General features: G+C 33.0%; 2 protein-coding genes across 4 annotated transcripts; both read right to left on the reverse strand.

Annotated features, from left to right (window-relative positions):
- Positions 1 to 30770: 30770 nt before the first annotated feature.
- On the reverse strand, positions 30771 to 97242 carry LOC118205229 (heat shock 70 kDa protein 14-like). Of its 3 annotated transcripts, none has more exons than XM_085822454.1 (14): positions 97017 to 97240; positions 96355 to 96438; positions 94919 to 95047; positions 77940 to 78039; positions 74772 to 74862; positions 63484 to 63588; positions 58683 to 58844; positions 58381 to 58536; positions 52551 to 52653; positions 44587 to 44715; positions 39368 to 39442; positions 36946 to 37122; positions 31291 to 31346; positions 30771 to 30917 (listed from the first exon to the last, which is right to left on the reverse strand). In XM_085822454.1, exons 1-14 carry the CDS (start codon positions 97074 to 97076, stop codon positions 30824 to 30826), a joined length of 1521 nt encoding a protein of 506 aa, XP_085678580.1. In that variant the 5' UTR covers positions 97077 to 97240; the 3' UTR covers positions 30771 to 30823. The 3 variants fall into 3 exon arrangements, with proteins under 3 accessions (XP_085678580.1, XP_085678581.1, XP_085678582.1); XM_085822455.1 differs by lacking the exon at positions 97017 to 97240 and adding an exon at positions 96633 to 96986; XM_085822456.1 differs by lacking the exons at positions 30771 to 30917; positions 31291 to 31346 and adding an exon at positions 38948 to 39053 and having other exon boundaries at positions 36966 to 37122; positions 97017 to 97242.
- A 33745-nt stretch (positions 97243 to 130987) lies between these two features.
- LOC118197008 (uncharacterized protein F54H12.2-like) lies at positions 130988 to 132235 on the reverse strand. The gene has a single exon (XM_035368476.2). It carries the CDS (start codon positions 132233 to 132235, stop codon positions 130988 to 130990), a length of 1248 nt encoding a protein of 415 aa, XP_035224367.2.
- Positions 132236 to 144179: the final 11944 nt, after the last annotated feature.

A 144179-nucleotide genomic window follows, 5' to 3' on the forward strand; every position in this document is an offset into this window, starting at 1 on the left:
TTAAGTATTTCTATTGCGAAATTTAAAAACAATCATTGTAAAATGTAGTGGTGGTATTTAAGTTTATCATTTTTTGTTTATGTGGTACGCGTTAGTCAAAAGGTTGAGAACCGCTAGCTAGCCTAGATGAATTAAATGAAGATAAGATGCCTCATATCAAATTTCAGATTTAAGGTATGGAAATTCAACGTATGCTACAAGAAACTCAAAAAAAAAAAAAAAAAAAAAAAAAAGCTTTGAAAAAAGAAAAATATTTCTTGTTTACTCGAAGAAATAAAATAGTCCGAATTAACAGTTTATGAAGTATAGTTACAAATTAGATTATTTGCACTACTCAGAGCCTAAATGTTTTACAGTATACTTTCTCATAAAATCATGAAACTAGGTGAAATTTGTTTAAAATTTTTATTTTTTCTATTATCTTCGAAATTTTTAGCAATATATATATTAACTTCCAGCTGATACTTATAAAAGTTTGAATATAAGAATTCACCATCAAAATTAAAATATTCAAATTTCGCTAAAAGCAGCAAAAAATGTATGTTCGATCCATGGACATAAAAAACTAAATCGAAAAAAAAAGTACTTTTTTAATGGTAACACATTTATGCTCGGTTTATCTCCTGTTTTACGCTTGCTTTATACACAGTGATCGATTTAAATTTAAGAGAAATTCGGGTTAAAAAAAACTTGAGTGCATGCAAATTCATTCATCTAATATTTCAAAAGTAAATAGATACTTTGGTTCTTGACACAAACCGGGGAAAAAAGCGTAACTGGACAAATTATTCATAAATGTATAATAATTCGGCATTATAATATAATATTTTATTTCAAATTTTCTAATTTTTATGAACTATGCAATCAGCTTCTTAAAGCAGTTTGAAACAAAAAGCAAATAACCTAAAACCGGTATTACAACACTGAAAAATGTTTTCTGTATCTAATTAAACGCAGAGCAATAAAACATTTCTGAGATTATTCTTGATGCTTCATAACATTTTAATTTTGTAAAACCTTTTAGCAACATTTGTTAATGTGACAGTTAATTAGTTCATTGTTTTAGACATCATAGATTCTGTAATCCATAAGTACTAGAAAGCAAGATGGTAAATGGTTTAAGTTCAAAAGTCAGGCATTTTCAAATAAATAAATAAATAACGTATTATGACTGGCTCACTTCCTGTAGGAATTTGTCCGTACTTGAGTCACTTAACGTGATTTTCCCGAACGTTGACGTGATTTCTTTTCAGAGTACACATCATTTATATTCAATCCGAGTATCGAGATTTTTATTCGACTAATACGACGACGCAAAGGTATTATTCTTTCCTTTTTAAATTATTCTTTATCGGTACTTAAATTTTAAAAAACAATTAACATTAAATTAATTAATTAATTAAACGTGAATAATAAACATTTTATTTAATTTTTCAAAAGGCGAATTCCGATTTCAAATCAAATTACTGCAACTGATATTCAAGACAATTCATTTTCAGTAAATGCAACATACAAAAGATAAGGTTTAAAAATAAAATAAATAACATATAAATACCTATTTTCCTGACAAAGTTAAGGTACTGAATTATTATCGTTATTATTATTAAATATGACTAAGTATTTTGGATGAACACATATTTCATACTAAAATGAAACAATGAAGTTCAATTTTATTGATGTAGACCCTGAGAAATTAAGCAAACAACATTTTTTCTAACTATAATAAAACTAAGCAAAGACTTTACTTGCACAAAATATAAAGCAAAACGTATTCCCGTTCAACAACGTATATCATATATTATATCAAACTAACGTATATCATATATTACAGTAGGCCTATATACAGTATATAATTGCTTTCCCTTTAGTTTTTATAGACTCTTTAGCATTTGGGTTTTACAAACAAATCTATGTGTTGGTTGTATTCAACTAAATGAATTTAATAACATTTTATAAAATATGCACCATACTGAATCACGCGTAACACTAATACACTGGGACACGTCAGAAATAACCTGCACAACAAAGATATATTCTGAAGATTGCATGAGCAAAAACTTCGTGCAACCAAAAGAGTAAGATCTGATAAGTTCTCACTCTGCTCCAGAATTAGATACGTCAGCATTCTTAAATCACCTGATGCCAACAACGGATAAACAAAACAAAATGCTCGCAATGCTTATGTACTTTCAATTCGAATGATAAATTTGATAACAAACTCTCTTGCAAGAGACAAACAATTATACATTTTCTGTTGCCTCAGTGTCAATTATTTACATAAAATGTGCGTTTTATTAAAATCAGTAACAGCAATGTCTTTCCTAAGTCCCATTTCCAACATTGTTAATTCGTTACTTAGAGAGAGATAAAATTATTGTCAACTATTTTATTTTTTTCTTCTACTTTGATTTTCTTATCCGAGTGTATAAGGAAATTAAATTTTTACTTTCATTTTTTGAATGCCTAATTTCAAAATACAAGTTTATAGTAATACCTTAATTAGTAGCTTTACCAGTTCATTCATTTGACCTTCAGATATTTCTCTTAGTTCTACTTATCTAACAATAAAAAACAGAATAATATACTACTTATGCTAAAACCAACAGTTCACAAACAACCCACCAACAATATCGAAGCTATTGACATTTCCAGAATTTTGCCAAGTAACTTAGCTGTACTTCTATCCGGACATGTATTTTACATCTGTTAAAAAAAAATCTGAGAGGTTTCAGATTTAAAATCACGCCCTAAAAGACCTTTTTTTTTTTTAGCGTTTTGCGTGTTACCTTTATTTATTAAATATCATGTTCTTTGCATTTAAACCATAAAATTCAGTTCAATAGCAATGTCGCAAAATTATTTTAAAATGAGTATATCTTTAGAATTTCCGATACACAATTTCCCGCGCTGGAGATAAAAAGGTCCCCCCGCCCCGTAGAGTGTTGCCATTGCTCGCTTTGAAATCGTTGAGTTTGTTAATCGAAAATTCGTTAAAGTTTTACAAAATATCAACTCGATCATAAAACAAATTCCAAATTTCAAATTTGGTCTACCACATGCCCATATCCGCAGTAGGATTATGTCATTCAAAATTGGATGGCTCTATGTTTTATCACAATGCGAGAAATATGCATACATTTAAGCAGATTTTTCATTATTTAATTTCTTCAAATATAATGCATGACTCTAAAATTTGGTGTCAACAGTTTGAAAAGTGAAGCGGGCATTTATAGTGATTCAACGGGAAATCGCAAAACGAAAACTATGGTCTTTCAGGGACAAAGCCCTTCTGGACTAAAAAATGCGATTCAAACCTGACCTCGATTTACATAAATGCATTAATTAACCAATTACCCGTTAAAATTCTAAAATGAATTTTCAATTAAGGTATTTTACTCCTAGAGTATTTAAATATAAAGCAAACAAAAATCAACAAAATTTGGCAATTATTTCCAGTCGCTACAGAAAAAGGAAGCTAATCATCCAAATAAAAAGGGTAGTAGAATTAATTGGCCATGCCATTTGTAAATTTTGTTACTTTAGGATTTGAGTCGTTTATTTCTCTGTAACATATTGTAAAACTAAATGCCCCAGAAATCATTCCACACATAGTAAAATTCCTAAATGTTGAAAGAAATCATGAATATAAATAAAAAGGCTTTATAACACAAAACCACTTCTTTATTATTTACCATAATTACTTCAGATATTAAGCAGATGCGTGTAATAAATTAATATTTAATGAAAGGGAAATATTTCGCTGCATGGGAGGCACCCACTTTAATAATTTAAGAGCAACAAGAGTCATGTACTTAACCGGGAAGTCAAAAGGAAAAAAAAAAATACTTTACGTTTTATTTTTATTTTATTTTATTTTATTTAAAGGAGCATTTTTGTCATTTTCTTTTAAAAGGACCTTCATAATTTTAACACTATTTTTTATTGAGAGGTTTTGATGTTAATGTTATTGAATAGAGTATTAATTATTTCTTGTTATGTTTGTGTAATTATAAATGCAACTAAGCGCGATATAATTAAATTCTTGAAAGGAATTTCTTGAAAATAATTAATAAAAGAACGTTGAAGAGCTGAAATCTAAATTAATACTTCACGAAGACTGAGTTTTAGATCAACAGTGGATTATGAGACAATTGTATGAACAAACTTCTTAAAATCTATAGTTTTATGTAATAATATATATATATAAAATTATTAATTAATTTACTGTCGATATACATATATATTTATTATAATTGAGGCCCGGTGGCGCAGTGGCTAGCGCGTCGCGCAGCAGTACAACAGGTTCGGGGTTCGATCTCCGGGATCGGCAAGTTTCAGTCCAGTCCGAAGTGGGCTTTCTTCCCTTGAGTGGGTCGACAAAATAAGTATGTTCGACCGTCTCCAAACGCAGCCCTGGTTGGCATTTTGCCAAAACACATAGACTCGTCCAAAAGGGGCATTACTTGCTGCGTGAAAGGTCACGTGACATGAAAAGTCACGTGAAAATCTTCTCTTCTCCGGAAAGAGATATGCTGGGGGAAAAGAAATTCCCTATCCTTCCACCCTATTTTGAGAATAATTCGGTCCGAATGGCGCATGCTTGTTTGCGGTTGAACTGTACCATCTTCTTTTGGGAACTAAACATCGGAAGTCCTGCGACAAGATGACCATTTGTTCAGGGGATATGCACATAGTCAGGAATGCAGGTTTCGGAGCACTGAAGGCTGTGGCCCACTATGGCTGTTGCGCCATTGAATTTAGTTTAGTATTTATTTATGCTTATCATTACATCTTTTCTTTCTTGTCATACAATTTGCGACAGATGAAGATTCCTTTAAAAGATTTGACTGACTTCCAAATTTCCTTGCACAGCAGAATCAGTACCAAATACAGTTTCGGTATCTGGCTAATGACTGAAAATTAAATCAGATTCTTCTGCTGCTGATTTCTTAGTCTCTGTTCTAGAAACATCTTTCAAATTTGATCAGATTAACTGCTTGATTAATCTATTACCGCAAATGGACGCCTTTCTTCAAACAGGACTTTCTACTGGAAAGTCAAACACGTCAAACAAAAAAACACGTCACATGTGGAAAAGTAAGAAAATCCCATACAGCCAGACGTTCGGAAGTAAGAGACCCCAGCTTGAACTACAAGAAAATCAAAAACGTTTCTGTCGTTTTGGACGTTCAGAAAGAAAAAGTCATAAAACAAATAATAATCACCGCTAATCCTCAAAGTAAACACCATCGGTATCCAGTGCCTCTTGCCAATGAATGACTAGCTGTGCGATGACATCGCGGTAAAACTCAGGAGTCTTGGACTCAAAGACGTTCGTGAGGGCCTTTTCGAGGTATGGTCGGTTGTTGAAGGATTTCCCACGAAGATGGTTGTCCAGGGAATAGAAAAGGTAGTAGTCAGTTGGCGCGAGGTCTGAAATGTATAACGGATGGGGTAGTGTCTCCCAGCCCAGTTGCTGTATGGTGTCTCTGGCTTCGCATTGTCATGGAGGAGGAGTACACACTTACGATTCAATAATGCTGGCTCTTTATGCATCCATACCTGATGCCCACGTTCCAACAGCAGCGAGTACAGGTCTGCCGTGATGGTTTGGCCCACTGGCAGGAGCTCTTTTTGCAACAATTGGCTACTAGTCCACCATACACACACACAGCACAATCTTGCGTGGGTGAAGAGAAGGTCTCACAGTGTGAGGCACAGGATCCCGTGGTGACAACCAATGTCTGGAACGCCTGGGTGTGGCATACCGGACCCACTTTTCATTGCTCGTGAGTACTCGATCAAATATGAATGAATGCATTGCGATGCCGAGTAAGCAATGACAAACAGGCAGCGGCACGATTGTTTGAATTTTTGTAAATCATCAGAATATCCACATATGAGGCCAGGAAAATTGTTATGTTGTAGCAGAACAATAACAGGTTTCACCTATGGAAGTAAGAATAAAAGGAGGCGTCCACACCGCACTACGACTGAAGCAGTGCTCCCAGGCTTTGATCTCGAGAGGGGATGTGTTTTGTTTACATCCAGAGCATACTTGACAGCACTCTAATAGTATTTTACAACACACGGCAGTTCCACACAAATCGAAAAGCGGGAACCCTCTCGCATAAAAGAAACATTCATTGAGGAATGAATAATAGCAATTTGTATAGTTTAGTGGCATTTACGGAAAAATCACATCTTGATTATTTTTCGATAACTTGCAACAGCGATTTTGATTATGAATTTGTTTTATAAAATTCTAAGCTACTGGACTAGAAAAATATTGATTTTAACAAGCATGTTATCCGTAAAGAATGAAAAATACCTTATGGAAGTGTTTCTCAACCTTTCAGTATTCGCGGCCCAATTTTCAGTCATAATTTGCATTCGCCCCCCCCCACATATAACAAAGTGTACACAATTATAAAGTATTTTGAGTATTTTTGGACCTACACTACGACCTTAATTTTAAACCTTTAAAATTACCAAGAATACGGAAATTTATTCACATTTGGCAACACCGATCCTCAGCATTGACAAAACAAGAATCTGTTGCACTTTTATTGCTGTTCTGTCCACCATGTCAGATATACTCGAGGTTTCGCGATAAGTTCTTTTTTGTCTCGGACATTCTGGAGTGTCTGCGTGAATGTCTGAATGTCTACATATCGCTGCGTGGCTAGATGGCGCTGCATGTCGCAAGGATTACCATTTTCGGAGCCAAAATGCCGTCTCGAGCATGCGCAGATGTCAGAAAATGTTTCTCTATAGGGAGAAGGGAAATGTTTCTCTATAGGGAGATTCGATAGCGCCAATTTTAATTCCAGCTATTCGAATCTATCCTTCTATCGCTATCTATTCTACCGTGAATGTTTATGTTATATGTTTTCGTGTTAATTGTAAGTCACCGTATTAAATATTCACGGCGGCAGATTTATGCAGAACCATGGATAAATTTTTAAGCCGGCGTAAGCGAGCATTAGACGAGAGTCAAGCATCAATAAGTACACGGATGGAACGTGGTTCCGAAAATAAAATAAAATCAAGAAAATATTCTCAAGAATACTTATATTTTGGATTTACCAGTACTAAAATAAATGAAGAAAGGCCATTATGTATCATTTGCTCAAAAATATTGGCAGACAGCATGAAACCTAATAAACTTCAACGACATTTGGAAACGCTTCATTGTGAGTATGTCAACAAGCCCAGAGAATTTTTCGAATTAAAATCATTTGAAAAGCAAAAATTAATTTTTAAAAAAACTTTGTTTGTGAATGGAAAAAGCATTAATTGCTTCTTACAAAGTTTCATATAAAATAGCCAGATGTAAAAAGCCCCACACCATTGGTGAAGAGCTTATTTTGCCAGCAGCAATTGAGATTGTAGAAACTATGTTTGGAGATAATTTTTTAAACCAACTGCAGTTTAAATCTGGCAAGATGGCATGCAGAAATTATAAAATTAAAAATATGAAACCGTAATTTATGAAATAAAGAACAATTATGATCTAAAGGGTATCAAAATTTACAAAAAAAAAAGCTTAATATTTATTTCTTTACTTTATTAAACACTTCTTTCAATATAAGTTGTTCAAGTTGCTTCGTTTTATGTGCTAAAACTTTCTCTTTAATTCTATAAACAGACATAATTTTCTTGTTCAGTTACAAAGTTCCGTTGTTCAAGTCTTGTAATTGCTGTGCCGAGAATACCGACTAACTTGTCAATCGAATTTTTTTCGTTTTCACTAACTCTCTGTCACTTTCTTTATGCCTTTATCTATTTTTTGCAGCAATTCCACTTTTTGTTTGATGGACATCGAAACATGCTTTCGCTTTGTAGATCCTTTGGTAGCTCCAGAATCGGAAATTCTTTTTGACATAATCGAAAGTCCAAGCTTACTTTTTATAAAATTGCTGTAAAAGTCTACAAAAATAATAAGCCGAATCCAATTAGAAGATTAAGGAACAACGCAATCTGCAACTTTAACTGAAATAGATAATTAGGTAATTTTAGCCTAGCTTATACCGTCCGTTATACAAAAAACGCGCATGCGTAAACGTATTATGCGCAGAAAATTTGTAGCTTTGAGGTCCGGATTATAGATCATTCCGGATTATGGACGTCCGGATTAAAGACTTTGGACTGTATAACCTTTTTTTATTTCCTTTCAGAAATATTCCTAGAGAGTTAAGTACATGGAAATTAGCAGCAATATTTAACGTATTTCATTATTAACATGAAAGGTGCTCTAATTTGAAATGAACCGTGCAGACCATTAATTATAAAGTGACTCTAATTTTAATATTAAGAATACAATAAACTTTGGTCTTAATTTTTGTAATCGTTAACCGAATAAAATCGAATTACTTTAAAATCCTAATGTAATTAACGAAAACTTGTGAAAATATTTCATTCAAATTAAAAACTGTTCTGAGCAAACTGCTCTGGAAAAAGTTTAGCATTTAATTCCGTTAAGAATAAAATCTTGTTTAAAAACGTATTCGTCCCACGTACTTAGAACTCTGCAATATTGTAGAAAAAGAAAATATATAAATTTATACATATATTTACGACATAATTACAAAATGTCTAACTCGAATGTGATGTCAAGACCCACTGATCCTCAACGGCAAGTCACTGAATGTTTTGGTCTCCACGAGAGGTACACCACTGCTTAAAAGTAGCGCATGGGAAAAACCAAAGTTAGGACATCTTCCCTTACTTCCTACATCTATGGTTTCACTCATGAAGGTAGGAAAGGGAGGAGGGGCCAACCATGGAGGAAGGAAGTAAGATGGAGTCGCCCTAAACAAGTTTCTCCGTACCCTGCTCTGAAGCACCGGCGATCCCTACGTGGTGACCAAAACATTGGGTCATTTACCATTGAGTTCTATGGGATTTGATGCGTTCGGATGTAAATATTTTGTAATTACGTCGCAAATATACATATAAATGTATATATTTTATTTTTCTACAACACTTCAGAGTCCTAAGTATGTGAAAAAAACATATTTTTAAGCAACATTTCATTCTGAACGGAATTAAATGCTATACTTTTCACAGGACAGTTTTCTCAGAATGGTTTAATTTGAATGAAATATTTTCACAAGTTTTCGTTAATTACATTAAAAAAATTAAGGTAATTCGATTTTATTCGGTTAAGGTACAAAAATTAATATCAAAGTTTATTGTATTATTAATATTAAAATTATGCATTATTTCTTTTCTATTTATAGAGCTTCTTTCTAAAATACTTTCTTAAATATGACATGATTTTTTGGCTTCTTTTAAATCAAAAAATGTAAGTCAATTTATAATTAATGCTCTATTCGGTTCAGTTTAAATTAGAGAATTATTAGGAATTAGCGAAATACTTTAAATAAGTATTTCGCTAATTCCTAATAATTAAATAGGTATTAAATAGTACTTGACTTTCTCTGAACATTTCTGAAAGGGAATAAAATAAGTTTATTTTTAAGTATTATTTAAAACATGTAACTGAGTTATAAAATGTAAGGAAAATAATTCTTTTAATTATACTTATCAGATTTTTTTTTTTACTCTTCATTTCAACAATATATATTCCAAAACTCTTTATTACGTTCTTAAGTGCGCATCTCATAGCATTTGCTTTATAATACCTTTTAACAGATTGCTTTCCAATACGAACAATTCTTGCTTAAATAGTTTTATAACGTATTTGTCAACAGGATTTCAATTTATGTTTACAATTCAATATTAAGGTTATTGTATATTTAGATAACATTTATAATCATTATAAATTAGATACATTTAATAATTAGATTTCTTCACAGCACTTTCACAGTTGTTTATAAGTGAATAAATTCTTCATTTCAAATACATTTATAAATAATTTAATGAATATTTAAGTATTTTGTCAAAGGAAGATACATGCTTTTTGCAAGCACATGCATAAATACCCATACATATTTCCTATTTTTCATTTCCGGCATGTGCAAATCTTTAATTTCTGTGCATTCACTATATTTTTCATGTAAAGTAATTTACACTAATTTAGCATACACCCGAAAGTTTTACATAAAAAATATATATGAATATAATTTGAATGAAAATTATAAGTATTATTTTTAATACCTACTCAAAGGTAAGTTTTTCTTCAAAATTCCTCCACGATGCCATCTGTCTCTTTAGACAGATAGCCCTTGCATGTGTTACTCTATTTAATAAAAACTTAATCTGACCTATGTGCCTAATTACAAATATTTTAACATACATAATTTTATATTTACATTTAGCCATCAAGTTTCAAACTTTTCAAATCTTCTAGAAAATAAATTTTGGCAGATCTCTTTTAGCAATTTTCTTAAAATCTATATTTTTGTAGTGCAACAGCTTAGTATTTTATAAAACAAATTCATAATCAAAATCGCTTTTGTTAGTTATCGAAAAATAACCAAGATGTGATTTTTGCGTAAATGTCAGTAAACTATACAAATTGCTATTATCCATCACATAATGTATGTCATCACATCACTATGAATGTTTCTTTCATGCGAGAGTGTCCCTTTTTTTATTTCTATGGAACTGTCGTGTGTCGAAATACTATCAGAATCTTGTCAAGCGAGCTTCTGAATGTAAACAAAGAACACCCCGTCTGGTGACCCAAGCTTCAAAGCAGTGCTTCACTTCTAGCGCGGAATGGCCCCTCCTCCCTTTCCTACCTCCATGGGGCCAACCCGCGCTAAAAGTGAAGCACTGCTTTAAAGCTTGGGTCACCAGATGGGGTGTTCTTTGTTTACATCCAGAAGCTCGCTTGACAAGATTCTGATAGTATTTCGACACACGACAGTTCCATAGAAATCGAAAAAGGGACACTTTCGCATGAAAGAAACATTCATAGTGTGATGGATAATAGCAATTTGTATAGTTTAGTGACATTTACGCAAAAATCACATCTTGGTTATTTTTTGATAACTAACAACAGCGATTTTGATTATGAATTTGTTTTAAAAAATTCTAAGCTGTTGAACTACAAAAATATAGATTTTAAGAAAAATGTTATGCTTAAAGAATGAAAAATACCTTAAGGTACATTTAAAATTGTATACGTCTTTCGATACCCTTGATAGAGTATTCGCTACTTTTATTTTAAACGTCAAAATGTTTTAAACAAAACAAATTTTTTTCACGACCACATATTATTGTAACATGTACCTTTTAAAATTTTTTAGAGGAGAGGCTTTACTGCTGCTCATTTTAAACTCATCGTTTTAATTTTATATATCTGAAAAATAATTACTTTGGGCTTACACGTTTTATAAATATAAAATTATGTATGTTAAAATATTTGTAATTAGGCACATAGGTCAGATTAAGTTTTTATTAAATAGAGTAACGCATGCAAGGGCTATCTGCCTAAAGAGACAGATGCCATCGTGGAGGAATTTTGAAGAAAAACTGACCTTTGAGTGGGTATTAAAAATAATACTTATAATTTTCATTCAAATTATATTCATATATATTTTTTATGTAAAACTTTCGGGTGTATGCTAAATTAGTGTAAATTACTTTACATGAAAAATATAGTGAATGCACAGAAATTAAAGATTTGCACATGCCGGAAATGAAAAATAGGAAATATGTATGGGTATTTATGCATGTGCTTGCAAAAAGCATGTATCTTCCTTTGACAAAATACTTAAATATTCATTAAATTATTTATAAATGTATTTGAAATGAAGAATTTATTCACTTATAAACAACTGTGAAAGTGCTGTGAAGAAATCTAATTATTAAATGTATCTAATTTATAATGATTATAAATGTTATCTAAATATACAATAACCTTAATATTGAATTGTAAACATAAATTGAAATCCTGTTGACAAATACGTTATAAAACTATTTAAGCAAGAATTGTTCGTATTGGAAAGCAATCTGTTAAAAGGTATTATAAAGCAAATGCTATGAGATGCGCACTTAAGAACGTAATAAAGAGTTTTGGAATATATATTGTTGAAATGAAGAGTAAAAAAAAAAATCTGATAAGTATAATTAAAAGAATTATTTTCCTTACATTTTATAACTCAGTTACATGTTTTAAATAATACTTAAAAATAAACTTATTTTATTCCCTTTCAGAAATGTTCAGAGAAAGTCAAGTACTATTTAATACCTATTTAATTATTAGGAATTAGCGAAATACTTATTTAAAGTATTTCGCTAATTCCTAATAATTCTCTAATTTAAACTGAACCGAATAGAGCATTAATTATAAATTGACTTACATTTTTTGATTTAAAAGAAGCCAAAAAATCATGTCATATTTAAGAAAGTATTTTAGAAAGAAGCTCTATAAATAGAAAAGAAATAATGCATAATTTTAATATTAATAATACAATAAACTTTGATATTAATTTTTGTACCTTAACCGAATAAAATCGAATTACCTTAATTTTTTTAATGTAATTAACGAAAACTTGTGAAAATATTTCATTCAAATTAAACCATTCTGAGAAAACTGTCCTGTGAAAAGTATAGTATTTAATTCCGTTCAGAATGAAATGTTGATTAAAAATATGTTGTTTTCACATACTTAGGACTCTGAAGTGTTGTAGAAAAAGAAAATATATACATTCATATGTATATTTACGACGTAATTACAAAATATTTACATCCGAACGCGTCAAATCCCATAGAACTCAATGGTAAATGACCCAATGTTTTGGTCACCACGTAGGGATCGCCGGTGCTTCAGAGCAGGGTACGGGAGAAGCTTGTTTAGGGCGACTCCATCTTACTTCCTACCTCCATGGTTTCACTAGGCTAAGAAGTCCAGGTTCTTTTTTCTCCCTTCGAATTCGTATTCTTAGGTTAATGGCTCTCAGTTTCATCTCGAGGACATTGTGAGGGTACTTCAGATCTTGATATATAGCAACTGTTATTATTTCCTCAAAGGTAAGACGATTTAGAAAAGTTCATATTCAAACAAGATGGAATTTCATCTTATTAGTGTTCCACCGAGTAAGTTATATCGCTATCTGAATGATGAGCTTCCGCCTCACAGGATTGATCGATATGGGAAAGATGACTTAACATTGATGAAATGGCACCAAGGTCTGCCGACTCTCCGCCTAAATGATTTTGTAATTCCTCTGAAGAGTGGTTTACGTAAAAGAAATTGTTTCTGTGCTTATATTCTAGCAACAGTAGAAGAGCTCTAAGACCTCATTATAGCTCTTTTGGTTAGCGTCAGTGGTGTAAGTTGCAATGCATGTATCAGAATTCGAGTACCGCTTGGATGCATCTCGTGTAATAAGATGAGCATATATATAAGATTTACAGTTTAGGATTAAAATATAAAATATTTTACTTCACTTCATATAGTACTCGTTTTTCATTTGCTACACTTTATGAAAGACATCATTTTGAAACCCGAGGGATCGTTTATAATCAAAACTTGCATATCAGCTGATAACTTTTATGAACATTTGCAAAGTTATTGCTATTAAAAGAAATATTTCCAAGCCCTCTATTGCCTAATATAAAATTGTTTAGTTTGCTTAAATTATTATTATTTGGATTTCATTGCATATTCATATGCTTACCTTTATGATTCTCAATTTAATCTAGACATAGCGAATTTTATCACCTATGTTATAAGTAAAACGAAAAATATATTGTTGCGTGCGTACGGGTTCGTTATGAAATGAATGCACAAATCCGATGAAAAATGAACAAAAATTCATTTTTATCACAACAAAAACGCTTAAATTTTTTCAAATTATCATGCAGTATTACAATATCTCACAGTAGTTATCTTTTAACTACTCAAATGTACAATAGAACGTAATTCATAACAGCTAAAGAACGCTAATCCGCGAATTCGCTATAATCAACAACAGCAGTTTTCTAAACAACAACAAACTAAGCAACTACTACGAACTGAGATGTTTTCCTCCTCTTATAAGCTTTTAAATCACGCGCTAGAATTTTCCAGTACTTTCTCGAAATCAAAAAGAGATATTTATTTATTTAATGCACGCGCTCTTGTATTTTTAATTTTCCGGCTTAGCTTTCTTCTTTTAATATTCGTCACGCGCTGCACTGCGCGGGAAATAAAACCAATTAATTTATAATTGAACTAACATTAGCTTTTTAAGTACCGAATTCGTAACACTTCCCCCTTCCCAAGAACTGCACGTCCCGGCCAGTACAATGCCTGGACTGAAAGCCAAACTTACAGCTAAAGCATGAATGCAATAATAACCATTACATTACAATAATAAACAACATGAACAATAAATGCAACAAATATAACAAATCAAATACAAAATACAAATAAAATGCAAAATACAAATCAATTACTAAATACACATTTAGAAGCAAAAAGGACCATGGTCTTACACTATTTACAATTATTTACATTACGTGCTATGGCCATAGTAATGTGCTAACCTGTCGTAATGAACGACTTTAGGTTTAGAGTTCGAAGACTTCCGAATCCGAACCACGACGTCATTCAGCCTGTTTAGGACTGTGTACGGGCCATCCCAAGGTGACTGTAATTTCGGACAGAGTCCTTTCTGTCGAGTCGGATTCCACAACCACACCTTGTCTCCTTCGTGGAATTGATGTTCAGTAGCTCTTGTGTCGTATCGGGTCTTCATCCTCTCCGTCGCCAAGTTGACTCGCTCTCGTGCAAAGTTGTGCATCACTTCAAACCGGGCCTGAAGATCTTGAATATATTCCTCAGACGATGAAGGAGCATCCGGAGGGCGGCCAAACAATAGATCACAAGGAAGACGAAGATCACGACCGAAGAGCATTTGTGATGGAGAATAGCCGGTAGTCTCGTGGACAGCACTGCGGTAAGCCAGTAAAAAGAGTGGTAATTTCTTGTCCCAGTTCTGTTGGTTTCTGGAAACCACTAATGAGAGGTTATTAAGGATGGTTCGATTGAATCTCTCTACCATGCCGTCCGACTGGGGATGCAATAGCGTCGTTTGAGTTTTGTCAATGCCGAGTAGTTTGCATAGTTCTTTGATTACTGCCGAGGCAAAATTCCTTCCCTCATCGGAATGTAACTGAAGAGGCACCCCGAACCTGGAAATCCAGTGCTGTATCATCACCTCAGCTACTTTGTTCTCACTGCTACTCCGTATCAAAGCATCAACTTGTCTGGATAAATCATCTAAACGAGCCATCAATTGGTCCCCTGGGTCGTGGACTCGCACAGCTCTGACTGGGTAGCGATCTCTAAGAGTTGCCTGCTGGGCTGCCTCCAATTTCACGGCGTACAACAGAGCGCTTTTTACATCCTTTACATCTGCCATTCATAGAGCCTTCTGTATTTCGGGATCCCGGATGCCATCGATGAAATATTGCAGGGACAGGAATTCCCTTGTTTCTGTCGGGCACTCCGAAAAGGCGTGATGTGACAGCCTTTCAACATCCGTGGCGAGCACCTGAAGTGATTCGGTGGGCTTCTGTTGACGGGATTTTAATTGAAACCTGCTGTAGAAGAGGCACTCCGAACCTGGAAATCCAGTGTTGTATCATTACCTGAGCTACTGTGACAACCTCTTGATCAGGAATAGGATAAGCTTCAGGCCACTTGGTGAAGTAATCAATGACAACGAGTATGTATTTGTTGCCATCAGCAGTTCGTGGCAGAGGTCCCAAGATGTCAAAGGCGATACATTCAAACGGCGCACCTACGTTGTAACGTTTCAGCTTGCCTCGGCTGCGTTTCCTCGGTCCTTTCCGACCTGCACAAGCATCGCAAGATCGGCACCACTTTTGCACGTCATCCTTTGCATTATTCCAGTAAAAGCGCTCACGAACTCTCTGTAAGGTCTTCATAATTCCAAAGTGACCACCTGTAGGGCTGTTATGTAGTTCTTTAAGGACATCAGGAATCGGGGATCTTGGAAGTATCAGTTGCCATCGGAACGTCTTCCCATCATCCGATTCGAATTTCCGGTATAAGACGCCGTTTCGAATGTGAAGTGAATCCCAGAGTGCCCAATACTGTTTGGTTGTAGGACTACAGATAGAAATGTCCTGCCAGGTAGGTTTTCTGGTTGATGACTCCATTAAATCAATTATGGGTTTAATGTCGCGGTCTTCCAGCTGGTCTTTCCTGACTTCATCATCATTCCACGGTTCTCGATCAGCCGATGTTGATGTTGTAATTTGTCTTGCGACCGGAGTCAGCAGCTCGTATTTCGCTTCCACCCTGGAACAATATCGGCAGGTTTCTTGGTAAGGTCTTCTAGACAGGGCGTCGGCGTTTCCGTGTGATGATCCCTTACGATGACGGATAGTGATGTCATATTCTTGGAGTCTCTGTATCCCCTGGCTATTTGACCCTCAGGATTCTTGAAATTTAAAAGCCAGGTCAATGATGCATGATCGGTGCGGAGCAGGAATTTTCTGCCGTATAGATAGTGATGGAACTGTTCTACAGCTTTGACTATGGCGAGCAACTCTTTCCTGGTGACACAATAATTCCTCTCCGGTTTAGACAGGCACTTGCTCCAGTACGCCACTACACGTTCTTGGCCGTCTATTTCTTGGGACAAAACAGCACCGACACTTTCATTGCTCGCGTCGGTGTCAAGAATAAATGGTCGGTCGAGCTGAGGATACGTCAGGATTGGAGCAGATGTTAAAGCCTCCTTTAAGTTGTTAAATGCATCCTCGCATTCTTTTGTCCACAAGAATCTTTGCTTGCTCTCTGTCAGCTTGTGAAGGATTCTTGCGATGGAAGAAAAGTTCTTCACGAATCTCCTATAGTAGGTGCAAAGCCCTAGGAAGCTTCTCAGCTGATGGACATTTTCAGGACGTTTCCAGGATTTAACCGCTGATACCTTTTAAGGATCCGTGCGCACACCTTCTGCAGAGATGACATGTCCCAGGTAAGTCACTTCCTTTCGTAACAATTTGCATTTAGCGGGACTCAGCTTCAGATTGGCTTCTTTCAGTTTCTGAAGCACCTTCCTAAGATTTTCTAAATGTTCTTCAAAACTCTTTCCGACGATGATGATGTCGTCCAGGTATATCAGGCAGGCTTCGTAGGAAAGACCTTTCAAAACAGTCTCCATAAGACGTTCGAATGTTGCCGGCGCATTACACAGTCCAAACGGCATCACCTTGAATTGCCAAAGCCCTTGTCCCGTAATAAATGCCGTCTTTTCTCGGTCTTCAGGCTGTATTTCTACCTGCCAATACCCACTCTTTAAATCAAGTGTTGAGAACCACTTTCTTCCAGAAAGAGTGTCTAGAATGTCGTCAATTCTAGGAAGAGGGTAACTGTCTTTCTTCGTAACCTCATTCAACCGGCGATAGTCAACGCAAAATCTTGTTGAGCCGTCTTTCTTTCTGACGAGAACGATGGGAGATGCCCATGGACTCGCTGAAGGCTCGATGACATCGCCTTCTTCCATATCTTTTAACAGTGTTCGCACCTCTTCCTGTTTAGCAAACAGTAGACGTCTTGGATGTTGCTTGATCGGGGGATGATCGCCGGTATCTATTCTATGTTGTGTCAAACTAGTTCGACCCACGTCAGAAGACGAGCGGGAGAAAACAACTTGAAGATCTTTAATGACGCGATCGGCAGCATTCTTCTCTTCATCGTTCAATTGCGCATTCTGCAATAACTCCGATGTAATGTTCTCTGATGAGGACACGGATTCTTGGATATTGCTCTTTCTTTCAACGCTGGTTAATGGAGTACATGCTGCAACCACGTCGCCTTTCTTAATAACTCTCGCCTTCTCAGTTACGTTGGCAACTCTCACCGGGATAACCATTCTCGGTAGGTCGACGAGTGTTGAGGCTACTAGTATTCCTTTCGGGCTATTACAGTTATTGGGATATTCTATGATGCCGTAGCGGAAATCTCTGTTTTCGGCTATAGATCCAGGGAGTAAAATTTCTGTTCTTGCCGGTATTGTGATATTGTCTTGTGCTATGATTCTGTGGACAGATTTAACTTCTTCATTATTAATTCCAAATAACGTTATGTCCTCAGACGCAGAATGCAATTCGTTATTTTTAAAGTCCAAGGAAAAATTTTATTTCCTTAGAAAGTCCAATCCGAGTATGCAAGAATCAGTGATCTCTGCTACATATGCCGTGTGATGGTAAACGGCACTTCCAAACGTGATGTTAACATTTACTTTCCCATTGATGTCGATCTTCTCACCGGACACAGTCTGTAGGGTAACGCAGGGCGGCGTCCAGATAAGTTTGCTTTCCAGTTGTTGAGCCAAATCTTTTCGGATGATGGTAACGTTGGCTCCTGTGTCTATCGTCATATTGCAGGGAACTCCATTAATATGTCCTATTATGAAAAGTCCATTACTGCCGCCTCTCACTGCAGAAATCTGAAGCGCTTTAAACTGGGGCTTTTCATTATCTGGCAACCTCCGCCCCGCGAGATGGCCACTAATTAGTTTCCCTGCTGCTTGTTAGAAGCCGTCTTAACATCCGTACCCTGGGGTATTCTGCAGTTTCGTCGTATGTGTCCTTCAGCACCGCAGTTCCAACACTTTACGGTCGGTTTCTTCTCACCAATATTCCGTCTCAAGGCGTTCAGTTGTCTAGTTAAATCGTCTAGACGAGCGGTGACTTGATCCCCTGGCTCCTGGACTTGAGCAGCTCTGACTGGGTGGCGGTCTCGACGAGTGGCTTGCCGGGCTGCCTCGAATTTCATAGCGTACACTAGAGCGCTTTTTAAATCTTTTACATCCGCCATTCGTAGAGCTTTTTGTATTTCAGTATCCCGGATGCCGTCGATAAAGTATTGCAAGGACAGGATTTCCCTTGTTTCTGTCGGGCATTCCGAAAAGGCGAGATGGGACAGCCTTTCAACATCCGTGGCGAGCTCCTGAAGTGTTTCGGTAGGCTTCTGTTAACGAGATTTTAATTGGAGCCTGCTGCAGTCTTTTAAACACTTCTCTCCAAAGCGCAGCTCCAAGGCGCCGGACAGAGCTTCGAAATCTAACCTTTTGTTTTCGGGAAGAGTCTGAAGGATATCCGCTGCGTCGGCTCTTAAAGAAGCGGCGAGATGACAGGCCTTAGCTTGGGAATCCCATCCATTCGCATCCGCAACGATAGAGAACTGGGTCTTGTACACTTGCCAGGATGTCTTCCCATCATATGTGGATAGCTTCAGAAATGGACGAGCAGGCATCGGTAAGAATTTATACTCTTGCACCCTGCCGTCGCTACGAATTTCTTTAAAGTTTCCATTTCTTTGGCAACTGCAGAAACTCTCTCATCAATTTGTTGTTCGATTTGGTGTTGGACGGCACAAACTCTTCCTTCAATTCGTTCCTCCACAGCCGAAACTCTGCCTTCTATATGTTCTTTTACAGAAGAAACTTTTTTTTCTATTTCTTCTTTCACCGAAGAAACTCTTTCTTCAATTTGATCTTTTACGAAAGAAACTTTTTCTTCAATTTGCCCAACTTTATTTTCAACTGTGTCAATTCTGCCTTCCATAGCTTCAAATTTATTTTCTATTATGCAGGTAATTTCTCTTTTCATTTCGTCCTGACCTGCTTTCATCTCATCTTTAAGAGATTTCATCTGTTCCTTAACGGATTCCTGGCCTAATTTCATTTCTTCCTTAACGGATTCCTGGCCCAATTTCATTTCTTCCTTAAATGCAGCAAAGGCTGATATCAGCTGTCTTAACTGCTCTTCCATCGCTCTTGTGATTGGCATTCATATGCCACTTCTGACACCAAAAATTGTTGCGTAGGTACGGGTTCGTTATGAAATGAATGCACAAATCCGATGAAAAATGAACAAAAATTTATTATTATCACAACAAAAATGCTTAAATTTTCTCAAATTATCATGCAGTATTACAATATCTCACAGTAGTTATCTTTTAACTACTCAAATGTACAATAGAACGTAATTCATAACAGCTAAAGAACGCTAATCCGCGAATTCGCTACAATCAACAACAGCAGTTTTCTAAACAACAACAAACTAAGCAACTACTACGAACTGAGATGTTTTCCTCCTTTTATAAGCTTTTAAAATCACGCGCTAGAATTTTCCAGTACTTTCTCGAAATCAAAAAGAGATATTTATTTATTTAATGCACGCGCTCTTGTATTTTTAATTTTCCGGCTTAGCTTTTTTCTTTTAATATTCGTCACGCGCTGCACTGCGCGGGAAATAAAACCAATTAATTTATAATTGAACTAACATTAGCTTTTTAAGTACCGACTTCGTAACAATATCTTACAAACGTTGTATGAAAAGTGAAGGTCTGTTAATCTATTATCGAGCTGAATTCCTTATGATTGTAGTATCAGTAGTATTTCCTGCATGACAAATACATAAAATCATAATGTGAAATCCGTACACGTAGTGCCTAAATTTCTGTAATAATAGACTGTAACAGAGAAACACTACTTTTTTTAAAACAAATTCTGCAAATTAAAATTTTAGATGTAAAAATAAATAACAACGTTGAAAATTATATCAGGACGCGAAGATTAAAACAGTTACTAAACAGCTTTGTCAGTCTGAACAATTCCCATTTCATAGCAATGCAAATAAATAAACTCCATATGCAATCATTTGGAATTCAACCTACTTCTGGACACAAACAGAGTTTTTAATTCAATAACTGAGCTAATACAGATACATTTCTCATTTAGTAATTGCCACGAATTGTCCCAGGAGTTCAACAAAATCCACTTGGCGAGTTATAAATATTCATTAAACATTCCCATACTCAAATAGGCTGGAAGAGAACAACAAAAAGCGTAGACTCAGAAAAGAAGCCTCGGAGAAACACCAAGCGAAAGACAACTATCAGTACTTTTCTTTCCTTTCTCAATTTGGTTCGAAAGGGCTACAAAAAGTGTAAGAACCTTTCTAAAGGTTAAGATTTTGTCAAAAGCAGACAATTTATAATCCAGTTTAAAATCAGATTCTTGTATGAAACATAATTTTAAAACGAAGCATCAAAGAATAAAATTTTAAAATTAAACACATCCCTATCCTAATTTAATAAATGAGCGCATTAATATTATTTCAGAATTTTATGTATAATATCCTAAAAGGTTATAATAACTATAATAGTCTTTCTCATTTGAAAATATTAGGTTTATAATCATATAAGTTTAAAGTTATACATAATACTTCTAGAATACTTCAGCATAAATTCCATTTCAATTAAATTATGGGATGGGATGTAATCAGAATTATGACGCTACGTTTAATTACAATACCTGATGACAGTATAATAGCTACGGAAATGTGAGATAAAGCCACTAAAAGACGACTCTTCTAAATGAAGAACAATACCCAACAAATACCAACCAGCTCATTTTGTTGCTTTTTACCTGGGCTAAATACGAACTCAGCGAGCGCTTGTAGAATGATTATCGATATTGCTGTTAATGGGATTCTTTTTAGAAAGTTCTCTTTTCTGGATGTTTACTTTTGTAAGTAATCATTTTTTTTTTTTTCTTCTCACAGTCGATGAATTTATAATTACTTTAAAATCACATTTACGATCATTCTGGTATGCATGCGTCCATGTTGCAACTACAGTTTTGGTTGCATGTTCAGCGCTATTTTTCACTACCGAAGTAAGCTCACCCGCATAACCCTTATTTGAAATAAAAAAAAAAAAAAAAAAAAAAAGAACAAGTTGAATGTACTATTCCAAAATTTCTCTTTACAATATATAATAACGCACTATCATTTCAAAAATATAACCCTATTTCTGACTCAGTCTGCAGAATGCAAGAAGGAATACTGACTGTAGAATCTGTAGAATGCAAGAAATAAACAGTTTTCTTTCCAGCACATTTTCAAATATAAGATAAGTTTATTGTTACAAATTTTATAATTTCAAAGCGATTCATTCGGGCTCTCTGCATGGGCGTTTTCGTAATTTTCCCCATGTGTATCCTGTACACGAGCTAGCTTCCCTTAGAAAGTCCTTCACGAAAGCATCTCTCTCCCCCTTAAGCAGTTAGCCTTGGAATGCTTTGCTATAATTAAATAAACCAATCCAAGCGATTCACTAAAACTAGGTAAGTGCTATTTTAAAATGTTTTGCATAATATCTCTGTCATAACTATAGAACATTACTTAAAAGGTTTTAAATGATTAATTAACATTTTTTAAAATATAAGATTGAACTTTTCCTGACTTAACACAAATGTCTCTGTCTAGAAAAACAAACGCACGAAAAATTATTAATCTAAGCTTGCATTTAATGCTAGCAGATTAATTGTTAAGTATTTATTGACTTAACTTGACCCTATTGGCGATCTTCGCGATTTTTTAAAAACAAGTGTCGAACTTTTGATATTTATCGTAATTGGGCAAACATTGTCAACATATTGTTGCGTTTTTCTTTTTCTGTTCTGACATCAGTTGTTACGTTATATTCTTCTTTCACGTTCGTACGGGGTTCGTAGATTTGGAGTGAATATTGACGACACTTGATGAAGTATCGAAACACATTTTATTTAGCCAATATTAATCAGGACAGCTCCAAAACACGTTTTACAATCGTCGATGATCTACTATAAACACGCTGACACGATCAGCGACACAGCCTTCAGGTTATCAGGCTATCACGGCGGAAAAAGCTTCACCGCAAAGCTCCCGACTCTGCTCGGTCGTTCTCGGAACTTCACGTACTCTCGAGACTCTCCACGCTACAACTCGCAATGCACTCGACGACGCACGAGCACAGTTCCCGACTCTTCGGTTCAGTCGTTCCCGGAGCTCAACACGCTCTCTCGACGATGCACTTACCGCGATATACTACGAGACTCTTGCGGTGCACTGGACGACCCACTCGGCCCTCGCTGCCCGGCTGTCAACTCAATCGGCTCCGCACGTACTGACTCGCTAGACCAGTGTTTCCCAACCTTTTCTGTGCTATGCCCCACCTAATCCTCTCTAAAATTTTTAAGCTCCCCCTAGCATATACATAATTTTTAATATTTAAAAATTGAAATGTTCACGAAAGAAACTTTAGCTTTAAGGAAGAAATGACTACGAAATTTTGTGAGCAAATACAGTAAGTGAAGTTTAAAAACGTGGAGAACTGAAATTCAAGAAAAAACTCATTTTAGTGAACGTTTTTCATTTTAAGTATTAGTAATTTTTATTATTTAAATTTAGCGAGTTCCTTGCGCTTGATACTTGCTGCAAAGAAATTTTATGTCAGGTTCCAATTTAGATAACTTGAGTCTCAAGTCTCCCGGTTTCATTATATCCAACCGGTTTCTTTTTTTTTTTTTTTTTTTTTTTTTTTTAGCAGCAGCAGCAAATCATTTATGGCACTAAATCCGCATTCAGCAAAATATGAAGATGCAAACGGTAACAATTGCAAATTTTGTTGCATTTGGGTATCTGATTCTGGTTTCCTCACAAAGGTATGTCATCGCTCCTTTTATATTAAATAAAATTTTAATTGACTCATCATTTTTCATTTCTGCGAGTTCTTCTTTTTACTGCATATTTGAAATATCAGCGAAATCCACTAGCATTGACTGCATCATCCAAGTTGAGAAATTTATTTTTTTTTTTTAAGTTATAAAATCTTTTAAATAAGCCGATAAAATTTTCAGATGATCGACAATAATAAGTATAGCGGTATCAATAACAAATATGGCGGTAGTCACGTCACATTTTTGGAGCCAATTAGACTTTTCAAAATTTTTGTGGTAAATTGTATATGCCTGACATAATTCAACAATAATAATGAAACCAAATATCTTCCTTTTGCATCGACATAAGTTTTATTTGCTCCTTGAAGTTGTTTATTTAATATATTTAATTTTTCAAAGATATCGGCTAAATAACCCACAATTGCCTTGTTATCATCCGTTAACGTATTTTTCATCTCAGGTTTGTCGCTTATAAAATAACTAAGAATATCAAATAGTTCCATAAATCTTTCCAAACAGTTCCCTTTCGACAGCCTTCTTACTTCAGTGTGAAGTACAAGTCTCATATAGTCTTCATTTTGTTCTTCATAAAATAATTTGAAAAGACGTTCACATTTGGCCCTAGCTTAATAGCATTGATACACTTTATACCTCAATTTAGTACTTCATTTAGAACAGGCGAATTGTTTTTAGCTACCAGGTTTTCTCTGTGAATATCACAATGCACAAGAAGCATTTCTGGATTCTCATCTTTTATCAATTTTAAGCAACCCTTTTTCTTATTCCCTGCTTTATTTTATTTTTCAACTATCATATTAGGAGCACCATCTGCAGTACAAAATGTACTATATTTTTATTGGTATATTTTTTATATCTAAGTAATTTTGTGGCTTACTATAAATATATTTGGAGGTAGTGGTGCTTTCTAATGATTTACAGAAGAACATTTCTTCGGCAAAATCCCCTTTATGAATATATCTTACATAAGTTACAAGTACGCCTTCACTGTTGGTTCATCCATTTGCACCGAAAAAAAAATTTTTTCAGCTTTTCAACAAGTTGTATTTTAATATCCTCATTTGATTTTTTTTTTCTGCAAACAGTATTGTTATTTAGTGGCATAGCTTTAACGTCATTGTCATCTTTTTCTAGAACAGTTTTAACCCATTAGCCGCTGGTGTTGCGTTGACGCAACGGTCAAAATAAATGGGTATATAAATATAACTGCCTAAGACATTTTATACCAGCAGATGATTTTGTGTAGGGAATATTATGAAGATTATTTCTGTAAAAAAATATTTGCCTTCAACAATCATTTTGTTTATAATAATTAATCTCATACTTTAAGCAAAATTTTCGACCGGGTATTTTTGCTGAAAATATTTAACGAATGAATCGCCGTTTTTATGAGTGATCTATTTTTAGTCAAGGTCACCGCTTATCAGAACATTACATCAGTCAGATGTTTATATTTGTGTTGGGAAGAAAGGGAAAACAGGTATTGCGTTGACGCAACGTCAGCAGGAAACGGGTAGTCAGTCTCCTTTTTCACTCATTCCTTTCGATGTTCTGGTTATTTAAAAATGCCTAGAACGAGGTATCTTACATTAGAAGATTTTTTGATGAAGAAACAGATGATGATAATGTTAATAATGACCAGAATGAAATTGATATTGTTGTTGTTCCCCCAGAAATTGCAGAATCTAGTGACGAAGAAGAAAGGAATGGCAATTTTTTAAATAATGATAATGATATTTTACCAAATGATACTGCTGGGGAAGTTGAAATTCACTTAAGGAGTAAGTTTCAGCCTTCTAAAAGCAGTTATAGTCATACTAAAAAGTTTAAAAAGCAGTAGACTGAAATCTTGAAGTGGATAAAAGAGGAACTTTTAGTTATGTCTCAGGAAGAACATGAAGAATGAGATAGAAGAGAAATTATAAAAGACAAAACACAAGATAAAACTAGTGCACAGATTTTCGATTTTCTTTTTGCTTTAGACATTTACTCTCTTCTCGTTGAACAAACAAATATATACACTCATAAAAAAAAAAAAAAAAAAAAAAAAAAAATCCCAGATTTTATTGCATTTGAAGCCTATATGAGAAGATTTATTGCTTACAGGAATATTATTGCTTACAGGATATCATTCTTTACCTCAAGAAAAAATGTATTGGTCTTTTGATAAGGACATTTCTGTTCCTGTTGTACGAGATTGGTATCACGTTTGTACTAGTACAGGAATATGAAGCAGAATTTGCATTTGACAATAGTCAAATTGACAATACTAATAAATTATATGAGGTAAGACCGTATCTAAACTTACTAAATATCACCACTTTTTACTATTGGAAATATACTCTTTTAGATTTCAGACGCGAGAAGGCATTATTCCTTTTGCAAACTCGTATTGAGAGTGTAGAATTAGCCAGAAATAGATCAGCAACAGGAAGACCTAGTAAATTCAGCATTCAAAAACCATTGCATGGAGATGATAGACATTTTATCTGAAAGTCCGTTGATAACAAAAGACTTTGTTGTAAAGAGTACCATAGCCAGACTGTTTAAAGATAAATTCAGCATTCAAAAACCATTGCATGGAGATGATAGACATTTTATCTGAAAGTTCGTTGATAACAAAAGACTTTGTTGTAAAGAGTACCATAGCCAGACTGTTTATAGATGCAAATTATGCAATGTAGCTTTACATCATGATTGTAATCAAGCTTTTCATGCTTGAATCTTTCAAATGAAATAATCTGTATTTGTTAAGAAATACAATGCATATTTTAATATTAAATTAATTACAAGTAAAGTGATTTGTAGATTTATAAAACGTTACACAACTAAAAAGTAGTAATCCTGCGCTCCACTCAAAATAAACATCACACGAGTACAATCCTACTCACTAAACATCCGTAGTCTTATTCCGCTGACGTTGCGCGAACGCAACACTCGCTTTTTCCACAGGTAAGAGCATTTTTTTTATTTTAAATGTAAATTTACGTTATAAATGCTTAATTTAATATTTGTTATTATTTTCATAAGAAAATAAATATTCCTTGTAGTTTTGGCGGTTAATGGGTTAAATGCTGATATTGATGGTTTGATTCAATTCTTCCCTATAGTACGGCTTTTCCTAGATTAAGCGATGAGTAATGAAATTTGATAAATAGCCTCAAGAGCACGATTAACAGTTGCATTATGAGCAGTAAATAGAGACCTTTAATATTACTCTTTTTTCCAAAAATTTTCCTTAAAGTGTTAAAATAATTCGAATCTGAATTAATATCAGCATTATGTTTCGCCTTCAAATGTGCCTCAAGACAACCTAGTTTCATTGATTCGTTGGTCAGGCATTATTGGCATAAAAGACAAAAGTTGACCGTTTATGGACCGGGTATGAAAGCAAATTTTAAATATGCCTCCGAAGACCGTCGAACGTATTTTTCTTGCTCGCACTCCTCATTTCACTAAGGGCTGAAAGAAACAAATATAAGATCAATATAAACAAAGCTGAAAGCAGCTGCTGTTGCCATTCAAGGGAAGAATAATATACCGGTTGCCATTCCTGCAGTAAAAAATAAAATAAATTCGTTGGCTGAAATGTGCGAGAAACGTCTGGAATACATAATGTGTCAGTTATTTAAATGACTTCAAAAGCATTAAATGTCTACAGTGAATTCTTTATAAAATATTTAAAATGCACTGCAATTTAAAACTTTTTTACGTATACATCACTTTACTTACATTTTACTGACATTTTTCTTTATTTTGGGAAATAAAAAATGAAATTTAAAAAACTTTTGTCTTTATGAAACATATTTAGAATATCCTTTGTCCCCTTAAACTCTGGACGAGTCCATTTTCGAATTGCCCCCTTAACAGACGCTTTGCCCCCTTGTGGGGCGTGTGCCCCACGTTGGGAAACATGGCGCTAGACGAAACACCAACTATCTCGCACTCTAAAAGGCCCACACTCACTCGCCCTCTCGATGAGGCACACACTCCAACTGACTGCGGACCAGCAGGGTTTATATAGCTTTCGGCTTGTGTTCGAGAAGATTCTGGGCTAAACTGGTAAGAATTCGTTCAGAAGGTTCTTCATCCGTCCATGGTATATTGCCAAATTTGTCGCCAAATGTCGCCAAATGGGCGATTTCTCACTAAATACGGCAACTCTTTCTTCACTTGCTATTTTATGGCAACCCTAAAACTGCTTTGCGGGGAAAACATCACCGGGCGTGTACATTTTGTAACAATATCAAAAGATAACAATGTTTAGCAATTTAAAACGCAAATTTTAATTATTAAATATGGATTTAAGGATTATATGATAAATGCAAAAATATAATACTTACATATTTCGCAAAATCCTTCTTCTTTTTTATTTATTTTTTTTTTTATTCACTTTTCTTCTCTCCATGTACGTATCAAATTGTTTTCGCTTTAAGAAAATCAGAAAATTGTACACATTTGTTATCGTGCACTGGCTATTTCGCAAACACATCTTTCCATTATTCTCTTTAGCGATTTTGTCGCAAAATACTATATTCCTGCAGAAATGCTACCTTTTTTTTACACTGCTAGCAAATTTCACAAGTACTTATTTTTAATTTGAGTTTAAGGTAAAAAATATCGCGATTTGCCTATAAACGTCGTTTGAATACGTTAAAAGGAACTCGTATGAAAATAGCGATGTTTCTTGACTTAAGAACTGTTATAAACATAGTTGCCAGAGTTCGGCACATTTTAAAAATTTGGCGACTTCTACTAAAGTGGTTGCAATAATACGCATATACCGACTTTTTCGTAACAGTTAGTCATAATTTTTTTTAATTAGGAGAAACAAAACTGAATGCCTACAAAATCTAATTATCCATAATCTGTTATTGGACAAGCTGGTTCTTCTAAAATTAAATCAATTCGTCCCTTGCATGAAAATAATACCCAGAAATTACATTACATTCAATTTCAAAAATTACTTCTTGAAATAAAAAAAATTCAGTTTGAATTTAAGGCAGATTTTGAAATTTCTGTCACAATTTTTTAGAAGACGTACGATAATAAAATTACACGGAATTGCAATAATTTTGAGCATTTACACACTGTACAATATAACATAGACCAGAAAATAACTCACCAACTAAATAATAAGTTTATATTAAAAAGAACTGTTTTGCATTTTTAAATCAATTCTTAAAACCTAATTTTACTTGATACTCAAATTAAATAACTTGCAGAAATACATTTTTTTTTTTTTTTTTTTTTTTTTTTGCAGTGCTATAAAAAAGAGCTTTCAACTAAACCAGTTGAACAAGGTTACTCAATGAGCAGGGGGGATTCCCCCTTGGGAAGAATCATGGAGGTAAGAAAGGAAGGAGTGGCCAAACCGGTATTAGTCGTGAAGCACTGCTTTGAAGCTTCGGTCACCAGATGGGGTGTTTTTTGTTTACATTCAGAAGCTCGCTTGAACACCGCTCTGGTAGTACTTGGACTACACTTGGAACATCATTTTACTTTCAGTTTTTGGTTTTTTTCCCCAGTTTCCTATGATTGTTTTTCTTACTTTATAATCGTGCTACTTTTAACAGAATTTCATTTTTGCTCAACCTGTTCAAAGCCCTTCAGTTTTTCTCCCATAGAGACACACACTTTTTCCCTCTTTGAAGCCATCACAAAACCCCACAGAACAGTATATGCAAATACAATGCAAAAATATTGTATTGTAAATCAAACATTGTTACAGAAACAGAGAACAAACAAAATGTCAACTTCTTTGCAAAGAACTGAGCAGGTGACTGCAATGTATTGACTCATGTTAACAAAATTTACGCAATAATAAGTATGCTGCTTGGCTTGTTTACAATCAACAATTTGTGATTTCTTATGGAATTTTTTCCCCCTATCGACCAGGTAGAATTAAATGGACGGTTAGATTAGTAAAGGTCGGATGACTGAGATTCTAATGTATTACTAAATCGGGATTCATGCATTTTTGAGAATGCTATTTGGCTTATAAGGTGCACCTGCTATATTTCAGAAGGCCATGGACATAGTTTTAAGGTAGTTCTGGTGAAATCAATTTTTACATACCTGAATGGCATAATAGTTACTAATGACACAATTGAAGAGTACATTGAGGATTTACACAGAATTTTTTAGCTTCTAAAGGAACTAGGTTTTGATGCTTTTGAATGCAAATTAAGGTAATACTATTGTGCTGCTTGCCTCTTTTCGACAAGTTTTATTTTTCAATACACTTAGGACTCCAGGTGGTTAATTAGCAATACAGGTAATTAATTCTTTCAACCCTTTAAGAGGCCCGATATCCGTTAAGCATAAGAACAAATGTACAGCAATGCAGCAAGCAAACTCAATTTTCTTGGATTGTGAATACATTATGCAATTGTTGTGATCTATATGAGCATTTATGCATTTTTAGCTGTCTTCTTTTCTACCAGCAAAACTGAATATTTCTTTAATTCTGAAAATTTATATGCAGTAACTCTTTCGTTACACAGCAGCGTTATGCCAAGACTCTGTAAATGAAGATTTAAAAAATGTGGAATTAATAATCGCTATGCACACAGGCATTGGTTGGTACATTACTAACTACACAAAATATAACAAGATGCATATACCGTGTCTACAAATATTCTTACCTGGCCTTTATTTTTGCAACTGTTGGTAGTAGATATATACTCCTAGTTATAAAATGTTTTAAATGATGCAAAGATTCATTTTTAGCATTTTAAATATAAAGAAGTAAATTTTGTGAAAACTATGAACTCTAACTTTTTGCACATTTTTCCAATCCCTATACTTATATTTAGGAACATTAAGTATTTGTTATAAAAAATAAAATACAAAAAAATTTGACTCTTGTACGACACAAATTAATTGAGCTATCTGATATTAAAGCTGGGAATAATATTCAGGAGCCATATACAAACTGAAGAGCGAACTGTGTGCCATTTTTTATAGATAAAAGTAAATTACCACTTAGAAAAATATTTCTGTTGTTAAGGACTGTTTGTGCAGCTGCAACACATTTGTGGCATTAAAATCTGTCTCATTTATTACTGAACAATCCCTAAACAATGTTTACAGCCTCATATTATTGAAGTTCATTCATAATAAAAGCAATAGACATAATAAAATTTTAATTAAGATTGTAAAAAAAAAGGTAAATTTATTTACAAAAATTACGATTTGTTTGAAAAATAAGCTTTTTTTCCCTAGCGTTATTACTCATACACAGAAGACAAAAAAAAAAAAAAAAAAAAAAAAAAAAAAAAAAAAAAAAAAATTACAAACACATAACTTTTAAAAGTTTATTAAAAAATAAATATATTAAAGAAGCATAAAATCTGCTATGTACAGCCCTGATTACGAGGAGGGACAACAGTTGCTGAACCTACATCTTTGGAAGCACAGTCTTTACATGTAACAAAAATAGAACCATCACTGAAACAAAAATTAATATAATTAACATCTTAGAAAAACTCACTTTTAAAAAGCTTTACATGCATTAAATATTAAAAGTAAAAAAAAAAAAAAAAAATCCTGAAGTAAGCTGTGGTAATTAAAACAGCAAAAACTATGAATTTTCATGAGCCTCTCAGATACCATTAAATGAAGTATTTAAATAACTCTACTCTATGGGGAGAAAAAATACTAGGAAATAAATGCATAAATAATTAAAAAGGGCATGTAAAAAATGAGTTTTTAAAATCCATCAGCTTAATGGATTTTTAATCACAGCTAAAAACTCTTTGATTCACACAAATCTGAATTGAATTAATTAAGTTTGAAAAGAAAATAAGTAACAGCATTTTACCTCCTAATATGGAATGATATATGCATTTCCCCAACAGGTAAATTCGACATAGTTAACTGAAATATAAAAAGACAGAATGCTCACTTTACAATGACTCAAATTTTGTTTAAATATATTTAACACCAAAAACTAAAAGACTTAGAAAAGCATGCCACGAAAATGTTAGAACTTCCATAAAAATTGGCAAAAATACATTCTATAAAAAATGTATTTTAACTACATTAATTTAAGATATAACATGATGACATGAAAAAATTAAAATTCATAACACACTAAGCAAATGTGAAAAGCAAGTGTATATGGAAAATAATTTTGATAAATGCTAAATAACAGTCTAAACTCTACGGATTTTTTTATGATACTAAATATTTAGACATAAAAGCAATGCATTTTAATAACAACATTCAAAATTTAGCAATAGTTATTTTTCAATTGAAAATGCTTGGTGATTAAGAAAAAATCAGTTTAACTTTTTATTGTTATAGCTAATGAGAATTTTTTTATTTCCAACTTAAAGGTTTCTTTATAATTTTTTTTTTGGGGGGATGCATACTCTGAATTACACTAGCATGCAAAAATTAAGGAATATTAAAAGATACAATCTCAAAATTCAAAATTAAATTAAATTAAAAAGCCTATGAGAATTTACATAATCGCATGTCATCAAAAAGCTGACAAATTTTGGAACTGAGACAAGCAAAGAAAATGCTATCTAGCATAAATGATAAAGTTAAGAAATTCTCTACAAATTTCATAAAAGTTAGTGAGATCATTATTGATATTTAACAAATTTCACATAATGCAGGCAGTAAAATGACCACTTAGAAATGTCTGGATGACTTAACATAAACTGAATAACTGGAAGAATAATGAAGTCTGAGAAGTATGGGCAACAAGTATGAAATTGTTATTAGTATTTTATCATGGATAGGGACAGCTTTTAAAATCATACTTGCCAACCTTTGACACTCAAAAATCAGATTTTTTTAAGAAATCAGGAGATTTTTCTCAATGTTAACAATACTTTTTAAATGACAAAAATATAGTTTTTAATAATGAATTAACTTTAAATAGTAACTAATCCTTAAATGCAAGCAACACAAAAATACCTTACACATAAAAAACATTTTTATTACTTGCATCGTTTAAGAAAACAAAACAAACAAACAAAAAGACACTTTAATCAGTTTTCGTACAAATGTTATAAACAGCTGCAGATTTTGCTTTCTTTAAGAAAGAAACTTCATAATTTTGTTCAAAGCAATTGCCACGTAGGCCTGCTTTCACTAATAAGTTTTTCTAATGTGTCATCGTTAATATTAGATCTAAATTTAGTCCTCATTTTCACAACAACACTGAAAATTCTCTCACACTCCGCATTACTATAGGGAACTGTCAAGATGGCCAACATAATTCTAGACAGTTCACTATATTTTAAAATTCCATCAGGACCTTTCAGTTTTCCAATTAAACTCCCTGAGTGTCAATCCTAGCTGATTTTATAACATCCAAGTTTTCTAATTGTAAACTGCTGTTATGCAGCTTTTGAAACTGTTTCAATTCTTCCTTCCTTTTAGAACTCCTTTCAAGATAATAATAAATATCAACAATGTGTTCATCCACATTTATTGGTAAAGCTACCCCTTTTTCAGCTGCTAAATCTAAGAGGTGACAGGTACACCTCATAATCTGCAAATCTCAATTTTCCTTTCTTAAGATGCCTGCAACACTAGTCTTTAAACCTACCAATACTGGTGCATTATCAAGTTTTAATAATTAGCTGTGCTATATTAAAGCCTGTCAAATGTCCTTCTAAAGTGGGGACAGAAAATAAACTGCACTCAATTTCTGAAGACTCTGGATTAAAAAAAGAAACAACAATTGGATACAGTTTTGAATCGGTATTATTGCTTCCATCCGCAAAGAGGCAGAATGGAGTTGTTTTAATGCAATCAATAACTGAAGATTTATTTTTCAAACCCATTTCTTTAACAATTGCACCTGTTTTGGTTCATACACTTGAGTATTTCTTAGTGATTTCACTATCGGGAAACATTTTTCTAAGTACAGCTGCAGCGTGATCCTATGCATTCAGTGGCAGGTTGTACTCACGTAAAAAGGCAGAGAACAGACATTCTGCATTAATAACTTTTTGGTCCTCTGTTTTCGAAGAAAAATTTAATTTTCAGTTTTTTTTTTTTTTTTTTTTCTTCATAAAACTCATGTTGTCTTTGTGTTTTTGTGTACGCACATGTTTGAGAACATCCACCCCTCCACCATGCGAAATCGAAAAATCGTAACGACAGGCGGTACACATCGCAAATTTATTACATTTCCTTGAGGAAATAATGGAAGGAAAGTCAACTGTGTACTATTTTTGAAATATACATGAGTATATCACCTTTCTCACAGACATAACAAAAGATGATAATTTTGAAAACTATTTCCCGAAGGCATTTGTACTCACACAACTCGGAACAAAATGAACGAAATAACTAAAGAACATCCAAATAACAGCTTGCTTTGTCCTCATTGGCTAATAGTATAGCATGACACGCAGTGGAGCTCGATACCCATTAGAGAACTAGAGAAGGACGTTTCTGGATATGTATATGCTCTCACTCACAAAGCAAAAGTTATCTAATTCGCAAGGTTACAGTCAAAAGTCGTTAATTCGGACACACATAATCCCGAATGATCTACAATCCGGCCTCAAAGCTTCAAACTTTTTGCGCATGCGCGCAAGGCCTTTACGGCTGAGAATATGCTTGTGCGCAAAATACGTTTACGAGTGCGCATTTAATGTATAACGGACGGTATAAGCTAAGCTAAAATTATTTAATTATCTATTTCAGTTAATGTTGCAGATTGCGTTGTTCCTTAATCTTCAATTTGGATCTGGCTTATTATTTTTTGCAGACTGTTAGAGCAATTTTATAAAAGTAAGCTTGAACTTTCGATTATGTCAAATAGAATTTCTGATATATATTTATTAATATGTAAATGATCTACAAAGCGAAAGTATGTTTCGAAGTTCATTAAACAAAAAGCGGATGGAATTGCTACAAAAAATGGATAAAGGCATATCCTTTGTTTATCTAAACTTTAACGTTTGTTTATCTAAACTTTGTTTATCTTTAACGCCGTGCAATGAATTGGAAGTTGATCTGTCAGCACTATCCTTATCTTCAGGGCAGATGTTTTTATTTTATTTGGCTTATAATTCCTTATTAAATGTAGTATTTCCTCTCGATGTACTCCACCTTTGATATGATTTAAATCAAATTCCTCGTCATTATAATTCGCTTCCGATAGCGAAGAAAGTGACAGAGGTTATTGAAAACGAAAAAATTTCAATTGACAAATTAGTCGGTATTCTCTACACAGCAATTATAGGACTTGAACAGCAGAACTTTGTAACTGAACAAGAAATTATGTCTGTTTAAAGAATTAAAGAGAATGTATTATCACATAAAAAATGAAGCAACTTAAACAACTTACATTAAAAGAAATGTTTAATAAAGTAAACAAATAAATATTAAGCTTTTTTTTTTTTTTTTTTTTGTAAATTTTGATACCCTTTAGATCATAATTGTTCTTTATTTCATAAATTACGGTTTCATATTTTTAATTTTATAATTTCTGCATGCCATCTTACCAGATTTAAACTGATGATCTATAATCCGGAAAAATCGATAATCCGGAATCGCCGAAGTCCCGACGAGTCTGGATTAACGACTTTTGACTGTATTGTAAATCGGGTTGGCGGGAGAGCGGTCGAAAATCGGGAGTCTCCCGCCTAAATCGGGAGAGTTGGCAATTCTGTAAAATGATTGGTACAGTTACTCAGAACTGAGGATAGTCACTTGTGAATAATAATGCCTAAAGATAACGACTTTACTTTTAAACCATTGTCAGACCTCATAGCTACTGTCAACTAAGCATAAATAAATAAATCTGAATTGTTTCAGATTTTAAATTACATCCCAAAGGGTGTTTTTTTTTTTTTACCTAAAATTTTGTGTGTTGCCTTTATTTATGAAATATCATGTTCTTTGCACTTAAAACATAAAATTCAGTTCAACAGCAATGTCACAAAATAATTTTAAAATGAGCATATCTTTAAAATTTCCAATACACAATTCCGCGTGCTGGAGATAAATAATTCCCCCTCCCATAGAAGTGTTGCCATTGCTTTTAAATCGTTGAGTTTGTTAATCAAAAATTTGTTAAAGTTTTACAAAATACGCAATCAATAATAAAACTAATTCCAAATATGGACTTTCAGATGCCCGCCCATATTTGTAGTAGGATTACGTGATTCAAAATCGGATGGCTCTAGGTACCATCATTTTATCACAATGCAAGAAACATACATACATTTGTGCAGATTCTTCATTATTTAATTTCTTCAAATATAATACAGGATGATAGTATTTGGTGGGAACAATTTGAAAAGTCATACGCCATTTATAGTGATTCGAAGCAAAATGCCAAAACGAAAACAATAATCTTTCAGGGACAAAGCTCCTTTGGACTAATAAATAAATAAGAAAACAATTCCAGAAATCTTTGCTTCCAGGAAATCTGATGACCTACGAAAAGGCTCCCAGAAGTATATTTTCTCCTTCCTTTCTTATGTGAGATATAGCTGCAAGGGAAGCATCCCCTCTTTGCCAAATAAAATGTCCTGGGAATATACCCACAATGCACTGAGCAGAACTGTTTCAACTAGAAACCTCGTGTTCAAACAACTAATGCTGAAAAAAATGTTTCTCAGAAAGCTTCTTTCCACCATGCATTAAGCACCATGCATCATTGTATGTGATAGTTCCATTACAAACTGAGAAAGATTAAAACCAGATAGCCGAAGCAATAACTGCTACATAGGAGTACATAGGATAATGCTATACTGTATCTTTTCGAACCTTCCACTTACATTACTGCTTATAGTGATATAACAAACCTTAGAGACAGATAATAGTGAAAGAACTACTTACTAACAACAGTATATTCAGTGCCAGCAACAATTTTGGATAAAAGTTGATACAGAAAGAGTTTGGCATATAATCTACTCAAAATTAGTAATATCTTTGAATGAAATAATCTACACCTAAATTAGTAATATCTTTGAATGAAATTACCTCCCATTTTGTTCTAAGAAAGAATCCCTAGAAGCTATTTATAATAAACTAGTAAAACATCTGTATAAATAGCTACAATTAGAAATTTTGATAAGAAATAAATGAGAAAGTATGCATTCTTAATAGTTTAATAAATTATATCACAGCGTAAAGAAACAAGATACAGTTTAGAAGAATGGAATATATTTTCTGATGTTAATATAACATTAACAAGAAATGTAGTATATAGAAATTTGTAAATATTAGTTAAAAATTTAATATACTTTTTGCACACATCCTCTTATCTGCAGTTTTTTAACTACAGTATTTATTTCTATAAATTATAAAAAGCAATACTCTTTAATAAATGTTTACAGAATTTCAAAACAAAAAATTCAAATTTTGATTCTGATGTATTAGTTTCCCTAATTTAATGCCTTTAATTCATGATGGTTAATGAAAATCCCATTTAAATCATTTTTTCAGCCCTCCAGATAATTAGTCTTGCAGAATTTTGTGATAATATACTTACCACAGCTATTAAAGATGTTGCTTCATCATCTTTTACAGAAAGATTACCTTCTAGGATTTCAACTTTTATACTTTCAGTATCTTCAGTTACTCTAAAAGTCTCAGTGATAATTGTTGGTATTGTTGTTCCTTTACTACATAGTAAAAGATAATCTGGGCGATCAGAAATACCTGTGATCTAAAAACAACAATACAGCAAATTTATGAGTATTAAAATTGGATAATATAGCAAACGTTATCAAACATATGTAAATGTATTCCAATCTATGTGAATATGATCAATCTATGTGGATTAGATTAAACCAACAAAAAGATTATCTAATGATCCTATCTTATCAACCTTAAAAAAGGGCAAATAATCACAAATACTGGGTGTTTTACATTGAATGAGACAAAAAGCAAGCATACATGTGAATGCTGCAATTACTTTATTTTGATAAATCAAGTTTACAGTGAAACCATAGCTATCCAAGTTTCTATAGACATTCCATGTGTGCCTCTCCGGTGACACAGTAAACATCTATGCTGTATTCCAGTTCCTGCCAAACTCATGTTACAAGATCTTTTGCTAATGATTCAAGCACTTCAGTTATCCACAGTTTCAGTTGCTGTAAGTTCTGGGGAAATGCAGGCATGAAAACATTGTCTTTAGCAAAACTCCAAAGGAAAAAATCATAAGAGGTTAGATCTGGGGATCTCAGTGGCCAACAAAGCAATGGTGTATCATCTGACCCAGCATGGCCAATTGAATGATGGGGAGACTTCATTCAGGTACTGACATATGTTTTTATGCCAATGTGGTGGAGCACTGTCTTACTGAAAATGAAGCTGGGAACCACTTCTTCCAACTGAGGAAACAACCACTTGGATAGTATATCTTGGTAAATGAACTCGATAATCAATTTTTCCAAGAAGAAAAAAAGACCAAAAACATAACTGTTAGAAATGGCCCAGAAAACATTCACCATTGGAAAATCATGTTCGTGTTCATTCTATCATGGATTTTCCATGCCCCCAAATCATAAATTACAGTGATTAACTTTGTCAGAAAGGTGAAAAGTGGCTTCATCTGGAAACACAAGTATATTTGCTACCTCAAGCTTATCATCAAATTTTCACAAAAAGCTTTATGCAGCAGTTTATCAGAAAGTTTTAATGCCTGCACTATCTGAAAGGTGTATGGTTGGAACTGTAGACATTTCAGTAACACATGCATGCTACACTGTTAAATGAGGCACACTGAGTTCAAAACTCACTCAATACTCTGTTTTTGTGAGACTTTGTAAAACTATTTCACTAATTTGTTAACCACTTCAGTTTTGGCTGCTGTTCATCCTGAGCTGGTTTTCTTACACAAGCAGCCTGTCCTGAAACTGCTTCACTCACCATTCAATGCCGCGATGATGCAGTGGTTCTTTTCCACATTTCACATGAAAATGGTCTTTGAACGATGATCATCAATGATGTTTTGGCATATTTGAAAACACAGTATGCTTTCACCTGCATGGATAGTGCCATTTTGATTACCAGTGCCTACAGCGGTAATTTTGTTACCGAAGAACTTTTTGCTCTTGCCAGATTAAACTTGTAAAATTGTATTTTCAGAATTAATTTATTTTGGCTTAGTTACAGAACTTGTACTATGCTATTCTTTTTGTCCCATTTAATATGAAAGACCCTGTAGTTATGAGCACGGAGAGCAAGGCAATTCACGTGGGGCAGTAATGTTTTACACAATTATGCAAGATGACTTATTTCATCCGAAAATGAATTTTGACTAATATGTTCTTTTTTTTGCATAAATTTAAAAACTTTGGTATTTCAACATTTTTGGATTCTCAATCTGATATTCATGGATTATTTTTTTGCTTACATTAATCCTATATAAAATACAGCCTCACAATAATCTATTACATCTTTTTAAAATTGATTTTCTTTCATTTCAAGCATTATAACTAGATATTGGGAGTAATATTTCTAAACTGTGCTAGTGCTTGGCTTACACTGATTTTTATGAAATTCCATAGGTACTTCAAGTTTCCAAGGGCCAGCTGATTGCAGATCACTTACACACAAAATATTTATGATAATTTGCCAAGCACTGTGCAGCTGTAAGAAAAATAAAACTATAAAAGAATACAGTTTGTTAATTAATTACTTAATTTATTACTGCTTAAAATGACATATTTTCCCTTCTAAACAGAATATATTTAAAATTTTTTAACTTGAAAGTTTTTCTGTGAGGCTAGATGCTCAGGCAACCCTGGAACACCGATTTTAATTCTAAAAACAAAACTTGCACACTACTGAATTAATAAGCATAAAATAAATCTAACAAGGCATTTAGTTTTGATAAGGTACACTAAAATGCAACAAAATTTCATTCTAAAACCAAGCTTTCAAATTTCCAACATATTAACTACCTTGATTGAAAGATCTTGAGAAAGTAGATTGATAAAGCAGTTTTCATCCTCAATACTATGACTAACCAACGTTGCCTAAAATAAATAAATTCAAAATTAATATATACATTAATAAATTAGAATAGTTTATAAACATATTAAATGGACTGCAAAGCCTGTAATATATGAATATTTTGCTAAATTTATATGCATTTAAATTAGGTCATCTGTATCAATAAAACATTCAACAGTTGCCTGCCTTAAAAATAATGGGTACTTTAGCCACGTGTGAGCAATAAGTAACCGACTATTGCTTAAGTCACTATTTGGCATTGCAATTACTTCCATCATTCTCCACACAAAATAGTTAAATAATAAACATCACACACACGTTGTTACCAGGAATTTTACTTTTTATCATTACACCAAATTTAAATAACTATATGTATTCTGCAGCTGGTTGAATTCATGTGGAGAAGAAAAAGAAATGATTAATTTAAAAAAAATAATGAGACTAAAAATTCAATAATTACTAACTGAAATAACAACAAAAATAGCTTACCCCCCTTAATTTTGCATGCATGCATTAGAAATGCTGCTATGATATCAAGTTACATGTTCTCCATTTATGGTATTATTTCTAAAATATATATACAGTCAAAAGTCGTTAATTCGGACACCCATAATCCGGAATGATTTATAATCCGGACCTCAAAGCTACAAACTTTCTGCGCATGCGTCGCGTTGCTGCATGCGCATAGGCGTTTACGCGTGCGCATGCGCGTTTAATGTATAACGGATGGTATAAGCTAAGCTAAAATTATCTAATTCAGTTAATGTTGCAGATTGCATTGTTCCTTAATCTTCGAATTGGATCCGGCTTATTATTTTTTGCAGACTGTTAGAGCAATTTTATAAAAGTAAGCTTGATCTTTCGATTATGTCAAATAGAATTTCCGATATATATTTACTAATATGTAAAGGATCTACAAAGCGAAAGTATGTTTCGAAGTCCATTAAACAGAAAGTAGAATTGCTGCAAAAAATGGATAAAGGCATATCCTTTGATTATCTAATCATTCCGAAATATGTTTATCAATTTCACGCTGCTCTGCGGTGAGAGGGAAACGACACGGCGCGCAATGAATTGGAAGTTGATCTGTCAGCACTATCCTTATCTTCAGGGCAGATGTTTTTATTTTATTTGGCTTATAATTCCTTACTAAATGTAGTATTTCATCTTGATGTACTCTTTGATATGATTTAAATCAAGTTCCTTGTCATTATAATTTGCTTCCGATAGTGAAGAAAGTGACGCAGAGGTTATTGAAAACGAAAAAATTTCGATTGATAAATTAGTCGGTATTCTCGACTCAATTATAGGAATTGAACAGTGGAACTTTTTAACTAAACAAGAAATTATGTCTGTTTAATAGAATTAAATAGAAAGTATTATCACATGAAACGAAGCAACTTAAACAACTTACATTGAAAGAAATGTTTAATAAAGTAAACAAATAAATATTAAGCTTTTTCTTTTTGTAAATTTTGATACCCTTTAGATCATAATTGTTCTTTATTTCATTAATTACGGTTTCATATTTTTAATTTTATAATTTCTGCATGCCATCTTACCAGACTTAAACTGATGATCTATAATCCGGAATCGCCGAAGTCCCGACGAGTCCGGATTAACGACTTTTGACTGTATATACACTTTGTATTTTAGAAGAAATAGTGAAGGTTATTTTGCTTATTATTTTTTGAATATGTTTCTATTTCCCACACTGATGTAGAGATTTCAATTCTTCAGCTGAGGATGGCATAATGCGCCATCACTGAAACAAAAACAATAATCTGTTGGTGACATTTACACCCAACTAAGGGAAAGTGCTAACAGTTGACAAGCAAATTTTCTTTTATTCATATTGCGTATGGAAAAACTTTGACAACCTCATGTAAGCATTCTATAACCAGCAAGCCTATCAGTAATTAATTAGCAGTGTTTGATATTCTTATTTTCTAAGCTACAGGCGAAAAGACATAGTTTAGAATTCCACACTAGCTATGATGAATCCAAAGCATTGGATTAGCTTGACATGAAGCAAAGTATTACCTATCAAATTTTCCACAAAGTATTTGAAATGCATTAAATTTAAGCTAAATACATTACTGAAATATACACTTCGAAGGAAAAATGAATTTGATGGGTTCAAGCAAACCAACAATGAAAATATTTAGCAGACAGTTACTGTTTTCATTATAAAATCACAGATTTAACTATAATATTACTTTGATTGCAAGATCTATTCAATAATATAAATATTATCAATCATATTTGTTCTCCAGTTTTTGTATTAAAAAAATAATCCCATTCCACGCTTTGCACTCATGTACATTTAATATACAGAAGTACATTTCAAAAGAGTTAAATTTGGATGACCAGTAACTACACAGATCTATTATCCAAACCTACATACACATGTACGCAAAAATAAAACAAATTTAAAAGAGAGAAATTTTTCTTTTTTGCTAACACAGTTTACACTGGGTAGAACAGCAAATATAACATTCAAAAAATGCACGTATGATGCAAATCAATTTTTTCCTACTAGCAAAAACTTTTTGCCAAAAATACCATTTATTGTAACAATACTCAATCATTTTCTATAGTGTTTTCACTTTTGAACACCAGCTGACTAGTGAATCACATTTTTTGCCCTTGAGTGGCCGTGTGCGTTGAGGGGTATTTTTCTTTGCTACCATGACCCAGCACATAATAAGTGAATCTTCAGATTATGTTTGTTTATGGAAAAAAAATGAACTTAAGTTCAATGATCACTGTGAATTGCATTCTTCCATAACTTTCTGATTCGATCCAGTTTATCATTTTGTTCAGTCTATTATTATTACTCTCACCTTATCAAAATTTAAAGCTTGAATTTTCAATCATGACAAAAATAGATCTAATTTTGGAATTGCAGTTTAATCCACAAAGCAAAAGCATGTTTTGAAATCAATCAAGCAAAATGTGAAATTACTGCAAAAAATGAACAGGCATATTTGTGGTAAAATTTTGTGATGAGTATGGCACAGTAAAATAAGCATTATTACAACAGAAAAAGAAACTTTTTGAATTTTTTGTGAATTTTAACACAACAAGCAAAATGAAAGAATTTTCCAGGACTAGTTTTGGTGGTTTTGTAGTTAACCATCGAAACTAGTCCTGGAAAATTTGTAAATATAATGGCGATTTTTGTTGTTTGACTTCTAAAATAACTTTTGATAGCCATCAACAAACTCGGCTCACATTCCACTTGCACACTGCAGTAGACACAAAAGAATACAGTTCACATTATAAATTTATAACTTATGAATATTGTGCATATTTGGGAAGAAACAGTTAATATTTAATATTTGTTTAAATTAATAGTTGTTCGCCGTGTCATCATATCTTAATTAAGAAACAATTGTTTAATCTCATAATTCTCAAAGTGTTATGCAGAACTTAAAGGTACCAGTAAAGGTTGTTACGATTCATCTTTTGTCACTATCAGTCTGAATACAAGATTTTTATCCAACATCTAGTATTTCCCATTGTGCACTTTGTTCGAATGTAAAAAAAAAATTGTTAACCCTTCAGTTAGTGGGCTAAGTAAATAAAAGTTACTGCACTGACTGAAGGATCAGACCAGAGTATCACTATAATAAAGGCTGTTTTAAACATATTTGAAAGATATTTATTCTTTTCTGATAAGTGATTATATGGCCTGACAAAATGAAAAGTATTGCTATTTGAGGGAAACAAATATTGAAAGCCTCATGAGTAAGTGATCTAGTGAAATAAATGCACAGTTATACCTTAAATAATTACTCTTTATTAAATATGTGCAAAAATTTCCATATGGTATTAATTCACAGTGAAATAATACTATAATGCACATATCGTTTTCCTACCATTTGCTTCTGCCATTTCAAATGTAAGATTTCTTAAGTTTTGTATCTTTAATATCCAGAGAACTAATTCTTACACTAATAAATTACTATAACTGTTTATTATTATTATTATATCACACGTTAAACTGAAATCTGGATATCATGATTAGCTCTGAATTAATCTTTGGATTTTCTATATTTTAATTTCAGAATTTAATAACAAATTCTTCAAGGTTTTTGAAACTCTTCATTGCTTTGAAATTGCACATTTCCGTGTATGTGTACATAAAATAATTTTGAAAATATAGCCTTTTCAAAATGAATGAATCATTTATGCTTACCCTGTATATGATGAATACAATTTTAACTGGATTCTAAGTTAAAAAATCACAAAATACTAGTATTCATGTTCCCCTGAACCAAAATTTTCAACTGAACGTATTTTAAAAATTTGAATAAGGGACAGGTATTTTTTATTCTGAAAAATGGAAACAAACTACCGTTGTTAGTCTGCAAATCACAAGTTACACTTTGTTTCTTGTGAAATCATCTAAAAAGCTTTTTCATTGGTGAATTACTCAAAGATGTTTTAAAAAATCTCTGTGTTTTATTCAATAATTTAAATTTTAACCTCCATCATTTTCCTAAAGTCTACAAATAAACCAATTCCTGATATGATGTTATTTTTCATCCCCAGATGGCATTAAGGGTTTTACGTTTCCCCATATTTTTCTACTTAAAATTTACAAAAAAACAGACATAACTTGCAGAACTTTCTAGATTTGCTAACACCTGATTTTCTGCAATAATGATGTGAAATTAAGCTTCAAAAATTAAAATGAAAGTACACATTTTTTATTTCTTTCTCAAAATAACTGAGTTTGCATGTATCAAATATGCTTTCTCCAAAACAAAACTGAAAAGTTGACAAGAACCTTTACATTGGAAAATGTCTCCAGCACCATAAACACTATGTTCCCCCCCCCCATTATTTACATTCAAGTTACTTTAAAACACAACTTTCGGAATTAAACTTCTGACATATGGGTTCCCTCTTTTTTGATGCATTCTACTAAATTTATATTAGGAGACAATATAATCAGTATTTCTTTAGTAAATATATATAAAGAGAAAAGAAAACTGATATCATATTTCTAATATAATTAAGTTTTAAGTTAAATTAGCATAAAAAAAACTTTTCTGCACTTCTGTTGACAAAATAAACTTAAAAACCCATAACTTATTTCAAAATATTTGTTTCAACCCTAATCTTCCAATAAATTTTTTTTAAAAAAATTTCTTACTTGTTTTGCAGCTCCAACAGCTATGACTTCATCAGGATTAATACTAGATAATACATTGGCAGAATAAAAAGTATTTGAAATTAGTTGTTGCAATTTCGGAATTTTACATGAACCTCCTGCAAGGATTACCTGCAAGAAAGGAAAACAAGTTTATATCAGAAATAATGTAAATGATAACATTTAGAATTTACATTTTTCAAAGAAAATTTTTATTACATATTAAAATTTCTAATGTTCCATATAAACAGATTTTCCAATTTGCAATTTAATACTGAAATATGCATTAAACTTAGTTCCTTATACTATTTCATATATACAGTTATCATATCAGCTTTGATTCATATAAAAATTTTTTACTCTATTGAAATGGATGCATATTACAGTCTTTAAAACAAGAATTAAGTATGTGGACATTTTGACTGCAAATGACATTAAACTGCTCAAATTTTTAAAATTTATTCTTTAAATACTTTTCCTAAATATATGCCAAGATAGCAAAATAATTTATTTGCTCTTTTTAAATGATTATTTTTTTAATATAACTCTGTATACCTAAAATTATAATCAATAGTCATTTTGATTATTCTCCTTCCCAGTTAAGCATAAGGCTAAGGCGGGCATACCATAGCAGTGTCTTCAGGGTATTTGTTCAAGTTTCTTATTTATTTTCATTGCCACATGATATTCCACAAATGGCTGGAATAGAAATGAGCCGCCCTCCCAAAGTGATAATGTCCCAAATGAGTGTTATGTTTCTTGTCTGTCTGAATGTTTTAGCAAGTTCTTTGTTCTGTGTCATACAGTCTTCCTTTTGCTTGCAGTTATTTGTGGCTTCTGACTACTCTTTCTAATCTGTAATATTTTCTCTATTAATCATACTGCATGGAATTGTTGGATGAAAATTTCTGTCAGAAGGGAGAAAAGTAAAAGTTTTACAAGAATTTTCTGATGACAGTTTTGATTAAGAAATTAGTTCTAATAAGGAATCTAATACAAAAATTTACTCTATTTCAGGACTGGATTAATTTAATTACAACAAATGAATCCAATTCATCAAATGAGAGCCTATTAGTCCTTTAAAGGGAAAATGGCATAACACTTCACCATCTGGTTCCAAAGAAGAGCAAATCACTCCTTCATCATTTCCATACTATATCAATTTCAAAAATAAAATTCCAATAAAATGAAGTAGTGGAAGTTAAGGATTTAGCCTTGAATGAGAATTTTGTCAAAGATGAGGCAGTAATTACGGTCCAAAAAGACAACAAATTTGCAGAGCAAGCAACAGTCCATAAGGATTTTGAAAATGAAGAAAATCATTCAAAAGATAATGAAAGAGCAAAAGATTGTACGGTCTGAAGAAAGGAATTTATTTGAACAAAATTCATTTGGTGAATTTTCTCTTCAAAATATTTTGGACTAGGAGGGATAACTACTTTTGCTAACAGAAAAGTAAGTGACAGGAACTAGTTAACTAGATCTTCAAGATTACAAATTGATCCATTTGCTCTCATTTTCAGAGATGTAGGCTAAGAAACAAGAGATGTATGCTTCTGAGATAAGGCTAAGGTGGGCATACCATAGTAGTGTCTGAATAGAATATCATTATCGAGAATTGTTTATTGTGTTTTTACAAAGGCAAGATGTTACTTTATTCAGCATACAAGGTGTGACATACACACACACACACACCAAAAAAAAAAAAAAAAAAAAAAAAAAAGACTTGTCCAATAACTCATTGTACTCACAGAATCAGTTCTCTTTGATATTATCACCTTCAAAATAGTCCTATTCAGCATTCGGTGCTGTTATTGCTGGTAACAGTTCTGAAACACGGTTTTTGGAAGGCCTTTAGGGAAATTCTCCGTTTTTGCCTGGACCTTTTCAGCTGAGGTAAAATGGGTTCCCTTTAAGCAAGATTTAACTTTAGGAAATATAAAAAAATCACATTGAGCCAAATCAGGTGAATAAGGAGAATGCCTCATCAGTAATTTTTTTGCTGTCAGAAACTACTTGACAGATAGGGTTGTGTGAGCAGGTGCTTTGCCCTGGTTCAACAGCCATCTATCACTCCACAACTGTGGCCTTTTTATTTCCCCCAATTTTTTCACAAAGTACATTTTTAGTACTTGAGTGCCACAATATTGATTAACAATCCGACCACTGGAAACCCACTCAATCATTACAATTTCATTAATGTCGAAGAAGACAATTAACATTGCCTTGAATTTTGATTTTGACATGCATGCTTGTTTGGGTCTTGGAAATCCTGAAAAATTCCACTGTATAGACTGGAGCTTACTTTCTGGGTCATAGGTAAAAATCCATGTCTCATCACGTTACAACAGATTCCAACAAATCTGACTTGTTTGCAATGCATTCTAACATGTCCACACATGTCTTTACGGCACTGTTTTTGGTCATTGGACAGAGCTTTTAGAACAACCTTTGCACAAATCTGCCTCGTGTGAAATTCATCAGTTAATATGTGTCGAACAGCTTTCCTATCCAAGTCAACCAATACTGGCACTGCACAAACACATAATCTTCGGTCACCCTGGATCATATTGCAAACTTTGGCAATGTTTTGGTCTGTAATCACTGACCTTGGGCACGCAATATGTTTGTCATCTTCCACATTGTCCGTTCCCCCTGAAAACAGCTTATGCCATTCAAACACACATGCATGAGACAAAGTTTCATTTCATAAGCCTCGGTTAACATTTGAAATGTTTCTCTGGCTGATTTCTTAAATTTCACAAGAAACTCTATGTCGATTCGCTGTTCATTATGTTGATAAATACCAAAACTTTAAAAAAACTAGTTTTTTTTAAACACACCTGGTCAAAAAAATAAGCAAAGGCAAAACAAGGAATAAAACTAAAACTATTTAGTGAATATGTGTGAAACTGATCCAAAAGGTTGGTGTTGGCATCACTAGATCACAGCACAAACAATAAAGCAAAGGCATACAAAAACACATGTATCGTGAACACATCGCGAAAGACCAAATGGGTCAGAAGAATGTGTTACGGAAAATATCATGCTAATAAGGGGTGTGACACCTTCCAGCTGAAATGTATACTGGATAATGCTAAGGCAAGATGGCAATACAGTCATTGATTTCTTGTTGTGGCAGTAGCACCCATTCCTGTATTAATGCATGTTGGAGTTTGTGGAGAGTGTCTGGCAGCACACTGCAACCTGTAGCAACCTAATATATCCCACATTTTTATTTTATACATGCTTCATGGGATTCAGGTCCAGTGATCTACTAGGCCATGGCAGATGTGGAATGGTTCCACTCTCCAGATAACTCTGTACCATTTGAGCTCTATGCAGGCAGTCATTATCGTCCATACATATTGCATTGGATCCACTGTAGCAATAAAAGGACACATAAGAGGCTGTAGAATTTTGTGAAGCTATTGGACAGTTGTGAATTAATCACCAGGAATTACATAGAGGTTGGTGTACCCATTCATTGCTAGCCCAGGCCATACAAGTAAGACTTCTCCTCTGTAACGGTCTCTTTTGACAATGTTTAGCCCGATAGCATATCTCTGGCTCTCACCATATTATTTCCCTTCAAGAACCATTCTGGAAGTTAAATCAATCCTTATCTGTAAAGAGTATGTGGTCCCACTGCTCTGGTGTTGAACTGAAATGTTCACAGGCCAATTCAACTGCATTCTGACATATGATGGGGACAAAGGAACACAAACCACATGTCATTGGGCATACAGTCCACCTTCATACAGTCGATGTGATACAGTTTAGCAGGATATGGACCATCCTGCAGCAGCAGATTGTGTTAATTTTGGTTGTCTATTTGCATTTGATGATGCTACATCTGCCTCATATGTAAATTGTATGTTTTAATTTCCCTTTATACATTTGTAACTTTTCATTAAATATCCATTAATGAAATCCATTAATCATCGTTAATAATATCCCTTTTTAAAATACTGTCTGTTGCTTATTTTTTTAGCACAAGTGTATTTATAAACCAAAATTAAATCCTTAACATATAAATAAAAGATTATATGCACTCCCCCATGAAAACTTTTCTAGGAGGGTATTCTCACTCTAGTTGAGATTCCTTGTGTAAGAAATATCTTCCCTGTATCTATATGGAGATTACTGGCAATGCAGACATTTGTCACCAGTGTCAAATTAACCAATAAATGAAAAATAAAACTGTAAATATGTATGGGAGTTTTACAAAGCAAGAATTACTAAATTAATTTCCTTTTAGTACTCTTTATGCTTGTATTTTATATTAAAAGATAAGAAACAATATATTTTTTATGAATATCTATAATGGAAAAACTTTTTGCAGGGTATGAGAATAATATTCATGATTTAAATTGGAAACAAAACAGAAATTGTTTCCATTAATTCATTAAAACAAAAAATTAATTAAATTAAAAAAAAATATTTCTAAATTTGTACCCCAAAAAATTTAAATGAACTACATTATAATACATTTCATTAAAAAAATTTTAAAACGCTATACTTTTTTCATTAACTAGTTCATTGTCAAAATGATTGCACACTATAGTTAGACGTAAAACTGAAAATGCAGTGAAGTTAGTGTTAAACTTGCAGCACAATCTATCATTGCCATGTGCATTCATGCTACATAGATGTAACATTTTGTGAAATAAAAAGCTTCTTTAAAACAGCTTGTTATTGGAGATGGGTAGTGAATATTATACAATGTTACAAGAAAAAGATCATGGAGTGAGCCAAAAGAACTTCCTTTAGTAACATCAAGAGGAGGAGATATGCATCTGAAAAATGTAATGCTTTGTGCATGAAGGAACTGCAAAGGACTTATACACTATGACTTGGTGCCACCAAATGAGACAAATTCAGAAAAATACAGTTCCCAAATGGCAGTTTAAAAACAGAAATCAAAGCAAAGCACCCAAAACTTTACAAACAGTCAAAGAGTTATCTTCAATGATGCAATTCTCAGCCCCATATTCATATATGAATGTCAAAGAAAGATTTATTGAGTAAGATGAGATGTTTTGTTCCTCATGTTATTCCTCATGTTCACTAGACCTTGCCACTTCAGATTTTCATCTCTTCAGTCCAGAGTCCAATTCTCTGGAGGTTGTCAAATATTATCTTGATAAGCTCTTTACGAATAAACCTAATAGCTTTCCCCAAAAAGGAAATTTTCCAGCTGTCTGTGAAATGGCAAACAATCATAAAACAAAATGGTGCTTATGTGATTCAATGAAATTTTATTATGTTTTTGTAATCTTCATTTGTATTTATCATCAAAATCTCACAGAACCCAATACTAAAAACATAACACTTGAAAAATTAATATAAATATTGGTTTCCAGAATCAGAAAAAATTAGAATGATCATTAGGAGGTATAACAATACAATTATGCTCAGTTAATGATCACTAAAATGCTCAAAATACCAATCAATATATAAAAATTTTAGTTAGTCCCACCCCAATGTATAAAAACAATCAATTTATGCCACTCATTTATTGAAAGAGAGTATGTGAGACTGTTAATAGTAATGGTATCAACAGAAACTGGAATGTCACCTGTGAGAACAGATGCACGCCCACAATTTTTAAGAAATTAATATTAACATGGATAATGCAGGAATATGAAGACAGACTGCCTATCTGATTTATAAAGTAATTTATAAATTAATAACAGTCTCAAATTAATCCTCTTTCTAAAATTTTTAATCATTAATAATATCCCTTTTTTAAAATACTGATGCATGATGCTTAAAATTTCAATTAATTATTATGATAACATTTCTAAGTCACACAGGGGTACAGATAGCAATGTTGATACCCATAATTCTCATCACAGTCTTCTGCAATCATTTACTTTCACAGTGTTTCTTGAGTCTCAGATATTGGGTATTTAAATTGTAAAATAGTTACTAATAATAAAGTTTGGTCTATAATCTCATTCAGCAGCAATACTTTAATATGAACAGGAAAACTAATAGTTACTCAATATCACCACAGCAAGCAATGAAGTGCAAAGCCAAGAATAACTCTGTGAAAACAAAACAAGTAACACTGGCATTGTGTGATATAGAAATTGAAAGAAAATTTTCAAACATGAAGAAAGTTTAGCTGATCATGTCACTTTTTTCAATACTGGAGAAAGTAAAAATTAAATCTTTTGAAACTAAAGCATTAGAAAATGAAAAGGAAGTAACACCATGTTATTTAAACCCAATGGAGGGGAAAAAAAAATGTTGAAAAGAGTTGAGTATTTCATGATTTTGAATCAGAAATTTATGTAAAAGAGCCAAATGGAATTAATAGAGACTATATTTTACTAATAAATATGACTAATAAAAGTTTATTAATATATATAAAATTTCAATATATTTTATGTCATATATACGAGGGCTATCCAGAAAGTAGATTACGTTTTGGAATAAAAAAATAAACAAAGTATAGGAAACAAATTTTATTATATACAGATGAAAGCCACACTCAAATACTACTTTTCTACATAGTCACCATACAAATTAAGGCATTTATCGTAGCGATGTACGAGCTTGGAAATTCCTTCGTCGAAAAATTCGGCCGCCTGCGCCTTCAACCACTTCGTTACCTCTTCTTGCAGCTGTGCGTCGTCATCAAAACGCTGCATAGCCAGCCACTTCTTCATTGCTGGGAATAGGTGGAAGTCGCTCGGTGCAAGTCTCGGGACTGTACGGCGGATGAGGAAACAACTCCCACTTAAAAGATTCAAGAACTTTATGAGTGACATTTGCCGTGTGGGGCCGGGCGTTGTCGTGAATCAACAAGATCTTAGAGCTCAACATTCCTCTGCGCTTGTTTTGAATTGCTCTTCTGAGTTTTTGGAGAGTTTGGCAATACCTTTGAGAGTTTATTGTAGTGCCTCTTTCTAGGAAGTCCACCAAAATTACACCTTTTCTGTCCCAAAAAACAGTCGCCATCATCTTCCTTGCCGACATTGTTTGCATGCATTTCTTGGGTTTTTGGGGAGAACTTGTGTGCCCCCACTGCATTGATTGCAATTTCGTTTCACAGTTCACATGTTTCACCCATGTTTCGTCACCAGTAACGATGCGATCGAGTAAAGAGTCACCATCCTTATGGTAAGCGTCCAAAAAGTTCAACGCTGCAGCCATTCGCTGATTTTTGTGGTCCTCTGTCAAGATTTTTGGAATCCATCTTGCACAAAACTTGTGGTAACCAAGCTTTTCGCTGATGATTTCGTGCAACAAACTTCGCGAAATTTGTGGAAAACTCAAAGAAAGTTCCGTTATTGTGAAATTTCGATTTTCACGGACTTTAGCATCGACTTTTTCGAGAAGTTCGGCGGTCACTATGCTGGGTCTCCCACTTCGATCTTCGTCGTGAACATTGGTTCGGCCATTTTGAAATCTTATGACCCACTGACGCACTCCACCTTCAGTGATAATGTTGACCCCATACACTTCACGAAGCTGCCGATAGATTTCTATCGGTTTACAGTTTTTTGCAGTCAGAAACCTTATTACTGAGCGCACCTCGCAGCTCGCGGGATTTTCAATTAACGCAGACATTTCAAACCGTCACAGTATCTGAACGGAGCACAGCACGAACCTCTCACTAGCACGGCTAGATGCAGACTGAGCTGCGCAACGCTCTGACCCCAAGATGGCCGCGCTAGCCCCGCCCCTAGCGGACACAGACGGAAACGTAATCTACTTCCTGGATGGCCCTCGTATTTTACTAATATATATGACTAATAAAAGTATTAATACTATGAACCATAATGTAGTTAAAACAAAGAAGTAATGTCAACAAAAACATAATGCATAATTAATTATGTAAAATAAAAAGCATAATAATTAGAATGTAATAGAAGTTACATAGACAGCTCTCTCTCTTTATATACATATATATATTTAGATACATAGATTCTTACAGATACTCAAACACATACCTTGTTAATATTAGCAACAGAAAGGGAAGCACAATTTAAAGCTTCATTTATAGGATCTAAGCACTGTTGCAATGTGTTATGGATAAGTGAGTCAAATCTGGCTCTAAATACAAAAAACAACAGCAAAAAGAAGAAATCAGGCACAGCATTTAACACATAATTAATTAATTAAGCTGCTCAAAGTACTGCATAATGTTTTAAGACTACCAAGTATATTCATATTTAGGCACTATGCTTAAGAATGAATATTCAACAATTTTTATTAAAAAAAAAAAAAAAAAAGAGATAAAATTTGTTTTAAGGTACGAGTCATCAGGAATTTTTTTTTTTTTTTTTTTTTTTTTAATATCTGAAAAAAGAAATACCTGTATCATCAATATTGAAATGCATAATGGTTTCTTTTGTATTAAAAATATTCCAAAAATAGGTTATATTTTACCACTTATTAAAATTACTATGCATCTCTTGCTGCAAGGAAAAGTTGAGACAGTAACTATCTCATTAATAACTAATTTCAGCGTATACCATTTTTTCCACTCAATTTGTAATGTAAAACATTAATATATGGTACTAAAATTATGAGTTAACTCACCTGTCTGAGTCGACTAATTTTTACATAAGGTATAAAAGTAGTCTCTGTAAAAGTAGTCACATGCTGACATGCTTAAACACTGTATTCATGCTATCAAACCTTTGCACCAACTTTTCAGCAGTCATAAACTTAACTCTGCAGCAAATATTTTCTTCCAGTGTCATGAAAGCCCATGGTTTGCTCTAGCATATATATCCAAAAGAAGAAATCAGGAATATGACCCACATAAGAAATTATGAGGTGACACATCAGGTAATACTGATGGCCAGAACTTTTAAGATGGCATAAACAAGACATAAATAAATAACTTAGCCACATTTTTCTCAGAAAGTGTGATACATTGTCCTATCTTTTTGGAAACAGCCAAACGTAAGTTACACATCTTCTACTTGCTCAATAAAAGAAACAAAGTTTTGTGCAAGTTGGTATTCACCACTGTGTGGAAGAAGAGGGGCCTATGCAAGATCCATCTTTATGGATATGCAGCTTTAGGAAACAGCACACCAATTCCCAGATTCTGCATGAAGTCCATGAAATACATGTGAATATGCACCCAAAACAACTGTTTAGTGCATCTATTGGGGTAGAACCATGCTTCATCAGCAAACCATATTTTACCTAGGATGCTAGAATTTATAACAATAAAATTATAACACCAGCAACAGTACATGATTTTCTTTACTTTACTGCTAGGTTTAAATTCTTGCATGGTACAAAGAGATATGCATGAATTTATCAATTTTGGCAACTCTGATATGTGGTTTCAAACACATTCCTATTTCTTGCGCTAGTTTCTGAAGGACTTCTTTGCAGAAGCTAGCAATCTATTTGTCATGCTATGTACTGTTTCCTTAAATATCTCCAAATAGCCTCTGCATGCACATTCTCCAACATATCTATTGTTCACAATTTCTTCCTGAGCTACTGAAAGCAGAAATTGCTGCTTTTCTGAAACTACCAAATTTCAACAGAATTCAGTTTTGGCATGCTTTGATTGACCTAGTTCTCTAATCTGAAGACTTTAAAAACACATTATTTAATTGTGTACTAACCCAAGTAATTCATATGTGTAATAGAATGAAAAAGAACAGCATGGCATTTTTGCCAAATTCATGTGACTGACTAACACAAGATAGACTATGATTGTGAGCCAACCATTGTGTCTGCTGCTGCATCCTGCATTTAAGCAAACCAATCATCTTGATTAAATTAAAATCATCTTGATAGTTACAGTTTGTTTTTTCACAGTTTCCCATCTATCTCCCCTGACTGTGTATTCAATATTCATCTTCTTTCCAATATTATGCTCAGAGGCTCCCGAGCCAATAACATGTAGCATTACACTTGTGAGACTCTAACCTTTAGATGAAGCCACATATAGTAAATTTAATATTCATGGACAAAAATGTTTATAAACTATGAATAATATAATCACAAAAGGAAAACTTTAGTCTGAAAACATCTACACCCAGTTAACATCAGAAATCAGCTTCTAGTCTAACTCAACCTTTTGTAAATGAGATAGGAACTACGCCATCCACAATGAGTTAAAATGAATCCTTTGAAGAGTAGAGTATAACAGAAGGCATAATTTGTAAATAATTTAAGCTACACATTAGTCCTTGCTCTGATACATTACTATCCCTTACATTATTTTATTCTATTTGCATTTTGTCTTTTATGCTTAAAAATGTCAGATAAACTCATATATGATTTCCTCATTCAATGAATTTAAACTTTTGATTAATAAAAATTAAAACGGTGCAATGACTCGAGTAAAATAACTCATGATTATATCGCTCATTTTACACAATTATAATTTTTAACATTAATTTAGCCTTTTTAAGTACTAAGTCATGCTGAAAATATGATTATTTTTTATTAATTAAATGAAGACTCATCTATTTGTTACAGTATGCTGGAGAAATGTCATTATTCAAATTTGTACTCTCTAATTATCGATGCCCCAACTGCAAATTCATAAACTCGCTGCTGATTTTAGAAGGAACTATTTGTTTAAGTAAGTATTCATGCACCTACTTCCAATGTCACCTTTTTTTAACATTCTTCTATTTCGATAGAAGAGACATACATTTCTGAGGTAATTACCCTGTTATATGATTTGAAATAATTTGAACTCACGACAATTCAACAGTATTTAATTAATGCACTTTAGACAATTTATTAATGATGAAGTCGGTGAAAAGTGTTTCAGTATGATTGAAAACAAATAAGTATAATTTTCAACATGTTTGGACATTGTTATTATCTTAATATTATTCCACAGACTGTATAGTGCATTTTTTTACATAAAGCATAAACGCCTGGAACTGAAAATTGAATTCACATGCAAATGTTTTAATTCTTTTGCATTGCCAGAAATTGTATTAGTATACTTCTGTATTTTCAATAATATACACAGTCTTAGCAACTTTTATATTATAAACAATTATCAATAGCTACAAGAAACTTTGCAATTATATTATTGTAACACAAAGCAACATATAATAAACTGTGTCTCTCGTATATTTTTATATTATTAACTGTATTTTGGTAGCAGCATTATATGCTTCAAATTAATTTTATTTGTATAATTTTGTATTACATAAGCCACAAAATTAGTATATTCTCATTCTGCAAATTTTGTTACTCAGATTTCTTAATATTATTAATCTTATCTGTATAAATGAAGCATTATTTTATTATGGTCTTGCTAACCCACAAATTCAGGACATATTCCATACTAAGAACAACAAAGGTTGCTTTTTTTTTGTGTGTGTAAACTTTTATTGTAACTTCAAGTATACTCTTATGCTGCATAATCTAGTGCATTAATGCATACATATTGTAAACTGTGTCATTCATGGATACAATATACTGTTAATGTTAATCTTATTGGATATTATTAGTTCTATTGCATTGCATTATTGTATTCTCATAATATAAACTCAGTGTGCATTTTTTAATATAAATTAATCTGTGAAATCTTGTATTCATTCTTGAATTCATGTAAAAAGCTACTGCATAAGTATATTCAAGTATTTTCAATAGAAATAGTGCATGCTTGTTTAACATATATAAATGTAAAAAAGTGCATTTAGTGCTTAAACTCATGTCATACAGCAAATTATTTGAGAATAGAAAATTGCACATTAATTAGCAATTAAGTTCTTTTACAGTTTTGTATAACTATGTATACCTTGCACAAAAAAAGGAGGGAGCAGATCCAAATCTTCCATTCTATGAGGTTGAATGACAAAAATATAGCTTTCACTTTTTATGTCTCAAAAGTGCATATATATATTAGATTTATATACAGCATTATTATAACATAGGTATTCTGACATAAAAATTGGACTTTTTCTGAAATGGCAAGTAGTTTTTTTCCATATTTCAATCCTATGACTAAAATTGTGACAAACTGTCAAGTTTTGTAAAAATCACACCGATAGTTTTTAAAAAATTTACGCTTAAACTTTTTTAAATTAAGCTTACTTCATTCCTCCTTTTACAGTTTGAAATTTAGGTTCAATGCAAATGAAATTTGCAGCTATTTTCTGATATGTTTTTAAAATTTGTATTTTTTAGTAATTTTATATACTTTTCAAAAAAAATATTTTGAATTATAATCTGTAAAGTTTTTACCATCACCTTAAAGTAGATGTGTTTAATGCATACCTAAGAAAGATTAAAAACTTTGTTAAAATTACTTGAAAAAAAGAAACAGTGTGCCTTTTTTCCCACTTGCGCACAACAAAAAAAGTGAGAAAGGAAAATAAGTTACTATAAATTAAGAATTTTGCCAAGTGAATATTCTTGGCGCAAAATGAAAAATTATGGAAGATAAATTTTTAAATTTCTCCATAAGTTTTTCACCAAATTTTACAAAATTAAAGATTTGAGCATAATTTGAGTAGTAGAATCGAAATATGGAAAAATATTGGTATGTCATTTCAGAAAACATCCGATTTTGTGTCTAATAAGTTACAATAATGCTACATATACATCTAATATATATTTTAAGCTGTGCTTTTGAGACATGAAAAATTAAAATGCAAATTAAATTTTGTCAATACGTCAAGTAGAACGAGAGATATAGAACTGTCCCACCCCCCTTTTTTTAGTGAGCACAGTGTACTTATATAACAATGTAATTTGCATAATCATGTTCACATGCATATAATGTATAACTTAATATAGTGTATATTTGTACAGCCATGTATAATGTATATTTGTATAACTTTACACAGCTTCAACTCTATGCAATGTTTAAAGGCTGTGCAAAATCTTTTAAATTAAGATTTACAAATTTGGTTTAAACTACCAGTCCACCTCTATATGTAGGAATTGGCAGTCAATAGATATATTCTGTGGAGTGGTTAATAATCCTATTTAGTTCAGACTCATAGCCAAAAGCTTTCCTCATAATGCACTAATATTACTTCTACCACCATGTCAATAACTGTGTCCAATTTCACTTATATATATTCCTTTGCCAAACAATAAAAGTAAACAGCTGTAGTAAATGATACACTGCTTTTCCAACTCACATTTTAACACTACGCTTGCAATTTTAAACACTGCCTTTCCATAAATTTTGGTTTTTTAAGAAGTACAGCTTTAAAGAATGTGAATTTTTGCTTTCTCTCTTGTTGGGCAAAATACCACATTCCATAATCTTATAACAATTCATTATGACAAAAAGAAATGTAACCAATGCGAAAGGAAATACTAATCAGATAAATTAAAATTAGATTTCAAAAGTGCCCATCCACCTATACTCGAATACACATGTGCTACACACATACATACATGTGCAACATAAATATTTTTGGGGAATATGATGCTTGCCTCATCACTCTAGCCTTTTCTTCAGTGGGTGTGTGGATGATTAAAATGCACCTTCAAATAAACTGGTAACAAAGAAAGTGCCTGAACTAATTTTAACAAACTAAGGCTGTCAGTAAATACTTTAAATGTGCAACAGAATAAAGTGAGTTATTATTGTTAATATGATACATATATTTATTAAATAAATCTTTATAATTTATTCAAATTACAATATTTTACCAAAATTTACAAAATTATAATATTTATTTTTTTTTATGTATATTTTGATAACACTTTTTGGTGTAACACTTAAAAATTTTTTAAGGCAGAAATTAACATGAATATTTAAATTGTTTATAATCTACCTATTTATTTTATTTTTCATTTAATGAAAAAAATTACACTTACTTGCTTATACTAATATTAAGGTCTATTCCATCGTATACTGATTCCGCTTGGCACCTCTCATTTATGGAACTATGAACAACATGTTTATAATGTTCAGCAGCTGAACGTAATTTCATTAAAGACCGTTTATTTTCTTTTATATCTACTTTATATTGCCTGAAAGATACACATTTTAAATTATTTAACAAAATAATAAAATTTTATTAAAACGCTGATGAGAAAATTTACAATGACTGAAGTTGCATTTATGATAGGTACACATGTTAAAAAATAAATAAAGGATACTGAAATAATAAAATTACCTTTGAAATTCACTAGAGCAGAAATTGACAATAGCATCAGTTATATGATGACCTCCAAAATTCTTTTTTTGCACTGTTGAGAGGACAGTGTACATGCCATTTGAAACTTGAAGAACTGTTACATCTAAGGATGTTCCACCCATGCGAAATACTAAACATTTACTGAAATTCAAAATATACAATTGTTACAAAGTAAAATGATCTACAAAAGATTTAACAAGTTTAATCTTTTAAAAAGAATTTGTTACAGATTACATTTGATCAATTAAAAAAATAATATAAAAACATAAGCAAAACAAATCCATTTTATTTCATTAAAATGTTCAAATTAAACACCTTTTCAGAAATACAATAACTTTTTGCCAAAATTATAAGCAAGCCTAAAGACATATTGAAAAGCTACAATGAAATTAATACAATAATATCCTGATACCCAGACACCTTTCAGCAAAGGGCTGTGTAGATTACAGGATTTTGAAAATTAGTGGGCATTTTTTTTTTTTTTTTTTTTTTTTTTTTTTGTTTTTGTTTCTTGGCAAATTCTTAAGTGCAAAATTATTGAAAAAAAAAAAAATCAAAGGAACAAAAATCATGCTTAGATGAAAAACGTGGTTGTGCTTGTGATGGTTATGAAGACAGTTATCATCAGGACATTAGACAAACTAAACTAGCAAAACCTGGCAACAAAGAAATACGCCAAATAAAAAAATCTGCAGAGTAGCATGCCTTTAATGCAAAAGTGCTCAAATTAAAGGCAGTACAAGAAATAAGACAAATTTAATGGAAGAAAAAGGCATAAATAAGGCAAATATTTCAAAGAAATAAAGAGCTGCATCAAAATATTTTATGTTTAAAAAAATGGTATAGCTACTAGCAAGATTATTTTAATGTAATTTTTATGAATTTAACACATTAATGTTGAGCTCTTTGTGTCGGTGCGTTATGACAGGAATGGGCGTCCTCACGAATTTTGTCGTTACGTAAAATCACTATAAATTGAAAACTACTTTGAATATTTTTACGAAACTCATTTCTCAACTTATGTATTCTTCATTGTATTCTTCATTGTTATTCAATGTATTCTTCATTGTTATTATGAAAGATAGGCACTTTTTGTATAAATAATAAAGAATATACAGTTGAAAGTACAAAAAAAAAATTATAATTTTCGTCAATATTATTTATTATCAAAATTTTTCAATAAACAAATAACTTAATAAATAATGAACACTAATAATGTTTTATAGTGTGATAGCGGTCAAAACATTTATCCCTATGAAGAGGTATGTCACCAAATTTCCACATAAAACAAGTTTGACTTCGCACTTTTTGAGATGCACACATGAGACATTGTTCTTTGCGCAAATTTTTTCTTTCCAGTTCCAACAATTTTTTCTAGAATGTGTTTTTTCATATCCATCAACAATCTTCCTGGTTGATCTTGTTTAGGCACCCTTTTCCTGAAAGTGGATAATCCTGGCTCTTGATTGTTATCTTCGGTTCATACCGAATCAGTAACCCAATGCAAAGCTACTTCATATAAAAATTTCCTATATTTTACTTTTGCCTTTTGTTGAATTATAGACAATGAAGGAATTGAACAATGCACAATTTATCATGTATATTGTTATTCGTTTTGTCCATTTAATCGCCTTTCGTAGTATTGAATAGTAAGACAAATACTGATCTGCACGGTCTACACCTTTCATAAATTGTTATAATCAATCAATGCATTTGGTTTAGTTATTTTTTGGCGTGTCGTTCTGTCAATATTGTGACTCTCTTTCATTTCCGCTGAATGTATAGATGAAATAAAGCCCACTTTTTTCTTTGACTGTCAGATTTGAAGTAAAATATTGAACGTTTATCAGATTTACATTTCATAGTTCATGTGAAATTTCAAAAATAACACATTCATTTTTGTAATTTCTTCCTTTTCTTTTATGCAAGTTTTTATGTATTGTAGTTAAAGTGGAATTTGAGACGGTGTATTTTCAATAGGTTTAGCTAATTTCTTCCAAGGTAGAGAATATCAGTTGGCAAAAATTGACTTTTTTTACTTATTTAACAATGCAGGCGGCCCAACTTTAATACATTCTACTTTTGCACAATTTGCTATTTCACACATTTTTAAAAATTCAGTTTTTAAAACATTTTTGCTATTATTGCAAAAATTATGATTTAAAACTGAAGCAAATGTTAATTTACCAAGCAGAAAATCCCAAAACACTGAAAGGGAAAGATAAAGAATTTCTTCCAGTCATTAGGAAATCAAATAAAAAGCCTGGGTAACTGAATTAATATTTAAAGATTAGTTTACTTTTTCATTTCATGACAGTAGTTAAGGAATATTGTAAAGATAAAAATTTACAGTTTAAAACATTATTAATCTTAAACCATGCTCCAGGACACACAAAATCTTTACAGAATTTATACCTGGAAATGAATGTGTTTCTTCCTCCCAATGCTACAAGCCTCATACAGACGATGGATCAAACAGTGATAGCTATATTACATGAGGATAAAAATAAATCAGTCCATAAAGGCAGCTCTCAAGGAAGGTGGTATAAATTCTGAAGAAACTTTGGAAATTATTACAGATGAAATAGCCTAATGAATGAACTAAACTTGAGCGTCAACAACGAAGATTTTAATGAGTTCACTGAATTTCACTTAGTGCCTCTATCAAATGAAATCTTAATTGAGCAACAAGAGTTAAATTAAACATACACAGAAAGAGGAAGAAGCTGATAAATCATCAACACTTTAAAAATAAAAAATATGAGTGAAGCCTTCATGCATTTTGATGAATATTTGACTATCATGCAAGTATGCAACCCCAACGGAGAATGTATACCTCAAGGACGGAGGACGATTGAGAAAGATACAGCATGTTGTAGAAGTAAAGAAAGGATGAAAATAAAAAAATAGTGTATTCAGTCAACCCTTGACAAATTCATAAAGAAAACACCTGAAAATGCTCAGACACATCTCATTTACTTAATTTTACAAACTGTTATAAAAATAACATTATTGATAAATAAATATTTGAAAAATAATTTTTAAACAGTTTTTAATTTTTTTTTAAATTTATATTTTCCTAAACCTTTTTTTCTACACTGGACATTCAACATTTGCACCCAGTTTCAGGGACCAATTAAATGCAAAAGTCAAGGCTGCCTGTATTATATTTTATTTATAGGTCACATTGCTGTATTACTAACCAATTTACATATTTTCATTATATGCACATTTAGCTTCATTTATTGCCAACAATAACTTTCTTTGGTAATAGATTTATATACATATACAGATGTTTGTTTTTGCACTTGCTATGACATCTGCTTTCCTGTCTACAAGCTTGGGTGGATTTTAAAACTGAATTCTGTTCCTGACATGATAAAAATTGAAAATTAACATACTTATTCAGATACAGAAAACAAAATTAAATAGATTATTAAAAAACTGAATTCACATTATTAACAGTGTAACATGTAAGTCAATAAGAATTTTACCACACTTTTCACCAGATTTTTTAGGGAAAATTATTTAATTACTTTGCATTTTATTGCAAGAAAAATATACCATTTATTTTTAAATATATCACACTGTTATTAGTGAATTTATTCTCTTTAGTACCACTACAAGTGTATTATTGTTCATTTCTTCCAGTTTACAACCCTGCTTCCTGGTGCACCGCCTGTTCATTTTTGTTTATACTATTCTCGTATTTCAATAGACAGTGATAAGGATTTCTTTGTATGGATAATTTAACAATGTTTAATCATATGAGATTGTGTACAACTAAATTATGTATTGTTGTGAGCAAATAAAGCTCCCAAATATTGTAATGCTATCACCTACTATTACAGGTGTTAGCCTACATAGTCTTCTTTTCCTTTCTGCCCTTTTTATGCTAATGACTTGAGACAGGTAATTTTTGCATTACTCAGCACTAAACAAATTGAACTTTTATTTTAGACAGGGCTCAATTAATCTGCTCTTGAATAATTGTCAGTTGACTGCATTTTTGATAATTTATCCCTATTCTCTAATGCTATAAAATAACACTGGGAAAACAGCATTACAAGTTTTAAGTATTAGTACAAGAACAGAGATCATATTTACAAATGTAATTGACACAATGCTCTGATTTCAAATAAGTTGCAGAAAAACCTGCTTAAAGCTTTAAGAAAGGATACCTTTCATTTCTGAATTTAAAAATAAATAAATGAATAAACACTTATTGGCCAAAGAAAAATGCAGGTTCTTTTATGCATTTTTGTTTCAAAATTTTGTAATTTTCTATAGTGAGCATTCCTATATACAAGCACATTTTTTCCATATTTTAATATTATGACTGGAAATGGTTTACTTGATTATAATTAAGCTTACTATGCATATCTGTATGTTGGGGAAAGGATATCTTTAAAAAATAATTTAAGGGAAATTTGTGTGTTTATATGACACATGAAGAAAATTGTGAAAATCTTATGCAGCCAATTTATTCAATAGTTATCACCAATTTTTGATGCTTTATAGCTACTAAGCCACCTATAAATTATATAAAGAAGAAAGATTTGAGTTTTTATTCCAAAACTTATTTGCACATTTAGTATCAGCCATTCAATTTTGCTAATTTTAATATCAGCCATTCAATATATAATTCTTATTTTATTACATTGTAATAAAAATGCAATTAATGTTACAATATTTTAATGCTTTTTAAGTTAGGTACCTTTCCAATATGTTTATTAAAGCTCTCTTAAAAGAGATCATCTTTGATAATAAAAAGCTGTACCTGTTGGAATCATTTGACTCTTGACCAATACCATATGCTAGAGCAGCTGCAGCTGGTTCATTGATAATTCTTAAAAGCTGAAATCCTGCATCAGTAGCAGCCTTCCTACATTAAAAAAGAAACAATAATGACAACACTATTTAAATGGCTTAAATATATATACTTTACACATGGAGATTAATAACTTATATTTTTCTGAAAATACAAACAATATTTCTATCATCTTCCCTTGGAAATCAGTGTATACTTTCTTGGGCTGCAAAATTTATTGCTCAGATCTACCTATTAATGCTCATAAAATATAGCTTTTATATCTGCACAAATCATTCACACTTTCTTCAAATAATTCACCTATATTACAGCAAACATTATAAAAACCATGAAATAATTTTAAAGCACATCAGTGTGAGTATCACAGAATGAAATGGCAAAATTTACATATTAAGTACAGTACAAAATCTGAGATCCGGACATCCAGCATCCAGAATGATCTAAAATCCGGACCACCAACAATTTATTATTATTATTATTTTATGATTTTTTTAATGCTTTATACATGGTCACTTGAATTTTTTTTTTTTTTCCCTGTAAGAAAACGTGGAGAATCCTGATTCTTAATTTCACTTCAGCACTAAATAAAACACCTCTTGTTTAAAGAACAAATCATTTTGTGTGATTAATAATTTGGTTCTGTAGCTGTATATCTGCTTGGCATACATCTCAAACTGAAACATTCCACACAGAAACATCATTGATTTCACAGCTACTAATATTTTATATCCTTGACACCAACCTGGCAAATCATTACATTTTGCTTTCATCACCATATGTTTATCACACATGGCAACTTGAGTAATGACTTATGATGTGATGCCAAAACACTTTTTTTATATTAGTAATTGAATAACAACGAATATGGAAACCTTTTATGTTGACATTATGCTTGGGGTTGATTACAGATTTAAGTTAAATGCGCTAAATGTTGACGAGGAAAAATTTAACAAAAATTTCTTTCCATAGGCTAAAAATAGATTTTGCTAATGATACTCACAGGCCAAAAGATTACATTTAGTGCTATTTGAGAATTAAGAATAACTGACTTTTTATTCACATAAATTCAGAACCAGCACCAGAGCTTGTGTGGTTGCACCGAGCGGCAGAATTTAGGGAAGACAAAATTTTTGGAATTTAGAGAAGCACCTAGTAGCAAAATTAAGGGATGGTAAAATTTTCAGAACTTAGGGAAAGCAATGGGACCCAAAATTAAGGGAGGCAAAAATTTAAAACTTAGGAAAGTGCTTGGTAGCAGAATTTAGGACCCAACTGCATGAGGCAGCAAAATACCTAGTGGCGGCCCTCAGTAAGCTTGTGGGAATTTATTTATTCAGGACTCGGATAAGCCTTTAGCACGTGCAAGAATTGGACATAAGTATAATAAATAATTAAATTAATACAATCTAGGCTTAAATTGTCTCAGTGCACAATAGAAGCAAGATAAAATTTGTCTTTCGTCAAAACATTTTGTCTTTCGTCGCCAATCTTATGCTACATAGCCAATAATGTATAGTGGATGCTGTTAAGCTAGGCTAAAATTATACTTTACTGATTCCAAGGAATTTCAGTAAATATAGCAGATTGCACTGTTCCTTAACTTTCTGTTTTGATCCAGCTTGTTATTTTTTGCAGGCTGTTATAATTACAGCAATTTTATGAAAACTAAAGTTTGAACTTTGAATTATGTCAAAAAGGGTTGTAATTCTGGAGCTGCAACAAGATCTACAAAGCAAATGCATGTTTCAATGCAAATTAAACAAAAAGTGGAATTGCTGCAAAATATGGATATAGGTATTTCCATCTCAAAATTATGTGAGGAGTAAAGCACTGGAAAGTCAACTGTATATGACATAACAGAAAAAGGAACTTTATGAATTTTTTGTGGTTTCCAATACCCTATCCACAATGAATAACAGAAAATAAAGTGAAAGTCATGACAAAGTGATTATTAAATGCTTAGACAGAGGTGCAGCAAGGGCGTGCCACTGACGTATCCAATTGCTAATGGCTGAAGCCAAATTATTTCATGAAGAAATGAACTTAAAAACTGAGTGCACATATTCGACAGATGGGTTAACCAAATTTTAAAATCAAAATGGTATAATGTAATTAAAAATTTCAGGTGAAAATGCTTCAGCTGATATTGAAACTGCTGAATTATTTGCAGATGAAGTCATTGAACTCATTAACAGTGAAATCGTATCTCCAGGACAGATTTACAAAGCTGATGAAACTAGTCTTTTCTGGCAATATGCACCACAAAATACCTTGGCAACCTCTACAGAAAAAGGCTCCAACTGGTGTCAAAGATTTCAAAGATGAATAACAATTTTAGAATGTGCAAATGCCGCAGGAGCACACAAATGCAAACTTTTCGTAATCAGAAAAAATGCATGACCTCCAGCATTTCAGGAGTAAACATTTTCCCATAATATATCATGCAAATAAAAGAGCATGGATGGCACAACCATAAATGTATGATTGGTTTGAAAATCATTACATACCCGAGATTTGGCAAACTTTGAATAGAGTTGGTTTACCCGATGATGCAGAAATTGTCTTGATTGTAAATAACTGCGCGACTCACATTTCACTTAAAGTTGTAATGAAAGATAATGTATCCATGTTATTCTTTCCTCCAAACTCTACGTCCATCATTCAGCCTATGGATATTGGAATACTGCGCATGCTGATGTGCAAATATAAAATAGTATTTTGAGAAGACCATGTTAAATTTCTTGATTTAAGTTAAATGTGCTAAATGTTGACAAGGAAAAATTTAACAAAAAGAATTTTAAAAACATTTTAGAATAAAATCTGCTGTGTGGAGCATCGCAAGATCATGGGAGGATGTGTCTCCAGATACTCTTAAAAATGCTTGGCATAATTTATGGCCAGCTACACTATTTCATGGTTAGGATGATGAAGATGATAGCTGCAAATCTGAAGGTTCTCAGATATCACAAAAAAAAAAAAAAAAAAAATGAAATTTTCTAATTAATGCATTTTGCAAAGAAATGTGAAGAAGGGGTAATAAATGAAGATGAAGAACACAAGTTTTTCACTGTGATGACAATTCTACAATTACGAATCAATAAACGGATGGTGTTTAATAGTGACTGGGAGTTGCTGATAGGCAGCGCTACTACCTCGAAATACGTAATCTTTATTGAGTATTCTTTCATTCTGTGTAATTGCTGCAACAGATCTTACAGATATCAGGTTTATTTTGATTATCAGTAGATGGAGTTAGGGTTCTGAGTAAACATGACCTGCCTTATTAGCTACTTGCAGACTCTCCACTCCACTTCCTCTTATTTTTGTTTTATTTCAGAAGTAAATTGGAGAGCAGAAATTCAGTTTCATTTAAATGATTCCATTCTTTTATTATCACCATATTTAATTCTGCTTGATTCAATTTATACTGAACCACAATAAATGCAAATGAATGCAAACATTACGCAAATATTTAGCATTTTCTATTTTAAACTATTTGATGTTGATCATCTGCATTAACATGACATGTGGAAAAAAGAAAACCAGTCAAACATCTCTCCTAGGAATTTCACTTTGAGAGAACTGGAATTCGTGAACTTATAAAGTGAAGCCCAGGCTCAGCATGGATGCTTTCTGAAAATGAGTATGCGAATTGTCTTCTGTTTCAAAAACACAAATTAATTTTCCTTTAATTATGTCTAGATCCTATTAAGAGCGATCTGTCATTGCCTTTCTACATATCTCATGTCCGCACCTTGACAACTGACTTGGAGGTCATCAATGTACAATGAGCCTGAAATGGTAGGAAAAAGTTCCTCTAAGACATGGATTAATTTTAGGCTGAATACAGTAACAAATAAAATGCAGCCTTGAGCCACATCCTCTTCTTGTTCAAAGTTATCAGAAAAAAATAGAGCCAATTCTAACTTGAAAAGTTATAACCTTAAAACAATTTTTAATCACCAGATTACTGTGTACGCCACCAGCATGAAGATCATGCAAAATACCATATCTCCAGCATGAAGATCATGCAAAATACCATATCTCCAGCATGAAGATCATGCATATACCAAAATACCATGTCTTATCTTGTTCATGAAAACAGAATTTTCAATGTTCATGAAAGCAGAGGCTAGAAATTTTCTTTTGACAAAGGTTTTAAGAATATAAGTTTCCAAAAGGAGTAGATTATCGATTGTCATTCTTCCTGTGCAGAAATTCCTCCAATATGGTGAAATTAGATTGTTTTTTTCCCCAGGCAATAGACAAAGGGACAGTTTACCATTTTTTTTTTCAAACAGCTTGCAGATACAGCTGGCAAGTGCAATAGAACAATAGAAGGATGGTTTGGATCTTCTCCCAGCTTAGCTACTGGAATGACAACAGCTTTCCTCCATGCATAGGTAAAGGTATAATTACGGGCGCAGCCCCCAGCCCACCTAACCAAGACATGCTTGGTCATATGACTCTACATGGGAGCTAGCCCATCCAACAACAAACGACGAGCCAGCGATCCAGTCGTGCTCAAAACACTCAACAAGAGAACAAAAAACAAAAGAGGTATGCTACAAGCCCCGGAAAACCAAAACATCAGGAACCGAGTAACAAAAAAAAATTAGTAAAAGGAAAACGAAAAGAAATAATAAATACGACCAGGGAAATTCACTTTATCCCTGGACCTAAGACATTCATACAAACGAACAGAAACAAATAATAATAACTGTTAGAAAACAAAAATAAGATGACATAAAAACATATAAACACATATACATACATCATTCACACAAAAATGATTATGGCTTCTTTAGACGAATTTAGAATCCTCATAATCTCTCTAGAATATTCTTCAAGGTTCTTATAATTTTTCTTAAAATCACTGTGAAATTGTTTTCTATATTTAACCCTTGTGCTCCCGGTAATACTACAGTCCTCAAAAAAATGTTTCGAGTCTCCCAGAGCGTTACATAATTTGCATTTATCATTATCCTGTAATCCGAATCTCTTTAAATATGCTGGGAAGCGACCATGTCCTGTTAGGATCTGATTAACATCTATATCTATATACATTTTTCCATTTTCTTTCCTAAGTTTATATTTTTTAACAGGCCATAATTTCTACTAGAGTGTTCCCAGCTAGTCTTCCACTCATACAGAACATGATTAAATAAAACGGAGGTGGCCCTTCTTTTAGAATATGGGATGTACTTCACAGTAACATTCTTATCTAACATCGCAGCTTTCACAGCATAGGTAAAGGTATGCTCCTTCCACACTTTGTTATAAGAGTGAGGAGGGCAGCCAATGATTTAAAGGAAAGATGTTTCATCATTTCCGTATCTCATGCCATCTACACCCGGGCTAGATCTATGCATCTGCAGCAAAGCTTTTTTTAGCTCAAGCATGGTAAAATGGCTCTTGGGAATTTTTTTTTCAATTTTTGAATTGAAAATCAGTTTTGGAAGAATTTAATGTAAAGAGATTTATCTCAGAGTAAGATTTGACAGAAAGAAATGTTGGCATATAAGTGATGCTGTAAAAAACAGCAGCAAATGTCTCACCAATAGCATTTGCAATTTCTTCTGTGCTGCTAATCACTCGACCATCTTTTTCTAGAAAGGAAAGTGAGTGGTCTTTATATAGTCCGGATGCCTTTCTATCTCTTTCCCAGACATTTTTGCTTGGTGCAGAGGCTGTTATTGATGATACATACAATATCTATGAATCCTTCTCGCTCTGATGTCTTACTTTTCCAGCATCTGCTGTGGCAGATTTGACTATCAGATTTGACAAAATGGAAAACCTACAAAAGAACCCCCCAAGCTTTCTCTCTGTTGTCTGAGAATTTGTTGACAGCTAGTATTATACCATGGGTTTGAAAATTTGAATACCTTTGTTGATTTTGTAGGGATACAGAAGGTACTTCAATAATAATATCAGTAATGGCTTTCATTACAACACTGATATGCATGCCTAACATCATATCTTTTGTGATGTTTGCAAGAGATGATAAAAGTTCTCAGTCTGCTCTAGCAAGTAAAAAAACAAAGGGCTGTTGACATGGGATTTACTCCTTCTCATGCAAGAGTTAGAAAAATGAGAAATTAAGAATGAATCCCTCTGGATCATAGAGATCATTCCCTACCCTAAATACACAAAAAGGAAAAAGAGATGGTAAACAGATAGCACAATCAACAGCATGAAATTTATAGATTTATGCAAGTAGGTATCCTGTTCATTACTGAAGACACAAAGGCAATGATCTTCAGTCATTTGCTCAATATGTCTCCCTCGAAGATTTGTCTCCTTACTTCCCAGACTGGACTATGACTGTTAAACTCCACTATGATGATAAAGGATTCTGGAAGCTGTTCTGTTAAATTACAACATTCTCTTTGATTGATGTTGTCATTTGGAGGCAAATACCCAGAATAAATTGAAACCAAGGTCCTATTTCTTTGAATGACAACAGCTTGAAGGTTAACAGTCAAAAGCAGTGAATTAAAAGGTTAATTAAGTGATGAGACCTACACCTTCACTCCCATGCTCACCTACAAGATTGTCCTTCTGTTGAATGAAAACCTCCAAAGCTTAGCTTATTTCCCTGTTTCAGAAATATCTCCAGCACTGCTAAGCACACAGCATGATGTACACGAATTAAATCTTGAATGCTCACAAGATTTTGACAGAAGTTGCAATTTACTTTCTGTTCTACATCCATCTCAGAATCTGAACTAAAGCTTCCAAACAAGTCTGCACTTTTGAGAGGTTTTATTTTATTATTTTTTTTATTATTATTTTTTATTTATTTATTTATTTATTTTTTTGACATTTCCAGTTTGGTTAGATTTTGTTTACACTATTGATAGAACTGATTTCTGAGCTGTCTTTTCTTGTGCATTTAGAACTGGCTGCTTATTTTGCACACAGATTATCATTTGAATGCCTCTTGATTTTACAGATTTTATTATATTGGTGTAAGATTTATTTCTACATGGCTGCTCAACTGATACTAATTTTATTGCTTCTGCATATGAGATATTCTTCATTACTTTAATTGCCTCCACATCCTCTGATTTCCACTTGGGACTAGTCTGGAGTATGCTGTACATGCAGCTTTGCAGTTTGTACATAATGGCTGAACAATGCAGTTATCATTCTTGTAGCTTTCCACAGAGCATCAAGCACATGTTAATTTGCCATGATAGGACATCTTAAATAGCCAAAATGATAGCATTGGAAATATCGCAAAGGATTTGGTATGTAAAGTCTTACAAGACAGTGTAAATACATAGCCTTAATACATTTTGGTAACAGAAGATTAGGATTATGCATTTCATATTTATCAACTGACTATTTTTACAGATATTGATCCACTTAGCAGCACAGGCACTCTGGTCAAACAGCACAAAGACCATTTCCTTTTCTCAAAAAAAGAGGAGTTCAGTCTTAAGAGATTATGTCATAAATATAAGTTGATGATTTATTTTTTGAAACATTCACATCAACTTGCCTTAGTTTTAAAAGTTTAAACAAAAAAGGGTAACAGACTGAGCAGGAGAAACAGTTTAAATTAGAATATCTCCACAGCACAGCCTTTTGATGTTCTTTGTTTCACTAATACAGAATTGTATACATTTCTGTATTTAAAATAGTGACACTTTCTGAAGATTTCCTATTGAATTACTAATTATAAGAAATTGTGATGAGTTTTATTATTGTCAGCACTTATACTAGTCTTAACTTTGTTTTAGAAATAGGAATATTTACATTTTGTTCATCTGTTTGTATATTAGAAGCCATATTTAAAGAGATAAAAGATTCGAACTTAGCAGCCCCACCCACCACAGAGTCCAACATGGCGAAGCAGATTCCTGCGCAGGGTTTATTGAGTCTATAAGCAATCTGGAGCCCCACAGTCTTTCCTGAAAGCTTATCCCCAAGCCACTGACACTAAGAACTAGTGACTAACCGATTACTACTAGCAGGAACAGCTAAGTGCATTCCCTTTCAATTTGAAGTAGAGCCCAAAGCAGTATCATACTTGCCAACCTATGACATTCTAAAGAAATCAGGAGATTTTTCACAATGTTAAAAAGACTTTTTAAATGATAAAAATATAGTTTTCAATAATGAATTAAGTTTAAATAGTTACTAATTCTTAAATGCAAGCAACACAAAAATACCTTACACATAAAAAACATTTTTATTACTTGCATCGTTTAAGAAAACAAACAAGCAAAATAGACACTTTAGTCAGTTTTCGTACAAATGTTATGAACAGTGACAGATTTGCTTTTGTTAAGAAAGAAACTTCATAATTTTGTTCATAGCAATTGCCACGTAGGCCTGCTTTTGGTAATAAAAGTTTTTCTAATATGTCATCACTGATATTAGATATAAATTTAGTCCTTGTTTTCCCAACAACACTGAACACTCTGCATGACTACGGGGAACTGTCAAGATGGCCAACATAATTCTAGATGGTTCACTATATTTTAAAATTCCATCAGCACCTTTCAGTTTTCCAATTAAATCCACTGGGTGTCAATCCTAGCTGATTTGTAAACTTCATCCAATTTTTCTAATTGTAAACTGCAAAATCGTGACTGCAATATTATCAGTGGTAACATCAATATCATCATCTTTCATGACTACATGAAGTAACACAGGAATCTGTTCAAAAAGCACCTTATATCAGAAAAAGATCCATTTGCTAGAGCAGACACATCAGCAACTTTAGCATGCAAAATCACTTTATCGCTCACTGGAAACTTATGTAATATGTAATCACATACTCGACAGAAGTAACTTCTAACATGAAGATAAAACTTATTTTTGTCTTCTTCTGACAGTTCTTCCACTACTTTTGTAGTTGCAGCTCCTATTACCAAATCATCTTTCTTCTGATTTTCTATTTCACCATAAATCCCATCATATATAGAATTACAAGACAAAACGCAGACTGATTTTACAAACTTTGATAAAATGTCTTTAAACAGATCATAAATCATTGATTGCAAAACATGAGTTAATGGAATTCTGCTTTGTAGAACTGTGTTAAGAACATCGAATGATGGCAAAATGAATTGTAAAAAAAGCAAAAAGCTTTGTTAAGGTCCGAAGAAAAAAGCATAAATATTCGTTCTTCACAAGATAAACTTACAGTAATCAGAAAATGTTTCGTGCGTTAAGCAATTTTTTTATTTTGCGAGAAACTTGTATCAGTTTTATGCTTATACTTTGCAGTATTATTTTGAGAACTGCCAGTTTAATTGCTGAATAGTGCAGAAATTATTTTTCTCACCTTTTTTTAACAATGGAAGTAGTAACTACATCTCCATTTACTTTAGGTATTTTGTAACTTTCAACAGAGCCTTTTATCTTAACTCTCGAAGCATTTACTTCTTCTTTAAAAAATGCAAGAAGTGGGTTCCATTGATCGAGGATTCTAGATAAGCATTTCTTTAAAGACAGCCAGCATGTACACACGTTTCAAAATTTTTCTTATTTCAGTATTATGCAGCTGTCTGATCTGTTTCAATTTTTCCTTCCTTTTAGAACTCCTTTCAAGATAATAATAAATATCAACGCGATTTCATTATCGGGAAAAATTTTTCTAAATAAAGCTGCAGCATGATCCGATGCATTCAGTTGCAGGTTGTGCTCCAGTAAAAAGGCAGAGAAAAGACATTCTGCATTAATAACTTTTTGGTCTTTTATTTCCAAAGAAAATTTAATTTTTTTTTTTTTTCTTTTTTTTTCAAAACAACTCATGTTGTCCTTGTGTTTTTGTGTATGCACATGTTTGAGAACATCCGCCCTTCCACCATGCAAAATAAAAAAAATCGCAACGACAGACAGTATACATCGCAAATTTGTTACATTTCCTTGAGGAAATAATGGAAGGAAAGTCAACTGTGTACGATTTTTTTAACGTACATGAGTATTTCACCTTTCTCGCAGACATAACAAAAGATGATAACTTCTAAAACTATTTTCTGAAGGCACGTGTACTCACACAAATCAGGACAAGATGAACGGAATAACTAAATATCATCCAAATAACAGCCTTGAGCTTGCTTTGTGCTCATTGACTAATATATGTCAGATGACACGCAGTGGAGCTCGATGCCCATTGAAGAACTGGAGAACGACGTTTCTGGATACGTATATGCTCTCACTAACAAAGCAGAAGTTCTCATCTGATTCGCAAGGTTTTGTTTTAGATATAATCTAGAGAAAATTCAATTGCTTTCAAATGTCCAAAATCACTTTTTTTTTTTTTTTTTTTTTTTTTTTTTTTTTTTGCTCATATAACGAAGTATTAAGTTCCATAAAAATCGTGAGAAATTTTAAGAATAAAAAAAAGGCGGAAGAAATATATTGCAAATCGTGTTGGCGGGAGAGCGATCGAAAATCAGGAGTGTCCTGCCTAAATCGGAAGAGTTGCCAACTCTGCAGTATGATGAAGACAGTACTTCCCCCTTCAGCTACTAGGAACCTCCTTTTCAGCCTTACGAGTCATAACCCGTGGCAAACATATGGGTGGTTTTCTATCAACGAGAAACTAGAAACAAGAAAAATGTTACAGAATCTCACTTTGAGCCCCAGGCTCCAAAAAGGAAAACCACAAGGATGGAAGAAACAGAAATAGGACAGATAATGAGAAATGAAAGAAGGAAAGATCACTAGGGCTCCAAGATCATGACCTCCATCTCACCAAAATAGTTATCCCATATAAAAGGCTAGAATGTTCTGGAGTTAAGAATGTGCAACTGAGGATACATATTAACAGTAATTACACAAATTATACATAAGACCAAAATAAAGATACACAAGAAATGATTGGAAATGATCAACTGTACACAAAAAATAATTGTAAGTGTAAATTTATCCCATTTTACTTTTCTTTAATATGCTTTTATTATTTATATGTGTTAAGTATCATATGTTTAGTAATTCCTGTCCACATGCAGTACAATTTTTATGCTTGAAATTTTCTCTCAAAGTGGCCAAAGTATCAACTTTTCTAGCAATTTGAAATTGCAGTAAAATTAAATGATATAAATGCATAAGTAAAAAATTTACAAACAAAAATTTGCTCCATCATACATATATCATAAATTTTAAGCTCCTATTTCTTACTATTTAAGCATTGTAAAATAGTTCATCTTATACAGTTTCTTTCATAATGTATTTATTACAATCTTATACATAAAATTTATTTCAATACTAACTTCACTTGCTGACGTTGTGTAGATGTAAAACTTATGGGTACAGTTAAGACAGTTGGATAAACATCTTCATGACTATGACTGCGAGCAATTTCTAGAAAAATTATTAAAAGAAGTAACTATGAGGAATAAAATTTAATTAAATACATAAGTGAAATTTATACCTTATTATTTCATACAAAAAGCAATGATATATACATATTTGATTGAGGAAAAGCAGTTTCAAATCATGTTATATTAATTTAAACAAAACAAATATTGTTCATTTATTATTTTAAAACAATTAACTACTATATATATTTATGCATGAATATTATTTTTAGTAATGTATTATGAAAACAGATGTGGCAAACCATCTGAAGAAAGAATTATATTTTTCAAAACATGCTTAATTTTCTACTGAAGTTTTCCAGGCTTTTCAAAATTCCAAAATTCTTTTGTTTTATACATTCTTCAGTTATTTTCTTTCCTTTAAAATTGTATGCATAAATATTCTGGACAAAAGCTGCTGTGTGCATTATTAATATTTCTTCTTTCCATTCTATGCAAATTATTCTAATCTACATTCAGACAACATACTATAATTTTCTGTAACTTCTACACTACCTTTCTGTTGACAAAATTTGGATTTCATATTGAGGATAGAATAAGGTGTGTTTCAATTTTGCTATTCTACCCAACACCCAACAAAATGAGATAGTGACAAAAAAAATTAATTGTATTTAATTTAGTTTCATAATTTGAAAAGCGAATCAGCTTTGCATTTTCACAAGTTGCACATTTACAGTACTTTATTACTAAATAGAATATTAAAGAAAGCCTACTCAAAGAGGTTGGCATTCAGGAAAATAAAATTAAAACCCGACATGCTGTCAGATTTAGATGTTTGAAGTATTCTATGCTTTCTGTATAAGCATTTACTACTAGCAACTACATTTATAATGAATACTTTAAAAATTAATATCAGGAGAAGCACAGTTCCCACTGAAATTCAACTTTCAATTTTATTTCCCAAATAAACAATTTTCTATACCAAATATAATGAGTTGGTTTCCAAATTAAGTACAAGTAACTGAATAATTTTACATACTTATTACAAAATGTAGTGCAACAACTAAGAATACTACAGAAAAAATTATCTTACTTATATATTAATCAAAATGTGAATTATATGTAGATTTTGAGTTTCGAAGCCAAGAACATTGAGCAAGTTGAGATATATCTCCCGTAGGTTGTGCATGCTGTCATGCAATGTGGAGGTAGTAATTATCAACTTGTAATCTTGCTGCAGAATTGCATTTTTAACACTGTTATCTGGAGCTCTCTCGAAAGAAGGGCCAAAGTTACACCCCAGCCTAGCATCAGTGATCACTGACAACCCCAAGGTACCAGTAACCACACAAAGCATTCGCTGCACTTGTTGCTGCCCTAAAACAGCCTGCAGTAGTTCCTTTAAATTTTTACAAACCCAACATGGCTGAGCACAAAGTACAAGAAAAATATGCAAAGTCGGCTTTGGCAGATTAATGGGCCTCTCTGTCAAAAGGCAGCTTTGTAACATTCAAATACAGAAAGGAGCAGAACAGTTAGATACATCTTCAAATAATGTCATGGACTTTAATGACAAAATGTACGAGTGTTTGGAAAATCTGGAAGGACTCTTATTCCGAAAGAGAATTTCTAAGAAACTCGCATAGCATGATTTCTACTTATATCATTGTATAAAACAAAGTCAGCAACCTCCAAAAATCACAAAATTCTTTCACAGAAGGAAACAGAAAGGCAATGTGGAAGTGACAGAAAATTCTAACATTGTTACTGAATTAGTTAGAAATAATGTACTCACCTTGTAATAGTTGGCCTACCTTTCTGTTATATCAAAACTCCATTACAGTAAAGTACAAGATGCAATTTCATGTTTGTTGCATGTAAATTTATTAAAAGATCATAACTTGATGTCACATGAGCATTATAAACTTACACACAGTATCAACATTCTTGAAAAATTTACATTAACCACTTGCATTAAAAAGAGGTGCCACGCACCTCGAGATGCTTTTGTCTCAAACCGCACACAAAAATGAAAATATCCTGCTGCACTCGTAGCCCAAAAACGAGATTGTTTATTTCTTGAGTTACAGCTCTGGATTGCACTCTCAGATGCGGAGCATCGTAAATGAGACACTTTACCACTTGTTATATTGTAGCGCATGGCATCACAACCGTGAAGTTTAGTCATAGTGCAAGTGGTTAATTTAACAGATCTATGGCTTCTTGGCTTATAACTATACACTTACCTCACAAGTGTTTGATGAAGCAGGATATGCAATTTATTAGATAGAGAGACCTGATTCAAACAGTACAAAAATGCTAATATTGATATCTTTTCAGCTCAGGCATAAGAAGGCACTGCTCTGATCTCAGCGATAAAACCAAACAGGCTGGCAATACACATAACCTAGCAATTTATGATTACCTAATAGTCGTGATGAAAATATTTTTTAGCATTCTGCTCTTTTGCAGTATATTCATTATACATCTTCATTCAGCTTTCTTTATCCATAGTACTGTTTATATCTTAAGATGATATTCTACAAATAATGCATATCCAAAATATTATTGATAAGGCTGAACAGAAGTGCTGCAAATTCTGTACTGTCTTTATGATAGGCATTCACTATCTCACTTTCTTGCTCATGATATTGGTCCACATAGCCAATCAATAAACAGCTGCCAAGATTTGTTTTTCTTGTCTAGATACATCACAGTTTTGTATACTATAGATGGTAACATCATACTTAAATCCACCGGTTCCATTTGTACTTATTCTATTACAGGAACAATATTGAAGGAAACATCTCACAGTACATCATACTGGGAAAATGTACATGGCAGAAAAGAATCTTGGCATCGTGAATTTCCTAAATTCTAAAATATATATGAAGTTGTACTGAAGTTGCAACTTTATGGACTAACACCATTGCTCTCACATCAAAATGCTGGCAAGCTGACAGCAAAAAGATGTGTTAGATTAGTATCAAAATGTTCAATTCTAATATATCAAACATTTGCAATATAGAAATATTTTAGGGCAGTAAAATAATAATTAGGAATTTTAAACAATAAAGAATATAAAAAGAAAAACATTTAGAGCATAAATTGAAGTCATACCTTTCATTGCTGTGAACAAAATAGTTAAAATTTCAGAAATTGAATACTGTAGAGAAATATTTTTTTCTAAGTCCAGCTTAGTTCCATTTTTTCCATTTAGCTATTAGAGATAAAAGCAGTATGTAATACAAACTATCAGAAAGTTTAAAAAGATATTTAAACAACCATCACTGTAGCTAGCCAAGTAATAAATATTTTATAAAAAGCATTATAAATAAAGAAAAAGATAAATGCTATTAAAAATGTGTTTAGAAACTGAATTCATTCTATAATGCTTAAATACTAAAATGGTATTTCTTAATTATCCACATCCCCTTTGAAAAGTCATAAAAACATGCTCAATAAACAAAGCAGATTGTTGCCAAAATAATTATGTGGCAACCCAAGATACTACTACAAACTATGTTCCAGCTCAGCTATGCATATAACATGTGTCTATTTTGATCACAGCACAATGCTAAAGCTGTAGAATACTGAGTTGTGTAATTCTTTGATTTTCTTATGGAGAAACAGATAGCTATATACATGGAAAGAACAACAGAATAAAAAGGATTTCTAAATAATAATAATAATAATAATAATAATAAGTATTCCATCACAAATATTTCTTGCTTTTTCAATTTTACAGAATGATTGCTCTTGTATGGAATTCTTGGTGCACCACCATTTTGAATATGGCTGTTGCTTTTCATGCATTAGCTTGCCAAAAAATCAATCAGTAATAAACCTGCTACTTTTCATACAGAATGCAGATAATCAGAAAGCACCAACTTTTCTCTTATTTCAAAGGTGTTTGTATTATTTTTGTACCCAATCTGCATGTACAAAATCACTCTCAGGTAGTGTCTACGCATTTCAAAATCTTGCATATTTTTTGTTGATTAGGCAATAAAATGTTAATCAGCATATCACAGGAATTTTAAGTGAATTTTATTGAAATTACTATTAATGCATCTTATAAGGAGAAGAATTAACAAACTATTCCAGCAGAGCAGATTTACAAATATAACACTTAAGGGTGTGCTTCAACAACAATGAACTTAAAAAACTTTTGAATAGAAAACTCTAAATCTTATAACATTTTTAGAAAACACTATCTGTATATTTTATAAAAGCAAAGAAAACAGAACCATAAGGTTTCAGAAATAATAATAATAATACCTGAATTATGCACTAACAAATTATTTGATTACTTAGCTAAATACATAAAATAATGTTAATCAATTTTACAGAATACTTCAAAAATCCATAAAGGGCATTCTATGAAAAATAAGCTGAAAGTTTTATATTGGCAATGATTCAATATTTTGCAAAAATATTTTACTGTTAATAGTTTAGACATTTACCCTAGCAGGACAAGAAACAATCAGTAACATTCTCATAAAAGTTCTTAGGTTGTTCATAGAACTATTACTTAACTCTCCCCCCCCCCCGTATGTTATCATCTGACTGGAATTGTTGTTCTCCCAAATTTTTAGCTCACTAAAATCAGTGAAACCACAGACTGGAAGTCCAGACTGTCAAAAGAAAATGGGGGCTTTCCCACTGAATTCTTTCTGCAGAGCCCCCACCAGCAGCCAAGTCATTAAAGACTGCTAATTAAATACAGGTAGTTTTTCCTGGGTTCGGCTGGCTGCATAGTTGTATTTTATTATTTTTTCTATGCATAGCAAAAATATAAGCCAGTTTCCCTTGAAAAATCCTACATGAAGGCATCCCTTTATTATGCAGATAGCCCTTGCATGCTTTGCCATACTCAAATAACCAATCAAATTGTGCCATCCACTGTTAGTGTTAGCAAGTAGAAAAATGCCACTGGAAAGTCTTCCAGGTGTTTTTGTCTAACAAGTAACTATTGCTATGTAGTCAGCATCTCTCCACAATGTTGTGAATGCTTTGTGTTCTTGTGTGGAACTTTGGGTTCCATTAAGACAATATAGATTAAGAATTCTGTGAAATCAAAATAGAACAAGAAAAGAGAGTGGGCTACCCTAATCAAAGATAAATGCTAGTGTACGTTTCTTGCACCTTAAATTTTTCAGGTAGAAGGGAACCAAAATGTCTTCAATAGAGAGACTGGTACTTTGATTTTGATTCAAAATGAGAAGACTACTTCATTAGTGATTATCTGTGACAGGGAATCATCCCTTTTTATGATATCGTGCTGTAGATACTGCACAGACATAACCATACAACATATTTCTTTGTGTCTTGTTAATGAGTCATCTAAAAAGGTCTTTATATATATATATATATATATATATATATATATATATATATATATATATATATATATACTAATGAAGTGGTGCAAAAACACAGTAATACTTCATTGAATCACACGAGTACCATTTTATACTATTACTTTTTGCCATTCTTCAGACAATTCAAAAATTCCTTTTTTTTTTTTTTTTTTTTCAAAAAGTCATTAGATTTATTCATGAATTTGATTTGAAAAACTGCAGAAATTTTGAGATGAACCAATACTTGTTATTCTTGTTTAAAAAATCTAACGTGGACACCATATAACTTCTTTGTATGGCCTATTAAATTATACACATTTTTTTGCTACACTTTATTTAAACTTATTTCCTCAAATTATCCTCAAGCAATCCCTAAAGCCAATATGAAAATAACACAAAAAAATTGAATTTTGAAATTAAATATTCTGGCAAATTTTTGCAATATGGGAGTCAAACTTCTTATATCGGGATTTAACGAAAGTTACCCGCCACTGCAAATATCATCTGCACAAATAGTTTGTGTTACCATGTTTAATCATATTTTGTCAAACGATTCTGGCATTTGAAAGAAAGAGACTTGCTTTAGAACACTGTGCTGTGAAATTAGTAAAAAAAGATTGTTATCATTAAGTACAAGATGTCTGAAATGAAACTATCATGCTACCAGATTAGAAACCATCATTTACTTCCAGTTCTGTTCCAAAGGTCAGCTACATAATGTCACCAAATCATGTGTACAGCTAATGTCACCAAATCACAGCTTTAGATACTAATGTTCTATCATATGACACTGAGAAGGTTTGGTACCGAAAGTTCACAAATAAGGACTATGACATTCAGGAAGCAAAGTGCTCTGGCCGACCTACTGTTGTTGATGAGGCCCGCCAGTGAGAACTTGTGGAAGAAGAGCACTCGAGAGCTTGCTAAGAAGTTAGGCATTACTACCATGTCCATTAAGTCATGTTAGGTATCGCATTAACTTGACATACACATTCAATCGTTCGGTGCCACGTGAGCTGACTCAAGCAGATCAGACTGCCATGTTCTAGACTGCACTAATCTGCTCAAATATCAATGTAAGGAAAAAATTCTGCACTGGATCATCACTTGTGATGAAAAGTGGATTTACATCAACAATACAGGTCAAAAAGGAGGTTAGTTAAATCTCCTTGCCCACCTCTCCCTATGCCACTGCTTGCTAAGATTATGCATTGCATAAACTTGACGTACAAATTCAATCACTGTGGGCCGCATGAGCCGACTCAAGCAGATATGAACAGACTTCGGGGCCTGCAATAATCTGCTCAAATATCAAACCAAGGACAAAATTCTGTGCCGGGTCGTCACTTATGATAAAAAGTGGATTTACTTTAACAACACAGGCTGAAAAGGGAGTTGGTCTACACCCGGTGAGCCCATCAGCAGCATCGCAAAACACAATTTGACTAGCAAAAAGATCATGTTTCGTATCTGGTGGGATTACTGCGGTATTATCCACAAAGAGTATATCGAAAAAAGCAAAACTCTCCGCAGTAATGTGTACAATGAGACGCTAGTCCATATTGACATTGTTATCAAGGAAAAACATCAAACTGAGTTCCAGTGCAAAAAAGGTAATGTTCCATCAAGATAAACCAAGAACCACATGTGTCTGCATTCATCGGCTGGACTCTTTATAGACTCGAATGGGATCTTTTGCCATGCCCTAATATAGCCCTGACATTGCTCCTTTGGACTTCTACCTTTTTTCACACCTGCAGCTACATCTTCCTGGTCTATCTTCATTGTGCACAGGATGTCCAAAATGAGGTTGATCTGTTTTTGGACTCGTGGCAACCAAGTTTCGGGGCGGAAGGCTTTGAAAAGCTACGAAAACGTCGGCAGAAAAATCATAGATTTGGGCAGTGATTACTACCCATCCTAAAGTTACTGCTTTCATGTTCCCCCCTAACTTTATTGAGAACGTTATTCGGCGGAAAACTTCCATTATAACCAGATATTTTTATTTTTTCAAATCGAGATCTTCCCGAATGTAAGTATACAAACCAAGAGACCCTATTAAAAGTTAGATTTCGCTACTTGTCATAAATAATATTTTTTTAATTTGACATTAACAAAACATGAATATTTTCATCATTTAAGCCACTTCTGAAATTGGAAGTATATAACTACAACCAATGATTGTAAAAATATAGACTAGGCAAGGGCTTTTACTTTGGGTAAGGAGATGAATATATGTAATTATATATAGTTACAATACAATTTTTTTTAATCTAATATAATAATATCTAGTATTTTCACACATTATCCTGCTGAAAAATAACAGTAAAAAATAATAAGAAATTTAGAACAATTTTACAAAGACCAAAATTTGAAATAAGTAATAAATTTCATAAAATCCAATAAATGCAAAAAAGAATTCAATCACTGTCAAAACTAAAAATTTTAACAAGTAATACACTAATTTTAAAATAATCAATGAAATTTAAAGAAAAGAGTACACTAGAAGAGGAATTTAATCAACTTCAATGCTACTTCAACAGGAGGAGGAACAGTAAAATCAACTGAAATCTCTTTCACAAAAAAATCCTTCCTTTTCTGTATCCAGAATTAGCTGATGATCATTCCGATGTATTTTAATTATAATAGTTCACCCGAAAATTCTGGTCCTCCCCAAAGTTAAGTAAAAAAAAAAAGAGTTAATTCTAAGCATAATTCTACTTTTAAACAAAGAATTGAAACCAAAAGTGAAATAATAAAATACTTTAGTGTAAATTTCAAATCAAAATTTTACCTTTAAACAAAGAGAACTTATCCACAGAATTGAAAACTTAAGTGAAATTATTAAATCCAAACGTAACTGAAATATACATAATTAAAAAAACTTCTAGAACTTTCACTTAGAACCCCTACCTAACTATGAAAAAGATCTTTACAAGTAGTGACTTTTAGGTTTGCCAGTTTGGAATCACTTGTGAAACTAAAATTTAGTGGCAAAAAAGTAATCCCTCAAAAGGCGAAAAATTGCAACAAAGAATAGAATTTTGAAACTAAAAGAAAGCTGCTCAAAGCACATTTTTTTAACGTTTTGTGTGTTACCTTTATTTATTCAATATCATGTTCTTAAATAAGTGGCGTAGCGAGGGGGTGGCAAGGGGGTGTATGATGCCCTGGGCACCGCTCACAGAGGGGTGCCAAATAGTCTCCAAACAAGATTTTCATCATATCACTGTGTTTTTTCCAGGAAAGGCGGGGGGGCACCAAAAAGGTATTTTGCCCCGGGTACCAGTTATGCTCGCTACTCCACTGTCTTAAATTAAGTTCAACAGCAATATCACAAAATAATTTTTAAATGGGGCACATTTTTAGAATTTCCAACACACAGTCTCGCATGCTGGAGATAAAAATATCTTTTATCCTGTACAGTGTTGACACTGCTCACTTTGAAATTGCTGAGTTTGTTAATCAAAAATTTGTTAAAGTTTTACAAAATATGAAATAGATACTAATTCAGAAGTCAAACAACAAGAATCAGCGTTACATTTACAAAATTTTTCACAGGACTAGTTTCGATGGTTTTATCGAACCACCATCCTCAGCTGCAAAACCGCAAATGAACAAGATAGGAAATAATGATTAGATAAGATAAGAAAGCCTGGACAAGAATAAGCAAGTGGTGCCATCTGTTGGTGAAACCACAACTCAAACATAATTTCTTTAAAGGCCGAAGGCAAAGATGGATTTGAATTAGGATCGTTAACTAGAACAGAAAGATTTTTATGAATGTGAAATGCCTCTAGAAAATCCAGTTCTCCAATGGAAGATGTTTTTTGAATAATTTTGGCAGCAGAAAAATTGAAAGTGTGATTTTCGGACCAACAATGTTGAGCAACAGAAGACTTCTGTGTTTCCTTTGTTCTAACATATGCCTCATGTTCCTTGGCGCGAAATTTTAAGGCTCTCTTAGTTTGGCCAATGTAAATTAAACCACACTGGCAAGGAATCCTATAAATACCCCAGGAATTCATATCCGGAATGGGGTCCTTGAGTATGGAACTCGGAATTTTATTGATGGGAGAATAAACAACCCGAAAGTTTAATTCCTGCAAAATATGTGCAACTTTATAGCTAATTGATGGAAAGAAGGGAATGGCAACAGAATTTTTATAATCTCCTAAAACAAGAGTGTGCCTTTTAGTGTGTTGAGATGAGAATTCTTTAACTGCTTGATTAATAATGTTGGGTGAAAAGCCCCTGTCAATAGCTATTGCTTTTAAATAATTTAGTTCTTCATCAAGGGTAAGTTTGGAGGAGCAAACTTAAAGAGCACGAAAAACATAGGAATAAAATGAAGCTAACTTTTGCTTGGTCGGATGACATGATTTAAAGTGTGGTGGAAGGCAAACCGATGAAGGTTTACGGTAAACTGTAGTACTGAAGTTGGATGTGTTACGTGTGACCAGAATGTCGAGAAACGGAAGAGAATTGCAAGTCTCAAGTTCAAAAGTGAACTGAATAGCAGGATCAAAAGAATTCATTGTTGAAAGAACTTTATTAAAATCATCTTTATTACTTTCAAACAGGGTAAAAGTACAGTCTATGTAGCGGAACAAAGCCGGGAAGTTTAAAGTTTCAAACAATTTTGATTCATAATAATGCATGTAGATATCAGCCAGGATGGGACTGAGGGGGCTTCCCATGGCTAATCCCTCAGTTTGCTTGTAATATTTATTTTGGAAAACAAAATGTGTTTGTTTCAAACAGAGTTGAGTGAGAGAAATTAGCTCATCAATTTCGATGCAAGAGAAATGAAATTCGCGAAGTCGGGTTTCTAGACATCTTAATGCACCCTCCACTGGGACATTGGTGAATAATGATTTTACATCAAAAGAAACCATGAGTAATAACTAGGAGAAATGTTTTTAACCTTTTTTATAAACTCTATTGAATTTTTAATGGTGTAAATGTTATTGTCTAATAGAGTAGAAAATCTAGAAACTAAATATTTAGCTAAAGGATACGAGGCAGTACCTAAATTTGATACAATAGGGAGGAAAGGAATGCCACTTTTATGAATTTTGGGAAGAGCATATAATCTGGCACAATTCGCAACAGATGAGATAAGCGAATGTTTTAAGTTGCTTGAAATGATTTGCAAAGATTTGATCGCAGTTTGTATTTTTGACAAGTCCGAAGGTGAAGGATCTTTAGGGATCGGATTATATGGTCCTTCATTTAACAGAAGTCTTCTGTTGCTCAACATTGTTAGTCTGAAAATCACACTTTCAATTTTTCTGCTGCCAAAATTATTCAAAAAACATCTTCCATTGGAGAACTGGATTTTCTAGAGGCATTTCACATTCATAAAAATCTTTCTGTTCTAGTTAACGATCCTAATTCCAATCCAAATTTGCCTTCGGCCTTTAAAGAAATTATGTTTTAGTTCTGGTTTCACCAACAGATGGCGCCACTTGCTTATTCTTGTCCAGGCTTTCTTATCTTATCTAATCATTATTTCCTATCTTGTTCATTTGCGGTTTTGCAGCTGAGGATGGTGGTTCGGTAAAACCATCGAAACTAGTCCTGTGAAAATTCTGTAAATATAACGCTGATTTTTGTTGTTTGACTTCTGACTTAGTATTTATTCAGCGTGTTATTGTGTCTTAATTATGAAATAGATAATAAAAGAAATTCCAAATTTGGCCTTGCAGATGTGCATATTCAGGTGGAAAGTACATTATTCAAAATTTGATGGATCTAGGTACTGCTGTTTTATCACAATGAAAGAAACATAGGTTTATGCAAATTCTTCACTATTTAATTTCTTTAAATATAATACAGGGCTGTAATATTTGGTGGCAATATTTTGAAAAATGAGCCGACATTTATCGTGAATCAACAGAAAATGGCAAAATGAAATTAATAGCACTTCTGGGCTAAAAATGGTCAGATGGATTCAAAAACAGCGAAAATGGATATTTCAGGAGAAATATTATACCCAAAATTTTTCATGATTTGAATACTTCATTTATTTTGTACAAGGAAGCAAAAAGCTCATTAACTTTTGTAACAGTGGCATCTGTGATGTATTTTAGATCATTATACTGCTCGTCATCTGCCAAAGTGGAATATCTTTTTCTAAAGCACTTGTGTCACTCTCTCAACCTTACAAATGTATTCCCTGCATATTTCTGCCATTGTTAATGAATTTTAGTACTATCTACCCTTCAGCCATGAAAAATATAATACCACTAGCTGTTTTTTAATTTTATTTATTTTGATGCTTTAACCCTCTGATCGCAGGAAAAAGTTTCATAAAAAAGTAAAATTTTCATATACGTCCTCTACTTCTACAAAACTGAATGCAGCTAAAATTTCAGTTTATGCCATCGTGATAAGAATGAGCTCCATGTACACGGGACAGTTCTATGGCTCCCATTTGACTAGACCGATTGACGAAATTCAAATTGCGTTTTCCATGTCTCGGAAGCGTAACTTAAGATGTATATTAGATTTATACATAGCATTATTCTAACTTAAATATTTTGACACAAAATCGGACTTTTTCTGAAATAACATATGAATTTTTTTTCCATATATCGAATCTACCACTCAAATTATGCTAAACTGCCAACTTTTGTAAAAATAAAACGAGTACTTTTTTAAAAATTAGCTATCAAAATTTTAGCTCCTCTGTGTTAATTCAATTTTATATAAAACTTACTTGATTACTTCTTCCAGAATTCAAAATTTAAACTTAATTCAAATATAATTCACACATTTTTTAAGATTTATTTTTAAAATTTATATTTTTAAATATGTTTTATAAATTTTTCGAAAATGTTTTTATATAAAATTCAAATATATAAAATTCAAAGTAGTTGTATGTCTAAGCATATCTGTAAAAAATTAGAGTTTTTTAAACAAAATTTCCTAAGACATATGTGAATTTGCATTTTGGCACGTTTTGAAATTTGGTGTATTTAATATAAGCGACAATAACAAAAATGTAGCTTATGCACTTTGTTAAAATTATTTGAAAGAATGAACGATGGACTATTTTTTCTCTTGTGCATCAATGAAGAAAAATTAAATTTTTGCATAGTATACATTTAAGATATATGGTACATGCATTATTTACAAATTCCATGTTCCAAGTTAATATTCTATCTCCAAGCTTAGTTGTAATGACTGCATTCATAATGTACACTGTGCAAAAAAAAACAGTTCTATATCTCCCGTTCTACTGGGCCAATTGATGAAATTCAAATTGCGTTTTTCCATGTCTCAAAAGTGTGACTTAGGCTATACACAGTCAAAAGTCGTTAATCCGGACTCGTCGAGACTTCGGCGATTCCGGATTATCGATTTTTCCAGATTATAGATCATCAGTTTAAATCGCGTAAGATGGCATGCAGAAATTCTAAAATTAAAAATATGAAACCATAATTTATGAAATAAAGAACAATTATGATCTAAAGGGTATCAAAATTTACAAAAAAAGAAGCTTAATATTTATTTGTTTACTTTATTAAACATTCCTTTCAATGTAAGTTGTTTCGTTTTATGTGATAATACTTTCTCTTTAATTCTATAAACAGACATACTTTCTTGTTCAGTTACAAAGTTCCGCTGTTCAAGTCCCGTAATTTCTGCGCCGAGAATACCGACTAACTTGTCAATTGAAATTTTTTCATTTTAACTAACCTCTCTGTCACCTTCTTCATGTCTTTATCCATTTTTTGCAGCAATTCCACTTTTTGTTTGATGGACATCGAAACATACTTTCGTTTTGTAGATCCTTTAGGAGCTCCAGCATCGGAAATTCTATTTGACATAATCGAAAGTTCAAGTTTACTTTTATAAAATTGCTCTTACAGTCTGCAAAAAATAATAAGCCGCATCCAATTCGAAGATTAAGGAACAACGCAATAATCAACATTAACTGAAATAGATAATTAGATAATTTTAGCATATACCGTCCGTTATACATTAAATGCGCAAGCGAAAACGTATTCTGCACTTGCGCACACGCATATGCGCAGCCATAAAGGTCTTACACGCACGCTTAAATGCCTATGCGCATGTGTCAACGTGGCGTATGCGCAGAAAGTTTGTAGATTTGAGGACCGGATTATAGATCATTCCGGATTAAGGGTGACCGAATTAACGACGTTTGACTGTACTAGATGTTGGATAAAAATCTTGTATTCAGACTGATAGTGACAAAAGATGAATCGTAACAACCTTTACTGGTACCTTTAATTTCTGCATAACACTTTGAGAATTATGAGATTAAACAATTGTGTCTTAATTAAGTTACGATGACACGCCGAACAACTATTAATTTAAGCAAATATTAAATATTAACTGTTTCTTCCCAAATATGCACAATATTCATAAGTTATAAATTTGTAATGTGAATTGTATTCTTTTGTGTCTACTTTTGTGCAGTGTGTAAGTGGAATGTGAGCCGAGTTTGTTGATGACTATCAAAAGATATTTTAGAAGTCAAACAACAAAAATCGCCGTTATATTTACAAATTTTCCAGGACTAGTTTCGATGGTTAACTACCAAACCACCAAAACTAGTCCTGGAAAATGCTTCCTTCATTTTGCTTGTTGTGTTAAAATTCGCAAAAAATTCAAAAAGTTTCTTTTTCTATTGTAATAATGTTTATTTTACTGTGTCATACTCATCACAAAATTTTACCACAAATATGCCTTTTCATTTTTTGCAGTAATTTCACATTTTGCTTGATTGATTTCAAAACATGCTTTTGCTTTGTGGATTAAACTGCAATTCCAAAATTAGATCTATTTTTGTCATGATTGAAAATTCAAGCTTTAAATTTTGATAAGGTGAGAGTAATAATAATAGACTGAACAAAATGATAAACTGGATCGAATCAGAAAGTTATGGAAGAATGCAATTCACAGTGATCATTGAACTTAAGTTCATTTTTTTTCCATAAACAAACATAATTTGAAGATTCACTTATTACATGCTGGGTCATGGTAGCGAAGAAAAATACCCCTCAAAGCACACGGCCACTCAAGGAGTACATCGAGAAAAAATACTACATTTAGTAAGGAATTATAAGCCAAATAAAATAAAAACATCTGCCCTGAAGATAAGGATAGTGCTGACAGATCACCTTCCAATTCATAGCGCACCGCGGCATCCCCCCGCCACAGAGCAGCGTGAAATTGATAAACAGATTTCGGAATGGTTAGATAAACAAAGCATATGCCTTTATCCATTTTTTGCAGCAATTCCACTTTTTGTTTAATGGACTTCGAAACATACTTTCGCTTTGTAGATCCTTTACATATTAGTAAATATATATCGGAAATTCTATTTGACATAATCAAAAGTTCAAGCTTACTTTTATAAAATTGCTCTAACAGTCTGCAAAAAATAATAAGCCGGATCCATTTCAAACATTAAGGAACAAAGCAATCTGCAACATTAACTGAATTAGATAATTTTAGCTTAGCTTATACCGTCCGTTATACATTAAACGCGCAAGCGAAAACATATTATGCGCATGCGCACATGCATAATCGCAGCCGTAAAGGTCTTATGCGCATATGCGCAGAAAGTTTGTAGCTTTGAGGTCCGGAATATAGATCATTCCGGATTATGGGTGTCTGAATTAACGACTTTTGACTGTATTAGATTTATATATAGCACTATTCTGATATAGGTATTTTGACACAAAATCTGACTTCTTCTGAAATGACACGCCAACATTTTTTCTTATTTCGATTCTATGACCCAAATTATTCCTAAATATTAAATTTTGTAAAAGTTAGCATGAAATTTATGGAGAAATTGAAAAACTTATCTTGGCACAACTTCATTGGCAAACTTCATTTGGCATTGAAAAACTTCATCTGGCAAATTTCTTAATTTATAGCAACCTATTTTCCTTTCCTTTTTTTCATTGTAAATGAGTGAAAAGAAGTCATTATTCATTATTTCAAATAATTTTAACATAAAGCGAAATTACATTTAGAATTATTAATGCTTACAACATATATGGCAAATTTCAAAGTGTGCCAATATGTAAATTCACGTATATCCTAGGAAATTTTGAATAAAAAACTCCTTTTTGCAAGTATGTTAAGAAATTCATCTATTTTAAAATGATGATTTTATAATAGATGTACCGTTGTTTTATCACAATGCGAGAAACATACATACATTCATGCAGATTCTTCATTATTTAATTTTTTTTAATATAATACAGGGCTATAATATTTAGCCGCAACAATTTGAAAGGTGATTGACCATTTATAGTTTTCAATGCAAAATGCCAAAATGAAATTAATAGTCCTTCAGGGTAGATTGTCCCTTTGGACTAAAAATAAAATAAATAATAATACACTAATTTTATTGTAAGACAAAACATTATTGTTTATGTATTTTTTTTAAAAGGTAAAAAGTCTGAAAGCTTTCAGTTTTTATATTTTGCCTAAAGGGACGGTTTATTAACGCTTTGTGTATTACCTTTACTTATTTAATATCATGTGAATCACACTTAAACCATAAAACTCAATTCAAGAGCAATATCACAAAATATTTAGAAAGAGCCAATATAGTCATGTGCACTGGAGACAAAGATGTTTTTTTGGTACAGAGTTACCACTGCTCGCTTTAAAATCATTGAATTTGTTAAGAAAAAATTCAGAGTTTTACAGAATATGAAATAGATAATGAAACAAATTCCAAATTTTTGTTTCCAGATGCCCATATTCAAAATTTGATGTCTTTAGGTATTGTTTGTTTTTCACAATGTGAGAAACATGCATGCATTCTACAACAATTTGAAATGTGAAACTTCGTTTTATAGTGGACGGTGCAAAATGCCAAAATAATGAAATTAATAGCCCTTATGGGTAAATTGACCATTTAAGCTAAAAAAAAAAAAAAATCTGTTGATGTCAGAGGGAGCTAATAGTAAGTTGACATACGCAGAAAGGAATGAATCAACCATATACACTGTGCAAAAAAAAAAAAAAAAAAAAAGGCGGGGGCAGTTCAATATCTCCCATTCTACTAAGCTGATTGACAAAAATCAAATTGTGTTTTTCATGTCTTGAAAGTGCTGCTTAGGATATGTATTTGTTCTAATATAGGTATTTTTATACAAAATCAGGCTTTTTCTGTAATGACATGCCAAATTTTTTCCATATTTTGGTTCTACAATTCAAATTATGCCAAACTGCCAAGTTTTAAAAAAACTGGCTCTCAAAATTTGAACTCCTCAATGTTAATTGATTTTGATATATATTTATTAATATTTTCTTTTTTTAAAAAATTGAACTCACTTCATTCCTTGTTCCAGAATTCAAAATTTATTCCAAATAACATTTGCCTTTTTTTATTATCTTTTTTTTAGAGCCATCAAAATTTCAATAACATAATCTTCCATAGAATATGGGCGTATGGAAGCTCTAATTTGAAATTTGTTTCAATATCAGTTTCATATTTTGTAACACTTCAATGAATTTTTTATTAATAAACTAAAAGATTTCAAAGCGAGCAATGACAACACTGTATGGAAAAAAAGAAAAAAAAAAACATTTTTATCTCCAGTGCACGAGACTCTGTATCGGAAATTCTAACGATATGCTCATATAAAAATTATTTTGCGATATTGCTGTTGAAGTGAATTTTATGGTTTGTGTATGTAGAACATGATATTTAATAAATAAAAATAAAACACAAAACATTAAGAAAACAACCCTTTGGATGTAATTTAAATTTTTATTACTTATTCTGTTTCTTTAATTAATGCTTCTTACATTCAAACATTCAATGCTTTTACATAGCAGTTTCGGTTAGAGAAGACTTTAAGGTACCCCTTGTATTATGGCGAAGTTGTTGTTTCATTTATGGTAGCCTGAGTAGTTGAATGTTATGGAAACCCTATTGTGGCGTAATCAGGTGCATGATTCTGGGGAATTTTGAATCATGGGATGTTTTGTAAGTGCTTTTATGGTGTGTGTTGGTATTATTGTTTAGATGGTAGAATGGCTGAATGTAGTAAGATTAATTTGAAGTTTCTGTACAATTTGAAACGAAAGGGGAGAAGAGGACTAATTGACTGGTGTGTAAATGAAGATTTACTTAGCAGCCATTATAACTGTCCTGTATGTAGGAAGGATATGCGTCTAGTCGAATGTAAAAACCGTTTAGATGGATTTGAATGGGTTTGTAAGAAGAAAGGTTCAGATGTGGCGACGCCGATATATGCATTTCAGTTCAGATAATTTTAAGAAGTTTTTGGATGCTGTTAAAGAATTTTGTGTGCCACAGACTAAATATGAAGGAACTTCTAAATAGGGTAAGTGGATATTTGCTTTTTGCAGTGCTTAAATGTATAGCACGTTTTTCCTTTTTTATGCTATTTTATAGTTTGGTTTAAAATGCAGTTTATTGAGATTATGTATTTTTTGTTTGCCTGTATAATAGAATTGGGTGCTCGACTTTTTAAGTGAAAATATATTGATGTGTACATGGACAAAGTAAAGGGAGTGCACAATGCAAGTTTGTGCAATTCTTGGATTTTTTTTAAAGTGAAAATAAGTCGATGCGTACATGGATAAAGTCAAGGAAGTGTGCAATGCCATTTTTGTGCACTTCAGGGATTTTCTTTTAAGTGAAACTAGGTTGATGTGTACATGGATACCGAGTTTGTTCAATTCTTTGTCTTGTTATTTTGGCTTCGTGTAGCGGCAATTTTTGGTGCAAAAATCGTCGTTATGCAAGCCAAAATAATAAGTCAAAGAATTACACAAACTCGGTATCCAGGTACCGCCAAAAATCGCCAAGGGGTACCCTAAAATATACTTTTAATGCAGCTTCTATTAAAAATTAAACTTGTATTAAGTTATATAGCAGCAGTCTCTATTCATATCATTTTATATAGCTTACATTTCTCTGGTTATATTTTAGTAAGTACATTTACGAAGTACCAAATATAAGGGCTGTTCAAATGAAAGGTACAAAACAGCGTAACAATCAATCTGGTTGAAACTTGAATATGCTGTTTTGGGATAACGCAGTGAGACATCTAGAGATGCGAGTGTAGTGCCCGGCATGGTTGTGCTAGCACATGACACAGACGAGAAGTAAGCAGTTCTGTGTTCTGTCCAGTTGAAGGGGCAGTACGTGTGAGGACATCATGACATTCCCACTGCAAAATTCAACAACTGAAAAGCGGTGAGATGTTATCAGATTTCTGACTACAAAAGGGTTTAAACAGGCTGATATTCATCACTAGATGGCAGCCATATATGGGGGACACTGTGTGTCTGACAAGTCAGTGAGCGGAGTGCCTGTCTGAGTGAAGGCCGGGATTGTCTGAGTCATGAGCTAAGACCAGACCAGGCAAACACAGTAATCACGGTCGAATTTATCGACAAAGTTAATGACCTGGTGACAAGTGATTGGCGTGTCACAATGCGAATGCTGGCAGTGTTGGTGGGATGGAACAATGTGCACAACAGACTGGTTTACAGAAAGATGTGCATGCAATGGGTTCTGAAGAACCTCAGCAAACCGCAAAAGGAACTGTGTATGGGGCTAGCACTGCAGTACTTTTCCTGGTGTCACGAAGACCCCACTTTCCTGGAGCTGACAGATGACGAGAGCTGGTGTCATCACTTCGAGCCAGAGACAAAGCGGATAAAAAATTGAAAGCTCTAACCTCAGCAGGCAAGGTGATGCTCACCATCTCTTTTGAATCTGGGGTCCGATACGCATCGAATTCCTCCAGCATGGAAAAACCATTAACAGTGATGTGTACTAAGAAACACTCCATACTCTATAAAAGTTCATCAAGAGCAAATGGCCTGATCTGCTCATGATAGGAATGATTCTGCTCCATGATAGCTTTACGTCCACATGTCTAGAAGGTCACACGAAGTGTAATGACCAAATTCAAGTGGGAGCAACTTCAGCATTTGCCCTACAGCCCAAACATGTCACCCTGTGAATTTCATTTGTCTGGTCCACTTAAAAAACACCTCAAACAGAAGCTTGTAAACTCATGCAATGAACTGAAGGACACAATGGAGGACTGGCTCCTGTTACAGCCACAGGAATTCTGAAAACAGGGAATCCTTTGGTTAGTGAAACAGTGTAATAGTCATGCTCAGGAATCTGGTGATTACTTGCAAATTAAGACTTCAATTATACACACAGTGTCATTTCATACCTTTTCATCTTAACACCCATCATAATATACTATGCTAATTTAAAAAATAATAAAAACATATCTATATTTACTACATACAATACAGAATAAGCATACTAATAAGATGGTGTTTTAAAAGATACTGAACAATCATTCTTTGCAAGTCATTTTGTATATTAAATATAAAAAATTAAATCAGAATTAAATAAAATGTAAAAATATAAATAATTGCCATTTCACAAAATCTCTACACTATGTCAATCTTTACTGAAACAGGAAAAAAACCAGGACATGACTTTAAAAAGCAGTAAAATAAGAAAACTTTGTTTCAAATTTCAGAGCAAATTGAAATTTTTGCATAACTTCATTCTTCAAAAATACCAAAGAAATAAGCATTTAATTTTCTCAACAGAATAAGGATACTTGTTCAAAATCAAAGTATATACATTTAAGATATAGTTTAGCTATAATATTTCTAAAATAATGATAAATATAGCGCAGAAAAAAAAAATAAATTGTGAAGTACCTTATGTGGTGATTTTAATTCAAAGTCGTTAACATCAGTTTCACCATTGTTCTGTAAAAGATCCTTTATATCTGTTATAGTATTAGCTGCATTTTTGTGCATGGCTTGTTTTGCATCTAATCCCACAACCTGAAAAATATTATAATTAACATATGTCAATCAGTTTTATAATTTATAATCAAAAAGATAAAGTACAATTTAGAATGCAATAAAATTATTTATCATGAATCCAATACAGCTACCAGTTATCATTTCTTAAATGATTTGAGATGATAGGAAAAAGTATGCATACAGCATCAGATTTAAATTCTTTACATTCTATCACTGCTCTTCTGTTCTGGTACTAAGCGAAAAATAAATATATGAAAGCGTTTCATTTTTTATTACAAAAAATAAATTTTTGTGAAATACGTCCTTCAATTCATGAAAACATTAAGCACCTTATATTATTTTTTAAATATAATTACACTTCGAGTGTTACATTCTGCTATTAACCATTACAGACCTTAATGGCAAAGGTTGTCTCAAAACACCATAAATGGACTTTGGGGGGGAAGCAGAAAACATCAGTTTGAACCATGTACACATGGGTCAATTATGTGAGGCTGAAAATTAGTGGCTTTGAATACTAGTATCTCAAGCCAGCACTTGAGATGTCATACCAAGGGAGATCTAGGCCATTGTACATGAACACATTTCTTTTTGTGAAAAGAATCAACTGATCCATATTTCTAATTTGAATGACAGTATTTTAGACACTTGAAAAAATATCCATATACACAGTAATTACTCTTATAACCCATATAGTAATTTACTTCACTATCTATTTTCCAGGCTTATAAATCAAAAAATCATTTCTAAAGCACTGAAAAAAAAAAAAAAAAAAAAAAATATTTCACAGAAAATAAGAAACATATGCAGAGAATTCATTAAAAGTATAACAGGTCCTACAGTTTTTTTTTGGCGTCTGGGACACCTTACCTACAAACTTTGTCGAGAAAAACGATAAATTTGAAAACATACCTGTCCTTATATTTTTGCTGAACCTTTCTTATGCTCTGATTGCATCAAATATATAAAAACAGCAAGTCTGGCAAAACTCATAGCTGGATAAAAGCAACTGCATCACTTGAAAGTTTTAGTATTGACTCATAATTTACAAATCACTGTTATACATAAATGAAAAACTATAAATGAAAAACTATATTCCCTTTGTCATCAAATAAATAAAACTGATTTTCAATAAAATGTTAGTATATAAATTAAGCTGTAACTTCAGATTCAAAAGATTTGCATTAAAAAATAAATGAGATGAAAACAAATTTTAATTTGTTATTGCTCTTATTTTCAAAATAAACTTACAAAATTCCCTAAGTCTTAAAAGTCAGAGTAAAAATGCATTACTTTAGTACTGAAAACACACCTTAAATACTCACCTTTTCAGTTTCATTTAAAAAAGCAATCACGGATGGGGTGACTCTGTAACCACCAGCATTTGCCAGAACTTCAGTTTGAGAATCCTGAAAAATAATAGTAAGAATAACATTTTTTCATGTAGTCTTCAATATATGACAAGATGTATAAGAACAGATGTGCACTTTTTCTGGGAACATACACAAGATCTATCATTATTAAGTAAATAATTACACTTATGTCAGATATCACTAAAGAAGAAAGTCTAGATTAAAATCATTTATGCACAAGTTTTACATACTTATGATCTACATATTTCGGAGATAAGTACAATATATATGGTTGATTGATTACAACGGAGCAAAAGTAACAACAAGAATTAAGGTTAAAATATAGCTGGATAAACAAATTTTCTGAACATAAGCTAGTAGAGAATAACTGTATATAATTTTCATTATTAGAAATTCCTGTCGTCTACAATTTTAGAATACTTTAAGAAAATTAAAAAAGAAAGGTGAGAAAAATTGCCTGTAAAAGTTTCAAGCATTTGGAAACTCCAATTTTAGAAGGCAATCTGCTAAACGATAATTTCAAGTACATTATTACTAAACTTTAGGTTTCTTAAAAGTGAAGTTTAAAATTAATAAATTAATTTAAAAAAAAAAAATCTGACATCGTCGCATACTTTATGCATAGCGAGGCACATATTGGTATTTCCGAAATACAATCCGAAATAGCAAGACATGTTTCAAATGTGTTTAATGTACTTGTACAAAATCACTAGTTTAAAAAAAAAAAGCTGTGATGACTGGAAGAAAAGCGTTAAAATTGGTTACTAGAGGCAATAATTCTCATTTATAGCGCCATAGCAACATTTCGTAATTTGCGAGCGACAGACAGACAAAGTAGACAAACGTCCTGTTTTGCACCTTTTAAGTCTTTCTGCACCGATGAGCAAAAAATCAAGCTCTGGTGCGAAGGAAAGATGTATAGAAAGCGAACAACTTCGTATTTCAGAGAAGAGAAAAAAGGAACTTCGTACTCTTTATATGACTTCGAAAGGCCAGGAGAAAAAGATGGGACAAAATAAAAATTAAAATAAATGGCCCAAAAATAATATAGAAAAAAAAGGGGGCTATAGAAAGAAAAGGAAAAGGAATGGAAAATTTCCTAAAAAAAGATTGAGTCCATGAGTGTAAGGCTCCTCTAAACCAGGCTGAATCACCAACTTTTCTCTCTTGGCGAGGGAGTGAACGCGCTGCCGATTTTGGCGCGTTTATCGCACACGCTGGCTGAATGTCTGCTGTTTTTTTTAAAGATTTATTTTATAGACGCGTGGCATTCAGCGCATATAAACTTTTCGGATAATTTATTAATTCTCGAATAGTATATAGACGTTTTCACTTAAATAAAAATTTCGCGTATATTTTGTAAACATATTCAAAATAACTTATTCTTTAGATGTTTCAGTTTCGTTAGCAGACTAAAATAAATAAGATATGAATAAAAACTTTCAATAGTGTCAAATGGGGAAATAGTTAAAGCGTAGAGCGTGCAAATAAATTTATCTTAATGACATTTTAACAAAAATTTCAATAAAAACACTGTAAATTCATACTAAAAAAATAATTTAAGAATATGTTGTCATTTAAGTCTGAGGTATATGGAAATAATTGTGCAAGATTCTGAAGAAACACTTTCTTTTAAATGTGTGAAATATTTCATAACATATATGGAAGAAGAAAGTACAGCATTCTGTGTTTTGGATGCTTTTCATCAAATGTAATATAAATACGAACTAGAAACCGTAATAAAAAGTCCTTCCTCTTCAATCAGATCACCTTTGTGTTGCATTGTATTTGTAATACTTCTAAAAATCCAATTTTTACCTAAATTAAAAAACAGTTATTCCATAAAAGATAATAACTTTGAACGTATATAGAATGAATTTTGTAATTTGGGTTATGTTACAAAATAATTCATAGTTTATATATTTTATACTAATAATTTAGATAAAACCTGTCCAATTTAAGAATGTGTGTTAACCACATTCTTAAATTGTAAAAGGACGACTTAACCACATATAATTCATTTCAAAGCATAAAAGAAAGCTTATTTTTTATTTTACACAGCAACAGCATTTTCATGCAGTCAAGTTTTTTTAACTGCTAGTTATTATACATAATACTTAATTTTAAACCTATTTTTATTAGAAAGCATAACTAAGAAACTTCTTTTAAAGCACCACAGTGATTGCAAAGAATGTCATTAAATTTACAAAAGTATTGAAGATATATTGAACAGCATTATAACAAGAAAGTACTGTACAAAATATGTAAATTTAGCATAACTTCTTTTTTAGTATTTGCATAGTTTCCTCCAAATGAAACTTAATGGGAAGTTATCTTGCGAAAATTTAAAAGTATTAAAATGGCCTCTATTTAAGATGTAACTGCATTTATAATTATTTTGTAATTGCGAATAGATTATATTACTGCAATTAGATTATGCATTTACAACATAATTGCATAAAGTAATGAAATTAAAAGTTCACAGATACAATGTAATATAATTACAATGCAATTACCTAAATTGTAATTATAATCACTTATTTAATACCACAATATTATTACAATCACAATGTAATTTAAATTGGGTACTATATTTGCATACACTCCACTCAAAAGGAGATACTGATAAGCCTGGAAGTTATTATCAACAAAAAGCCTGTTCAGGACAGTTTGATGACAATTTCCACCGGGCGAAAAGTACATTCTTAATCCCAGGCAAATCATGACAATAAAAATCATTTAGTCTTATGATTCACTATATTTTAAACCCTAAATTTGAATTCTGCACCAAATTATTTACCTATATTTTAACATACTTTATGAATTATTAGAAGCGATATGGCAAATATCTTCTAAAAATAACTGTAAAATATTTGTATCCATTAATTGATTCAGATACACACTTTTATTATTTAAGTATATCAAAATAACAGTTTCATGTTCCTGAAATACAGAAATTATGGAAAAAGTTAAAGTAATATTCTTAGAAGCATATGATATTAGTCACCAGATGCAAAATTATAGTTAATTTTTTGCCCTAAATACAATTTTATTACACAGTAGTCAAATGTGTAACTTAATAACATGTTATATAAAAAATTAATGATAATAAGTTTATCAGAAATGAATTAATTCTGCATAACTTTCTGCACTTGAAAATTTTTTACACCTGAGGGGAGGGAGAGATCTAGTAAAATTAGATTTATTATAACTTCAGTTGGACCAAACACCTTCTCTCTCTATATATATGCATCACTAAAGAAATAAATAAAATTATCATGCTTAAAAAACAGATATACCATACCAGTTTTTTTTCCCCTTTACATTGAGAAATAACAAACAGTACAACACTGAAAAATACTATCCTTGAAATGTTGTTTAAATGAAGAAACACACACCATCTTTTTATTTAAGCATTACACTTCAAAAACAGATACACATACTAATTTATTTTCACTAGCCTTTATACTGATAACATGCCATATAAAAATGAAAAGAATTATCCTTGAAATTTAGATAAAATGAAGTAACACAATGGGAAAATTTATGCACACGGACATCTTTTTTCTATTGCATGTTGCCTGACATAATCCACAAGTGCCTAAAAATGTACCCAAAGAAACGCATTTCAATATTAACAAAAAATTGTTTACAGATTAAAATTCATTCATTTCATACCAGTATTATAAAGATCATGCATGAAACAAATCTGCTTTCCCATACTTTTAAGTAAAACTTTTATACTGGAAAATAGACTATATTTCTATATATTAGAAACAAGAAAATACTAATTTGAATGTTCTGCATTCATTTCTAAATCTTTACTCCATTGCCAAATTGTATAATACTGTGATTATAAATAAACTTGCACAATCCTTGCAATTATTGAAGTCAGATTATATATATTTTGTCTCACACTATTCAATTTATTCCATTGACTTCAGATGTCAATGTCAAAATTCTGGAAGTTATTTTAACCAAGAAACAGTAGTGGGCACCGTGCATAAACAACTCATCTAACTTTTTAACAATAGTGATTATAAAATAAAGAAAAAAATTATATATCATTCCAACGATATTGCAACTATAGTATAATGTTACATATATCTTTAGCAAACATTCAGATTTTATCTTGACTTTCCAAATTATTATTTATTTTTTAATAAATTTCAATATGCTAATGATTTTCATGTTACATTAGTATAAATTCCACAATTAGCACAGGAAAACAAAATCCGCGCTTTATATTAGAAGAGAAATTTCTTTTCCACATTCAAAACACCTACATTGGCGATGTTTGGCCACGGGTACATTAACCCTAGACTAATTTAATTATAGCTATTATTACAGAAATTAGCAGATACTCAGGTTATTGTACACAAGAATTTCACTTTACTTGCACATTATAAACATCAGAGAAGATATAAACTCTAAATGAAGGCGTAATTAACATTATACTTACTAAGCAAAGTTCAGCGCCTGGACCAGGTTTCCAACTGTCTCTTCGGCAATTATTTACCCATATTTTTCTTCATTCTTCATTTTTAGGAAATTTTACCAATGTATGACCTTTCCATGAATGATTTGAACAATTAATAGCTGTACATCCGCCCATTTTACACAAAAAAAAAAAAAAAACACAAAAAATTGTTGCACCGTAACTACACAGCCGCCATTAAATCTCCCACTTGGGAGCGCGAATGCCTGATGATTCAGCCTGGTATATAGGAGCCTTACATGAGTGTAGTCAAAAGGGCAGGAGGCTGTGTTCATTTACAATAAATAGTGTATCCCAGCTGTGTGTAGTGAGTGTGTTTGGTAAAGCTGGATAGATGTGATGAAGTGGGAAAAAATAAAGATTGGGGGATCCAGTTACCAAACAGACTAGTTGAGAGCTAACTGCTAAGATTCTGCCTCCATCGTTTGCGTATGCAGCGCCTTCGTGGATAATAAATAGAGTGTATGTGTCTAAGACCGGAAAAAAAAAAACTCTGATTAGGAATGTAACGCTAAGTAAACATAATTAACTTAAGTTTGAAATACATAGATAACCTATCATAATTTTAAATTTTGTAATATGTAAGGTAGAGAAGATAGACTAATGATATAAAAGTGGCATAATACATAAAAAAAATATCGTCGCGATGGACAATGGCGCTATATTAAAGGAATTAAGCACAATTTTGAGCACCACTAAGAAGACAAGGCATGCTAATATAAAAGAAAACCTTACGAGTAAGTAGGAGTAAACTGCTCTTCATTTCGGGATCGCCGGTCATCGTCTGAAGAAGTCCAAGTTAAATTAACATGACTGGTTTCTAAATCGTTGAAGCTGTTTTAGCGCTTTGTATTGCAGCACACACGAACCTATAAGTGAGTCTAAAAAAACTCTTTTTTATGATGATATCAGCTAATTGAACCTAGAATGAAGGATGGGAATAAGATAAATGAATGAGCAAATGCAGGGTCTGTAACAATATAGTAATTTACGAACCTGGTGGAAGACCCCGCCCATCGTAAGGTAGCCGCGCCTTCATTGGAGAAAGAAAGAGATCAACATCAGCAAGTGAGAACAGAGAACAAGCTACGTTTTTGCCGCAAAAGCATAGACAAGTGATCCCTACCTGAAAGCAATGGCAGCAAACACCAGTCTGTCTTGAATCTTGAATATAAACTGAATAAATAATCTTCGACCCGAAGGCCTTTACTACCATAATTTAAGATAGCTCCATGAGGAAATCAAATTTTAAGTCTTGGATTCCGCCTGATGGCGGCACATATGCACCGAGGTGCAAAAGTCCTGTTGTGAAGAACGCATTATTAGGCATCCAGATAAAGCAAATTATATGGCATTTTTCAGCAGGAGAATTGTTGGTTGACATCAGTAGCTGTAGAGAGAAGTAAAATACACCATGTTTTTATTTTTAAAGAAAGAGGGAAGAGACTACATAAAAATACTATCCAGGAACACGGTCAGTATAATATTTCCTTCGTAAGAAATATTGATACGAAAAGTTTTATCACTCTCACTACGTTATTCTATAAAGGTGAGATTCAAAAAGGATGAAGCTAGTAGGCATTGATGCCTGCTTTCGTGAAATTTAATTCACCTGAAGCCGTAATAAAAGAATGTATGTAGTTGGAGGAAGAAAGAGATAACTTCTTTAAAAAATCTAACTCATGTTGATTAAGAAGCATTTTATAACGTAAGATAAGACGGAAAGGGAAGAGAAAAAAAAATAAGCAGTTTATTTGAAGACGAATCAGTTGCGAGATATACAGAACATAATAGACCCAGCCTCCTTATAAGTGGTCACTCCTTCATCGGATTTAGGATGGAGTATAGGAGACTAAAAATGAAACGACGATTTTGCCTCATGAGTTTTGACAGGTCATTGGTACCTACAGAGATTAGAAACGTACTTCAAGGTAGGTTAAGGAAAAATTTAAAAGGAAGATAAAAGAAATATTGTAAAAAGGCAATCCAAAAATTCCGTCAGAGAAGATCGTAATAATAAGTGAGCGTAAGTAGTGGAGGGAAGGTGTGTTACAAGTATTACTGCAAGGAAAATACTAAATTGAAAATGAAGAGGAAGGCAAAATGAATTTCTTGAACAAAAGCAAATGTGGTGTTCTCATAATTGCATAATAACTTTATATTAATAATTAATGTTACATACGTAACTTCAAAAATTTAGGACATTATATAAAAATGCTGATTTTATATCAATTTTTTTGTAAAAGTAGGCTTAACTACTAAAAATGCGTAAGCCGGTTACGTCGTTCCATTCCAAGGGGCTCGGTCTCTTGGCTGCGATTTGTTATACGCGCGCTGGTCTTCGGGGGTTAAGTAAATTATTAGTTTATTTTTTGTTTATTAACACAGTAGCTAAATGTTAATTAAGCTAATGTTGTATCCGTAGTCGCGAGATGGGCGGACATCGTGGGGTATGGGGTTTGATGGGAGGGATTTTGGAAAAAGTGTGCAGCAAGCTGGAAGTTGGCCTCGGTCAATATTCATACGTCTTACATTGCAGATCACTTTGCAATAAGCTGGAGGGGACTAAATGATTAGAGCAAGTGAAAGAAGAATAAAGAGCATTTGAGTTATGAATTTCATTGTGCAAAGTAAATAAAAGATTTCGATTCCTATTGTGTCATATTCTAGCAGAGGGAATTTAATATGTGAGGGTTTCTTCCCTTTCTTAAGAAACACAATTTAGTATTTAAAAAATATTATACATAGTGCTAGGGAATACGGTAATTTTTTGCTAAGAAATACATATAATTACATACGTATGTATCCATATGCAACTACACACAAATACTGCATAAAATACACACACATACACAAAACGAAACACACGCACACACATAAACTGTTTCCCATATGTAAGGCATTCTGTGTAAATATAAACGTATTTTTCTACAGAAAATTTGCGGATATATAGCATACGGTGTACTTCACTTTTGGATATGACAAATAAATAAATAAAGGAATGACGAATAGTGTGAGAAAAGGCAAAGGTTAAAAACAATGTTATTATTGTTATTATTATTATTTTCAGTAAATAATCTGTAAGATTTATTTTGTAAGTCCGAAATATTTTTGAGCAAACTGAAAAAAGGTTGAATAAGGAAGAAAAACCATTAAACAAAAAGAGAGAATTAAAGGTAATTCGGATAATGAGGGCGAATCCTGTATAAAGTAGTAATAAAATACCTCTACCAACGCCCAGTTTCCACTCCCTCCCCTCCACAAAAGCAAAGTTTCAAGAACCAGGGGCACAGAGAGAGAGAGAGAGAGAGAGAGAGTTGATGAATGACGAGTTACCGATAAGAAAATCACGTCGCTGGGGAATGTAACAAAGAAGAAATTCACAAAGATAGTTTTCAGTGCAAAAAAAAAATTGTATAAAGGAGGGATAATCTATTTTATACATATTACACAACACAAGGAGGGATAGCAACCACTAACAAATTAAGAAAAGTAATATAGTATGAGAGAAATTTATTTTCTCTAAAAAGTGGTCACATGAATGTAAAGCTTTTTAAGATTTTAATATGCTTAAAAATTCCAAGAAACTTAAAAACTGAGAAAATATCTATCTAAAGATAATAATACGTGATGGATTTCTAAGAAACCAGAATATATTTATTTTAGATAACAAATTAGTTTTAACTTTCATGCTACAGCTCACAGCCAAACAACACTGACTCGATTTTCTTTTATGCATACTTCTGCATTTATCAGAATAAAACAAAAATTAAAAACTTCTAAAATAAATTCACAACAGCAATGTAAACAAACACAACAATAAGGGAAACGGAATCTTCCACAGTGTTCACGATGTGAGGGCCCTTTTCGTTGAGTTTTAAAGAAAACCTCGTCAATAATAATAAAATTACCCACGTAGCATTTCCTAGAACCAATCAGATGCCAGCATCACGAAACTATCACAGAGAATCTGTGACAGGGCTAAGGTATAACTGCCAAATAACAGAGATTCACGATGGATGTTCGAATGAGGGGAGGAACGGTTGATTCTTTTGCGAGTTCTGATTTATCGTGACTTTTACGATTTTATTTCTTTAACTAAGGAGGTGTCTGCGAGTAAGATTCAAAATGTCCTTCTTTAGGACGCCAAATGACGGAATGCATGATGAGTTAAGTGAGCGGGAGTCCGAAAAATTGTTCCAGTCCACTAGATCGATACCTGTAAAGTTCAGGAAGAAAGATTTCGTCGCCGAAAGCAGTATGATGACAGGAAAAGGAAAAGCCAAAGGATAGGAGGCCCAGAGCAGTTCAAATATCCAAATTTTTTCGGATGTTCAACTTCAAGCCCTGATTAAGACATATGGTGCAGAACATGTCGGAAAAGTTTTGGAAGTGACCTGAAGAGATATGAAGAGCAGCAGGCTCAAGCACAGCAGCAGAAGCAGGCACGTGAAGAACAGCTAGCCCAGCCGACTGATGAAACCAGTATAAAGAAGCTGCGAACTGACGAAACTATCACTGATGAGAAGATGGGTGAACAAGAATGGAAACGACCAAGGAATCCGGTGAAGCATTAAGCACCTGAAGTACCGATGGAGGTTACCCAGACCAACAAGTTTGAAGCCCTGGAAATCACGAGCCAGGTAGGAGAGGAAGGAGGAGCGCCAACAGTGGAAACGCCCCCGCCTTTTGTGTTCCCGAGTGATACGCCTGATTGGCTGAAAATTGATGAACTGTTTGCTAAGAGTTGCCTAGAAGGCTATGAATCCAGTATTAAGTTCAGAATCATTCACGTCTTTGTGAAAAGTCATGCAGACTATCAAAGCATGAAGAAAATACTTAAGGAACGGGACACGAATTTCCATACTTACCAGCCTCACCCTGAACGTAACATCAGGGTCATTCTGAAGGGGCTACCCGCCTCTGTTAAAGAGGACTCCATACTCACTGATTTGGGTAGAAGAAAATTTCCTGCTATTAAGGTCAAACAGTTTGAGAGCAGTAAAAACTGTGTGAAAATCAAGCTGCCGATATATTTCGTGGAGCTCAGACGGAATAAGGAAGGATATCAGATTTTACAATTGAATAATGTTTTCAACTTCGAAGTTCGAGTGGAGAAATATAACCCGAAGAAAAGGCCTGTGCAATGTTTTCGTTGTCAGACCTTCGGATACACGCAACACCTCTGCAATAATCTTGAGAGATGCTTCAAGTGCGGAGGACCTCACAGGAGCAATACTTGCTCGAAAAAGCCGAAAGATAAGCCCCGCTGCATTTTCTGTCAAGGGGACCATGTTAGTAGTTCCCGTGGTTGCGCGGAGTACAAGAGGAAGTTCGAAAAAGAAAATAAATCCAGAAGTCAGCGGAAACCAGCCCCAGATGCCACACGAGAAAATTTCCCTGAGTTATCAAAGTCCGTTCCTCAGCAGACCGGAACCACAGGTAGTGTCAGCTACAGCGGGAAAGTGAGAAGCAAGCCCCGTCCCCGAAAAATATTCTGGAAGGTGTTCTATCCCGGTTTTTAGGCCTGGATATCCAAGAACTGCTAAAAGTTTTCTCGGAAATTCTCGGTTTCCTTCGGAGTGCCAACTTAACGGAAAAATTGAGAGGAATACTTCAGACCGTGCAGCAAGTTATGCACATGACCAGCAGTGAGTAAACTTTTGTTTATTTCTCACTTCTTATGGACTTTTTGAATATCGTAGCTGTCTACATGTTTCTTGCTCACTTGTTCGACAACCCTCTGGCCTTCAGTTACTAAGTTTTTGCATCTTTAAATATCTATTATCCTTAATTTTAAATTTTTAGCTTAATTATTCATCTTTAATTACCAACAGCTTTAATCGATTTTAATTCTTCTTTTTAACGTTCGAGGAAAAATTTTTTGGCTACTGTTTAACGCGAATCGAAACCTCTAAAATTGTTCTACAGGGAGTAGGGCCTTCGGCCCAGGTACCCCGGGTGTAACGAAGCACCGCTCTACTGGAGGTGATTCACGATCGAACCTTATAGTCACTTCAAATCATGAAAGACCACGGAGTATAAAGGAGGTAAAATTGTATAATAGAAACTGGGCCCATAAATGTCACATCACTAGATGTCGCCACCACTAAATGGATACTTTTACTCTTCCTATCTCAAGTGCAAAGGTTTATATACCTTGCAACCCTCCCCTGCAGAAGCCAAAATTTAATGTAAATTGGGACATTTTCAGAAATGAATTAATTCGAATTCCAAGCAACACAAGATTAAATCACCCCGAAGAAGTGGAAATAGAAATTAATAATCTCAATAATAATATTCAAAAGGCTATGTCAACTGCAACTTATGTTCTCAAAAATAATATCTCGCATAAGCTCCCTCAGCACATTCTCAACCTCATTAAAGAGATAAATAGACAAAGAAAACGATGGCAACTCACAAGGGCTACAAGAGATAAAGCGCAAATAAACTACCTCACTAGGAAAATATCACAAGGAATGATTAACTTTCGCTCAAACAGTTGGGATACCTTGGTCGAAAATACAGATTTACAGCCAAATACGGTCTGGAGAATCGCAAGATCTCTTTACTCATCCAGAACCAATCAAAAGCATCCCATAAACTATGGCGGACAACTTAAAAACTCCGAGGAAGAAATCGCAGAGGCTATGGCACAGAATTTGGAAAAGGTGTTCGAAAAGCACAGATGAAGACACTGAAAATGAATATCCGGTTAATAACTCAGTAGAAGAAATCCTCCTTAATAGAAATTCCAACTTTATCAACTTTACCTCCACTAATGAAGTCAAAAACATAATTAAAAATCTTAAAAAGAAGAAAGCAAGAGGCTACGATAAAATAAATAATGAAGCTCTTCAAGCCCTTCCACATAATTGTATTATTTTACTATGTAATCTATTCAACGCTTGTATCAGACTGGCATACGTTCCTAAACAATGGAAACATTCCATCATCATTCTGCTTCTCAAACTGGGGGAAAACCCAAATGAAGTTACTTCTTACCGGCCGATTAGCTTGTTCCCTGCTATCAGCAAAGTTTTCGAAAGAATTATTAATGATAGACTCAACCCCTATATTGAACAAATTAATAATCTGGACAACGAAAAGTTTGAGTTTAAAGCAGGTCACTCTACCACTCACCAAATTCTAAACTTAATCGAATTTATTGCAGGAGAATTCCATTGAAAAATGGAGTCGCTGCATGCTACCTCGATTTCGAAAAAGCTTTCGATCGAGTGTGGCATGCAGGATTTATCTACAAATTGGCCAAATTCTCACTTCTAAATAGCTTTCTGAAGCTAATGATCTCATACCTCGAAGAAAAGACGTTTCAAGTAAGATGCGGCGGTGCGCTTTCACGGAAGAAAAATATTCAAAGAGGGTTACCACAAGGCTCAGTAATCTCGCCAAGAAGTTTCAACATTTATGTGTATAACATGCGAACCCCGGAAAATTAAAAAATCCTCAAATATGCGGATGACACAGTTATTCTGACTAATTTTCTCAATCCTCAGCATGCTGTTAATAAGTTAAAGCAACATGTTAAAATTCTAGAGTATTGGTGCAAAATCTGGAAGATAAAACTCAATCCCACTAAGTTCTTTACAGGCGTTAATAGAAAATATTTCCCAGTGGATATCGACATTAGAATCAACAACACTCTTATCCCTGCTGCAAACTTTTACAAATACCTTGGAGTTTTCATCGACAACCAACTCACCTTTCAGGAGCACATCAACTATATTACCAATAAAGCAAATGCTGCCTTTATGGCGATTTACGCCTTAATTGGACGAAACTCAAAATTGAATTTAAATACTATGATAAGCGTTTTCTTGGCGCTTATCATAGTATTTAAATTAATGAGTATTTAAAAAATCATAGTATTTAAATTAATGATAAATAAATGAGCGTACCCTTTACCTGACCCTAAGACTCATTTTACTGTATGCCGTCCCGGCATGGCCGACTGCAAGTAAAACAAACAGAAGAAAAACTAGCGTTCTTCAAAATAAAGTACTACGTGCTATGACAAATGCCCCATGGTTCGTACGAAACACGATTATTTACGATGACTTGAAAACCGCAGAGATCCAGGATCAAATTCTCATCACAGCTCATAATTTTTTCAACAGTATAAATAATTCACCCTACGAAGCAATCAAAAACTTAGTTAACTATGATCCTACTATTGAAAGTACAGTCAAGCGACCACGCTCCATTCACCATAATCCCAAATGGTGAATTGTAAATACTGTAAATATTTTAAATTCTTAATTTTCATCTTATCTTATCTACTGCTTGTGTATGTAAAGATTGTGCCCTTGACAAAACTTTAGACTGTGTTAGTGAAAGATAGAACTTTATTATTTTGGCATAGCCAAATAGACTTCGTGCATAAATTTTGGCAATTATTTGTTACTAGTGGATCGCTTCGACATACCTAAAAGAATTTCTACGCTCATTTGCTATACTCTGATTGGACCATGTGATTTTCCGCCCCCTTCTGCTATTACTGAAAGATATAGATTTTGAAATGATAAAATCGACTTGTGTTAATTTAATTTTACTGGACTTTACTTCCCACAGTTGAATTGGTAACAATTTACTGTATAGACTTTGATAAATTATTATTTATCTTTAAATATTGCGATCTTATGCAACTGCAAATTCTGACCAATGATATTGCGGCGTTCAGTCACGTGATCGAGAAAATTCTGCTGCTCAGTTAGGAACAAGGAGGTTAGAATAGAACGAGGGAAGGTTCAACTCAAATGGTGAAGCTGGGTGGCCATGTTACTATTATCGCTGTGATTTGTGCAAGGAAGTCTGTAATTTTTTTTTTATTAAAAGAAACTCAACAAGTTCCCCATATACCACATAGTATCACATGGGGCTTACAGAAGTAAGTATGAAACACAATACAAAATAAAAAAGAGAAAATTGAAATAAAATTAAGGATGATTACAAAGTTTTACAATGAATTGACAAAAAGTGTTAAAAGCACTTCTCTCGGAAATAAATTGGTAAAACTCTGGAGGCCAGTTAATATTAAAATTTTTCAGTCCCAGTTTCAAGACTTTTCTTTCGCTCTCATATTTAGGACATAGAAGAAGCACATGTTCTACATTCTCCTCGCCGCCGAGGCCACAGTCACAGACAGACTCAGGACTCAACTTAAATCTGTTCAAATAACTTTTAAAATTCCCATGTCCAGCAAGAAACTGGGTTAATTTGTAATTTGTAAAGAAATGATGACACGACAATCTCATTTTAATAGAAGGGAAATATCTCCTAGTTAAACTCCCTTTATTTGAATTAATGAATTCGTGATTCCACGACTCCACAATGCTTTCATACATAACCTTCTTATAGAAGGAATTAGGGATATTGACAAAAGTGTCAATTTCCCGCTTAGTCGCAGTCTTAACAAGGAAATCGGCTCGTTCGTTCCCAACAACACCTGTATGACCACGCACAAATGAAAATTAAACCGAAATATTTTTATCCTTTAGATTCTTCAGTTCCTTTTGAATCTCGATAATGATATTATTAGAAGAAGAAATACATTTTAAGATCTCCAAGGATGAAAGGGAATCAGTACAAATGAGATAGTCTGAAACAGCACTATTTTGTTTAGAGACTCATTTGACGGCGAAGTTTATGCACAAAAGTTCAGCTATGAAAACGGTACATTCATCTCTGATTCTAAATTGAAAGTGCTCAAATTCAAGACCATTTTTGAAAACAACAAATGCGAGACCAACCTTGCCATCAATTTTGCTGCCATCAGTATAGCAAGTTACAGGCGAATCATCTACAATTTTATTGCTAAACTGAATAAAATTAATAGCATTTCTTTCTGAAGGATGAGGGAGATCAGATAGAGGTAAAATACAATCATACTGAGAGACAGTAGAAGCAGAAACATTTTCCTTATAAGCAATAGAATGAAGAATGGCAATGTCAATTGGAGGAAAGCCAGAAATTGCATAAACAGACTCATAGCTTACGGTACGATATCCACATATGGCCCGCAGAAGTATCCGTCTTTGAACGCGTCGTAAATATCTATAATTTATCTTCTTCTTTAGCGATATACCCCAGGCTCTAGAGCCATACATAATGAAGGGTGCAATTCCTTGTTTATAGATGAGCGAATGAACGTTGTAATTAATACCGTATGTGTTGCGTGCAATACGACATAATCTATCACATTTCTCTGATACATAAGTTAAGTGTTGTTTCCAAGAAAATGTACAGTCAAGAAAAACCCCAAGATATTTCATTTGCTTTACCACAGTCAAAGGGGTGCCATCGAGAGATAACTGAAATGCATCATAACAGATGTTTCGCTTTTCAATAATCATAACCCTGGTTTTATCAGGATTAAAATCTAATTTAAAACCTTTTGACCAGTTGGAGGCGAAATTTAAAGTCTCTTGTGCCTGTAAAAAAGTAGCAGAAAGGTCCCTACTCTGGAAGGAAAACAAAACATCATCCGCAAAGGCTATAGTATCACAACAAGCAAGATTTTCCAGTTTTAATAGGAGATCATTAATAATAATATTCCAAAACGTAGGTCCTGAAACAGAGCCTTGAGGGCAACCCCTTTCAAGGTGACGGATTGCAGAAGCCGAGCCCAATAGCAATTTGGCCGCCCGATCATTTAAAAAATCAGCAGCAAGTGAAAAAATATTCATTGGAAGTTCCACTTTTTTTGAGCAGATTGAGAATACAAGGCCACCACGCATAGTCGAAGGCGCTCTTAACTCTCTGAGCGTTATGACCGGGTTTAGGCGGTCAAGAAGGCCTACCTCGAAAGCGTTACGGACGCTTCTAGGCGGTCACTGGAAAAGTGTTCGAAAGCGTTACTGACGGTTCTAGGCGGTCAGTGGTGAAGACCTCGAAAGCGTTATGACCGCCTTAAAGCGGCCGTGCAGATGTCTCCTGCCCCCCTTATTTCTGGAACCCTGGAGATCTCTAAATGACAGTTCTCAGTAGGAGGCAAAGTGGGTTGCTCTTCTTCGTTTTAGACCGCTATGTTTAATCGCCAAGAAAACGCTTGAGCATGTAGTGGTTTATAAACAACAAACAAACGTGGACATTCTTCGCGAAATAAAAAAGTAGCATGTAAGTATGCTTTTTCAATACTCTCTTTAAACAGATAACATTTTCATAAAATATCCTTTAGTTTTTAAACTGATTGCTCAGAAATATGCGAAATGCTCGTGAATTCAATTAAAAAATAGCATTAGGAAATATTTAAACAAATTTACTTATGGTTATATAGATATATAATTAAAACCGACAAGTTATAAGTTTTAATTATTCGAGCGAACGAATAGCGCATTTAATTACTGCATTTAATTTAATACTGCATTTAATATGAGTTATATAATTACATGTAAAGAATAACATAATTAGCAATAATTCAAATAAAAATTAGCCATCAACAGTAATTTATAATAAGCGTATTTTGAACGGGTTTATGAAGCATAATCTAATTTGATAGTAAAAATAATAATGGCGAATTATTTATTCATTTTGGAACAATATTCGTCGCTTATACTGGTTTGATGAAGTTCTGTTCAAATTCATTTCAAATATTCCAAATCTTTATATGTACATTGATTTCAATGCGATTTTTATTAGAAAAAAATTCAATGAGTTTGATTTTCTTACATAATTGTAATTACATTGTTCAACGCAAAATAACTACAAGCAGAAAGGCAAAGGTGTGTTAAAATTTCTGTATTTTGCTATATAAATTATTAAAATAACCAACCTACAGCCTAACAACTGAATGTCCGAAATATAACCCGCCACTTTTCTAAAAGTAACAAATTTCAGTTAAAAAAAAAACCGCAGTAAATAAATAAAACGAAATACTGTTAAGAAAAGAAGCACGAAAATTTACTTTTTTATGTTTGCTTACTTTTTTTTTAGTCCAAAGGGGCAATTTGCCCTGAAGGACTTTTAATTTCGCTTTGGCATTTTTCATTGAAAACTATAAACGGCGGATCACTTTTCAAATTGTTGCCACTAAATTTTATCGCTCTGTATTATACTTAAAGAAATTAAATAATGAAGAATCTGCATGAATGTACGTATGTTTCTCGCATTGTAATAAAACAACGGTACCTAGAACTATCAAAATTTCAAAAATGGAAGCCCTAATTTGAATTTGAAAATTGTTTTATTATCGATTTCATATTTTATAACACTTCAACGAATTTTTGATTAAAAAACTAAACGATTTCAAAGCGAGTAATGTCAACACTGTACGAAAAAAATCCCATTTTTATCTCCAGCGCGAGAGACTCTAAGATACGCTCATTTTAAAATAATTTTGAGATATTGCTGTTGAACTGAACTTTGTGGTTTGAGTACGTAGAACATGATATTTAATGAGGTAACACACAAAACGTTAAAAACGCTCCTTTGGATGTAGTTTAAAATCTGAAACCTTTCATATTTTTATTTATTAGTCCAAAGGGGCGTATTAGTATTTAAAACAATAGCCCTTGAGAGACTATTGTTTTAAATACTAATATTGTTTTCGTTTTTGCGATTTTGTGTTGAATCACTATAAACGGCGAATCACTTTTCAGACTGTTGCCACCAAATGTTAGATTACATTTGGAGTAAGTAAATAATGAAAATCTGCGTAAATGTGTGTATATTTCTGGCATTGTGATAAAAAAAAAGGTTTGAAAAAAGGCCATCCCAGTTTGAATGACGTAATCCTCCTACGAATATGGGCATGTGAAAGATCAAATTTGATATTATCTATTTCATATTTTGTGAAACTTTAACGAATTTTTGAGTAACAAACTCAACGATTTCAAAGCAAGCAACAGCAACTCTCTACGGGGGTGGAAACCTTTTTATCTCCAGCGCGCGGAATTGTGTAACGGAAATTCTAAATATATGCTCATTTTAAAATTAATTATCGACATTGCTATTGAACTGAATTTTATGGTGTAAGTGCAAAGAACATGATATTTAATAAATAAAGGTACCACACAAAACGTTAAAGAAATGTCCTTTTGGACGTAATTTAAAATCTGAAACCTGTAAGATTTTTTTTAAAAATTTTTTATTGTTTTTTGAATGTATGTTTTTTGCGAATGACGCAGTAGTAGTGTATAATTTGAATATATAATAATTATTTGTGCTATTTTTTATTTGAAATGCATATAATTCTCTAAAACAGCAGCATTCTTAGATTGAATATTGTCTAAGCAGGTGCAATGATATTTTAACTTCATTACCATATCAAATACAGTTTCTTTTTAATTTAAAAACTTCGTCAGCGGTCTGAAGCACCTTTTTGAATCATAGGATGAGTTTTACTAAAATTTGCAGTAGTCCGAATTTTTATAAGTATTCAGAATTACTGAAATAAAAAAAGCTAAACTTTTTAGAATTTCTTTATCAAAGTATTACATCTTAGGCCAGCAAGACCTGATTAGTAAAATCTGGGAAAGGATCTATGATTGTTTAGTAAGAAGTAAAAAAAAAAAGTACTCTAGGTCTTGGCAGTAAAAAAAAGCTTGTCCCTATATCGAAAATTGTCACGTATGTTAGAAAGATTTTGCAAGACATCAATATTTTAGCTCAAACATGATTTTTTTAAAATTTAGTCTCTTGTTTTGGAGATGGTGTTCAAGCATTTTACCATAATTTTATTTTCACATGTGCAGAATTTTTATATTTTTTATTGATCGCTGTATTTTTAACTTCCATAGCATAAATTAAAGAAATACACATAGCAACTTCAGCCATAAACAGATGACTTAAGAGAAATTTGTTTTGACATATTATGCGAAAGACTAAATAAATATTAAATGCTTTTGCAATTATGTGACATGACAGTAATTAGAAAACAATAACTGTAGATGTGCAAAAAAAGTGTACTTATAACCTTCTGTATTTTTAAAGAAAGTACAAAATAGTTCAGAATAGCAGATGGCTTTGAGATCATTCAGTAATGTCATCGTAAGTATATTCTCTTCACGTTTCGGAAGAACTGCAGTAGTTCAGATTTGTCGTAAAAGACTAATTACACCCCTGGGGATTGGCGTACTTACGGAACGGAAAAACAAGCTTTGAAATATACTCATATAAAAGTCCTACCTTTTCTTCGACAGATAAATGACAGATGTGATAATTTGAACACATGCTTTCAATCAGTTGTTTCCTTCTAACAAAGCGTCTTGGGCGGCTAGCAGGATCCTAGCAAAGTTTGTAATAGTCTCTTGTTTTAAATATGCTGTATTCGAACTCAAATTCAAAGACGGGCATTCAAAGATTTTATTAATGCTTTTTTTTTACATTCGACGATTCAATATTTTTTTAAAAAATAAACACATAAATAAACTTGCATAGCAGATCAAAATTATGTTGCTGTGGAAATGTTTCATCAACAGTTATTAGTAGTTATAACAGCATAACTAAATAAGCCCATTTCGAATTATGGATGATATCGCATTCATTATTTTTAATCTGAAACAATATCAAGTTGTTATTACTAGGTAAAATGGCTTAAAATAAGCTCACACATTATAAGAAAATTTTTTTAAATGAAAATTGGATTCACTTTCTTTCACATAATTTCTGACCAGTTCTTCCAAAATATTTTAAAGCTTACTTTACTACATAATAGAAATGTCTCCACGTTCGTTGTTTTTAGTTAGTAATTTTAATTGGGGCTGTTATATAAGAAGGCTATTTATCGTTGTTGTTGTGTTATAGTACTTATTTTATTGTATAATGGAAATTTTTATCAATTGGTTAATTTTATAATGTATAGAGGAACTTAAAAAAGAACAAAAGTAATTTCCACCGTTATAATATGTCCTTAAATGGTTCCCAATAAACACATAGTTAACTAAGTAGGATACTACATTATATTAATTAATTTACTAACCAAATAGCAAAAACATTTCAAATTCGAAACCCATCTTTTTACTAAGTACTTTTTGCAAAGTAACAAAAATTCTAATCCCTTTGTTGTTTAAATTAAAGATAAACAAAAAATGTTTTTCCCCCATGAAATGCTAATTTTAAGTTATTTGATAAAAACTGTTAAGTGCAAAATCAAAATCCTGGCGAAATACATATACTTATGAATGAACACAGCACACAAACATTTCTTCACCCTAAGCACGAACACAAATAATATTTTAAACAGCTTAAAATGAATCTACTTTCAAAGTATTTAATTTGTGATAGATAATGACAGCTGAAAATATTTTCCAATATTACAAGATAAAAGGAGGTTATTTCTCAAATAGTTTCACAAATAAACTCACAAAATAAAGAACGCTTTTTAAAATTTTAAATTTGCAATACGTTAGATGCTTTATTGAAGAATTTGCAATAATATCGTTCTGATTTTCATTTTATACAAGATTGCCATCATGTTTCACTGATGAGCAACTTGCTAATTATTAATCCAATGTAGAGTCCTCCTTCTGCTTTCTCATAAAATCGCCTTTGTAAATTTAGAGTTTAATTTAGGAAAACGTTTTCCACCTAAGTGGTAAAATGTCTTCGTAAAGGATTCCCTAAAGAAATCTGCCTTGTATTTATGTTGCATTTAGGGATATCTTCAAAAACACACGCTGCAGATTGTTATTTTTAATAGGTGAACAAAAGAAATATTTTTTTAAGAAAGAATATAACTTAACTGCAAGCTATATCTTATTCCTAGATAGCGAAGCTTGATTACAAACTCAATTTTTAAAATACATTTAATTATCTTTATGCTTTAAAAAATGTCTTGTCTGGTATTTGGCCACCCACTTAACTTACACGTTGACCATTTAAATAGAGCACTACCAAATGGCACATTGAAAATGATCATATTCATCTCAGTGAGAGGGATATGATTCGCATATCTTTTCTGTTTCGCATCTCTTTCTCGGAAGCAAGTCTCGGAAGCAAGTGTAGTAGATTAATGTATAGGTAGTAGACATTCTGTCACTGTCAGCCGAGCGGTAAAGTCGCTGAATAGTCGCAGAATACCGAGTTCTGACTTAAGTTCGATTCTAAGAGAACGGGCTGGCTGCATGGGCGTTTTCATAGTTTTCCGCATATATAACATATATAAGAGCAGTTTCTTTAAAAATTCCTGGGGGCCCACCAGCGGCCGAGCGGTAAAGTCGCTGAACACTGGTAGTTCGGTCCGAGGTTCGAATCCCGCGAACGGGCTGGCTGCATGGGTGTTTTCCTGGTTTTCACCATGTGTAACGTGTATACGAGCCAGTTTCCCTTAGAGTGTCCTCCACGAAGCCATCCCTCCCCTTAGGCAGATAGCCCTCGAGGCTTTGCCGTAATTAAATAACCTAACCTTTAAAAAGTCCTCCACGAAGAGACCCTCCTCTTAGGCAGACAGCTCTAGTATGCTTTGATGTAGTCAAATAAGCCAAAACATTCTGTTGGCGAAAAAGCAAGATTGCATTTATCATGAATAATTTATAATGCAAAAGTTATACTTGTCACTAAGGAAAGAATTTATTTTTGTGTAAAATTCAGATTGCTTGAATTTTAATAATTCTCAGAAACGAAACACAAATAACAAAAAACTAAAAAAATATTCATAATTAATTAGGATATATAAACGATGTAATCATTAAGCATATTTTTAGTAAGAAAGAATATTTTGTAATAAATAAATGAAAAATATATTTAATACTAAAGACTCCTCTATATATCTCTACAAAGTATAAAAATTACAAATATTTTTCAAGGTGCATGTGTATATATACCTGATAAAAATATTTACATTGTTTATTATTCTAGCGATATTTTTAACCAGGTGCATATTTTCCGTGAGGCCTTTTCCGGAGATTTTTTTTTCCCGATATACATTTTCAGGATATTTTCTTGGCATTCGTTTTACTCAAGTGGTCAGATTAAAGTGTTATTTTGTATGCTGTGAAACCTAACTAGAATTTATTTTCATTCCATAGTTGCTTCACATAAATTTTCGATTTCATGTAATATTCAGTTTCATAATTGCACTATCATTTTCAGATTTACTATACTTTTCAGTTTTTTTTTTATTAAATGTTGTCTACAACTAATTTCAATAAAATACTGATATGATATATAATAGGGAAATATAACATACACGCGCACACATGCTCACAAACATACATCACCATATGTATACACAGTGTTTTGTATGTGTGTTTACATATATATATATATATAGTTTACATGCAAAACAGTTTTAATAATTCCTACGAAAAATGTGATAAATTTTCACGAAATAAACTGCTTATATATATATATATATATATATTTCCATAGTTTAACATAAATGAAGTTTTTAAAGTCTGAATTTAAATAGTGATACTGTGTTTATATGTACTGTAATTACTGATGAAAGGATGTTTCTGAATTTAAAGCCAGGGTAGCTTAAATTACCAACAGACGGCAAATACACAACTTGAAATCAGTCTTTGGAAGAAGCAATAAATTTAGAATTTACGGCAGCTCCATTTCTCGTCATAGTTAACAAAATGAAAGAACTGAGAAAGATAGATAGCGGATGCTTTTTTGTCCTTGCACAAAGATAATGGTCTCCCATATAAAGTAGAAAATGTACAAAGGTGGTAAGCTTTTTGTTCAGTACCCCCTGGAGGTATATTTACGTTGAAGTCAACTTGGAGATTCCGCTATTAGGTGTTTTCTTTGAAAAGGGTAATATCTTTTTCAGCACATAACCAGAAATAAGAGTTTATGTTTTCATTACTTAATCTTCAAAGCTGTATAATTTGGAGCATCTGCTCGGAAAACTGTTAACATATTTTTCATCATTCATGAAAAGAATACACACATGCGTAAATGTCTTGGAGAAATAATATAGTTAACAATTTTGCTACAAAGAATTTTTTTGTTTTGTTTGGTTTCTATTAACATCTCGATAATGCACGTAGTATATAAATACTTGCATTGTAACTCATATATAGCTAATTACAAGGAAATTGCATTGTAACTCGAAAATACATTTATTTTCTCAAGAAGCTCCTTTGTCCAAGCTGTTTACTTGTTTTCTACCCCCAAAGTGATTTTACTCTATAAAAGCCGAACTGCCTGATCTCATTCATCAGCCACTTCATCTATTCTGCTGTTGAGTTATGCGATATACATGCATACATACGTACGGACATACGTCGCGCTAAAACTAGTCATAAGTCCCAAATATAAAATTTTAACATTTTATGTTAAGTTATGCGACATACGTACGTGTAAACGTCATGATGGAACTAATCAAAATGGAAATTTCCTTTGAAATATGAAAATCGAAATGTTTCGCGATTACAATACTTTATTTATTTCTCACAAGTCAAAACGGTGTCATAAATAACTAACTACTAATAAATTTATGATGCAATCTAAAGAATTATTTAAATCTAACACTTTAAACTGGAATAAACTTATTTGAAAATTAAATATAAACATAATACTAAAATAAGTTGCGAATAATTTGTATTCGAAAAATTGGAACACGAGAGAAAAAAATTCTCACAAATTCCCTTTGTATATTAAAAAGTATTTCCTCAGAAAATAAGGATAAAAAAATGCAAGATTAATTTTTAACCATTATCGAAGCAATTCCTTAAAGAAACTGGAAATTTAAAGCATTTTACGTAGTTTCTTTTACTGATGTATATTGACTAACTTTCTGTATTCGGCACATATCTTGATTTAAGGTACGAGTAATATACAGTATATGTGTTAGTGTGCAAATTATAAAGTAGCCAAATAGGAGATGAAATACTATTTTAGCAACCAGTCTTGTGACGAAGATACCATAGGGAGAAAAACTAATTTCACTCCCTAAATTCAACGGAGGGGAGAATTATCTTAATTATATCCACATGGTAAGGGGGGCCCGCTTTTGAAGCAGTTTGAGTAAAAATGCTTGCCGCTTTTGCGACAGACCTGGTAAGAAAACACAATTATTTTTACGTCGTTTCCTGAAAAAACCCGTAACGCTCGGGGGGTTAATATCCAAAAAGACCAAAATAGTGTGCAAGTTTTTCTTTTTTCCTCTCTGAACAATTTCATTCAAGCGTAAAAGAGCGTCTTGAGAACTTTTTTGAGGTGTAAAACTATACTGATTACCAGAAAGAAGGTCTCCATGACGGAGATACCAGCAAATTCTGTTAATAAAAAGTTTTTCCAAGCACTTACCCAAAACAGGAAGTAAGCTTATACATCTAAGGTTATCTAGGTGAAGAATCCTAGACTAATTTCCTTTAGGAATAAGAATTACTTGAGCATGTTTCCAAACACGTGGGAAAATGCCAACATTTAGGCAAACGTTAAAAAGTTTATGGAGAAATCGAGGAAACATTAAATGAAACTGTTTAATAATCTCATTCGAAATAGAATTAGGACCAGGTGATTTATTTGGTTCCAGCATAGAAATAACTGTATTAACTTCATCACAAGAAAACATAGAATCTACAAAAGAAGAATAAGCAGTACGCGCAGCTTGACGGTATTCCTTATGCAAATCATCATCATTTTCCTCTAGATCCGAGGGGAAAGATTTCTGAAGCACAGCAGTAATTGTCTTTTCTAAAGAGTTGGTAGTCTCTCCAGTGGAAAGACAAATGCCAGTTATTTCAATTTTTTTCATGAAATCTCCTTTTAACTCCATACGTGTAAATCTTTTTCCATACATTGTGAACATCAGTGGTCGAAAGAAATGTTTTCCAAGACTGAAATTTAGCATCGGCAAGCTTTAGATTGTAAACTTTTCTATATTCAAGATATTTACTTTTATAAAGTTCTCTAAGAGGCTAATTTTTACAACGCTGAAATCTACGCCTAGAGGCATTAAGCCTTTTTCTCATACAAAAAATTTCGGCAGACCACCAAGGAACATTGTGCTTACCATGATTCCTAACAGGTATGGAAATTTGAGATGCCCGGAGAAGAACAGAACTAAAATTCTCAACAAGAGTATTTAGGCGAGAACCGTCAGTACAGTCGTTAAGAATATCAATGAAACGGGTGATGCGAGAAGAAAAAAAATTTCGAAAACTATCCCAATTTGCTTTCCTTGTATTGAAGATTTTAAAAGGAACATTTGAGATGTCTCGTAAGAACGCAGAGAGACAAAATTCAAATTCAATCATCATGTGATCAGAAAGGGATTCTTTTTCAGACAGCCGCCAACTCGAAACATCCTGGAGAAGATCTGAACCAATAACAGTAACATCAATATAACTAGAACCCTGAGTTACCTGAAACGTAGGTCCATAATCTTCGTTAATAACAAATAGGTTGTTGGCAGAAATAAATTCACTCAGTTTATCTCCACGAGAGTCTGAATAGGGACTAAACCATAATTCAGATTTGCCATTAGAGTCCATACACCAAACCAGTCGATTAAGATTTTTGGACATAAAGAGTTGACTAATTTTATGAAGGTCTAAGTCAATGTTTCTTGAGGGTTCAAAATAGTATGAAAAAAGAGTGAGCACAGTTGAGTCAACAGTAATATCTAAGGTGACCATATTATAATCCGTATTTTTATAATCAAGAAATGTTGATAGATCACGTGATCGAATAATGATTGCCGCCTTTACATTGTCAGAATTAGGATCACAATAAAGTCTATAAGTGCCAGGATATCCTGGAAGAAAATTCTTGTAATAATGAGGTTCCTGAACCAAAGCACAGTCAATATCATCAGCTTCCATATTTAAAAATTAGCTGTTGTGCCGCAGATTTGGATTTATGAAGATTTAACTGCACACACTTTAGAACGCGTCTAGCCAATCTAGCCATAATCAATTCGAGATTGAATGTTCCTTCTCATAAATTCATGACTAGGACAGCATTCTGAAAAGGGTTTGTGATTAACATTCACTTTTTTATAGCTGTTATTTGTTTTAAGCGAATGCAATTTATACAAGCTACAGCATTCCTATTCGAACAATCCCTTGCCTTGTGTTCTCCAGAACAGTTAAAACAGGCTGTTCGCTCACGGCATTCATCAGCACGATGGTTGTACCCAAGACACTTAAGACATCTATTGATGATAATAAAATCGTCAGTTTCACATATACTCCAATTAATTTTCAACCTGAGTAGATAGAATATGGGGGTTTGGAGCCATGTGGCGCTGTGGCGCTCACAGACGACGGACGGGGGGAGAGGAAATTTACGGAGGAGCCCGTGTGGGTTGATACGTCATCAACCACGCGGCTTAACCCCGGACGTGCTGCATCCTGTTTGTGACGTCATCACGCATTATCACTTCGTATTATCTTGCTATTCTTACGTCAGACACATGTCTCATCCTTTTTGTGTAGTAATCCGGTTTCATGTACACGTTTATCGATTGACATAGAACTCCCCGCTGCTTTGATGTCATACTAAATCCGCAACCTGATTGTAGCATGTTAGAATTTCTAGCGCATTCTTTTTAGTTCAGCAACGACCGCTAGAGGGCAGTAGTCGTATCCATAGCGCTTTCTGATTGGTTCTCATGGATCCTGACCAAGGCCTATATAGAGAGACGCTGGACCCTATCATATCATTTCCGCCTGTGTTGCATGTTTTGTTCCTGCTTTCGCTCTTCCTGTTTGAATCAAAACGTGTTATTCGAGGTAAGTGTTTTACCATAGATTATGTTTGCATTCATATACTCGATGTTAATATTTATTTTTATTAGATATTATACATAGTTTTTATAATGTCTACTTTATTTTTCTTACAGACTTTTCCCTGTGATTATTTTAGTTGAACCCATTTTGTTTTAATATAAGTCATTCATTTTCGATACCTCTTTTATATTCATTTTATTCTGCGCTTTTCCCTATTATTTATAGATTACATTTATTGAAATATGATACCTAATGTAAATTTTCTTTGTTGAATATTTTTTAACTTAACGGTACTCTTAGGTTTTCACGCGAAATATTATTGCATTCTTTAAATTATCTTTAGTATGCTTTCTTTTTCCTAACGTAAATCTTCTTAGTTAAATTAACATTATTTCGTGTTTCCATGTAAATATTATCGCATTTATTAAACTGATGATTTGCCCTTTGCATTCTTTCTATTTAACGCTACAATATATTTTTAAATGAGTTTGTTTTTATTTTACTATTATAAGTAAGTTTATTTTAATATTTTAACTTTTTTAGTCCTATTTATTTCATAAACAATTGAATTCTTTCTCTACTTTTTTTTTCCAGATGGAGCATACATCTGAAGCTATGTTTTTAAATCATGAGGTTGCTCAACCACAAGGCAGCGTAAGTATCTTTCTTTTTTTAAATATGATATGTTTGAGAAATTTTGAGTTATAATACTTATTTTTGTCCTCTTATATTTTTAGATGGATCCTGAATATGTTTTTGAACATGAAGACGTGCCTTTGGATGATCAAACGATTGCTATAATGGATTTTCGTGATCTTACATCATTACAGTTGGATTCGCCTTTCGCTGATACCCCAAATTTAACTTGCTCGGAGTGTAATAAAACTTTTGCACACCAGAGAAGCTTGACAAGACATATTGAAGTGCAGCATTCAATATCAAGACACATTTGCGCCATATGCAAAAAGGAGTTTTCCCGAAAGGATAGTTTAATGAGACATATGAAAACGCATTCAGAACCCCAGACATCCATGCCATCTCGCTCAGTGAAACGAGCAGCTTCCCCCGCCACCCTGCCTGCCCCTAAACGACCACGGCAAGAACGCCCACCCTGCCTTGGTACGTTTGCTACAGAAATCATTTATCCCAGTGAAGACACCAAAACAGATTTGCAAGTATTTTTAGAGTCTTCAAAAACTGATATCGCTAGCAAGATTCAAGAAGCTGCCACACAGCATCAAGGTATCAAATGGTACTTGAATGCTTCTGTGAAGATGGTCAGAAAAGTGTCAGAGACCGAGGAGGAGACATGCATCCCTTACTTTCGATCCAGATGCTGTACTACGCTCACGGGAGAAATGCCCGATATGCAAGCAGCTTTTGAAAAGGTAAGAAAGTTAATTTTATGTGAATTTTAATTTATTTTAAAATGTGTGTAAAATTAGTAATACTCATGAAATGTTTTACAGGCGCTGGATTCCTTGGACAAATTTCTGAAAAAAGGTTCAGGATGGGTTTTAGACTCCGTCCAATATCTGGAGCTCAAGATCGCTGTCTACAAACCCCTGGCGGCCTCTTCCTACATACCCCTACCGAAAGCCTTAGCCAGTAAAATGGCAGTTCTCAATATCCAGAATGAGGACCACAAATGTCTCGTCTGGAGTGTGTTAGCAGCTCTTCACCTCATCAAAGATCATCGAGAACATGCATATCGAGTATCTCACTATAAGCCCTATGAAAACGAAATCAATGCGGACGGGTTGTCTTTTCCCACCCCCATTCACCAGCTGGACAAGTTCGAGAAAATGAACAACCTGTCGATAAACGTGTTCGGTTGGGAAAACAATGAGATTTTACCTCTTCGGATCACCAGGAGTCGAAACGGTAATTTATCTCTATTTTGTAAACTTTAATAGACATGCTTTAAGTTTGAAAATTATTTTATGAAATGGTATTTTTCTCTTTTGTAGGTGATCGTCATATCAATCTGTTGCTCATTTCTGATGAGGAAAAGAGACATTATTGTCTTATCAAGAACATATCTCGTCTTCTTGCCGGACTCACCAAACATAAGTGTGGAACATTTTATTGTGACTATTGCCTTCACCGATTCACAAAGAAGGAGACTCTCGACGGGCATGTAGAAGACTGTCGAGTGCATGGAGCACAAAAAATTAAAATGCCGGAAAATAAATGGTTAAAATTCGACAAGCACCAGTTTCAACTACCCATTCCATATATAGTTTATGCCGACTTTGAATCCATTTTAGTAAAGCAAGCTACCTGCCTACCGGATCCTTCGAAGTCATCAACCACCTCTGTAGCCAACCATCTTCCTTGTGGATACAGTAACGTGATCGTGGGACAAGACGGTTCATTTTATCGGGAACCTCAAGTATATAGAGGGAAAGACGCTGTCAACCACTTTCTAGCATCTGTATTGGAAGAAGAAAGGGGCATCTTTGAAATTTTGAAAACTGTAGAGCCTATGATTTTCACCCAAGAAAATCAATGGGTCTACGAATCTGCCTCTGAATGTCATATCTGTGAGAAGCCATTGAATGGAGATAAGGTAAGTATTAGTCGAATATTATAACTTCATTCAGTAATATGCTTTATAATAATGTGTTTTTAAAACAAATTTTTCATTTTTTAGGTGCGGGACCATTGCCATCTTTCAGGAGTCTACAGAGGAGCAGCTCATAATGGATGCAACATCAATTTCAAATTTGCAAATTTTCTACCCGTGGTCTTTCATAATCTGAAGGGATATGATTCTCACCTCCTGATGCAAGCGGTGGGAAAATTCAAGGACGAAGAGATTAAGTGTATTCCGCAGAATTCAGAAAAATTCATCTCTGTTTCTTTGGGTCGTCTACGCTTCATCGATTCTCTACAATTTCTGAATGCTTCTTTAGAAAAGCTCGCGGCTAATTTGGAACCCCAACAATTTCAACTCACAAGAACCTATTTTCGGGAAAAAACAGATCTGATGCTTCGAAAAGGTAATCAGAATTTCTATAACTTTCTATATATGATAATGTATTATGACTTTTTTATACAGGTTTTTTTTTAATCTCGATATTTTAAAAAAAATTTTTCCAGGTGTCTACCCTTATGAGTACTTAGATTCGTTTGAGCAATTTGATGAGCCGCACCTTCCACCTCTCTCTGCCTTCTACAGCCATTTAACAGAGAGTGATATCAACGATGAGGATTACCAACATGCGAACAGAGTCTGGGAAGATTTCGGATTACGTCATCTAGGAGACTACCACGACCTCTATGTAAAAAGTGATGTTTTGCTTCTGGCGGATATTTTTCAAAACTTCAGACGACTATGTCTTGATTTTTACAAACTGGATCCGGCACATGTTTACACAGCACCTGGTCTGGCCTGGCAAGCTGCTCTACGCATGACCGACGTCCAACTGGAGTTACTCACCGATCCTGATATGTATCTCTTTATAGAAAAGGGCATTCGAGGTGGCATCGCTATGATTTCACATCGCTTCAGCCAAGCCAATAATAAATATATGGAAAATTATGACCCAACGAAGTCATCATCTTATATTATGTATTTGGATGCCAATAACCTTTATGGGTAAGTATCCTTTCCAAATGTTTAGATATAATATTTTCTCTATTATTTACTTGTGATATTCATTATTTTTATTCTATCTTTTTAGATGGGCCATGAGTCAAGCTTTACCAACCCATGACTTCAAGTGGCATGACGGACCTCTTAACTTCATGGAGATGGCTGACGATGCGGAAGAAGGATGTATCCTTGAAGTTGATCTGGAGTATCCAAGGGAACTTCACGATGATCATTCGGACTATCCTCTTGCTCCCGAACAAGTAGTCGTGACTCCTGATATGTGGTCACCTTACACGCGAGACCTGGCAACTAAATTCCAAATCCCACCGAGCAGTTCTATCAAATTGGTGCCAAATCTGCAACCTAAGCATCGGTACGTGATACATTACCGAAATCTGAAGCAATATGTTTCACTGGGGCTTCACGTGACCAAGATCCATCGAGTGCTAAAGTTCAAACAATCTCCTTGGCTTGCAACATACATTGAATTCAACACTAGGCAACGTAAACTGGCTAAATCTTCATTCGAAAAAGATTTGTTTAAACTCTTAAACAATTCAGTTTTCGGAAAGACGATGGAAAATCTCAGAAGTACCTGCATTGATCTGGTTCATCGAGATAAACAAGCCAAGAAGTTAGTCGCTGCTCCAACATTTCATTCCTTCAAGATCATCACCGACGATCTGGCAGCCATTGAGCGACGGAAAACCAGCTTGGTTCTGAATCGTCCTATCTATGTAGGCTTCAGCATCTTGGATTTATCAAAAACGTTGATGTATCAATTTCATTATGGATATATCAAGAAAACATATGCATCAAAGGCCCGTTTATTATTCACAGACACCGACAGTCTATGTTACGAAATAGAAACTGATGATATTTTTCAAGACATGAGCAACAATCTGAACTTATTCGATACCAGAAAAATCATCCCCTCTACAGCCTTACCAATAAAAAGACGATTGGTAAAATGAAAGATGAACTATCTGGACAAATTGCACAAGAATTTGTTGGACTCAAGCCAAAAATGTACAGCCTACTGAGTAACTCTACTGAGAAAAAAACTGCTAAGGGCGTATCGAAAACCATCCTTAAAAGACAGATTCGTCATGGGGACTACGTTAACTGTCTTTTACAACAACAACGCGGCCTTGCGCATGTGCAACGTATTGCTAGCCACAGTCATCAGATAAAGACTGTGGCTTACACGAAAGCTACTTTGTGTCCTTTCGATACAAAACGGTACATTTTGGACGATGGGATATCGTCCTATGCATACGGACATTATGCCATATAATTTTAGTTTGAATAATTTTGTCTCAAAATTCTCTGTACATTGAATCAAAATTCTAAAAGTATTTTATTGTGGAAATTTATGATGTAAATAAGTGTAATGATGTGTCTTCAAACTTTAATAAATGTTTATTTAAATATATTATTTCTTGTTTTGTACTTTTAAAAACCAAGTCTTCAGTAAAGAGAGGGTTCTCTGAATCTTTTTAAAAAAATGCTTAACACGTTAGAATATTTTAATCAAGTTACAATAATTAATCTGGCAAGTTAGAAAAATTAATTTTAGTTTTATCAAAAAATGGAAAGTTAGAAAAATTAAAAATTTGGTGGAGCAGCTATAAATAGAATTGTTTTTCGAATAAGAATTTAGTTAAGATGGAATTGTTGAAATTAAAGCATCCTTTCACGATGTTAGCTGCTGGTCCTAGTGGCAGCGGAAAAACCATGTTTATTAAAAAATTAATGGACCACCAAATGATCACTCCTTTTCCTCCTAAAATTATTTGGTGCTATGGTGCTTATCAAAGTCTTTACGATGAGATGAATCATATTGAATTTTTTGATGGTTTGCCTGAAAACATCCACACTTTATCAAATTCTGTGATTATTATTGATGATCTTATGTCGGAACTCGGAAATGATATAAGATTGACTAAGTTATTTACCAAAGGATCTCATCATCGAAATCTTAGTGTTATTTTCATTGTACAAAATTTGTTTCATAAAGGTATTCGAGAAATGTCTTTGAATGCTAATTATTTAGTGCTCTTTAAAAATACAAGAGACAAGTCTCAAATTATGCATCTGGGAAGGCAGTTATACCCAGAAAAGAACAAGTTTTTTCAAGAAGTGTATCAGGATGCTACATCTAAACCTTACAGTTATTTATTGGTTGATCTCAAACCTGAAACATCTGACTCCATGCGTCTGAGAACGGGGCTTTTTCCTAACAATAAATACTACGTCTATCAACCTCGCTAGTCATTTGCTGGTGAGTTGTCAACGAGTGAAGATGTCTGTGGTGATCGACTTTGAAGGCTTCCAACATTCTTCAGGACAGTTTTTTATTAAAGAACTTGCAGCTTTTGCCGTAGGGGACCCAACGTATCGTGGCAGATGGACTTTTCAAGCCCCCTGTTCCTTTGAAGATTTCAGCAAGAAAACACAACTCACGTTTTCGTGGGTATCTCGGAATATACATAATATGGACTGGACATATGGAGAAATGTCATATGCAGATTTAAATTTAGTCCTTCAGATGCTGTTTCGTTCATTTAAAAAAATATATGTTAAAGGTCTGGAAAAAAAGAAATATTTTCAAAATCATACCAGAAAAGAAGTGATTAATTTGGATGATGTAAACTGTCCCCGTTTTTGTGTCTTACCTTCAGGAGAAATAGTATGCCCTTATTTGCATGTGAAGAACTTTTCACACTGTGCTGTTCAAAAAGCCGCCGCTTATGCACGCTTCGTAGAGACTCTATAAAAGCCCAACACTTTTTTCTTTACTGTCATTCGTGTATAAAATGTCGAACTGTTCGCTGCACCAATTAGAGCAATTGAAACTCATCTCGAAAAGTAAATTTTCAAGTGATTTGCTTCGCAAGTGCCCCAATAGTGTCATAAAAACTGTGTGTGAATGTGCCTTAAACTTGCTTCGAGGTCATCTTGCCGTTTCCTCCAAGCGAAAGGCTCAATTAGCGCCTTATAAACGAAGTTTACGAAAACTCGCCAATAAAAAAGTACCTCTTTATAAGAAAAGAAGACTGCTTGTACAAAAAGGGGAAGGTTTTCTAAGTGTTCTCTTACCTGCGGCTATTTCTGTCATTAGTTCTCTTATTCATGGAGTTCAGTAAAAAACTTCTCATCGTACCAGAAGAAAGACGACAAACGGTGGAACATCTTACCGAACTGTATGAAAAAATGGATAGAATTTTAAAGAAAAAAGACCTTGATGAAAGTGAAAAAGCAGCTTTGTATCTACAAGTACTCCAGAAATATATTACCTATCAGTTACCACCCCCCGTTGAAAAAACAGAGAAACCTATGGAAAAGAAAGAAGAAACTTTGGTGAAGAAAGAAGGAATTCCAACGGAAGATCCATTTGAGAAAAATGTTGTGAATGTGGCTCCTTTAAAATACAAGTCTCAAGCAAAAGACATTTATCATCATGTAAAGAAACATATTTCAGATGGAGGTGAACTCATTTATCGGGATCAGGTCGTTCCAGGGACTCATGTTGTGACACTCATCAATCATTTTTTAAGAAATAAGAAAAAACCAGTTGTTGGACAAAATGAATTTTGTGCTGTGTTAAAAGAATTAGGTTTACCTACTATGTATGATGTTCATAACAAATTAAATGTCATGTATGCTCGAAGAAATGCATGGATTAGATATTAAATAAAACAATGTTAACTTGATATATGTGTCTTTATTGTGTTCTTAGGAATAAGATACTTTTCCGAAATAAAAAATAATTATGAAAAAATAAATAAAATAAAAAATAAAAAGATTTTTTCTAAGACGGAAAAAGTTTTATTTACAGTTTTTAAGATGAAAAACTTCAGTTTTTTTTTATTTATTTTTATTTTTATTTTTATTATTATTTTTTTTTTATAAGTCGAAAATATTCATTTAGATATTTTTAGGTCGAAAAAATTTCACTTTAATTTTTTTAGGGAGAAAAATCTCAACTTTTATTTTTTCTATGGGAAAACTCATGTTAATTTCAAAATGTAAGGGGAAAAATTTACACTTTGATTTTGAAAAGTCGAAAAAATTCATTTAGATATTTTTAGGTCGAAAAAATTTCACTTTAATTTTTTTAGGGAGAAAAATCTCAACTTTTATTTTTTCTATGGGAAAACTCATGTTAATTTCAAAATGTAAGGGGAAAAATTTACACTTTGATTTTGAAAAGTCGAAAAAATTCATTTAGATATTTTTAGGTCGAAAAAATTTCACTTTAATTTTTTTAGGTCGAAAAGTGATATTTGTGTTTTTCTTCATATGAAAAGGTTTCATTATTTAAAACTCAATATGCTTTTATATAAGTTGAAAAAATTTATTCAGTCAGAAAAATAAAACAGAGAAGAAAAAATACATTTCAAATATTTCATTGCTTAAAAATCATTCTTACACCATAAGTTTTTTTCACAAATTGATACAGGTTAAAATCACTCATTTTACATAAATTTTCAATAATGGCGTATATAGATTGGCCTTGGCTTCGTTTCAGTACATAATAAATACAGTATGCTCCACATACATTAGAAGTTACACTCTGTAATGGAATATTATTCCATTTTACATTTGAACAGTGGAATCCATAAACATCTGGAGATTGTCCGTAAGAATCAAAAAATTCTAATTCTTCATCTTGAAAAAAGGCTACCCAATGCGCTCCGGGTTCTGTGGAGTTGTCTGTATTCACAACGATGGCTGATCTTCTAATTAAGAGAGGTATTTTATCAGCTGGATAAACTCCTCGAAAGACAGCTGCTGCTTCGCGAGATAAAATGTCTTGTATAATACGACCATCCATCAGTTAAAGTCAAAAATGATGTTCCTCGATTTATTAATTTCAATCACGTTATCAAATTCTGCAAAGATAATCACACACACGGTTTGCTCGAGAGGTTGGCTGAACTTTAACTCAATCCGTAGATTAGAATGCTTAATGAGATTCATATGCTCTCCATCACAAAGGTCTGGTGATAATTCGAAACCAAATAACACATTACCTTGTAAATAGTCTTCTCTGGATATAAAAATGCCTTTATCGTGCTGGGATTTATTGAAAAACAGGCTATGATAAGCTCGAATATAATTGTTGTTATCAAAATTTGGTTCCAGTGGATTGTAAGGCACAGGCTGTCCGTCGACGTACACTCCAATGAAATTCAGGTGATAATGTTTAAACTCAAATGGTGAGTTGGCAAAATTTCCATGAAAAGCGTCATTATCAACACATCCCATTACAATTCTTTGAGGCATCTGGCCAACAAAAACGTTGTCTTGTATCAAGGACATGCTATTTTGGGGAATGGAATAGACTTTACATAATACTCTATTAATAGGATACTTGGCATTACTCTTCTCTAACGCTTTGGCATGACCTAGGATAACTCCAGGGCTCACACGCACTTTTCTCACGAAAAGAGATACATGTTCTAAAACCACTTTATGACCTGCTTTCCCTTGCAAACAAAACTCCGGCTTGCTTCTTATGAGAGTTAATTTAACATCCACCATATTTAATAAAAGCCTTTCTTGATGAAATAAATCAAAATGAATGCCACCAATCATATCAACAGTAGAACTCAGTTTGAAAAAGGAAGATCGCTTCTCTAGTTCTTTATCATACATTTCAGCTGTTAATTTTGAAGTTTTACTATCATAGCCGTGATTGAGCAAAGTTTCAATATAAGCTCTATAGGGGTATGTGTTACTAGAAGAAGACACCAGTCGTTCGTTTAATGTGACATCCACCTGAGAAAATAAAGAATGCAGGAACAAATTTACTGGGCCGATTGTAGCATCTTTATCCAGAGGTGAACCATCCGTTTTTATTATTTTTGCTCTCACGTAGAGTTGTGTTTGTGACAAGTCAATATAATCTTCTCCACTGCCTGAAATATGAAATTCTACGGGACCTCCATCAAATACATTAGATAGAGGATGAAACTGAACCCATTGGCCGCTCTGAATCGCCGTTTGAGTTCCAGGTAAATGAAAAAGTTCTAATTCGGATTTAACACATTCAGGGGAATCTTTCATGATAAAAGCCATTATGAATCGAAAATATCACGTCTTCTCTGCTTCACAGCTTTCGGAGAAATGAAGTGTTTTGACTGTTTTCGCTTCCTTTTATACTTGCCACTACCAACCATGGTCTGGGCTTTACGAATAGCTTTTGCAGCTAATACTTTTCCCGCCTCTTTGGCTCTTTGTTTAGCAGCAGACTTAATGTTTTCACCTGCCAACACATCATTTGCGATGAGAGTTCCGGTGCGCAAAGCTTCTTTCCCCACCGTTTTAGCTCCTTTCACAAACAAAGGCATAGCAGAGCGAAATAGACTACGAAAAAATCCCCCGAGACCATAGCCCTTTTGATAGGGTTGACCTTGATAATAAGAAAGTCCCGAGCCGGTTTGATAATGATTTTCATAATTCTGAGTACAACATTCGTATGGTACGAGCATCTTGATGTCTTCTTTACAAATAAAACTTTTCCTCTTCTGTTGTCATATTTATAGGATTTGTCGCCTTCGGAAATGAAGCACAAGAATTAACTTACCCCTCTCAAAAGGAACGAATGTACCCGAATTGAGTCGGATTTCCACTTCGATTGTATTAAATGAATTTCTTGCTACTGGTACATAATGCGGTCTGTCGTACTGTACATTTACGGTATCACCATCTTTTCCGGTAACTGTCACGACTCTTAAGAGGGGAGCTTGCACATTACCAACAATCTGAGGCGAAACGATATCACTATACACATAAAGTAATGTATAAGCAGAATGCAAATCACCCACATATGGACTATTCCAAGTACCTTCGACAATCTGCGGTTCGAAGCCTAATAAACTTGCCAATCCCGAATCATAAAAGATTAATCGAGCTCCATTTTGCGTCACAATTTTCACTCTTTTTGTTGAACGATCATACTGTAAAGAGATTTTATCTTTAAATGATGCTAAAGTCATGGCTTTTAAGAGATCTGGAACACTTTCGTAACATCCTGGTGGTATTTTTCTATTGGCAACTTCCCTTACACCTGAAGAGTCACCCAAATCAAAGCCAAAGAGATTGTTATCTTTGTTAATATTGTACCAGGTGTGCGGGTAAATGATCTCAGAAAGACCAACTTCCCATTCCCCGTTCAAAGATATGGGTACAGGCAATTGAGTAATGAAATGAGAGATAGTATTTCCTGGAAAATAACGTTGAGAGCTATCACTAGGTAACGTCATATAGAAAGACATCTTGGCAAATGACGATTCTTTATACGATGTGGAGTTTTTATATTCTTTTCACATCTGTCACCCATGCATTAAATTTTGGTGGATAACCTACGAATTTCACATAGTATTCCGTCATACCATTTCTCTTTCTTTCTCGCAACACTTTTTCAACAGGATAATATCCCGAATCTGAAATTTTTTGCAGTTCCTTTTCGTAGAAGGTTCCTTCAATGACTTCTACAGCAAGGTCTTTAAGTCGATAAACAGGTGGATTTCTAGGAAGGATTTCATGGATCGTAAAGATTTCTCTCGTCCAGTTACTTTCATAGCCTTTTTCAAAAATCATTTTTAATTTGCTAACGCGCACTGTATCTCCCACTTTGAACTTAGGTTGAGGTTTATGTAGGTCTTTATATAATTGATTCCACACTTGTTTCTCATTGTGTTTATTGACATTCGCTGGTTCAGTTTGAATAGAGCGATGCCAGGTATGATTATAACTGTGAATTAATTTATCTATTACGTCAATATAACGATATGTATTCATTTCACTGAAGTACTTCCACATTTTGCTTTTGAGGGTTCTGTGGAATCGTTCGATGATGCTTGCCTTTACTGTACTGTTCTCAGTTGTGAAAAAAAGAACCTTTTCTTTTTTAAGATAAGTTTGAACGATTTTATTCTTATACTCTTTACCTTTGTCAGTCTGTAACACATGTGGTTTTCTCTCGCTAAAAATATGTTCAAGAGCTGATTTGACACTCTGACCTGTTTTATCTTTGAGTGGAATAACCCAAGCATATTTGGAAAACACATCAATACACGTTAGCAAATATTTATATCCATCGTTGTGTTTGGCAAGAGACTGCATATCTGCCAAATCAGACTGAAACTGAGCGTCGATGCCTCTGACGAGGACGCGATTGCGACGAAAATGTCGCTGGGTAGGCTTTTGCAAAGTATATGACTCTGCTGGTAAGCCAATTCTTGATCGTTTTGTGAATTTCTTTGCCTTTTAAAGCACGATGCAAAGCACTCACTCCACCAAAACTGGCGGGAAGGGCTGGATCGCGATACATCTGAGTCAGATTCATGGTATGTACAGCAGTGATTTTTACTAATAGAAATGTGAACGCTCATTTATAGTTTACTCTAAAACATACAACCTCTTATTTCTATATCAATCCTTCTTATGAACGGAAAGCAAATGTGTATGAGTATTTATAGTGTTCCCTTATATATTTATTTTTAAACTTAATTATGAGACAGTAAAGAGACCATTATAAACCAATAATTTTATTTACTTTTTAAACATTCATAATATTCAATACCATAAGCACCATATTTTTCCAGATTGGTAGGACAAAATGTTTCTTTCACTTCATCAAGTACATGTTTGAGACAAACAGATTTTAAAAAGTCTTTTGTGATATAATGTGCTGGTTTAATCAGAAGTAAATAAGGCTCTTCAGTTCATACATTTCCATAAAATTGCCTGACTATGTCGATAGAATTTAATTTCAGAGCCATGGAGTTGATAGTTTCTGTTTTATAAATAGCGAGCTCTTCACAGTTTATAAGTTTAGGATACTTCAAATCTCCGTGTTCTTGGATCAGCTGTTCTAGTGACGTCTTTAGAATAGTTTGAAGGCATGCTGTTCCCAAAGAAATGTCGAAGGATTCTGGAAGCTTTTCCTCGTTAATAGGTTCCTCGGATACACTTTCGTAGGCTTCACAAAAGTCCATACATTGATATACGAGGTTAGTGACGATGGTACTGATGCGACTGTAATTTGTGGACAATTCTTCCCACTGGGCGATTGTAAGTCTAATATTGCTTTTCTCCACTCCTTTTACTGTAAATTGCTTTAACGTGATGTGGTAACCATTATATTCCGCACTAAAATTCTTGGGTAGGTGCAGATTCATTGTGAACACCTCTTGTGGGCTGTGTTGAGAGAAGGTGTCCAAACACGAAGGCTCTAAATTCACACCGTTACGAGTCGGATAATATGAGCTCCCGTACTTGCTGTATTGCCTGATGTGCACTTTGATCTTTCCGTTGAAAAGGGTAGGTCCCACAAAGACATTGTTGCCAATATGTGTCAGCTCCTCTGGGATTGTGCCTTCAGTAAAGCGTCCGTTGCGCTAAAAGAGAAAAAATAATGATGAGTCGTTTGATAAAAGAATAATAAGTCTGCGTTATAGCAAGAATAAACTCTTTTCGTAATACTTACTTTCTTCTTATATGTATTTTCTTCGTCTATTTTTCGTTTGCCATTAGCGTTCTGCGAGATGGGTGTTTCTTTGGGCTTTTCATGGTATTGTTCAGAATCTGAAATCTTCGGCACATCCATGTTGAGAGGCTCGTTCTCAAACTGTTGTTCCAAATCCATCTAAAAAATATAAAGTCAAACTATAAAGGCAGTGCAACAAATGCAGATTTTCGTACTCAAATTAAATAGTAACATCAAATATACGAACACGAAAAAGATATATGATTAAAAATAATACGTACCTCGAATAACATGTCTTGATTCAAACAGGAAGAGCGAAAGCAGGAACGAAACATGCAACACAGGCGGAAATGATATGATAGGGTCCAGCGTCTCTCTATATAAGCCTTGGTCAGGATCCATGAGAACCAATCAGAAAGCGCTATGGATACGACTACTGCCCTCTAGCGGTCGTTGCTGAACTAAAAAGAATGCGCTAGAAATTCTAACAAGTTGCAATCAGACCGCGGATTTAGTATGACATCAAAGCAGCGGGAAGTTCTATGTCAATCGATAAACGTGTACATGAAACCGGATTACTACACAAAAAGGATGAAACATGTGTCTGACGTAAGAATAGCAAGATAATACGAAGTGATAATGCGTGATGACGTCACAAACAGGATGCAGCACGTCCGGGGTTAAGCCGCGTGGTTGATGACGTATCAACCCACACGGGCTCCTCCGTAAATTTCCTCTCCCCCCGTCCGTCGTCTGTGAGCGCCACAGCGCCACATGGCTCCAAACCCCCATATTCTATCTACTAACCTGGCTTGATTAAGAATACGTTTACGAACCATGGGGTGCGTTTCAATCACAACGTGCCTCGTGAACTGGGAGGTTTTTAAAGTAAATCGAACTCTACATATACTTCTGTTTTCATCAGATTAAACAACTTCGGGATTTTGTTCAAAAATCACTTTCAGAAGATCTTCATTGGGTATTTCATTTGGCACATTTTTACAAGTAAAACAGGATTCCTCTTTTTTGGCAAGGACGTGTTTATTTCCGGAGACTTTTCATTAATCTCGGCTTGAAGTCGATTCCGATCATTTTCTGTCAAACACTTAACCAAGACTTTATCTTTTCCAATATTTTTAAAGTATATACACCTAACTTAGCTTCTAATGGATTAATTTTTAGTTTAATAACTTTCTTAACATCGTCAAAAGAGCAGTTTTCAGAGTCTACAATTAAACAACAATCACACTAGCATAACTAGGTCTTGAAATGGCGTCTTTCAAACTTTCCTTACATGCATCCATAAATTTAACAGCTTTGATACGTTCAAAGTTTTTTATAAATAGAAGATTTCAACTCACCCAAAGCCTGCCTGGCCTCCTCGCGAACCTGTTGATTCATATTACGTTTAGATTGAAGTGCTGATTCAATAATTTTACAGTGTTTTTCAAGAGCGTCGTAAAACACGTCATCCTCCGTAGCAACCATTGCCGTGCCATGAAGTCTGTAATTGCAACATTTTTTCTTTTCTTTTTGCAGCATGTCAGCTTGTATTGCATATGGATGTACAAATAGATTTTTGAAAATGATTCCTGTGATTACTTTTCACGCCTAAGTATTGATTTTCTTTTCTTATGTAATTTGATAAGTATGTTAAAAAATATGACAATGTCATGTTGTGTTTTTACTGATGTAAAAAAAGGGACTTAATAAAAATCAAAATATGTTAAATATATTTTAATGTTTCTGTTTATAGCTGGCATCTTCGTTCCTTAACATACAATGATATATGCTAGGATTCAAATTGTATAATTTGAACGTTTTAGGTAATTCATTTTATAATTTTCATGAAAAATTAGAAATCAATTGTTACTATTTTTATGAATTGTAAAGGTGTTAATTAAAGCAATGATTTTATTTATGTATTAATTATTATTAATTTTTAAGTTTTGTGAACACTTACGAATATAATTTGTGCATTTGATCAAGATAAGCTGTTCTGTTTTTGTAATTTTTTTGTATAAACTTACTAATTTCTGGGCAGTATAGCGATAAAAGTAGGTAAAATATTTACACAATTGAACATGTGAAAAGATGTATCCAAAAATTTACATAGTTATATTTCTGAAATTCATCTCAATTCAAGGCAATTTCTTTGAGATTCATAAACACGAAATATGATGATATTTTTTTCACTGTTGCATTTTTCATTCAATATCAGACAAAGACATTTTCCCATTATGTGCAGAAATTTTCTGATCAGGAAACAATTAGAAATAAGTCAGAATTTAAATTATTTTTTTATTTTTTTAACTTGGAGATGCACTGAGCTAAGTAACCATCTAAATCCAACATCCCTTAATGAGCTTTGACATGTATAATGTAAATCTATCTGCTGTTTATTTTTATCTCTACATGTTTAGCATTTTAGATTTTCTGATTCCATAGAGTTATTTCAACTACTGTAGCTTAATAAATGCTAACACTTTCCGCAGGTTTCCACAAAAGCAATCTTCCCCTCCCATAAAATACTCCTAAAAATTGATAAATGGATAAAAATTACAATGTGTTTTTAATTGAAATTAAGAATTATTTAAATTTTAAAGTATGCCAATAAATGCTTTAAAAATGAAATACTATTTGCATCAAGTAGCAGTCTCCTGAAATTAGCTGTTACAACAACTGCTATAGCCAATAAAACTTAAAGCTGAAGTATTTAAGCATACTAAAATAACTTTATTTCCTATCTCTTAAATTTTGCATATGAAATGATTCTTTAATAAATTATGATAATATTGTGAATAAATCAGAAATATCACTTCTTAAAAGAAAAATTGGAAAGAACACTCAACAGGTGGCTAATAAAACCTAAACAAATTCTTGAAATAAGCAGAAACATCATTTTTAAAGGCTTTAATGTTATGCACATGCATTTAGATTTCGAACTACTTCTTAATGATTACGGATATCATCTTTATAACTTTAAAACAAAAAATGAACAATAGCTAAGCATTTCATTTAAAATTAAACATATTTTTACTGGAAAATGCATGCATAGAACAGCTTAGAAACACGTACGTTTCACTGCCGTAATGCAATGTTTTGAAGTTACAAACATGGAAGCCACTTGTTCGGTGGAGTTTCATTCCCCGATAGAGGAGGAAACTGGGAACCCTGCCTCCTTCTACTCTAACCTCCTTGGTTAAGAACCTTCAGTTAGTCAACTCATGCACTGCTCTTAGCACCTACTATAGTAATTCTGCAAAGACTTAATTCAAGCTCCAGCTGTTTAGAAAAGATGATTTTGGCTTAGATTAATTTAATTCTTTTCCTTATGACTTGCCTCTTAGACCATCTTTTCGCCTTCGGACGCGGTGCCCATGCACCCTTGATTTAAATTAAAGTTTATGAGAGGCCAATGGCCCACCTGAGTTATTAGTAAAACCTCTTTAGTAGTTGGTACTATAAATGGAATTCAAGATATACCTTGCACACTCCGGCCCTGGAAGTAATCGAAGACCTCTCCTCAGACCATTATCCGATGAATTTCGACGGGTTTTACTCCCCGCTACAGAAACCTATTACTAAAATTAACTGGGATGTTTTCACCAACGAATGAATTAATATTAAAAGCAGAGCCTCATTTCATCATTGCGAAGACATCAAACAGAAGGTGCATGACCTCAACACTAAAATCCAGCAAGCAATGACTAAAGCTATACCAGCAAAATTTTCAATCAGCAAAAACTCCCTAATTCTATCATCGACCTTATTAAACGAAGAAACAGATGCAGACTAACCTGGCACTTAACTAAGTCCCCCAGGGATAAAACACAAATAAATTATTTAATTAGAAAAATTTCTGAAGAAATCAAGAAATATCGCACCTCTGTGTGGGATAATATCTTAGAAAACATGGAAGTCTATCCAAATACAGTGTGGAAAATTGCAAGGGCACTCCATACTCAGCAAAATAATCCCCTCCAACCAATTAATTACGCAGGACAGATGATGTACTAATCGAGATTGCTGAAGCAATGGCCGATAATCTCAGCAAAACCTTCGAAAAGCATGATGAAGAAAATTCTGAATATGAGCATATTAAGTAAACAACGCAGTCGACCTGATCAAAATTAGAAATAACAGAGACTACATCAAATTTACTTCCAAGAGAAGAGAGAAATTATCAAAAATTTAAAGAAGAAAAAAGCAAAAGGCTATGACAACATTAATAGCGAAGCTCTTAAAGCTCTTTCGAGAAATTGTATTGTTCTCCTTTGTGTTAAGGTATTAAACTATTGAACATTATAGAACAATATAACCTACGATTTTACAAATACTTATACTACTAAACAACATCACTGTGTAATTGAAAATTCATGTTAATGTATGTATTTAGTAAATGAGTGAAAATATTCCACATCAGTAATATTCTCAGAGTATTTAGTGTTATATGACATGAATACATGGTAAATCCCATTCAAGAAAACAGTCAATATATCTAGTTGCGTTGTGTAAAAAGAAAACAATGTAAATCCAGTAAGATAGGATATTGGTCCAGTGTTAAAAGAATTTAATTAAAATAATTACAAAGCTAGGTAAGTAAAATCAAACTAACGTTTATTTAAGGTGATAAAGAGATTTGGTTACATTGCTGATAGAGTCATGATAATCACAATTTTCACTACAATTATTAAGAGGTGGCTGGTAAACAACTTTAGCTGAAGAACACGAAAGAATAAAACATACCTTTAAACCTTTAACAACATAACCAATGAGTGGAGGACCCTCCTTCCAAGTTACACCAGGAGAATATTTTGTTTCACATGAATGAAGAAGCCGAAAACGCCTAATCTGCAAAAGGAATAAACAAAATTAAATTTTAGTGCTACAAGTCTTGAAGCACGGCTGTTCCTCCAGGACGGCTCGTCCACCAGAAATCAACGGTAGGAACCATTTCGGCTACGAAAGCGAAAAGGTAGAGGCCAGTAGCCACCGAATTTCCAAACCGCCACGATTCTCTCAAGCTCTTAGCAGTTCCTCCTCGTCTACGAAGCGGCTACCCTCCATGCTGAACGGTAAAGTTGACATCTTTTTATTTTTCTTGTGCTTCGAGGGTCTCATAAAAATTCTTTTTCTCCGTCTCTCTGGCTCAAGCTCCGTCAAAAAAGGTATTAGTATCAGTATCAGTAGCGGGCGCAGCCGTAATGGAAAATCTTTTCTCCGTCTCTCCCCCTGCAAAATACTGCGTAACCACTTTAATAGCTGGCGCGCTTTTGAAAAATTTGGCGAAGAAGGTGATCAGCAGGAAGCCAAGCCCAGCAACCCAAACACAGAAATCTTCACGGGAAGGGGTTTTTAGACTACCAGAAGAGTCAGCAAGCGCAGTTCAACCAATCGGCTTCCAAGGCCACTCCGCTGGGTCAACAACTATCCGCAGACGAAAACAAGGGGAGGGGGACTATCCTCGCTCGAGGTGCAACCCAACATGTAGAGCTTCCTATCCAACGACTTTTCGCCGCTCCTCAATAATTCGCTGTAGAACCTTTCCCTGCTAGAGATGTCACCGATACCGAGGTCCCAGTTAAGTAAAACTCCAGATGGTGCAAACATCCAACGTGTGTTTGAACGCTTGGGCGAAAGAATTTCGGAGTGCAGTAATCCTCTGATAAGGGATTCTGAGAATGAATTCTAAGCCGACGGTTGGGATGAGAAAATTTTCAGAACCAGTGAATAGTTATTCAACGCAAACGAATTTGGGACATTAAAAATTAAACTATTACATAACAATATCATTCATTAAAAATGTCAGCACAATATAAATTTTTTCTTCAGCAGCATTTTAAGTATGCACACTCATGAACCAGATTGAGTTTCAATTACTATTGATTTACCTTGCCACCAGTCAGAAAATATGTATTAGACAACTTTAATAGAAAGAGGAGTAAAAATTAAGTTACCTTTAAGTTAAAAAACATTAACACACTAAAAGTGAAGCAAACAAAACTTTAAAATAATTAAAGTTAAAAGTTAAACAACCTTAAGGGTCAAAAACATAACGTATAGAAAGCAAGTAAACTTAAGTCCCTAAACTCAAATTAAATTTAAACAACTTAAGAAAACTTTTAAAGCAACCAAACCTAAATTTAAAGTTTACAAATGTTACAGTTTAAACTTACAACCAACTTTAAACAATTAAAGCAAAAAAAAAAAAAAAAAAAAAAAAAAAAAAAAAAAATAATAATAACTTCAATTACTGATCAAAACTGAATTAAGTAAGCAAAACTTAAGCCTGAAAATAATAACAATTAAAAAGAAAAACCTTTCAAGTGCGCTGTGGTGATGCTCTCTCAAATAAAAAAGTTATTTTTATAGGTGTCTCTCAAGGATCGGTAATTACACCAAAAATGTTTAATATTTTCGTTAATGACATGTCAAAGCCCTTCTCTTCTAATATTCTAAAATATGCCGACGACATTGTTATCATCACGAAATCTATAAACCCACAGAACGCAATCGACAAACTAAGATTCCAAGTTAATATAACTGATGCCTGGTGCAAACTTTGGAAAATTAAATTAAACCTTTCCAAATGCTGCATTGTTCTCTATTGCAGATATAAGTAGCATTATCCTGTGGAGATTAATAATAAAATTGACAACGTTCCAGTCCCAGTTGCTTCTTCCTACAAATATCATGGAGGTAGGAAAGGAAGGAGGGGCCAATCGGCACTAGAAGTGAAGCACTGCTTTGAAGCTTGGGTCACCAGATGGGGTGTTCTTTGTTTACATTCAGAAGCTCGCTTGACAGCGTTCTGATAGTATTTCGACACACGACAGTTCCATACAAATCGAAAAAGGGACACTTTAGCATGAAAGAAACATTCATAGTGGGATGGATAATAGCAATTTGTATATTTTAGTGACATTTACGCAAAAATCACATCTTGGTTATTTTTTGATAACTAACAACAGCGATTTTGATTATGAATTTGTTTTAAAAAATTCTAAGCTGTTGAACTACAAAAATATAGATTTTAAGAAAAATGTTATGCTTAAAGAATGAAAAATACCTTAAGGTACATTTACAATTGTATACGTCTTTCGATACCCTTAATAGAGTATTCGCTACTTTTATTTTATTTTCCAAACGCCAAAATGATTTAAATAAAAGAAATTTTCGTGGAGGAATTTTGAAGAAAAACTGACCTTTGAGTGGGTATTAAAAATAATGGGTATAATTTTCATTCAAATTATATTCATATATATTTTTTATGTAAAACTATCGGGTGTATGCTAAATTAGTGTAAATTACTTTACACGAAAAATATAGTGAATGCAAAGAAATTAAAGATTTGCACATGCCGGAAATGAAAAATAGGAAATATGTATGGGTATTTATGCATGTGCTTGCAAAAAGCATGTATCTGTCTTTGACAAAATACATAAATATTCATTAAATTATTTATAAATGTATTTGAAATGAAGAATTTATTCACTTATAAACAACTGTGAAAGTACTGTGAAGAAATCTAATTATTAAATGTATCTAATTTATAATGATTATAAATGTTATCTAAATATATAATAACCTCAATATTGAATTGTAAACATAAATTGAAATCCTGTTGACAAATACGTTATAAAACTATTTAAGCAAGAATTGTTCGTATTGGAAAGCAATCTGTTAAAAGGTATTATAAAGCAAATGCTATGAGATGCGCACTTAAGAACGTAATAAAGAGTTTTGGAATATATATTGTTGAAATGAAGAGTAAAAAAAAAATCTGATAAGTATAATTAAAAGAATTATTTTCCTTACATTTTATAACTCAGTTACATGTTTTAAATAATACTTAAAAAAAAACTTATTTTATTCCCTTTCAGAAATGTTCATAGAAAGTCAAGTATTATTTAAAGTATTTCGCTAATTCCTAATAATTCTCTAATTTAAAATGAACCGAATAGAGCATTAATTATAAATTGACTTACATTTTTAGATATAAAAGACGTCTCAGAAGCCAAAAAATCATGTCATATTTAAGAAAGTATTTTAGGAAGAAGCTCTATAAACAGAAAAGAAATAATGCATAATTTTAATATTAATAATACAATAAACTTTGATCTTAATTTTTGTACCTTAACCGAATAAAATCGAATTACCTTAATTTTTTTTCTAATGTAATTAACGAAAACTTGTGAAAATATTTCATTCAAATTAAACCATTCTGAGAAAACTGTCCTGTGAAAATTATAGCATTTAATTCCGTTCAGAATGAAATGTTGCTTAAAAATATGTTGTTTTCATATACTTAGGACTCTGAAGTGTTGTAGAAAATGAAAATATATACATTTATATGTATATTTACGACGTAATTACAAAATATTTACATCCGAACGCGTCAAATCCCATTGAACTCAATGGTAAATGCCAAAATATTTTGGTCACCACGTAGGGATCGTCGGTGCTTAAGATCAGGGTACGGCAAAAACTTGTTTAGGGCTACTCCATCTTACTTCCTACCTCCGT

The sequence above is a fragment of the Stegodyphus dumicola genome, chromosome 8 (assembly GCF_044657685.1).
Source record: "Stegodyphus dumicola isolate Sdum_Otavi_A_Nest chromosome 8, ASM4465768v1".
Taxonomy (NCBI): Eukaryota; Metazoa; Arthropoda; class Arachnida; order Araneae; family Eresidae; genus Stegodyphus; species Stegodyphus dumicola.

Bases quoted from the DNA above. Each gene is read 5' to 3' on its own strand.
- LOC118197008 (XM_035368476.2), bottom strand. From the start codon at position 132,235: ATGGCTTTTATCATGAAAGATTCCCCTGAATGTGTTAAATCCGAATTA.
- LOC118205229 (XM_085822454.1), bottom strand. From the start codon at position 97,076: ATGTCTTGCTATTTCGGATTGTATTTCGGAAATACCAATATGTGCCTC. The intron at 39,443-44,586 runs GTAAGAAATTTT...TATTTATTTTAG, and splicing joins CTGTTGGAGCTGCAAAACAA to GCAACGTTGGTTAGTCATAG. The intron at 37,123-39,367 runs GTAGTTAATATG...TGTTGTTTTTAG, and splicing joins CTCAAGATCTTTCAATCAAG to ATCACAGGTATTTCTGATCG.